Here is a 130,147-nt window from a genome sequence, read left to right on the forward strand (position 1 = left end):
TCACGTGACATAACACTGAACGGGCAGGGGCAGGGGCAGGGACCTCAGGGATGACTTGATCCAGGCACCAAGCATCTCTGAGCCTCTCTCTGTGTCTTTCTGATTTTCACAGTCTCTCCCCACATGGCTTGGGGCAGCCCCTCATAATCCTCACCACTTGAGAGCTACAAAGGGCCTTTTGCCTCCTTCTGAAGTTTTCAAACACCTGCAGGAAAGCTCAAGTGGATGTATTATGATTACCTTGGCTGGAGTTATCTGCCCACTCCTGTAGCCTGGGCAGTGGCCTTTTCTGCTACAGACAATGGGGGATGGACTGGGCAAACCAAACCCATTGCCAATACAACGCCTATAACTTTCTTTCTGTTTTTTTTTTTTTTTTTTTTTTTTTGAGACGGAGTCTTGCTCTCTCGCCCAGGCTAGAGTGCAGTGGCGCGATCTTGGCTCACTGTAAGCTCCGCCTCCTAGGTTCATGCCATTCTCCTGCCTCAGCCTCCCGAGTAGCTGGGACTACTGGCACCTGCCACCACATCCGGCTAATTTTTTTGTATTTTTAGTAGAGATGGGGTTTCACCATGTTAGCCAGGATGGTCTCGATCTCCTGACCTCGTGATCCACCTGCCTCAGCCTCCCAAAGTGCTCCTATAACTTTCCAAAACAATTCTCATCTGCCTCCTCTGAGTCCCAAGAAAAGTTTTTTGTCCCACTCTTCATTCAATGACATCTAATCAAAAGGATTCTTTGAAAACTGTATTCACCATGTGCCCAGAGGGACAAAGATGACTTAGAAACAGGCCCTGTCCTTGAGGAACAGGGGAACAAGGTGTGTAAAAGGATTGTTGCAATGCAATATGGGAAATGCAGTAATAGATATATGTTACCAGGTGTGTGGGAAAATAAGATGACTTGAAGAGGGGGCATTCAAATTAGATTATTTTCGTGGCTTTATCTAATCTTTTTTAAACAGTTTTATTGAGGTATAATTGATACGCAAGGAAGTGCACATATTTAATGTGTAAAACTTGATGACTGGGTCATACACAAATACCCATGATACCATCATCAAAATCAAGGTAATAGACACATCCACCACCTCCCAAAGTTTCCACGTGTCCTTTTGTTTTTGTTTTTGGTGTTTTGGTTTGGCTCAGTTTTGGTGGTTAAAAAAACACTTAATATGGTAATTTTAGTCAGGTGCGGTGGCTGGCTCATTCCTGTAATCCCAGGAATTCGGGAAGCCAAGGCGGGTGGATCACCTGAGGTCAGGAGTTAGAGACCAGCCTGGCCAACATGGTGAAACCCTGACTCTATTAAAAATACAAAAATTAGCCAGGTGTGGTGGTGCGTGCCTGTAATCCCAGCTACTTGGGAGGCTAAGGCAGGACACTCACTTGAACCCAGGAGGTGGAGGCTGCAGTAAGCCAAGATCGTGTCACTGCACTCCAGCCTAGGCGGCCGAGAGAGACTGTCTCAAAAACAAACAAACAAACAAAAAACACTAAACATGAGATCTGCCCTCTTATATTTTGAAGTTCACAATACTGTATTGCTAACTGTTGTATAGCCGGTCTCTAGAACGTATGCATCTTGCATAACCGAAACTTTATACCCACTGGACAACAACTTTCCATTTCCCCCATGCTCCAGGTCCTGGCAACTATTGAATTCTCTGTTTCTATGAGCTTGACTATTACAGAGACCTCACAGAAGCAGGATCATGCAATATTTGTCCCTCTGTGATGGGCTTGTTTCACTTCGAATAATGTCCTTCCATGTTGTCACAGATGGCAGGATTTCCCTCTTTTTAAGACTGAGTAATATCCCACTGTACGTATATGCCACGTTTATCTATTTATCTGTCAGTATCAAGTTAGACCTTGAAGAATAAATAGGAGCTTTCTAGCTGCATGTTGCAAGCTAGATGCATGAGCTGGCAAAAGTGGTGTAGTGTGGGGGACCCATTAGAGACAAGAAAATGTGGCCAGGCGTGGTGGCTCACACCTGTAATCCCAGCACTTTGGGAGGCCAAGGCGGGTGGATCATGAGGTCAAGAGTTCGAGACCAGCCTGACCAACATGGAGAAACCCCGTCTCTATTAAAAATACAGAAATTAGCTGGGCATGATGGCATGTGCCTGTAATCCCAGCTCGGGAGGCTGAGGCAGGCGGATCACCTGAGATCAGGAGTTCCAGACCAGCTGGCCAACATGTGAAACCCCATCTCTACTAAAAACACAAAAATTAGCTGGGTGTGGTGGCACATGCCTGTAATCCCAGCTACTCGGGAGGCTGAGGCAGGAGAATTGCTTGAATCCGGGAGGCGGAGGTTGCAGTGAGCCGAGGTCAGGCCACTGCACTCCAGCCTGGGCGACAAGAGCAAAACTCTGTCTCAAAAAAAAAAAAAAAAGAAAAAAGAAAAAAGTCATTAGCTGAAGTATAAGCTCATGTTAGCAGTGCTTTATCCTGACGGCAATGGCAGATGGACTTCGAAGTGGGGAAGGGGCCCTGAAGATAAAAATCAATTAGGAAGCTATTGTAATAGCCCAATGAGAGATGGCCCATCTATTGGGGCACATCTTTCTTTTACATTTGTACCATAGTAATTATGGACTTGGACTTGTTTTACATTGCCCACAAAACACACATACACACAGAAGATAAGTTGCTCAAAAGCAGGAAAACAAGTATCATTGCTTCACCATAGGGGACATTTATTATTTGTCTTCCCAGAATAGATCCCCTTTCTTTTGTAGAAGGACTAATGTCCTATTGCAACTTTGTGGTATCCCAGGAACTATCACAATACTGAATGATCACATGACCCCATCCCAGCCAATTGGAGTTCTTCTCTTGGATTTTGTGCGCACGTGTGTGTGTGTGTGTGTGTGTGTGTGTGTGTGTGTGTGTGTTGCTGATGTGGGAACATGCTCTTTCCTCTCTGGTCAGGAGACTATAAAGATGTAAGCCTGGGCTACCTGTGGCCATGATTCCAGGCCCCTAGGGACTGCCTGCCTGAGAGAACAGAGTTAAGAGGGAAGGATTTGAATCCCCGGACCCAGCTGTCCAGAGGGCCTGCTTCTCTCTGGCTCTGAGTAGTTTTTGTTTTGTTTTGCTTTTTACATGAGTTACATATTTTCTACTGGTCTCTTTATTTTTTTAATTTTGCAATTTAGGGCATACATACAGACTGAGAATCTGTGGTATGTCCCTCTGCCTGTCTCTTAAGGTAGTTTTAATTAGGTCCTGTCACTTCTAGCAAAAGGCCCTGGCCTAATGTATGTACCCAGGATGGCATCCTCCCAGACCGAAGACAAAGACACTGCTCAAAACATATCTGGAAAGAGAAGAGCACAGAAAAATGGCCTGAAGAAAGAGATGTCCAAACCAAGCACAATTTGACAGGCCCCACCTGTTGCTGCCAGGCAGTTTTCCTTAGATCAGGTAGACCAGAGAACTGCCCCACACTTAGGGAGTGCCCCCTCTTCACATATGCTAGATGCTATCCTCACTTGCCATGGGAAAAGGCATTCTTATTCACAAACCCCACCATGACTAGGCCTGCCCAGAGGGTCCTCCTTTCTGTCTTTCCAAGTTTCAAAAATGCAAGAGAACTGTGAAAGATAGTCAGCAAAGAATACTTTTCCAGCAAGGTACAGAGGAAGCACTTGAATCCATTCAAGGAACTATGATCTCCTGGCTCCCACCACCAACCCACTTCTGGCTGAGCTAGCTCTGGTGTGCACATCAACAGAGAAGCCTCCCTGATTACTGTTTTAAAGAACAAGCTGTTCCTACCCACATCCCCTGCTGGTACTCTCGTAGCCAACCTGGCATTATTTTCTCCACCTCTGATTATCACTGAATGTAGTATTCATATCTTAATTTTGTGTCCCCCAACCCAACCGGAATGTAAGCTCCTGGGGGCCAAGGACTCTCAATTCTGTTCACTGTCTTATTCCCAACACTTAAGACAGTGCCTGCCACATGCTGTGTTTTCAATAAATATCTGTTTAATAAATGGAAGTGCAATGATCCAAGACTGGGAGCAAGTTAATAGCATTTTGTGATTGAGAGAGTAGGCTGAGGAGAGATCTGACTTCAGGTCTCCAGGAGCTTAAAATGAGCAAGAACTTGATATGCTCCATCTTCAGGTGGACTAAAAGAAGAAATGGGACCAATAGGACTCATAAGGCTTTTAGGTCCAAGCTAGTGGTAGAGTGTGGGGACAGCTACTGTTTTTGCCTACCTAACATGCACTCACCCTTCTGACAGCAACCCTTGATTTTCTTTGTGTCTACCCCAACCTAATTTTGGAGGTAAGCAGATGACCTAATTTAACCAATCAGCAGCAGCAGCAGACTCCACACCTTTGCTCATAGTGATTGCTTTTTGTCTGGACACATGATCTAATTCAGGCAATAAGAATCAATCCCATGACTTTTGCCAAAGCAAAAGGGAAAAAGAAACTCCTTCCAGGGCCAGGCATGGTGGCTCACATCTGTAATCCCAGCACTCTGGGAGGCCAAGGCAGGTGGATTGCTTGAGTCCAGGAGCTTGAGACCAGCCTGGACAACATGGTAAAAAAAAAAAAAAAAAAAAAAAAAATCTCTACAAAAAATACAAAAAGTACCTGGGCATGGTGGCATGCACCTGTGGTCCCAGCTACTTGGGGGGCTGAGGTGGGAGGAATGCTTGAACCCAGGGGGTCGAAGCTGCAGTGAGCTGTGATCGTGCCACTGCACTCCAGCCTGGGTGACAGAGAAAGACCCTGTCTCAAAACAAACAAACAAACAAAACCTCCCTCCACAGGGACACTGCTAGCAGGAAAGATGATGAAGCTTGGAGCTGCTGGAGTCATCACCTGAATTTGAGAATAAAGCTAACAGAGGAGAGCACCACGGACACGTCAAGGGACCAGCTTGAGTTACCTCCCTGGAAGTGACCATGTCTGCAGGTACTGGACATTTCAATCATGTGAGCCAATAAATTCCCCTCTTCTGGGGAACCACATGGAAATGGGTTTCTGTCACAACTGAAATCATCCTGACCAATGGATTTAGGGCTCTGAAGAACAAAAAGGAAATACATCATTAGGGCTCTTAAATGCCTCAAAGGGAAGCCTAACGTCAGGCAGGGTGTCCCAGAAATGCAATCGAACACCTTTTGGTGAAACTCATTGCCTGTCTTTTTGGTGAGTAGGATGGGAGCTGCGGAGAAAAAGGCCATGCTACTTTTATTAAGTATTTGCAGTTACATTTTGCAAATGATTTCAGCAACTTTATCTCAGGTGTTTTAACATCTCAGCATCTCACAGTTGTAAGAAACAGAATCAATCTTCTACTCAGTGCAGAGGGGGAGAGAGCATGATATAGCAAAAAGAGCACTGAACCAGAGTCTAACAATCTGGCTTTTCATCTTTATCTGATCACTGATTAGCAGTGTGGTCTCAGACAAATCACCTTGCTTCTATTGGTCTCATGACTACCTCGTCTTCAAGCACTCACCCAACTCTGCAATGGAAAATCCACTAGGACAGAGGTTCTTATTTTTTTATGGGGCCTGGGCCCCAGGAAAACACACACTGCACACATGATTTTACGTTGCATGGCGTTCACAACTCCAGAAGCCAATCTACATCTCTAACCTCTCTGCTTTACAGTAACACCAGCTTCTGCTTGAGCGTTCCTCCAGTGGGAGGGAGCTCACTACTCACAAGGAAGCCCATTGTACTATTGAACTGTACTAGAAAAATAAGTTATTCTTCATATATATATATATTTTTTTGAGATGGAGTCTCACTCTGTCCCCCAGGCTGGAGTGCAGTGGCGCGATCTCGGCTCACTGCAACCTCCGCCTCACGGGTTCAAGTGATTCTCCTGCGTCAGCCTCCTAAGTAGCTGGGATTACAGGCGCGCGCCACCACGCCTGGCTAATTTTTTGTATTTTTAGTAGAGACTGGGTTTCACCATATTGGCCAGGCTGGTCTCGAACTCCTGACCTCAGGTGATCCGCCCACCTCAGACTCCCAAAGTGCTGGGATTACAGGCGTGAGCCACCGCCCCTGGCGTTCTTCTTCATATTAAACCAAGTTCTATACACTGTAATTTCTACTCATTGGTCGAAGTTCTCCATGGCAAATCAGAAAAATTGTGTTCTCGCCTGTATATGACATCTCTTCCTCTCTCTCTCTGAAGACTGTTTCTAACTAAAAAATGTAGATGATTCGCCATGCAAATTATTTTACTGTACATTTTTACAAAGATAAGTTCTTCACCTCACCCCTAATATGCCAAATGTTCAAATGTAGATGCTGAAGTCCAAATAAGCACACTGCTATTAATCTGCATAGATCTAGGTGTTTCAAAGAGGAGAATTGCTGTATAAAAATATCTTGAAAGAAACAGCATAGTATTTTGGGGAAAGCACTGCATTCAGAATCAGAAGACTTGGAGTAATACTCGGTCTCATATTCCAACTACCTGTGTATCCTTGGGCACGTCACTTAACTTCTCTCAGCCTGGTTCTCTTCTGCAAAATGCGACAGGAATACAGTGAGGATTAAGTGAAATAATGTTTGTAAGCTTCTAGGGCAAGGCTGGGACATAGCAAATTCTCAATAAATAAGTGCCAGCTCCCGCGCTCAGCAGGCTCCGAGTTTTATTCGATGCGCTCGGCGCTCTTGGTCGAGCGGGATTCCCCCTCCGGAGCCCGAGTCTGCGCTCTGGGCTCGACTGAGGCTCCCTGGCGGCTCGCGCTTTTCTCTCCTTCTCCAAGATGGCGGCGATCGGCGGCATTGAGGCGGGATCCGGGCGAGCCGAGTGAAGGTAGCGGCGAGCGGAGACCCCAGGAGACCGGGCTGGGCCCCCACCCTGAGGCGGCAGCAGCCCCGCCCCGCCGCCACCCGCCGCCCTGGGCCCGCGACATCACCTCTGGGGTGCCCCAGGCCCTTCGCGGCCTAGCCCAGGGGCCGAGCCGGGGACTGGAGTAGCGGCCGCAGCCGCCCCCAGGAAGGGGCTGGAGCGGGCAGAAGGAGGAGGGCGGGCGGGAGCTGTTCAAACGGGGAAGGCGGGAAAGCTGCGGGGCCGGGAGGGGGCGTGCGGCCGCCCCAGGGGCCTGCGGACCCGGGCCGCCCCTCCCCCTGCCCGGGCCGTCTCCGCCCTCGGGGGCGCCGTGAGGCCGCCGGAGACGCGGGAACCCGGGTTCAGGTCGAGCTGTGCGGCTCGGAACCCGCGATGCGGGGGTCCCTCGGGCTGTCAGGGGGAAAGGGCTCGTGGCCGCGGCCACGGGAGGGCTGGGGCTGCGGCTGGCAGGAGAAGGTACGAGGAGCTTTCTTCTTTTCCTCTTCACAGAGCTTTGTTGAGCTAGCTGTTGCCGCAAAACTGCCGGGAGAATCCCACTGGTTTGCCGTGGGGACCACAAAAATGGTGGTCCTGGGGGCTGTTTGTGTAAATCACCTGGTATTTTGTGTGTTTCTTGCTTGCAACCCGGCTTGGCCGTGCCTTCGTGGTGGGCGCCTTCTCCATGCAGGCCCATTTTCCCTCCACCAACTACTACTTGTAGATTCACTTTATAGCGTGCAAAAGCGGAGAAACATCTCTGTCCCCTCTTTCGGAGGGCTAAGCTGGTGGCTGATTATATTTCCTCCTAATAGAACAAAGTAAAAAAACTGAATCCCAAATAAAGCCTGTTGATTGGACAAGGCTTGTCAAAATTCCATTGCTGGTCTTATGGAATGTGTGTTGTCAGCCAATCTGTGCGGTGGTCGTGGTTCCGCTTGATTGCACTGCAATGAGAGGATTCAATCCCCATCCCAGACTGTCGGGATCTCTGCAGCTTCCAGAGCTGGCAGGGGCTGGGAGTGCTGCCTAGGTAGGTCCCTGGAGAAGGGAGTGGCAAGAGGATTCGGAGTCACCGTGTTCGGAGATTGGAAGAAACCTGGACGAAGTTGAGAAGCATCACTTGTCTGTATCGTAGAAGTAACAAGAAAATTTCAGAAATTGGCAACCGGCGGATGTGCATCTTCCTTTACCTGCACTGACTGGCATTTTGAGTTCTTGAAAGGAGTGGTTGGAAGAAGAGAATGCAGAATCTTGGACATGGCTCTCATCCTGGAACAGACCTGGAGTTCAGAATTTCTCTTACTGTCCGTGTGACGGGGCTTACTTTGTTTCCTTTTTTTCGATACTCATTTACATTATGGGGTGAAGAAGGTTGTTGATTGCAGGAGCTCAAGTTACCTCAAAAAAAGTCTGAAACCTTTTTTTTAACTGTAATTTGAAGTTTCAAAATGACAAAGTGCTATATCTGAGGATTTTTTTCCTCCTGATTACTTTGGTCATCCCAAAGGCCTATGCCTGAACATAACTTGTATACTTATCTACAAGGGAAAGAGCAACTCTGCCGCCTCCTTTTTCATATCCTGAAGAAAAGTCCCCGAAGAGCTATTTAACAATTTGTGCATTTCATAAGTATACATTTTTATGGTACCAGTTTTTTACTTGTATCAACAGTATGAAATAATGAACTTTTACTTATGTTGTCATATCTTAGCACACTGAGACAAACAAAATTATTCTTGCCTCTTGGAGTTGACAACATTGAATTTTATAAACTCCCAAATTATTGAATTGAGAATGGGTTTTAACACCTGTTTCACATTTGCCAACATTTAATGTAATTATGACCTCCCTTTTCTAATGTGAAAATCAAACCTAATATTCATTTTCATTAATCCTCACAATCTACTCTCTACCCCTGAACTCTGAATTTTCACAGATTGTATTCAAGACCTGGAAGGAATATCAGGGGTTCATCTGATCTTATATAAATGTTGCCTGAACTCTGCCTTTCTTTCACACTGTTGCTTGAGATTTATCTGGTATCTTTCCAAAACTAAACCCTGAGCTGCAATAATATCCTGATTTTAAAAAACGTAGAAATTCAGGGCCCATCGGTCTGCCCAAGCTGTGGCTGATACATTCCGTTGTGTTTAATTTTAGTTTTTCAAGCTCTTGGCTGCCCCAGTTCTTCAGTGAATTGGACGTGTCTTCAGGCCTCATTCCTTCTTTTTTCTTCAGGTTATTTAATCCAGTAATTTATAAAATGCTCTTCAGTGTTTTTAAGAAAATTTAAACAGTGGTAGACCTAATATATGTAATGCCAACACCACATTTTCTGTGTTGGCGTGTGCCTCTGAGAAGCAGTTCCTAATTTTCTATTCCTTCTCACAACTTTTTAATCCACTAGTTTTTTAAAGCAGCCAGTAACGAGACCACGATACAGTCATCTTTCTTTCTTTCTGTCTTCAGAGGTACTTATTTCTATTCTGTTAGGTTGCCCAACTCTGTTTTATGTTGATTTTGATGTTACCAAAGGGAAGGCCTGTTATAAGTCTCAGGACCAGCCTTTGCTTACATTTACAAGTGCATTTTGTTGTTGACAAAACACTGATGACTGTATTTATGACATTGAATATTTAAGTTTTTTGCCATTATTTCTGAAATATTCTTTGCCAAAATTCATGCACAGAAAGTGTTTGAGGTCTCCATTGGTTCTTGGCATTATCAGCCTATGAAAATCTATATAATCTATGTATTTTTCTTATAAACTCAGTATTTTAGTGCCATTGAGAGGATATGCTGTTTTCAAATAAATTGATATAATTCCCTGTATTTCCCTTCTCCTACCTGCACCCCTTTTGGAGTCAGCACCACTTGGGTGGAAAGGGGAGGACAGTAGTTTCCGCTGAGAAAGTGTCATCCTTAAATGCTGGAACATGAAAAACTGGCTACATTATGTATCTTGCCTCCTCACATTTTTATCTGAGGCCTGACCTTATGTCCCCTTCGTTTCCTATGAAAAGGCCCTTCGAACAGGCAGTTCTCCAATTGAACTTTAAAACAATCCAGTTAATATAGTTTCATTACTCTAGCTTCTCTTACTTTGACCAAATCCATTCTTTATTTCACTTCTCAGAGAAGTGAAGAAATGCTTTTTTATGTTTCTTTTCTTAATCTAATAAATCATTCTTGATAATGCTTCATTTTCCCATTTAGGCCTACCTGTATGTACATTGTATTTTATCTGATTGTGCAAATAAGTCTTTTTAATGTAACTCTTATGAAAGTCTCCCTTGTTAATCAAATTCATCTTTTCTTTCACAAAAGTTCCATGCTTCAGTATTGTCCACAGCTACCTGAAGGAATTAGTAATGTGTCATTTAAGTGTCCTTCAGTATTTCTAAATACCCTTATAATAATGAAGGTAAAATTAAATTTAAATAAATGATCAATTAGATTAACTTTGTAAGCATCTGACTTAATTGGATGAGAACATTTCCAAAATATTTAATATGTAATTTTAAAATTCCTGAAGGACTTGTGACATTGCTTGTTCTTAAAACATTTAAAGAACTTTACCTTGGCTGGGTGCGGTGGCTCACGCCTGTAATCCCAGCACTTTGGGAGGCCGAGGTGGGTGGATCACGAGGTCAAGAGTTCAAGACCACCTTGGCCAAGATAGTGAAAACCCATCTCTACTAAAAATACAAAAATTAGCCGGGCTCGGTGGCAGGCGCCTGTAATCTCAGCTACTCGGGAGGCTGAGGCAGGAGAATCGCTTGAACCCGGGAGGCGGAGGTTGCAGTGAACCAATATCGTGCCACTGCACTCCAGCCTGGGCAACAGAGCAAGACTCTATCTCAAAAAAAAAAAAAAAAAATCCTTTTACCTTACAGTGCATTTTATAGCATTGTCATCTTCAAAGTCAAAATGGACATATAAACTCAAATGCCAAAAAAGGTTGTAAAAATTCAATAAAAAATACAATATCTAGAACATTTAAATTATAGCAATTCTTATTAGTGAAGGTCTTAATAATCATAAAAGTTTTATGACCAGTGGACAAATGATAAATGTCTCCCTATTTTCACCTAGCCTTTAAGAAAGCCTTGGTGGTGGTGACAGCTGTCATATGGTCAACTGATGTAAGGAGTGTACCTGCTTTTACAGTTACATAAATTTGAACAAATTCATGTTGCCCCCCCCAAAAAATGCAAAAGACATTGTGCTCTAAAGATATTTAACATCCCTATACAGTTAATCATTTCTGTTTAAATTACAGTGCAATAGATTTTACCGCTTCACCAATCCAGTTGGTAGGATTTTGTGGTCTTCAAATGTTTGATGTGATCTGTCTTCTCTGCATCTTGCTTTACCTGTGTATGTTGTAACCATGATTGAACCTATCCCTCTAACTTAATGTTGGTTTCTACCCTGTCTCAGTGTTGTCAGTCCTGTTGGCATTTTAGAAATTCTCATTAATTTTGAAAATATTTTTTGTATTGGAGGTATTTTATATACTTCCCCAAATGACAACTTTAATTCATGACTGAAATCTAATTAAGCCTAGTGTACTCTCTGCAGTATCAACCCCACTGTATTTACAAAGAGAATGAGGAGGTGACAAGACACTTTTTATTTCTTGCTGCCCTTCCAGTCGGCCCTTGGATCACTACGCATTTCCATCTGGAAGGTTGCTTCTCCTCAGTGATTTCGCATTACAGGAGGGTTTTCCTTCTTTGTTTCTCAGACCTGGTCCTGTAGACGGGAAGGAGCCTGGACACAGTGACACATTCTCAAAGGCCCTGCAGGACCACCATGGCTTATGATGACTCCGTGAAGAAAGAAGGTATGACCCCATAATCTGAGAAGCATTCCAAAGGGGGTATCCTCTTCAATCCTTGCAGCCCATGGATATAGAGACCAGGACTGGGCACCACAGCCTGGACTCCCAAGTGATGGTCCAGAGCACTGTTATGACACTCAGCCTCCACGCCATCCCCAGACTGGGCCCATGGAAACGAAAACCAGGACAGGGGTTCCAACACGAGAGTCTGAAATATGAGTCTCTTAGTTTATTGGGGTGATCCCCTGCAGCACTCTTGGTCCTTGCCAGCTCCAGTGTGCAGGAGTCTGGGGATAGGAATCACATCCTGGACTCCCACAGAGAGCAGCACAGCACATGAATCCTTATTCTTTTCAGCCTTTCGTCTGCAAGTCTGTGTCCTCCTACCAAATCACAACTCAGAAACCATATCTGAGGTTGCACATGGGGCCTTTGCATAGCACGGAAACATTGTTTCTTCAGGTTTGATTCTTGTATTTGCAGCTAGGTCATCAAGAAATATTCTGTTCCCCTGGGTCTAGCCCTGTTTTTCAGTGGACTTGATTGAAACATTGTTTTAATTTGGAAATAGAGGAACTGTTGCATTACCTGCATGACGATTTGGTCACTACTTACTTGACTTTCTCATTTCCTTTCCCAAATAAACCTGTGCTTCTCAGATTGTTTTGATGGTGATCATACCTTTGAGGACATAGGACTTGCAGCTGGCCGAAGCCAACGAGAGAAAAAACGTTCTTACAAAGATTTTTTAAGGGAAGAGGAAGAAATTGCTGCTCAGGTCAGGAATTCTTCCAAGAAGAAGTTGAAGGTAAGTCCTGAAAATTTAGATTAGGAAAGTCTTAAACTACTCATTTTTTTTTGGTGATGCAGAGTTTTTTTTTGTTTGTTTGTTTGTTTTCTCTCATGGCCCAGGCTTGAATGCAATGGCACAATCTCTGCTCACTGCAACCTCCGACTCCCAGGTTCAAGCGATTCTCTTGCCTCAGCCTCCCGAGTAGCTGGAATTACAGGCGCAGGTCACCACGCCTGGCCAATTTTTGTATTTTATCAGAGACAGGGTTTCACCATGTTGGCCAGGCAGGTCTCAAACTCCTGACCTCAAATGATCCACCTGCCTCCGCCTCCCAAAGTGCTGGGATTACAGGCCTGGGCCACTGCGCCAGGAAAGTCTTAAACTACTTCTTACCATATTCCCTAATATTTGAAGAAGGAAGTATTTTTTAATAACTTGAGAAAAGAAAAATAAAACGTTATGCACATCTATTTTTATTATTTCTTGTGCTTTGTTTCCCAAAATCAAAAATCATCAAAGACAAGAGTGGTTACAAACTGCATTTGCCTCATCATCTTATTATTGGTCAATTCTTCTTCTTTAATTATAGGATAGTGAACTTTACTTCTTGGGGACGGACACACACAAGAAGAAGAGGAAGCACTCCTCTGATGATTACTACTATGGAGGTGAGGATGGGAATGGGCAACAGGTGGGATAAACACATCGCTGGTTCTTGGAGTCGGGGTAGGGGAAAGGGATCCAGATGTTGCTGACTCAGTGGCCTATTTAACAGGACAGTGGTTCTTGTTCTGAGTGCCGATAAACCAGTGTGAAGGAGGAGAGAGGTGGAGGGCTGGTATTTTGGAGGATTCAGCATAGAAGAACAGTCTGCATTTGTGATACACCAGGTACCAGGTTCCTTCTCCCCCCAATCATCCACTTATCTTGTGCCCATTGTTATCTAGCATCCCTTTTGCCATACGTAGTCCTCTGGCCTGCACCTGTGGGTCACTTCTCAACCAGTATATATCCACTCACAGAACCAGTTTTCTTAGCTATGTTATGCACATAGCTGATGAGACTCAACTTTCACCAGAATGGGTTTGTCCTGAACACAGAAACAAATGATACTCTGTCTGCAATCTGAATTGTTAACTTCCCATAATCCCACAGCTATAGTCAGTTCTTCTGGGTATGTGCTCTTTGGTTGCTTCTGAAGACTCAATGAAGAGAAACAACTTTAGTGGCAAGAACTGTGTCCAGGGTCAGAGGCAGACTCTACCAAGCCAAGAAGCACAAGGGCATCATTTCTCAATGTTAGGAATCAGTTAAAGGGTCTCCCTTCAAATCATTCCTGTTAGCCTCTTTCTCATGTTAGCTAGGTGCTTTTGATGAGAGAGGAAACTTGTTAGAAGTTGCTTCCCATCATATTGACAGTACTTCTCTTGATTATTTCTAGATATTTCGTCTTTGGAATCGTCACAGAAGAAAAAGAAAAAGTCCAGCCCACAGTCTACTGATACAGCTATGGACCTGTTGAAAGCTATCACTTCCCCACTGGCAGCAGGCTCCAAGCCCTCTAAAAAGACTGGGGAGAAATCCTCTGGCTCTTCAAGCCATTCGGAGAGTAAAAAGGAGCACCACAGGAAGAAAGTCAGTGGAAGCAGTGGGGAACTACCCCTGGAGGATGGTGGCTCCCACAAATCGAAAAAAATGAAACCTCTCTATGTGAACACAGAGACACTGACCCTTCGGGAGCCTGATGGTTTAAAAATGAAACTTATTCTGTCACCAAAGGAGAAGGGAAGCAGCTCTGTTGATGAGGAGTCTTTTCAATATCCCTCCCAACAAGCGACTGTGAAAAAATCCTCAAAGAAATCAGCTCGGGATGAGCAGGGTGCTTTACTCCTAGGACATGAGTTACAGAGCTTTCTGAAAACAGCCCGGAAAAAGCACAAGTCATCCTCAGACGCACATTCATCTCCTGGCCCTGAAGGCTGTGGGTCTGATGCCTCCCAGTTCGCAGAGTCCCACAGTGCTAACCTTGATCTTTCAGGGCTTGAACCTATTCTGGTAGAATCAGACTCGTCCTCTGGTGGGGAACTAGAGGCTGGGGAGTTAGTGATAGATGATTCTTACCGAGAAATCAAGAAGAAAAAGAAGTCAAAGAAGAGCAAAAAGAAGAAAGACAAGGAGAAGCATAAAGAGAAGCGACACTCCAAGTCCAAGAGAAGTTCAGGACTTTCTGCCGTGCCAGTGGGAGAGGTCACAGTGACATCTGGCCCTCCTCCCAGCATCCCATACGCTGGAGCAGCAGCACCTCCCCTGCCACTTCCTGGCCTCCACACAGATGGGCATAGTGAAAAAAAAAAGAAAAAAGAAGAGAAGGACAAAGAGAGAGAGAGAGGAGAAAAGGTAAAGCATCTTTTAAGTGTGGTGGGGGTAAGAGATTAAGCAGGTTCTTCCTGGATAGTCAGTGGACTTTTAAGTTAAGCAGTTGAGGTAAACCACTGGGAATTAAGCACGTTTGGGGGATATGTTGGAATGATATAAAGTATAAAATATTACCAGTAGCCCAGTCTGTCTGATATAGAAGCAATCTTTTTTTTTTTTTTTGAGATGGAGTCTTGCTCTGTCGCTCAGGCTGGAGTGCAGTGGTGCAGTCTGGGCTCACTGCAACCTCCTCCTCCCAGGTTCAAGCCTCACCCTCCCAAGTAGCTGAAATTACAGGCACCCGCCACCACACCCGACTAATTTTTTTTTTTTTTTGTATTTTTAGTAGAGACGAGGTTTCACCGTGTTGGCCAGACTGGTCTCAAACTCCTGACCTCAAGTGATCCACCCACCTCAGCCTCCCAAAGTGCTAGGATTACAGGCATGAGCCACCATGCCCGGCCTAGGGTTTCTTAATAGTTATTCTCCCATTGTGCCAGGAATAGGTTTAGTTACACTGTGGCTTATTCCAACTAGTTCTTAGAATTCACAGAAGGAGCTAAACCCAATTTCTTTCACTTAGCATCACTGTCTGCTTAGGGCAGTTGGGAGATGTCAAAAGGTGTTCTTTGAGTTCATTTTGAAAAATAGACTATCAAAATTGGTAGAACAGTGAGCAGTCAAGTTAACAGAATAGCTAGTGACTTTCCACCAGCTGGTGTTGGCTACTTTCTGGTATTCTTTTTAGTGTCAAATATATGTTCTTTTACTGTCTGAGTGCTTGCTGTATGCCAAGCTCAATGCTGTAGACAGTACCAGGAAGTAAAAACACAAGCAGGACATAGTTGTTGACTTTAGGGAGCTCACTGTTGACTAGGGAGATAGGAATGATAAATCAGTCACCTTGGTTTGATTTCTTTCCTCATAACTCAACAGTTTCTAGCAGTGAACTTTAGGGTCTCATAACTATGTCATTAAAAGTTTCTTTATTTATAGTTCTGCAAAATGCAATGTCAGATAAAATCTGGAAGAAAAGCGACTAAGAACGAGAAAATCAAATGTATTAAGAATCTGGGGCTGGGTGTGGTGGCTCACGCCTGTAATCCCAGCACTTTGGGAGGCTGAGGCAGGTGGATCCCTTGAGCCCAAGAGTTTGGGACCGGCCTGGGCAACATAGCGAAACCCAGTCTCTACAAAAAAATACAAAAATTTGCCTGGTGTGGGGGTGCACATCTATAGTCCCAGCTACTCAGGAGATTGAGGTGAGAGGATTGCTTAAGCCCAAGAGGTGGAGGCTACAGTGAGCTATAATCTTGCCACTGCAACTTCAGCCTGGACAGCAGAGTGAGACTCCCTGTCTCAAAAGAAAAAAGAAAAGAATCTAGGAATGGGAATTTAGTTTGATCTCTGAGGTGGAAGTTATTTCTCCACTATAAAGGGTGCCTTTTAAGAAAGTCTGCTTATATCTATCTGTTTATATCTATCTATAGATCTATATCTGTTTATCAGTATGTGTGTGTGTGTATATATATATATATATAAAATTATATATATATATATACACACACACACATCTGTTTATCTCAAAAAAACCACAAAGCTATACCTCTGAGCCAGGAATCAGTGTGAACATAAAGACCTGGATATTCCAATACTAAGTCAGGTTTTATTCAGTTGTTTATTTGGAAAATTGCTTTATGAAATAAACACTATGTGGTCTTTATAAGATTCTGTTTATCCTAAGAATTTCCAGTCTAGTGACGTGATAGTGCCATAAACTAATCATCCAGTGCTGAATGTCGGAGCACAGGGTCAGGGAAAGCTTGAAGAAGGAAAGGGTTTCAGTGGAAGTGGACACATGGAGGCAGAGAGATGTTCAGGAAGCAGCAGAGTAAAATAACTATAACTGAACTCTACTTGTGCAATTCCAGCTGCCTGCTAAATATTTCTACTTGAATGCCTTGGGTACCTCAAACCCTTATGTCACTAATTGACATGACCTAGCTACATCTTCTATATTCCCAGTATCCTGCCAGTCAACCCAAACTCAAAACTGAATGCGTATCGCTTTTCTCAACATTTTATTATGAAATTTTTCAGACAAAAAGGATTGAAAGAATTCTGTAATGAAAACTGTATCTCCTCCACCAGGAGTTTACAGTTAATATTTTCTTTTTGCTTCATCATATACCTGCCCATCCTTTCATCCACCAGTCCATGTTATCTTTCTTAATGTATCTCAAAGTAAATTGCAGGTATCATACATTTCACCCCTAAACACTTCAGTTTGCATATTATTAACCAGAGTTCAATATTTGTTTTCAGGAATTTGTAAATATGAAATTTACATATAGGGAGGCTGAGGCAGGAGAATCGCTTGAGCCCAGGAGGCAGGTGCTGCAGTGAGCCAAGATCACGGCACTGCAGTCCAGCCTGGGCGACAGCGTGAGACTCAGTCTCAAAACCATAAAGATAAAATTTACATAGGGTGAAATGCATAGATATTGAGTATGTGATGAGTTTTGATAGATGCACACACCTGTGTGATCAAACCTCTATCAAGATACAGACATTACCATCATCCCAGAGAGCTCTCTTGTACCCCTCTCCAATCCATCCCCAACCCCAGAGCCAACAACTGTTCTGATTTTTTCCAGTCTTATGGTTCACTTTTACATTTCCCCCTTCCCTACTCCCCTCCAACTATTTCCGCACAAATAATAAGCTTGATAGTCTTCCTCCTTAATATCTTTCAAGCCTTTAGCTCCTCCATTACCACTGCCACTGTCTTAGGCCTCATTCCCTTCTACACTTACTGTAATAAGTAGCTTTTTTTTTTTATTCTACCGTGCAGTTAATCTCACACATTGATGCTAGAGTAATCTTAATCTTAAGTAGCACCTTGATGATGGCAGTCCTGTGTTCTGCATCTTCAGTGGATTCTTACTGCTTTTTTGGTAGACTCTAAGCTCTAAGAGGACCAGGACCACGTCTGTCTTGCTATCCCTAGTGTATAACCTGCCATCTGGCCTATTGTAGACAGTCAGTAAATACTTGTCAAAGGAATAAATATCAGGTAAGTTGAAACCTTAGCCAAGCATTCATTAAGTGTCTGGATTTAGCCTAATCCTCCCTTTTCAGCTTTACCTCTTATTAGTCTATTAAACATACACTGTATGGAAATCAGACTTGTTTCCCATACATTCTTACCTCTATTCCTTTGCTCATTTTTTACAGTGACCTTCCTCTTCTTACATATTGAAGCTCTGCCCTCTTTGCAAGAACTAATCAAATGCCACCTCTTCTAAGACATACTGTACACTCCCCATTAGAATTAACGTCTAAACTCCCATATTACCTTGCTGTCTTACTGCACTTATTTTCTTCCTTATATTGGCATTATCTTTGTACATATTCTGTTTCCCTTATTAAAGACTATAAGGGAAGACTGATTCTTAGAATTCATAGAAGGAGCTGGGTGCAGTGGCTCACACCTGTAATCCCAGCAGTTTGGGAAGCAGAGGCAGGTAGATCACTTGAGGTCAGGAGTTCAAGACCAGCCTGGCCAACATGGTGAAACCCCCATTTCTACTAAAAATACAAAAATTATCTGGGTGTGGTGGCATGCGCCTGTAATCTCAGCTGCTCTGGAGGCAGAGGCAGGAGAATTGCTTGAACTTGGGAGGCAGAGGCTGCAGTGAGCCGAGATTGTGCCACTGTACTCCAGCCTGGGTGACAGTGTGAGACTGTCTCAAAACAAACAAACAAAATAGAATTCATAGAAGGGGCTACACCCAATTTCTTTAACTTAGCAGCACTGTCTGCTTGGGGCAGAATGTAAGCTCCTTTACCACCTTATAGTATCTTCAACTCTTCAATGTCCTTAATAAGCACTTTGTAAGTATATGTCGAATGAATATGTGGATGAAAACATAGTACTGAAAAGGTAGGTTGGGAGCAAATTGTAGAGAATCTTAAATGCCAAAGTAAAGGACTTGGCAGCAGGCAGTTTGGGGTTTATAAGCAAGGTTTAGTTATGATCTAAATGATAAGAATAAAATGATAGAGTTGTACAAGGTGGATTAGACTAGGGAGAGACGAATAACCAAGGGAGTTACTATAGTCCAGAAGGTTAGTAATGAAAACCTAAGAGACAGGAGGATCGCTTGAGTCCAAGAGTTCAAGGCTGGCCTGGGCAATCTAGCAAGATCCAGGTGTGGTGACGCATGACTGGAGTCCCAGCTACTCCTGAGGCTGAAGTGGGAGGATCAGCTGAACCCAGGATTTCAAAGCTTCTGTGAGTTGTGATTGTGCCACTGCACTCTAACCTGGTTGACAGAGCAAGACCCTGTCTCTTTTAAAGAGAAGAAGGAAAAAAAAAGGCTTGAGAGAAATAAAATTGAAGAGATTGATTCAAGAGGGGCTCTGAAGGAAAAATTGACAAGATCTACCTAGAGCAGGGGTCCCCAATCCCCAGACCACAGACCAGTAGCCGTCCGCGGCCTGTGGGGAACCGGCCACATAGCAGGAGTTGAGTGGCGGGCAAGCCATTGAAGCTTCATCTGTATTTACAGCCACTCCCTGTCGCTCACATTACTGCCTGAGCTCCACCTCCTGTCAGATTAGCAGCGGCATTAGATTCTCATAGGAGCCCAAACCCCAGCAGGTTCCTTATGAGAATCTAATGCCCGATGAGCTGTCACTGTCTCCCATCACCCCCAGATGGGACCATCTAGTTGGAAGAAAATAAGCTCAGGGCTCCCACTGATTCTACATGATGGTGAGTTGTATAATTATTTCATTATATGTTACAATGTAATACTAATAGAAATAAAAGGCATAATGTAATGAATGCACTTGAATTATCCTGAACTCTGCCCCTACCCCTGCCCCGGGTCCGTGGAAAAATTGTTTTCCACGAAACCGGTACCCGGTGCCAAAAAGGTTGGGGACCGCTGACCTAGTGGGCTTGTATCTGGGAAGCCAGAAACATAAATGAGTCTAAGAAATATCTCTTCAGCTTTGAACCTAGATAACGTTGGAAAAATAGTAAGCTCTTCAAAGTTAAGGACTTATCTATAATTTGCCCATGTGGCTAGCAGTTGCTAGTGAAAAATGAATTTTAATTTATAGCAAAAACCTTATTAAGAGTTAATATCTTTGATTGTGGCTGTCCAAAAAATCTGAAGTAGTCATAATCTGAATTTAATCATTTATTTCTCCAACAAATATTTATAGTGTATATACTGTGGTTTTTAAACCTGATTTGTGCATAAAAAATTCCTATAAAGCTTTTTAAAAATATATTTTCCTGGGTTTTGTTTCAGTGTAAAAAAGAACTGTATAAAAGTCAGGGACAGGCAGGCGCAATGGCATGCACCTGTAATCCCAGCTACTTGGGAGGCTGAGGTGGGATCACCCGAGCCCAAGAGTTTGAGACCAACCTAGGTGATACAGCAAGACTCTACCTCTTAATTTTTTTTTTTTTTTTAATTAGCCAGGCACGGTGGCAAGCACCTGAGTTTCAGCTACTTAGGAGGGTGAGGCAGGAGGATTGCTTGAACCCAGGAGTTCACAACCAGCTGGGCAATATGACAAGACCCTGTCTCAAAAAAAATAAATAAAAAGTCAGGGACAAAGTCCACCCAGAGCTAGAAAAGAATGATTTAGGAGTAGTGTTTCTTCAACCTACAGTGAGCAGAGACTGGAGAAACTACTGGTAGAAATGCCAAAGGCCTCTGTGCGCCCCTTCTACCTTAGATTCTAGGACCAGGACTCTAATAAAAATAGAGACGGTGAGAAGAATAGCTGGTTTGGGAGAAGAAGATAAGTTAGATTTAGATCAGGAGATTCAACATAGCTAAGTCGTGAGAGCATGGGCTGTGGAACCCACCTGAGTTCAATTCCTGGCTCTATTAACCCACTTACAAACAATGTGATGTTGGATAAGTTACAGAACAACTCCATCTCTAAGTTGAGGATAACAGACTTGCTTCCTAGGGTTGTGAGGATTAAATGAGGCAATACATGCGAAAGTGTTCAGGGCCTCGGTGTGCCAAGGTGCTCTGGGACGCCACATCAGACTCACCAGGACAACGCTTGATATTTTAAATACATTTTGAGACAAACAGCAATACTTGACATCTCTCAGATACCTTATGAACTACTAGTTCAAAGTAATTCCCAGTTTCAACAATGTATGTTACATTCTTTTCAGTAGTGCCATATCTTTTCAAAGCCAAGTGTGTGTGCTCTAGAGGTAAAAAGCAACTACCACTACCACACTGAAAACCCACATAAGCACTGTGAACCAAGAACATTGGAGAACTTTGTCTTTGCACAATGCTCAGCACATTAGTGAGCATTCAATAAATATTATAATCATCTCAGTGGCAATGGAAGTTCAAGACCCAGAATTTGGCTGGAGCTTGGGTGAGAAATTGGGCGTTCATGTGTGATAAATGAAATAGGTAAATGGATAAGAGGAAATTGAGCTCAGAGCAGAATTTTGTAGAACACTTATACAGGGGCGTTTATATAAGAGAAGGAAGAGGGGGTGGCTATGTTGGAGGAGAAACACAGAAGGGAGGAGAAAAACAGTTTCAAGAGTAGAACGATCTCATGCTAGAGAGGCCAAGGAGTTCAAGTGCAGTAGGTAGGAATGGAGTTGGATCAGGGGTTGAGGAAAGAGTGAGCGGTGTGGAAGTGAACGCAGCAGTGGTGGGCTCTTACTTGAGAATTTTGACTGACACAAAGAAGGGAAATTACACTATTTCCTGGGTGAAAAGTAGCCTTTCAGTTGTTTTGGAGGTGGTTTTTGGTTGGTTGGTTGGTTGGTTTTACTGGTTTTGAGTCCTGCATTCTAAGGAAGGGTAGAGAAATTATATGGTAATATCTTGATGATTTCCCACTAAAGATCATCTCATTGCAGTGGAAGCTTTTCATTTATATAGGAGGAGCAGGATACAGTTACATTTTAAATATACCTTACTTTTGGTTTTACCCCAAATAAAAGCCCATTTTTTGTCACTTAAAATAATAGCCAGGCGTGGTGGCTCACACCTGTAATCCAGCACTTTGGGAGGCCAAGGTGGGTGGATCATGAGGTCAGGAGTTCAAGACTAGCCTGACCAACTTGGTGAAACCCCGTCTCTACTAAAAGTACAAAAATTAGCCAGGCGTGGTGGCGCGTGCCTGTAATCCCAGCTACTCAGGAGGCTGAGGCAGGAGAATCGCTTGAACCCGGGAGGCGGAGGTTGCAGTGAGCCAAGATCATGCCACTGCCCTCCAGCCTGGGCAACAGAGCGAGACTGTGTCTCAAAAAAATAAATAAATAATATCCCGTAATGTTGCCATTTCAGACACACGCCTTTAGTTATCTGTGTGTTTCCAAAATATGCACATTTTCTCTAAACCTAAGGCAGGGCCAGGTAGCCTAATGCCTGGCACACCCAGACATTGTTGATCTAATAAACAAAAGTCTGAAACATAACTAGACTTGTGATGCTGTTACATTAGTTCTCTCTCTGGCAAACCTGAGGCTAAGTAACAGCAACAATAAATGGTAGAAATTAGTCACTACCATCTATCGAGTGCCAGGCTCTCCTAGGCATTTTCCGAATGTTACCACTCTTGATTAATAATTATCATTAGCCCCACTGACGGAGGAAGAAGCTATAATCTTTCCACTATGCCACATGCCTTTCCACAACTTTAAGACATGGTTACTCAGTGCCATGATAGATCTTTGACTCAAATTCAGCAGACTTGGATTCTTACTCTCGTCTGCCACTTACTAGGTCTGTTCTCCTGAGATTGCTTTCTCACTTCTGCTCGTTTGTAAATTGGGGTTAGATTAAATTAGGTGGTGCATGTAACATGCTTAGCACAGGGCATGGCTTAGTAAATGTCAGCTGTTACAGTTACTTTCGCTTACGTCTTAAGTTCTTCAAAAGCACAAAATATATTTGAAAACATCTTTTTAAAATTTTGTTTTCAGCCATTCATTTCACATATTAGACTAAGCAAGGAGACTATGTTTTATGCATATAATACCCTACCTTAATATAACCTCCCACCTTTAGGAACCAAATCTGTGGTTACGTCACATATTTGGAAAATAGTTAAGAACCAGAAAGAAAACAGGGCCTCTAAGGAGCAAAAGCACATGTTATAAAACCTACAGCTCATTGGAGAGCTTCATCGTCACTAAAAGAAGGACCAGTGAGATGAGTCCTGTGACTTCTCTGCCTCTGTTCCTTTATGCTTAAAATGGGGAATTAGCACCCAGCCTACTTCACTTACAAGGATGTTGTGGAAATCAGATGAGGTGCCACACATGAATACACACTTGGCCTCTTCATGCGCAGTTCTGAGACTTTGCTATTCAATAGTACATATTTACTCTGCTCTTAAATCCTCCCAGGCAGTAAGGACACAAAGATGAAGATACAGTGTCTGCTCTCAAAGAGCTTTCAGTCTAGTAAAAGGTTGGAAAGGACTTGGTGTGTTGAACTTCAGCAGAGGCATGGGCGTGGAGTACTGAGAGAGTGCAAGGAAAGCCCGGAATGGCTGGCTTCCTGTGAGAGCTGTCATATGAACCAAATCTTAAGGCCAAGTAGGAATTATCGGTGGAAAATAGGAGTAGGCACCTCAGTCACGGAATGGAAAATATTTGTGAAGGCCCTGAGACACGCCAGAGGGCACAGGATGTTCAGAGAAACCCAGGAAGTTGATATGACTGAAGCAAAGCCAGTGAAAGGTATGTAGAAGGCAGGAAGAATTGCTGCCAGGCTGGCCTTCTAGGAGGGGGCAGGAGAACTGAGTAGCAATTGGCAAAGCACAATCCTAACAGCTGTACATGTAGAGTTCCTCGTATGTTCTAGGCACTACACTAGTTTTTTATCTACTATGTATCACTGAATTTTCACAAGAACCCAGTGAGGTGTAGGTGTTGTCATCTCAGTTTCACAGAAATAAGCTTAAATAAATGAAATAGTATGCCCCGGGACATACCTATTCATGGCGGAACAGGAATTAGAACCCAGGTTTTTCTGACTACAAGAGCCACGCTCATTTCAATATACAGAAAGTGGTTAAATTATATTCATTGATGTGGTATGACAGATAGCAGAAGTATAGAGTACATGTAGAAAGATTTTCATTCAAGGTAGTTAAAATAAAAACTTTGGTGTAGAAACCTTGCTTATCTGCTGGTTTTCCTTTTAGCCAGATCAGATTTGGGGATCTCAATCAAGTTAGTTCAGAAGAGCATCAGGTGGTAAAATGGTTACAAGTCCAGGCTCCAAAGCCAGGCTGCCTGTGTTTAGTGGCCCTGCCACTCCGTGGAGCTGTGAGTCTGGATGTCAGTTTCTTCATTTTTACACTGGCAGGAATGATGGAACTTACTTCATAGGGTTGTTATGAGGTTTAAGGGAATTTCTATGGGTAAAGGTCTTACAACAGTGGCTCCTACGTAGTATTAACATCACCAAATTTCTTTTTTTTTTTTTTTTTCTTTTTTTGAGACGGATTTTCGCTCTTGTCGCCCAGGCTGTAGTGCAATGGTGCGATCTCAGCTCACTACAACCTCTGCCTCCCGGGTTTAAGTGATTCTCCTGCCTCACCCTCCCAGGTAGCTGGAATTACAGGTGCCCGCCACCACACCCAGCTAATTTTTGTCTTTTTAGTGCAAACAGGGTTTCACCACCTTGGCCAGGCTGGTGAACCCCTAACCTCAGGTGATCCACCTGCCTCGGCCTCCCAAAGTGCTGGGATTACAGGCATGAGCTACCGTGCCCAGCCACCAAATTTCATTTTTTAGAATCATAAGCAGTATTGTGCTTTAACTCCCAAATATTGTATTCTTTAAAACAGGGTCTTAAACTAGAGTTATGAGATTTTCATCAGGTTCTTAGAGTTCTATGACCCAAAAAAGTTAAGCAGGACACTTTATAAAGAGCATTAATTAACAAGTTGCATTTTAGGCCAGGAGCAGTGGCACACAACCTGTAATTGCAGAGTTTTGGGAGGCCAAGGCAGGTGGATCACTTAAACCTGTTCAAGGCTGCAGTGAGTCATAATGAGCCACTGCACTCCATCCTGGGTGACACAGCGAGACCCTGTTGCTTAAAAAGAAGTTACTTTTTGAATATTCTTGATACTGTGATATACCTCATCAAATATTTAAAAGGAGATCCTGGCAGTAAAATGGTAACATCATGAGTCATATGTAGTTAAGTGGACTTGTTGCAAGTGATTTGCTACTAATAATAAAGTATCCAAGTTTTAAAAATATTAACATTTTATTAATTAAAGAAGGGTCTGTGTATCCCAGCTGTAATCTTGCCATCCTGTATGTTTTCTTTCATGAGAAAATTTAGAGTGGAATTACTGGCCTTGCATTTGGAATCTCATGGAAATGTTTTGTATTTATAGAGATCATCCTCTATTTGTATATTTTTAATTTAGAAAAATGTGCCATGGAAAATTTTTAACCCTTAAGTTTGAAATCTGAACTTTAGGTCCACAGACTAGAGTTGCATCTTACACAGTGGTTAGGTTTTAAGTCAGCACGTAAGGCGAACAGTGTAAGTAGTCAGTTTCCCTTGAAAATCCTTTAGAAAGGCTCTACATTGAAGGCTGACAGAGTCTCAGTCCAGCAGAATGTCATTCTAGTGCAGCTAGATTTTTCTCTCCACCACCAGATGAAGTCATTGGCCTTGTTCAGGAACCATGATTTTATTTCATTTTTTAAATTACCTTAGCTACAAACATCAGAATCACACTTGTGTAACGAGTTGCCCACACTGAGAGAGACACAGAAACTATCTGGGGAGAACAGATTTATATCTCCTGTCCCACTCACTCCAAGGTATAGGTTCTTAGAGTGGAATGAGTGGCAGGTGGAACACCCAGAATAATTAACCGACACCCCGCCAAATGGCCACAAGTACCCTCTACATGAACTCATGGGCGAGGGTGTGTATGTGTTTGGGTGTGCGTGTGGTGCCTCTCCATTGTATCTTAGGCCCAATAAAGGAGGATTTGAAAGAGAGGATCCTTAGAACACTTAAGACATTAGGAGATAAAAAGCTGATACTAAATTAGTAAAGGAGATCCAGCACCCACAACATAACTTCTTTACCATCTCTAAACAGGACTGGCTTCACCAGAAGAATACTAAAATAGTGTTTTTAGTTTGGTTTGCTATTTCAATGAAAAACTTTAAAATAAAGGGCTTGCTGCTATTTGTCTGATAAAGGTCAAATGATTTCACCCTATCCTCCTTCACCACAATTTTTATTTTTTAAAAAGCTTGTATTGGCTTTTTGGGTGCCACAACTTCTATTTTGGAAAATGCATAAGGAATAGAAAATAATTCATATTAGTTTTCTCTTGTGGCATAACAAATTATCACAAGCTTAGCAGTTTAAAACAACATCCATTTACTGTCTCACAGTTGTGTAGATCAAAGTCCTTCTGGAGGACTCAATTCGGTTCTCTGCTCAGGGTCTCGCAAGACTGAAATCAAGGCGTCCAGTAGAGCCAGGTTATCATCCGAGGCTCAAGCTCATTCAAGTTGTTGGCAGCTTTCAGTCCCTTATAGTTGTAGAACTCATAGCAATTTGTTTTCTTCAAATTCGAGACCAGCCAGAGGCTGTCATGCCTTCTTGTCTCATTTTATTTGTGTGTTTCTTAATGTTGGTTCGATGCGAGGGTTTTCTTTGTTTTGTTTTTGTTTTTGTTTTGAGACACTTTTACTCATGTTGCCCAGGCTGGAGGGCAATGGCACCATCTTAGCTCACTGCAACCTCCGCCTTCCAGGTTCAAGTGATTCTCATGCCTCAGCCTCCCCAGTAGCTGGGACTACAGGCACATGCCACCATGCCTGGTTAATTTTTCTGTTTTTAGAAGAGATGGGGTTTCACCATATTGGCCAGGCTGTCTTGAACTGCTGACCTCAGGTGATCTGCCCGCCTTGGCCTCCCAAAGTGCTGGGATTACAGGTGTGAGCCACTGCGCCCAGCCAATGTGGTTTCTATTCATGTGAAATTTGTTCAGGAAACTCTTTTAAGATTTTATTTTTTTGCAGCAGCAGCTTTAGGTTAGCAAAATTGAGAGGAAAGTACAGAGGTAACCCATATATCCCCCGTCCCACACATGCACAGCCTTCCACACTGTCACCATCCCCCACCAGACTAGTACATTTGTTACAACTGATGAACCTACACTGACACATCGTTATCACCCAGAGTCCATAGTTTACATTGGGGCTCCCTCTTACATTGGTGTTGTCCATTCTGTGGGTTTGGACAAATGTATCATGACACGTATCCGCCATTACAGTCTCAGGCAGAGTATTTTCACTGCCCTAAAAATCCTGTGGTCCACCTATTCATTACCTCCCTGGCAGCCACTGACCTTTTTATTGTCTCCATAGTTTTGCCTTTTCCAGAATGCCACATAGTTGGAATCATACAGTATCTGGCCTTTTCAGATTGGTTTCTTGCACTTAGTAATATGTCCTTAAATTTCCTCCATGTCTTTCCATGGCTCGACCCTTTCTTTTTTTCCTGTTAGCACTGAATAATATTCCATTGTCTAGATATATACTACTACAATTTATTCATTCACTGATTGTAAGACGTCTTGGTTGCTGTCAAGTTTTGGCAATTAATGAATGAAGCTGCTATAAACTTCCAAGTGCAGGTTTTTGTGTGGATATCAGTTTTCAACTCCTTTGGGTAAATACCAAGGAGCACAGCTGATGGATTATATGTTAAGAATGTTTAGTTTTGTAAGAACCACCAAACTGTTTTCCAAAGTGGCTGTACCATGGGATCTCAGCCCCATTCGTACAAGGATCTTGGCCTGTCTCATTTGCCATTGAGTTCCCAATACCTTCAATATTTCTTGCCTGAAAGAATGAGTGACTGAATATTCTTAGGAATGAGTCTACCCAAGAAATGTCATTAAACCCCTTCCAAACCACCACCTGGGGTCTGGGGCTTTTAAATTTTATGTATTTTTTTTAATATTATTATTTTTTTAAGATGGGGTCTCACGGTGTCACCCAGGCTGGAGTGCAGAGGTGCAATCCTAGCTCACTACAGCGTCGAACTCCTGGGCTCAATTGATTATCCCACCTCGGCCTCCTGAGGAGCTGGGGCTACAAGCATGCACCACCACACCCAGCTAATTTTTTAATTTTTTATAGAGTTGGAGTCTCACTGTGGCAGCATAGCAAGACTGCATCTCTACAAAAAAAAAAAAAAAAAAAATTAGCCAGGCATGGTGGCACGCACTTGTAGTCTTAACTACTCAGGAGGCTGAAGCCGGGGAAACAGTTGAATCCAGGAATTCAAGACTGTAGTGAGCTATGATCGCACCACTGCACTCCAGCCTGCATGACAGAGTGAGATCTTGTCTTAAAAGAAAAGAGAGAGAGATTTTTGGATAATAGTTCTTTATCAGCTATGCCCCTTGTAAATATTTTCTCACAGTCTATGGATTGTCTTTTTTTTTTTTTTTTTTTTTGAGACGGAGTTTCACTCTTGTTGTCTAGGCTGGAGTGCAATGGTGCAATCTCGGCTCACCGCAACCTCTGTCTCCTGGGTTTTCAAGCAATTCTCCTGCCTCAGCCTCCCGAGTAGCTGCAATTACAGGCATGTGCCACCACACCCGGCTAATTTTGTATTTTTAGTAGAGACGGGGTTTCTCCATGTTGGTCTCGAACTCCCGACCTCAGATGATCCGCCCACCTCGGCCTCCCAAAGTGCTGGGATTACAGGCGTGAGCCACTGCGCCAGGCGTCTTTTTATTTTTTTAAGTGTCTTTTGCAGAGCAGTTTTTAATTTTAATGAACCCCAGTTTATCAGTTCCTTCTTCCATGGATTATGTCTTTGGTTTCTGTTTCTAAAAAGTAATTGCCAAGCTCAAGATCATCTCCTGTGTTACTGTCCGGGAGTTTTATAGTTTTGTACTTTACATTTAGGTCTGAGACTTATTTTGAGTTAATTTGTGAAGGGGGTAAGGTCTGTGTCTAGATTCCTTTTTTTTTTTTTTTTTTTTTTTAGGCATGTGGATATCCAATTGTCCCAGCATCATTTGTTGAAAATACTATCTTTTCTTCATTGTATTGTCCTTGCTCCTTTGTCAAAGATTCGTTGACTTTATTTAGGTAGATTTGTTTCTGGGCCCTCTGTTCTGTTCCATTGATGTATTTGTGTATTCTTTCGCTAATGCCACACTGTCTTGGTTATTGTAGCTTAATAGTAATGTTGAAGTAGGGTAGTGTCAGTCCTTCAACTTTGTTCTTCATCAATACTGCCTTGTGCATTCTGGGTCTGTGGCCTCTTCATAAAAACTTTAGAATCAGTTGATGTCTTCAAAATAGCTTGCTAGGCTTCTTGTCTCTTTTTTGTGCTCACCTGCTATGGTCAGGCCCAGTCAGGATAATCTCCCTTTGACTAACTCAGAGTCAACTCACTAGAGACCTTAAGTGCATCTGCAAAATCCCCTTGCCATATGACATAACATGACCATGTCTTGCCCACCCTTACGGGAATGCAAACCCAGGAGCAGGGGTCTTGGGGGCCATCTTATAATTTTGCTTACCACAAAAATAACATTGAGTACCTACTGAAGTGCCACACACCAATGGAGTAATTCCCACCTTTGAGTTAAATGGTGTTATCCAAGTTTTGTAGGGAAACGAAATGTCAGGAAAATGAAGCAATTCACATAACTAGTAAATAGCATGGTCAGGATTCTAACGCAGATTCGCTGGTCTTCAAAGCCATTTTGCCACACTATCTCTAATAAATCCTGTCACATCTTCCTCCTTCTCATTTATTTGCTTTTCTCCCAACCCACCGTCTTGATTGTGGGCCATCATCATTCATCCCTTCCCCGCACTCCTGCACCAGCCTCCTGATTGGTCTTCCTGCCTTTGCTCTTGTTCTTCTCCAGTTTGTTCTCCATAGTCCTTAAGTGTAACCCTGACTATATAACTTCCTGCTTAAAATACTTGAATGGCATCTTCCGGACAGAATCCATGCACTTTAATATGGGTTACATGGCCTCAGTTGATAGGCTCTGCCTGCCTTTCTAACATCATCTCTTACCTCTCTCTTCTTTGATGAATGTGCCCCCATGTTGTTTCCTCTGCCTAGAACACTCTTAACCACCCTTCATCTGCCTACTTCTACCCAACTCTCTGGTTTAGATTAAATGTCACTTCCTCCAGAAGGCTTTCTTTGACTTCCTAACTTGGGAAGGCACTCCTACTACATGTTCCCATAGCACCCAATGCTTTCCCTATAATAGCACTGTGTTTTATTAGAATGACATATTTAACTGCCTCATTTGTTAGATTCTGCATCTGATCCTTATCTGTATTCCCAGTGTCTGGCACATATGAATACTCAGTAAATATTATTAATAAATGAATAGTAGAATACTTTAATGGGTTACTTTTTTTCTACTACCTTTGAAATCTTAGTCTCTGCTTTTCCTTCGTTGCCATTGAAATACTTTTACTATCACATATTAGAAAAGCTGTCCATTTCCCATGTATTTTATTCAGGATCCAATAATTAGTATATGGTGAAGCTGAGACAAGATTGTGGGTCTTTAAACTGTAAATTTCATGTGTTTTCCACTATTTTATGCAGCTTAACTTCCTTAGAATTAGATCTGGGCTTCAAAAGCTTATCCTCCTAACTACTTGCTATACCACCACCCAGCACAGGTACTCAATAAACGCTAATCTAGTTTCTACATAATCGAATAAAGTCCTTTATAAGAGTTATGAAGGAAACCCTTTTCTTCAGTATGTGAATTTGGATCTATAGTATATTGGCCAAGAATTGTGATTAGTGTGACAGCTATAGTTAGCCTTATAGAATAGGAACATTAACCTTTTACAGTATTGTGTTTGAGAAAACGTTGTTAAATGCCTTCCTTGTAAGTTTTATAATATGGCCAAACAAGCTATGAAATCTCTCAAGCATATATACTTTCTAATGTTCTCAGTATTTAGTAGTGAGATTGATTGTACAGTTGGGAAAGATTTGGCAGCATGTAGACTTCCACAAATTATTCTTTCATCTGGTATTCTAGCAGATGTCAGGCATATAGATAAGCCATTATTAAAAGATTAGTATGAAATTTAACAAACATACCACAAATTTTATCTCCAAATAAGTGCAATCTCATTCAAAGCAGTTACCTTGGAAGGTGTTCTAGGAATGTTTCTATTCATCAAATGATTTCAGAATCGCTTTTGGAATTAAAGTCGGAGTCATCACATAAGCTTTTTATTGCCATCAGCCTCAGTCTTTGTCCTTTGAGGGTCGTTATTTTATGGGAACAACATGAAGAACTAAGGCAGCTAGGCAGAGTGCACGATCGAGCTTTGTTTAAAGCAAGATACAACTCTGAAGTTACGAGACAGGACTGTGTGGCTGGTTTGGTTTTCATCACAAAACCTGACTCTTAAGGCAAACAAAAGCCCCCAAGGGCTTTTAAAGCACCATATATTCATGTCATATTTTTTTGTTGTTGTTGAGACGGAGTCTCGCTCTGTCGCCCAGGCTGGAGTGCAGTGGTGCAATCTCGGCTCACTGCAAGCTCCGCCTCCCGGGTTCACACCATTCTCCTGCCTCAGCCTCCTGAGTAGCTGGGACTACAGGCGCCCACCACCATGCCCGGCTAATTTTTTATATTTTTAGTAGAGACGGGGTTTCACCGTGTTAGCCAGGATGACCTCGTGATCCGCCCGCCTCGGCCTCCCAAAGTGCTGGATTACAGGTGTGAGCTACCCCACCCGGCCACATTCATGTCATTTTAATAACTGTAGGGCCAAAAAGACTAGGATTAGATGAAAGACGGAGAATCATATTTTGATGCTTCCAGATGAGTTTTTGAGGAAAGCCATACTGAAAATATTTGTTTGTTAGATTAAGATTATTAAGTGATAACTGTTTCTTTATTTTAAATAGTTAACTTTTTCTGTAAGAGAGCAACATACGTTCTTTCTTGGGACCATAATGCATGGCCCTGAAAGTCAGGGCTACGTGGGTTGTGGTTATAACTGCCAGGGTCTGGTATTATTACTAGCTTAGTGGTGGTACCCTCAGCAAGTTACAGTTTCTCTGACTTTATTTTTTCCCATGCTCACAATGAGAAATTTGGATAGATGAATCTAATTGCATGTCTCTTTCTAGATAGGAAAAACTTAACTTTTTCCCCTTAGACCATGTATAATTGTGAAATGGAATGCATAGAAATATAATCTTCTGTTTTATAGATCTCTTGTTGAACTGACTTTAAAAATAATTTGATTTTGTTTCTCAAAAATCATATATTCCTTTTGGCGTTGTCAGAATATAGTGAAGAACAAACATGCCTCAGGTAGTACAGAGCTGTTTGTTGAAGTGAAGGCGTTGCATCTGACAGTGACTACCAAAGAATTGTCTTCAGTTATTTATTCACTTCTCACCTTGAACCCAAAGAATGTGAACAATCAAATAATGAGAAGCTACAAATGACAATAAAAGCAGGATGAGGGAAATTACAAGATTAGAAATCAAAACCAGAGAAGCAAAAAGAACATAGATTTGGCTTTTGGGTTTCTGGCTCCAAAGTTTAAGAGGAAATTATGTGGTTCAGATTTTCAAAGATGAGAAAAATAGACACCCCAGGAGTGGTAAAGATTCTCTTAGCACTTAATTCTGAAAGAAATGTGTAACATGGGATTGTATATAGGGAGAAGGAAGGTCTTTACAAATAATTTAGCATGTGGTTTTTACCTACTAAAATTAAAACTGATGTTCATCTCTGAGTGGTAAGTAACATGGATTAAAAATGTATTTTCCTGGCCAGGCATGGTGGCTCAAGCCTATAATCCCAGCACTTTGGGAGGCTGAGGTGGGCAGATCGCCTGAGGTCAGGAGTTCGAGACCAGCCTGGCCAACATGGTGAAACCCCATCTCTACTAAAAATACAAAAATTACCTGGGTGTGGTGGCAGGCACCTGTAATCTCAGCTACTCAGAAGGCTGAGGCAGGAGAATCGCTTGAACCCAGGAGGTGGAGGTTATAGTGAGCCAAGATTGCGCCACTGCACTCCAGCCTGGGCGACAGAGACTGTATCTCAAAAAAATATATATATATATATTATCCTGTTGAGGAAAGCTGGTTAGTAGTTTGGAACTCTTCCCTTGATGAAAAAGTTTAGGTATCCTTCTATTTTATTACTATGGATTCAGGGTTACTAAACCTGGGTTCTAATCAAGTCTTACCCTGTTGTATCTTCTATGTGGCACTAGCCAAAAAAGAAGAACATGTCGGCCTACCAGGTGTTCTGTAAAGAGTATCGCGTGACCATTGTGGCTGACCATCCAGGTATAGGTAAGAACATTACTGATCTGTAGCGCTTTTGCTTTCCATTTATATCTTGAAGCAGTGCAATTAATTTCTTCTTCCTGTAGCATTAGAGCATAAATCTTGTTTCTTTCCTCAGTTCTGCAAATCACTTTAGATTTTGCCTTAGTTTACCTCATCTGTAAAAGAGATGAACTTTCTATATATATCTCTTAAACGGATAAGGTGGGAAACTATGTAAAAATAAATGTTGTAAAGCACATACATAAATGCACAAAAATATACAATTGTTTATTTCCAAGATTCTACAATTGGCCTTTTCCTTAAACTGCCCTTGGATGTAAAGTTATAATGAGATATCTTGTATTATATTGTTGTAAAGATGCTCTTCAACTTATGATAGTGTTACATCCTGATAAACCCATTGAAAATTGAAAATACTGTAAGTCAAAAATGCATTTAATACACCTAGCCTACAGAACAACATAGCTTAGCTGAGCCCACCTTAAATGTGCTCAAGACACTTACATTTGCATACGCTTGGGCAAAGTCATTTAACACAAAGCCTGTTTTATAATAAAGTGTTGAATATCTTATGTAATGTATTGAATACTGTACTGAAAGTGAAAAACAGAATGGCTGTATGGGTACTAGAAGTACAGTTTTTACTGAGTGCATATTGCTTTTGCATCCTTATAAAGTTGAAAAATCAAAAGTCAAACCATCGTAAGTCAGGGACTGTCTGTATTTGTCTCTGTATTAGAAGTTAATGAGGTAAGAAAAACACCATACCAGAGATCCTGGACACATGTCACTTAACCGCTACAAATTTCATTTGCCTAATGTGTAAAATCGCTGCCCTACCAACTCCAAAAGGCTGCAGTGTTAGGCACACATGAATATGCTTTATAAAGCATAAAACTCTTATACAATGGAAGGGTAAGATTACACATCTAGAGGATTGCTTCTGAGCTGCTCTAGGGAAATCCTTCTTTGGTTCTAATCATTCAGAAATTTGGTAAAAACCTAACATCTTTTTTCAAATTCTACACATATTTTTTAACCTAAGTTGATAGGCCTTGTATTGTGGGATCAAATTAAAGACACCAGAGGCAGGATGCAGTGGCTCATGCCTATAATCTCAGCACTTTGGGAGGCTGAAGCAGGAGAATTGCTGGAGCCCAGGAGTTTGAGAGCAGCTTGGGCAACATAATGAGACCTCATCTCTACAAATAATAATTTTAAAAAATAGCTGGGCGTGGTGGCTCACGCCTGTAATCCCAACACTTTGGGAGGCCGAGGTGGGTGGATCACCTGAGGTCAGGAGTTCGAGACCAGCCTGGCCAACATGGTGAAACCCCGTCTCTACTAAAAATACAAAAATTAGCCAAGCATTGTGGTGCACGCCTGTGATCCCAGCTACTCCGGAGGCTGAGGCAGGAGAATCACTTGAACCTAGGAGGCAGAGGTTGCAGTGAGTTGAGATCACGTCACTTCACTCCAGCCTGGGCGACAGAGCGAGACTCCGTCTCAAAAAAAAGAAAAAAGAAAAAAATTTTAAAAAATTAGTTAGGCATGGTAGCCCACGCCTGTGGTCCCACTACTTGGGAGGCAGAGGTGAGAGGGTGGTTTGAGCCCAGGTGTTTGAGGCTGCTGTGAGCCATGATCACACCACTGCAATCCAGCCTGAGCAACAGAGCCAGACTCAGTCTCAAAAAAAGACACCAGAAAGATGCTTAAGGAATAAATCCCTAGGGAGTAGATGGGTTACGAGTTGAGACTGTCTCGTGACCATCAAAACATCCCCTTCCCTATAGAAAAAAATCAAAGAAGAGTGATGGGATTGGTGTTGGTTTTCTGAAAGCATCTTGCAACATTTAAATCTGACCTTCAAAACCCTTTTCCAGTTTTTGCTTTCACCAATCTTCTATTTTGTTAATAGCTAACCCTTTACTGTATTGAGTGTTTTACTCTTTTATGCCAGATTTTGGGGAACTTAGTAAAAAACTGGCTGAGGTGTGGAAGCAATTACCAGAAAAAGACAAACTGGTAAGTAAATTTTCTTACAAACATATTTTTCAGTGCTTCTTGCCTTCCAAAATATGTAATTCTTCCATAGACTAGCCAGCTAGACAGCACTGAAAATAGTGAAGAAAATTACAAATCAATAGAAAATGGTTTAGCAGAGGACATTAACACTGTTAGTGCCAGTTCACTGTACATGAGGATTTAGCTATAGCAAGGCTGTCTTTTCTAACCTGGTCTAGTTTTTTCCAGCAGTGTTACATTTGAGCCAAAAGATGACCTAAGTTGAGGAGTAAAGTGTTAAAAGAAAGTCTAAAATCAGAGCCCTTTACTGCAAACACCTAGTAATCAGTCATGGTCTGAGAACTGAGGAAAGTTATCCACTTAGCAGTCACTGCAAACAATAAAAACATGAGAATGTGATTACTAGGTAACCAGGTTCAAGGTCATCATCCTCATCAACCATTACCAAATAATGTACTCTACTATCAAGAAGCTAGTAAGACACTGATAAACAGTCATATCTGGGCTGGGTACGGTGGCTCATGCCTGTAGTTCCAGCACTTTGGGAAGCTGAGGCGGTGGATCACCTGAGGTCAGGAGTTCGAGACCAGCCTGGCTAACATGCTGAAACCCCATTTCTACTAAAAATACAAAAAATTAGCCAGGCATGGTGGCACATGCCCGTAATCCCAGCTACTCGCGAGGCTGAGGCAGGAGAATCACTTGAACCCCGGAGGCGGAGGTTGCAGTGAGCCAAGATCACACCATTGCACTCCAGCTTGGGCAACAAGAACAAAACTCCATCTCAAAAAAAAAAAAAAAAAAAGTCATATCTGAATCATTGAGACTTATGATATGAAGGTCATATAGGAGCAAGATGTCATCTAGATGAACAGCCATTCTTCACCCAGACAGATTATCCTTAGTTTTTGTTTTCCTTGTTATTGTTATCCTGCTATTGTGTTGGTATTGCCAACTAGCAGGTTAGTAGAACCACATAGACATTATATTGAGCCAGATGTTTAATCTGTGATTTTACATTTCAACTTAGAGTCATCTAAAAATCAGTGCCGAGATTTGACCATTAGCATTGAGGAATGTTTATAGTCCTTTACTAAGATATTAATGTAGTCAGCTGTCTGAAGTCAGTTCAGTGACCCCCAGCTTAAAAGTTAGCATTAACCCTCTGTCTGCCCGCCTCTTACTATTGCCTTTCTTTTCTCCATTTTGTTCTTTCATGACTGCTTTTCCTTTTACATTTTGTCCTTCTTAATTTAATTTAATGTTCACTGATGTGATTGCAGATTTGGAAGCAAAAAGCTCAGTATCTGCAGCACAAACAGAACAAAGCAGAAGCCACAACTGTGAAAAGGAAAGCATCCAGCTCAGAAGGTTCCATGAAAGTCAAAGGTAGTGACCACATCCCGCCCCTGCTTTTCTCTAAAGCATGTGAATTTTGCTTCCTTGCTAAGAAACTGGGAAAAAAGCTTGCAGTATTAGAAGTGGAGCTTGATTCCCAGGTATTATTACCTGGGAATGTTACAAGCTACCAAAAAGAGATGTTCAAATTTAGAAAATGCAAATCAGAAGTCAGCAAACTTTTTCTTTAAAGGTCCAGAGAGTAGACCAGGCGCAGTGGCTCATGCCTGTAATCCTAGCACTTTGGGAGGCCAAGGCGGGCGGATCACCTGAGGTCAGGAGTTCGACACCAGCCTAACCAACATGGAGAAACCCCGTCTCTACTGAAAATACAAAATTAGCCGGGCGTGGTGGCGCATACCTGTAATCCCTGCTACCAGAGAAGCTGAGGCAGGAGAATTGCTTGAACCCGGGAGGTGGAGGTTGCGGTGAGCCGAGATCGTGCCATGGCACTCCAGCCTGGGCAACAAGAGCAAAACTCCATCTCAAAAAAAAAAGGTCCAGAGAGTAAATATTATAGGCCTTGTGTGCCGTATGCATTCTCGCATTCTCTGTCACATATTCTTTGTTTTTCTATAACCCTTTAAGAATGTAAAACTATTCTTAACTCACAGGCCATAAAAAACAAGAGACCATAGACTGAATTTAGCCCACAGGCCACAGTTTTGCTAATGCCTGGTATAATTCATAAAAAGGGAAAATCAGGAAGAACAACTTTGTGTTGTTCAAGGCTGTAGGCAAGTTTTACCTGTCTGCCTCATTGCTCTGTTCTCAGCCTCTTCTGTAGGAGTACTGTCACCCCAGAAGAAGTCCCCACCCACCACCATGCTGTTACCAGCCTCACCAGCCAAAGCCCCTGAGACAGAGCCCATTGATGTTGCTGCTCATCTTCAGCTGTTGGGAGAGTCCCTAAGCCTCATTGGACACCGTCTGCAGGAAACTGAGGTGAATACAACTATCAGCAGCATGACTACAGTTTCCCATATAGTTTCCCATATAATTTTGATTCATTCACTCATTTTACATACATGTATTAAGCATCTACTTTATGCTAAATTATGCCAGGTACTCAGGATGCAGTGACATAGAAGATATAATGATAATAACAGAAATATCTATAGAGATATTCAGTCTACCTGTTAGCTCTCAAAATTTCACTAATGATATCCTATTGAAACAACGGCACAAAAAGAAATTGGAATACCCTGTAACTTATTTTTATTTTTTTAAAATGCAGTGGAGGCTGGGCGCAGTGTCTCACGCCTGTAATGCTAATTTGGGAGGCCCAGCTGGGAGAATCGCTTAAGGCCAAGAGTTCGAGATTAGCCTGGTCAACACAGTGAGACTCCATCTCAAAAAATACATATATTCAAAAAATTTAAAAGAAATAAAAATGGGGCCGGGCGTGGTGGCTTATGCCTGTAATCCCAGCACTTTGGGAGGCTGAGGCAGGCGGATCACGAGGTCAGGAGTTCAAGACCAGCCTGGCCAATATGGTGGAACCCTGTCTCTACTAAAAATACAAAAATTAGCCAGGTGTGGTGGCATGCACCTGTGGTCCCAGCTACTCGGGAGGCTGAGGCAAGAGAATCGCTTGAACCTGGGAGGCAGAGGTTGCGGTGAGTCAAGATTGCGCTACTGTACTCCAGCCTGGGCGATAGAGCAAGACTCCATCACAAAAAAGAAAGAAAGAAAGAAAGAAAAACGCAGTGGTGGCTGGGCACGGTGGCCCATGTCTGTAATCCCAGCAATTTGGGAGACCGAGGCAGGAGGATCGCTTGAGGCCAGGAGTTGGAGAGCAGCCTGGGCAACATAGTGAGACCCCATTTCTACAAAAAATTAAAAAATTAGCCAGGCATGGTGGTGCACACCTGTAGTCCCAGCTACTCGGAAGGCTGAGGCAGATGGATTGCTTGAGCCCAGGAGCTCAAAGGCTGCAGTAAGCTATGATTGCTGCACTGCCCTCCAGCCTGGGTGACAGAGCAAGACCCTATCTTTTTTAAAAAAAACAAAAACAAAAAGGCAAGAAAAAGGATGAGTACAAATTCCATAGCAGTTTTGATTACTTCTGTCTCCTTCTAAGAGACTTTGAATTTTTCTCTGCATTTCCAGCAAAGTCTTGAATATTCAATTGTATAGGAGATTAAGAGTTCCTCTGTTTTGAAAATAGGTAACAAATGGAGAAGTTAAGGTTCCCAGCTCTCCATTACTCTGCACTTAAATTATACAGTGCTATATGCCCTAGGGAGATTTTTGTCCTTTTAAGCTTCAATTTCAAAAATCACTTAACCTGCACAGCTGTCGTGTTTCATTTCTATTACCATATTCAATTTCTAACAATATTGTCCCCTTAGCTAACTCATTAGTATAGTAGTTCCGCTTTCCACCAAGTTCTAGTAAGACATTTCAGCAAAGAAGTCAGTCTAAGCTACTAAAGCCATTTTTAAGCTAAGAAATTAGTGTAGGAATGTAAAACTAATCACTTGCTTCAATGTGGAAATTGAATTATTCAACAAATAAAATGCCAGAGGCCACAAGAGCTGAAGCTATATCTAAATTCTTTGGCTAGTTTCTAAAAATTTAGCAGTAGTCAAAAGAACTTTAGCACCTTCATATAGGCTCGATATCTGAATGGATATAGATATTTCCAGAAGAAATATTCTATGACCTTACTTATTTTTCAGATTTAATCATTCTTACATTTCGTAAGAAGTTAGAAGTAAAAACGGTTTGTTTTAAGCATATTCTGAATTTTCCCAGATATTTCCATTTAGTTTAGTAAGTACAAAGTTCACCCTTTTAAAGTGCAGAATTTAGTGATTTTTAATATATTCACAGAATTGTGAATCACTACTATTTCATTCCAAAACATATTGTTACCCTTAAAAGAAACCCTGTACCAGCCAGGCGCGGTGGCTCACGCCTGTAATCCCAGCACTTTGGGAGGCCGAGGCAGGAAGATCATGAGGTCAGGAGATCGAGACCATCCTGGCAAACGTGGTGAAACCCCATCTCTACTAAAAATACAAAAAATTACCTGGGCGTGGTGGCGGGCGCCTGTGAGAGGCTGCGGCAGGAGAATGGCATGAACCCAGGAGGTGGAGCTTGCAGTGAGCCGAGATTGCGCCACTGCACTCCAGCCTGGGCGACGGAGCGAGACTCCGCCTCAAAAAAAAAAAAAAGAAAAAAAAAAGAAACCCTGTACCCATTAGCAATTATTCCCCATTCTCCCTCTAATCCACTTTTGGCCCGAATTTAATCATTTGCATAGATCTCTGCAATTTTATAATTTCCACATACCACTTAATACTATTACTTACTTTATAATTTTATTTAAATAAACTTGTCTTTGCTTTTACAGTGACATTCATGACATCTCAAGGGTTATATTCTATTTTTTTAATGTACATCATAATGGACATATAATTATCAAAATAATATGTTCAGTAGTAAATTAATGTTCATCATTTTAGCAGTAAAACTGGAACATACAATGCATAAGTTAGAAAATTAAGGCTAGAGGCCGAGCACTGTTGCTTGTTCCTGTAATCCCAGCACTCTGGGAGCCAAAGTGGGAGGATCACCTGAGGCTAGCAGTTTGAGACCAGCCTGGCCAACATGGCAAAACCCCGTCTCTACTAAAAATAAAAAAATTAGCCAGTTGTGGTGGTGCACACCTGTAATCCTAGCTACTTGTGGGGCTAAGGCAGGAGAATCGCTTGAACCAGGAGGTGGAGGTTGCAGTGAGCCGAGATCACACCACTGCACTCCATCCAGCCTGGGCAACAGAGTGAGACCCTGTCTCAAAAAAAATAAAAATAAAAATTGTGTGTGTGTGTGGCGTGTGGTGTGTGTATATCTTAAGAAAGTTAAAGCTAGAACCCAAATTGCAGAGGGACTTCATAGACATTCTGAAGTGTGTATACTTTACTGTTGGGGAACTACAGGGGTTTTTACAGTGGAAAGGGATGAGATCAGAGCTCTCATTTACTTTTCTCTGAGAATATCTTTTATTTTAGATTGGAAGTGAAAAGAGACCAGAATTGGGGAGAAGTTAAAACAATAATCCTAGTCTAGATGTGACAAAGATAAATTAGCTATAAATAAATATAGGGCAAAGGTAATGGAACAATATTACTAATTACTGACATTTTTGGGGTTTTAGCTATTATCTTCCCTGTATACTAACATTTTATTGAAGGCTCACTCACCCAGCTTTGGTTCAGAGTGCTTAATATGAATTATATCATTTAATTCACACTGCAGCTTTGTGAGGCAGAATTTGTTCCCCCCATTTTACAGAAGAATAAACAGACTTAAAGAGGTGAAGTCACTTTCTCTAGAGTTTAGCCCCTAAGTGGTAAAGCAGAGACTTGAATTTGGAATGTGACCTCAAGGTCCGGGTTCTTAACCTCTTACTGTACTGCTGCCCTCAGAAAGTATGGGGGGGGATGTTGACAAGGAGGATGAGGGAAAGGAAGAGTCAGTGATGGCTAGGCCTTGAGACTGGGCAGTTATGTGAATGGTGGTGACTTTGGCAGAGAAATGGATGCTCAAAGGAGGGCTAGATTTGGATGGGAAGGTTATTCTTCCTTACAGGAAGTTGAGATGGAGAAATATCCAAAAGGAGAGACCCAAAAGACAGCCAGAAATGCAATTTTGAAGATCAAGATGTTGGTAGTAATATTCATAATTACTGATATTTTTTGAGTACTTAACCATGTATTAAGCACCATCCCAAGTATATTATATCTATTATCTCAATCCCATCTGCTGCAGATGCTGTTAGTATCTTACAGGCACAGCATAGTAAGCAACCTGCCTAGGTACAAAACAGTGAGGAGTGGAGCCAGGATCTGGACCCGGGCAGTCTTGAATCCAGAGCTCATTTTCTTAAGGACTGTGCTGTGTTGCTTCCCAATATGACATATTCTCACACTGCTTCTAGTTAAAGCAGATTATACAAGAACTCAGCAGCAGCAACAGTCTTTCTTATCTCTTTGAATCACAAATAGACAATATGAATTACATAAAATGTTAAAATTTGAACCAAATTCACTTTGAGAGTGAACAACTCAACCTAGAAAAATTGTATAATCAGCTATCAAAAGCTACATACATGCAGGGTTGTAGGATTCTCATAGTAATCACATCTGAGCTATATTTGTCAAGTTTATAACAGATATACTTTGCATATATAGTCACAAATCTTACCAACAGCTCTCCAGAGTAGGTAAAGCATTTTTTACTATTCCTGTTAAGGAGACAGAAGTTAAGGATGTGAACTCCCCAAGGTCACACAGAAGGTAAGAAGATGGGCTAGGATTACGGAAAGGGAACATGGGAATGTGTTGTAAAAGTTTTCTTTCTAAACAACTTACAGAGTTATCAAAGTAAACTTTCCATTTCTGCTGTAAAGTTTCAAATTATAAGATTAGAACTGCCTAGGATTTAAAGTACTGTGTGAGGAAGTCAGCCCGAACACAGAGAGAGCATCAGGAGTGTGACTCAAGCAACAACCTCCTCTCCTTTTCAGGGTATGGTGGCTGTGTCTGGCAGTTTGTCAGTGCTTCTGGATTCCATTATCTGTGCCCTTGGCCCCTTGGCATGTCTCACCACACAACTACCTGAATTGAATGGCTGTCCCAAACAGGTCTTGGTGAGTTTTCCCTGGATTTTTAGAGTCAGATCCATTGGGCATCAGAGATGCCCTGCCTTAATGAGCACTGTCAGACACACATAAGGCTTTGTGACACACAGTGCTTCCTTCATCTGTTGGCCCATGGAACATGATGCTATATTATCAAATGCATGCTGTGCTTTCACTGAAACTAGAAAACAAGCCATTTACCAAAACAGTACTTAAGAAAGCAGCATTCTAGCCCTTGAGGTACTACAATTCCTGTGTTTTCTGTTTGCTATTCTGCACCCAAAGACAGTACAGGAATTGTTTCCCTCTTTTTTACTAGGATTAATGGGAGAAGTCAGCAGAAAAGTTCCTAGCATAACAAACAGCAGGATGCCGTCTTCATTCTCACCTGTTTTTCTAACTCCATTTGATTTTTCTTATCTCTCTCCTTGAACAAAGAAACATCTCTCAGGAAACCAAGGTACAGTACTCTTCAGTTGAACATTTTTCTTTGTTTTGCAGTCAAACACATTAGACAACATTGCTTACATCATGCCGGGACTGTGACAGCAAAGAATCCTGGGACAGAAACCTTATCCTACACCATTGCTGGTTTGTGTATATATGACTGTTCCAGATTCCTTCACTGGCCTCTGGGTGTAGGTTTTAAATTTTTATATCTATACATACATATATACATATATATATAATGTACAATATATACATACGACTGTAACTACTTTGCTTTTAATAATTTTATGAAATGGCAAAGGTTTAGCCAAGAGGAAATTTTGGCATGAATACAGGCTTGGGATTCTTTTTTCTCCTGTGGTGGATAAATCTGCCTTAAAAATCAATGTAACTTGGGGGCTGGGGGCTTGTTCTGGGTGCCAAGCGCATCTCTTTATGGACAGCTAAAATGTGATTATTTTCCAAGCTCAGTTGGACCTCCAGACCCATCACTGACCATTTGCCTTACCTGTCTTAGTCTGAAATGTAATAGGAAAGATAACGGGAAGATGCCAGTTGACTGAAAATTCAAAGCCTTTCAATTTGAAGTGACCTAGGTGGGAGGTGATAAAATTTGTTCCCTTTATAGTTATGGAGGTGGCTTAGGTGAATTGAGTAGAGGGTTCATTCCAATTCCTACTGTATAAGTGTCTGTGTCTCAAAATTTATTGTAATCATTGGTACCATTGGTGGCCTCAACAGAGGCCAAGGAGTTCTGTGAGCCCTGGCAGCAAAAAACACCTTGGGGGGTGAAGCTGTCAATGCCACCAGTTGGACCTCCATACATTCTGAGCTAACCCAGAATCTTTAGTCGGCAAAATTAAGTGCTGGTGTCCTTCACTGGCAGCATGAAGTTAGCCACCAAGTCCTCACAAGCCGTGCTGCTTAGTTGCTCGGTGGTTATGGATAAACTTTGCCCAGCATGATTTTTGGGTTCATCTTATCGGTTCCCCTGGTGGGCAGATACACAGTGTTCTGCATTCCACATGTAAGTGAATTGCAAAAACAAAACAAAACTCACTCTCTTGTAGGTTTATTTATGTGTGTGTGAATGTGTATTTTAATTATGTGTATTTAACTCTTTAAAATCTCTTAGATTTTAATTTATCCTGTAAATTTCTGTATATATAATTTAATAACAGAAGCCTCCACCAGCAACAGCATGTGGAAGATACAGATTTGTCATTTCTCCCTTCCGCCCTCCCTTCTTTCCTTCCTTCCTTCCCCGTTTCCTTCCCTCTTTCCTTCCTTCCTCCTGGTCTGTTCCAAAAACTCTGAATCATCTACATTTTAAGGTATTTTACCTCAAAAATGAATCATTGTGTTAGGATTCTAATTCTTTATAAAGAACTTCATGGGCTTCAATAATGTCTAGAAAGTAAAATAAAGAGGAATGTTACCATCCCCAGCTGCCCTTATTTCCAGAGAACCAGACGTTTCCCAGTTGGAAAGAAGACAGTTGAGCACTTCAGGATGGTTTTTAAATTTGGTGTGAGATTCTCTGCCAACACCAAGCTCTGAGTTAACTGTGCTTTCTTCTCCTGGCCCTGACAGAGCACTACAGCATCAAAGTAAATCTTTGGGGACAGTGTAGCCCATCTGCATCCTATTTAATTTCTTCCCTTCTCTCCACCAGTGTTGTCACAGGGCTATGTTGCTTAAAGGTAGTCTGGCTGCTGAATCCCTGCTCAGAGCAGTTTTAAGATTTAATTGGGAATACAGAGAAAGAAACAGGATTGTTTGAGAACCAAAATCAAGAGGAACAGAAATCTTAACTTGATTTCATGTGTTAGAACATTGTACCATGCCTCTTCTGTATCTGTGGAAGTTTCCTGTTTGACACAGGGTATCTAGGAGGGGCGGGGAAGACATGGATAGTGTAGGAAGACATTAATCCTAGCATTGTCATTTATATACATTAATGAAATCCTGATGAGGACCTGCTTTTTGTTTGTTTTCCTTTGAAACCCAGCCCTATTGTATTTGTATTTAAAATTTGTACACATTTGTATAATAATCTGTACCTTGTGGTATTTGGTACTATTAGAGGAAAAACTTTGGATTCAGACCTTCTTGGAGTTTTTATATCATTGTTTTATTTTGTTTTTTAAATAAATTCTAGTGGTTTGATCCAAATCCCATTACAGTTGTATAAAGAAATAAAATTTTGTACTTATATTATTAAAAATCACATTTTTAATATTTGTAGTCCAGTCTCAGCTGTCTTTTCCCTACTCACGATAATCATAGTTGCTATGAAATTATAAAACCTGTTTTTCACTCTATTCTACCATAATTTTCTTAAGAAAAAAATCAACCCACAATGGAGATTAAATTTCTTATCTTAGCCATTTTCTTAATATACTCCTTACTCTGCTTCTATTAACTTTTACATTGTAGAGGTTCTCATTTTCTCTTTTGCAAATTGCAAATTTAGTGAATCTGATAATTCCACCTCCATTTATTGGCAAATGAAACTATGTGCATTATGGTGTTGGCCTAAATCAAGAAAATGTTCATTAATCTTATATAAGGGTTGCATCTGAATCATGTGCTAAATGATACGTTTCAGTACTGTCCTGTTAGCATTACAGTAATGCTGTTGATAAGTTACTTAATCTTTATAGGCTTTCAAAGTCCCATCTATAGAATAGTGTTAAAGTCACTTCCCTGTCTGTAGACCTGCAGCCAGCCAGCCTGACATGAATGTTTAATAACATTATGAACATTGAATATATGGAGATATGACCTTTCAAGGTAAAAACTTCAGTGCAAACACAAGGTGTTAAAAGTCATAAATAGTGAAATAATATGATTAATTAAAAGGCTAATGTCTTACGGAAAGGCAGCAAGGAAGAGACTGCCATATCACTGAGTGACTATTAGAGTGATTTGCATACTTTGTCTCACTCATCCTCCGCCCAAAGCCTTAAGAATATTATCTCCCTTTATAGATGCGAAAAAGTACTTTTCCTAAGTTTATACTGCTAGTAAATGGCAAAGGCAGATTAAGAACAGTGAAACAGCTGACCCCTAACCCTAGGCTCTTTTCTACCCCAAGCTACTTTCAGATTTAAATCATGTCTATAATTCATCAGAATGCTTTCCATTATCTCAAGTCCTGAGCGAATGTGATTGTAGGAATGCTGTCTGAGATCTTTGCATTGTTCAGAATATCTAGCTGGCTTTCACTCTTGTCGTACTATTGTCTTTAAATTTTGAAGGCAAGGTATCTTGATTTTTGTCTGTAAGCACTTAAAGGATTTAATAGATTACATTTATGCAGACTGTCAATCTTAAGAAATTTGAACATTTTAACCCTCAGTAAGGCATGATATTAATTTTACTAAAACACTTAAAAAGTAAATTGAAACACTTTTTACTAAATCAGTTTGCTCCTTAGTAGCACACTTTTTAAAGACAGTTTTAATCAGTTTTATACTAACTTTAATGTTTGCCATTTACATCCCTATCTACTATGTTGATAAAATCCATATACTGGCCAGGTGCAGTGGCTCGTGTCTGTAATCCCAGCACTTTGGGAGACTAAGTCAGGAGGATCATTTGTGGCCAGGTGTTTGAGACCAGCCTGGAGAATATAGCAAAACCCCATCTCTACAAAAACTAAAAGATATTAGCCAGGTATGGTGGCATGCATCTGTAGTCCCACCTACTCAAGAGGCTGAAGTGGGAAGACACTTGAGCCTAGGAGATCGGGGCTACAGTGAGCTACAGTTGTACCACTGTACGCCAGCCTGGGTGACAGAGACTCTGTCTTTAAAAATAAATAAATAAATCCGTATACTTCCATTTCTGTTTCAGTAGCTATATAGTAATCAGTTTGCATGGAGGTTTTTTTTTTTTTTTTGAGACAGAGTCTCACTCTGTCTCCCAGGCTGCAGTGCAGTGGTGCAATCTCTGCTCACTGCAAGCTCCACCTACCAGGTTCACGCCATTCTCCTGCCTCAGCCTCCCTAGTAGCTGGGACTACAGGCGCCCACCACCACGCCCAGCTAATTTTTTCTATTTTTTTAGTAGAGATGGGGTTTCACCGTGTTAGCCAGGATGTTCTTGATCTCCTGACCTCGTGATCCGCCTGCCTGGGTCTCCCAAAGTGCTGTGATTACAGGTGTGAGCCACCGTGCCCAGCCTGCATGGAGTTTATGATTCCACTTCCTGTTTGGGGGCATGAGTTGTCTCTGTTTTTTTTTTTTTTTTTTTTTTTTTTTACCATGAATAAAGTTTACAAGAACTTGTTAAAAGCTTAAAGGAAGGGCCAGACATGGTGGCTCATGCCTGTAACCCAGGGCTTTGGGAGGCTGAGGTGGGAGGATCACTTGAGCTCAGAAGTTCAAGGACCAGCCTGGGCAACATAGTGAGACTTTGCCTCTAAAAATAAATAAATAAAGGTTAATGGAAGAATCCAAAAGAAGTTCATGCTAAACATAACTCCATATGACCAAGCAATAAGGTTAAGTGAAGAAAGACATGGAAAGTGCCTTGACCTGAAGGTCATCTTAAATGGCCTTCTCCCCGCTTATACTCCAAATACCATTACTGAAACATAGATCTATTTAAGCTTTCATATGCTAGTTACTGGGTTAGACAATAGTGGGGAGCAAAACAGAAATAGTAGCCCAGCCCCCAGGGACATCCAGACTCGTGGGGGCAAAGGCATTTGTGAACAGGTCTCATGAGTGTTGTGGAAACACTTCAAAGCAGTTTTTATATTGTACAGTAAAGACATCGGACCCCATGGCTGCTCAAACAAGTGAATCTACAGAGGTGATTAAGTTCTAATTTAGGTTTGTTTTTTTTTTTTTAAGACACAGCCTTACTCTGTCACCCAGGCTGGAGTGCAGTGGCACGATCTCAGGTCACTGCAACCTCTGCCCCGCTGGGTCCAAGCAATTCTCATGCCTCAGCCTCCCAAGCAGCTGGGACTACAGGCGTGTACCACCACACCTGGCTAATTTTTGTATTTTTAGTAGAGACGGCATTTTACCACGTTGGCTAGGCTTGTTTTGAACGCCTGACCTCAGGTGATCCACCTGCCTCAGCCTCCCAAAATGTTGGGATTACAGGCGTGAGCCACCACGCCTTGCTTAATTTAGGTTTTCTGTCATCCAAAATTTGTGCAGTCAATTTACTAGCCTTTCAGATTTAAAAACCACAAACATCACAATAAATACTTAAGCACCCACAGTAGCCAGACTACTAAGGCCATGGTTATTGTATTTTTGGAGTACATGCCAGAAGAAAAGGTCATAACCCATAGATAGGTATCTAGTGTGTAGGTGTCAGCAGACACACCACACACAGCCAGGAAGGCTGAAGAGATTAGAATCTCAACGCTGGGAAAGGCCTTTGAGATTCTTAGCTTGGGGTCCACGGTTGTACTTCAGGGACCCCAGAAACTCCCAGAGGTTATAAGCAAAATTGTATCGCTGCCTTTTTTCTTCAGAAAGGCTCATGGCTTTTGTCAAATTCTCAAAGGAGACTGTGACCTAAATAAAATATTTTTTAAAAACGGTTACGAGACCTTGATCTAATTCCAGTATCTAGAGAAAATGGGAGCTATGTTTGGCTCACACAGTAAATTTGTGGCAGAGACGGGTATTAAAGCCCCACTCGTGACTACATCTGTGCTTTCTGCCATCCTGGGCGCTAGAGGGAATTGCGCTGCAATTCATTAAATTGCCTCTCAGTCTCAACAGATGACAAACCCCTTGCCCTTGCCTCTGATTTAAGGTAAGATGATTTGGGCTGCGAGCAGGGTGCATCTTGGAGCGGGGAGACCTTGACATCAAACAGGAAGAGTCTTACCGGGACAAGGAGACAACAGCCCAGAGAGGCTGTCACCCAGTGTAGGTGTGCAGTCACAGTGAGGTCCCAAGGACTAAGGGCTATGACCCTAAGAGTCTCGGCTTCTGTGTAACTCACCCAAGTCACTTCCCTGGTCTACGACCCAGTTTCCCAAATGTGTAAAGGGTCCTTCAGACCTCGCCCTAAAAGGTCAGGGGCGTGGCTTAAAGAGGACCGCGCTTCCCCGGCCCCGACCCCAGACCCTACGTCGTGTGTGACGCCCGCCGCCGCCAAGGAAGCCGCAGTGAGGTCATCGCCCTCCGCCTCGGGGGCGGGACCCTGGCGTCTCAGGGCGGGGCTTGTGGTCGAGCTTCGCGGTGCCACCGCCCCGCCCACGCCTCCTCGCCGGCCTCCGAGTGCGTCACGTGACGGGTCGGTGGCGCTGGCGGTTGCTGTCAGCTGATTCCCGGGGTTGGTGGCAGCGGCGGTAGCAGCAATGGACTTTCTCCTGGGGAACCCGTTCAGCTCTCCAGTGGGACAGCGCATCGGTGAGTCCCTGGAGCCCCCCACAGTTCCGCCCCGGTGCTCCGCACCCAGCTTCGGTCCCCTGGGAAGCCTCCGGGTGCCTAGTCACGGAGGCAGGGAGGGCAACGAGGCTGGCGTGTAGCTCTCCGACCTGGCCCCGCCCAGCTTTCCTCCCACTCTTGATTGACAAGAACTTGGGCCATTAGGAAGCCTTGGCTTGTGATAGATGTATATGACAGCCAGTAGGTAAGGAGAGAGGGTGGGTCCGGATGCCCACGGCGCAGCCAATGTGCGTCTGCTGGGGTCCCCAATCGAGGGAGAAAGTTTTCGTGGTTAAAGGGACTGCGTGGTTGGCAGTGGCTGGGCCACTCTGCTGGGTCCCGCCGCCTGGGCTCTGGCCAGCTCCTTCCTGGCTCGTCGGGCCCTCCGGACACAGACACCTGAGAAGGGCTAGAAGTCCCTTCTCCCAGGACCGCGAAGCCCCGGGCTTGGCGTCTTGGGGCCGACTGGCCAGAGGGGCCCAGCGCCGGACAGCCCGCGGCCAGGCCTCACAGACCCGGGTCTCAGGACGTGTCCGCCTGGGCTCTTTTCTCGACCCAACCTCAAATGGACCCGCACAGACTCTCAGAACCTGAGCAGACAGTGGTCGGAGAAACCCTCCTGGTCAGCCCATCTCGGTGCTCCGTAGGTGGGGCAGCCGGGAACTCGGGCCAAGCCAAGCCCAGGGCACCTGGCGCCTGTCTGCTGGTCCGTGGTTCTCTGCACCCTGGTGACAGGATACTCACAGTTCTGTGACGCAGCCTCCCTGGGCCGAGGTTTCCTCACCTGTAATTGGCGGGCAATAATGGTCCCCACCTCCGTGGGCTTGTTGTGAAGATTAAATTCCTTAATAAATGTGAAATACTTAGAACAATGCCTGGTACATGGCCAGTGCCATATAAAAAAAACAGTTGTAATATTTATTATCACTGGGCTGGGCGCGGTGGCTCCCGCCTGTAATCCCAGCACTTTGGGAGGCCAAGGCGGGCAGATCGCTTGAGCCCAGGAGTTCGAGACCAGCCTGGGCAACATGGCGAGACCCCGTCTCTACAAAAAAAAAAAAAAAAATACAGAAATTAGCCGGGCGTGGTGGTGCGTGCCTGTGCACCCAGCCACTCGGTAGGCAGAGCTGGGAGGATTTATTGCATCTGGGAGGTCAGGGCTGCAGTGAGCCCTGATGGCGCCACTGTACTCCAGCCTGGACGACGCAGGGAGAGTCCATCTCTTGAAACACATACACATACACACACACACACGCACACATATATATAAAAATATACACATACAAACATACATATACATACACATACATATATATTATATGTATTTACACACACACGTTGTTCCTGAGATCACCAAGTGAAGGTTAGGAATCCCTGGAAATCGCTTGGCAGTAGGTCTCATAGGTGCTCATTCTTGGGCACCAACACCATGAGAACCGCCATGCCTTCACCCAAACAGCCACACTTCTCCGGAGGATGGTTTGGGTGTTCCGCATTCTTGCATGAAGAAACCATCGCATTACCGTGAAATTACTCTTCATCTTTTTTGATGACGACTTTTCGTCCTAAGTCCAGACTGGGAAAACTTTAAGATGAGACATATTTTCCATTCTTACTGTCTTGCCAAACCTCACGAAAGCTTGTCGACCCGGCTCTGTGTTGTAATCGCCACCGTGGCTGTTGGTGGCTCTTCCGAGGTTTTGTAATCAATGCTCTCCAAGGGGGAGGTGGCAGTCCGGGATTTACACACCAGGAAGCTCCTGAACCAGGGAGAGGAACTGCCCTCTCAAAGGACCCCTGCCCTCCCCTGGACACACACCCACCCCACAGTGAGTCATGGTTTTTTGGAGCTGAAAAGAGAAGGCAGCTCTCCTCTCATCTTTATTTCTCTGACTACAGAAACCACTGCTTTTATCACATGCCAAGTTTAAGACTTACTACTTAAAAATAAACAAGTAAATAAAAGACCTGGCTTCAAAGTCAGCCACATACTCTTAAGGCTTTCTGGAAAAGCTCACCTGGGTTCTGGATTTCAGCTAATCAAAGCAAACTTCTCTTCTTACCTTGAAGGGTTGCCTTTCTTGGGCAAGAAATACTTCTGTGCAAAGAGAATGCTACTAAATCATAATACCTTAAAGCACAAATGGAATTTTACAGGTAAAAGAGCCTTACCTTGGGGATCTTCTAACCCAGTGGTTCTCATCAGAATTCCTAGGAGGGCTCGTTAAATAATGTCTGGGCCCCAACCCCAGAGTTGCTGACTCTCTAGTTCTGCGGTGGGACTCTAGAATGTGAATTTCTTTTTTTTTCTTTTTCTTTTTCTTTTTTTTTTTTTTTTTTTTTTTGAGACGGCGTTTCGCTCTTGTTGCCCAGGCTGGGGTGCAATGGCATGATCTTGGCTCACTGCAACTTCCGCCTCCCGGGTTCAAGCGATTCTCCTGCCTCAGCCTCCCAAGTAGCCGGGATTACAGGCACGCTCTGCCACACCCGACTAATTTTGTATTTTTAATAGAGATGGGGTTTCTCCATGTTGGCCAGGCTGGTCTCAAACTCCTGACCTCAGGTGATCCACCCACCTCGGCCTCCCAAAGTACTGGGATTACAGGCATGACCACCGTGTCCGGCCTAGAATGTGAATTTCTGATGAGTTCCCAGGTAATGCTAATGCTGTTCCAGGCCATCCCCTTCATTTTACACTGGCGGAGACTAAGGTCCAGAGAGGGGAAAGTGGAGGCTGTGACTCATCCAAGACCCCAGTAAATTGACAGCAAAACTGAGCCATTGAAGTTTAAACCAAAGCTGAAGAGGCTCCAAAAGTAGAATTAAGAGTTTGAGTTAATCCCCTCAGTATTCCATATTCTTTTAGATAAAGAGGCGGAGGAAGTACTGCTCACTGGCTGTGATTACTGATGACATAGTATAGCTGCTTATAATTCTGTAAACCAGGCCCTTCCTTGCTGCAGGAGTACCATCTCTTCTCAAGCCTGCCGACTCCCATGCCCTTGTTGATGGTAGAGCTGTAGAGCCATATGGAATTGACATCCCTCAGATGGTGATTCTAATGATGCTAATCAGGAATGAGTGTCAGTCACTGGAATCACAAAGTTCTCATCCACCTCCCCTCCCAACACACACACACACACACACACACACACACACACACCCCTTTGTGCTTGCCGGTCCCTCTGCCTGGGTTGCTTGCTCCTGTGCCCCCACTGAGGAGCTCCAGATCACCCTTCAAAGTACAGGGCATCATCACCTCCTCCCTAAGGCCTGCCCCAAGCCCGACGTTGCTCTTTTACTCTCCCTTTATCCTAGATCCTCAGGCCCCCTTGCCCTATCACTTTGGGCTCTGAATCTCCACTTCCTCCTTGGTAGAATGTTATTAACAGCATCTGCCTCACAGGGTGGTTGCTGGAATGAAACAAGATAGTCCTCTGAGAGTGTCTGGCACAGTGTGAGTGTATGGAAACGTTAGCCCTTCCCATCATCATCACCATCATCATTTTTATTATTTCTTTTTTTTTTTTTTTTTTTTGAGACAGAGTCTCAAAAAAGGCTGGAATGCAGTGGCACAGCCTCAGCTCACTGCAACCTCTGCCCCCCAGGTTCAAGCGATTCTCCTGCGTCAGCCTCCCGAGTAGCTGGGATTAGAGGTGCACACCACCATGCCCGGCTAATTTTTTGTATTTTTAGTAGAGATGGGGTTTCACCATGTTAGCCAAGCTGGTCTTGAACTCCTGACCTCAAGTGATCTAGCCACCTCAGCCTCCCAAAGTGCTGGGATTACAGGTGTGAGCCACCACGCTTGGCTTACTTTTATTATTTCTACCCTCATTATACTAATATGCCACCGTCCCGCTCTGTTAGTGGTTGTGCATGTCTGTCTCCACAGCTAGGCTGAACTTCTTGAGAGCAGGAACTGTGCCTTATTTCTCCAGACCCTCAGCACCTAGCACGGTGCCTGGCACATAGCAGGAAGGAGGAAGGGAGAAAAGGAAAGTAACATTTTGTGAGCAAATACCATAATAACTCTGCCAGGTATTCTGCTAGCGTCCTGGGTATTAATCTCATGGTGACCCTGTGCGGTTTTGCTATTTTTTTCCCATTTCGCCAAAAGTCAAAGAGAAAGCATCGCTTTCCAGGGTTCCACAGCCACTCAAGGTCAGAATCCAAACCCAGATCTTCTTTTGTACCCTCACCACACTGCCTCGAGCTGCCCAGTGCTTCTTTTGAATTGATGTCTGTCCCACCCTCCAAGAGCCACAACTCTTGTTCTACCCTCAGATAAGGACATGTACATGGGTCTCACACTTGCAGGCCCCTCTCCCTCATCGATGAGTAGGGGAGCTTCCCAAGGGCAGCACCTGTAGCTGAGAGGATTCCAGATCCTTTGTACCAGCTGGTGTTGTCACAGCCCTCTTCTTTCAAGGATTTCAAACCCTTTCCAGATATTCTCTGCAGACAAATCTTACTGGCTCTGTTTTGTTTTTTGTTTTGTTTTGTTTTGTTTTGAGACAGAGTCTCACTCTGTCGCCCAGGCGGGAGTGCAGTGGTGCGATCTCGATTTTGGCTCACTGCAAGCTCCGCCTCCCGGGTTCACGCCATTCTCCTGCCTCAGCCTCCCGAGTAGCTGGGACTACAGGCGCCCGCCACCACACCTGGCTAATTTTTTGTATTTTTAGTAGAGACGGGGTTTCACCGTGTTAGCCAGGATGGTCTCGATCTCCTGACCTCATGAACTACCCACCTCGGCCTCCCAAAGTGCTGGGATTACAGGCGTAAGCCACTGCGCCCGGCGTACTGGTTCTGTTTTATAGACAGATATCAAGAATCCCATTTTCCATTTCTGGCTGTCAGCTTACCCCTAAGCACTTGGAGTCCAAATCCTAGCTGACTGCCGACAGTAACAGTAAGTTGCAAACAACAGAGATGGTAAATATGGGCAGTCCCTGGGGATGAGCCTCAGTGGTTGGGGTGGTGGGAGCTGGGTGTGAGGGGAGAAGAGCCCAGAGCCTGAAGACTGAGCCCTGGAGGGGAAAAGTGAAAAAGTCTGAGAGAGCTGTCTTTGAATCCACAAAAGCCAAGCCAGAGGAGCCACAGGAAGGAATCACAGAAGTGAGAGACCACTTCAGGCCCTTGGGGGCCAGCTGGGGAATGATGGGCTGGAAAGTGGACACTTAAGCGATGTTGAGGAGACACCAGGCTGGGAGGCAGGACACCTGGTTCCAGCTCTGGTTCTGCTCCTAACTATGTCACGGTCCCTCTCCATTGCCCATCTCCCCTATTGGCAACACAGAGGTGCTGTCATTCTCCCCCTGCTTCCCAGAGGATTGGTAAGGAACGACAGAGGTCATATATAGGGACAGAGAAGGGTTGATGCCAGAGGGAAGAAAGAAACTGATGGCGGGCCAGGCACAGTGGCTCACGCCTGTAATCCCAGCACGTTGGGAGGCCGAGGCGGGTGGATGACGAGGTCAAGAAATCGAGACCATCCTGGCCAACGTGGTGAAACCCTGTCTCTACTAAAAATACAAAACTTAGCTGGACGTGGTGGCACACGCCTGTAGTCCCAGCAACTTGGGAGGCTGAGGCAGGAAAATTACTTGAACCCGGGAGGCGAAGGTTGCAGTGAGCCAAGATCACGCCGCTGCACTCTAGCCTGGTGACAGAGCGAGACTCAATCTCAAAAAAAAAAAAAACTGATGGCTGCTGGGGAGGACTGATAGAACTGAATGTGCAGGGCTCCAAGGGCAGAGTGTGTGGTTACAGGAATAAGCAGTTCGGTTTCAGTATAAATAGCTATCCCCAGAGCCTTGCAAAGATGGAACTGGCTGCCTTGTTCAGTAGTGAGCTCCCCACCACTGGAGCTGTGAAGACAGAAGCCGGGGTGGGCAGGGCGACTATAAAGAGGATTCCTGTGTTGGTTAGCAGAGTGGACTAGACCAGGGTCAGTGAGCTTTTTCTATAAAGGGCCAGATAGTAAATACTTGTGGCTTCGTGAACCAGATGGTCTCTGCTGCAACTACCCAGTTCTGCCATTATAGCACAAAAGCAGCTACATAGGCCATAGGTAAATGAATGAGAATGACTGTGCTCCAATAAAACTATTTATGGGCAATGAAATTTGAATTTCACATAATTTTCACATATCATGAAATATTATTATTCTTCAGCTTTTTTTTTCCCAACTATTTAAAAATATAAAGACCATCTGTAGCTCGAGGACCATACAAAACAGACTGAGTTTGGCATATGGGTTCGTAGTTTGCTGACTTCTGAATCGGAGCAGCTGGCCAGAGGCAGAATGATGGAGCACACTGTTCCTCAAAGTGGGGCACCAGAGCACCCACACTGGGGATGCTTGAGGGTGCTTATCCCCACAGTGTGCCCGTGTGAGCCCTAATATCTTGAAGCTTCTGTTTCCTGATCCGTAAGTACAGGACCCACATTAGAGCCCCAAGTTTCTGTCTTGAGGATGACAGAGCTTTGTCTAGAAAGGGCTTTGTATCAGCTGTACACATATTAGTAGAGCCCAGGGTGAGCTTGAGTCAGACTGAATGGTCTGAGTCCTGGTTCAGTCCTCACCAGCTTTGTTACCAGGAGCAAGTTACTTAACCTCTCTGTTCTTCAATGTCCTCGTCTGTACAATGAGGATAATAATAGCGCCTATCAGATAGGGCTGTCGTGTTGTTGTGCTATAAAGCACTTCCTGCCAGACAGGAAGTCTCTGTAATTATTAGCTGTTGTGATTTTTCACAGGTGTTATCATTCCTGGGACCCAGTCTAAGTTAGTAGCCAAGCTAAGTGCCAGCCCAAGATTCTGACTCCAGTGCAGCCTTTGTGATGGTCTTTGTGTCCCTGGCAAATGAGCAGTCACTGGCTGGGTGGCCACCACATTCACAGACAGGTCAGGTTTCAGGCTGTGGGGAGGAGCAGATTCTTACTTGGAAATTAAGGCCTTTGCCTGCCCCTATGGATAGAACTGGTGAATAGGTTTTATTCCCTTAGTGAGCTCAAAGAAATAAGAGTATAGTCCCAGACTTCCACTCTTCTGGTTTTAGAAAAAAAAAAAACCCAAACCCTCAGTGTCTCCTAATTAGCTTGAGGCCATCACCCCATGAGAAGCAGGGGGATTCAGGACGGTTTAACTCTTTACTGCCTTACTAAGGAGATCTTGATCTAGGCCAGTGCCCTCCAAACTTCTGTCTTTCATGTAGCTCCTTTGTGATTTGTGTCTGCCCCCATGCCACCTTCATTATTTTCGTAGGGTTTTCTTTTCATTAGCTTATCTGTTAAAATTTGACCTCATCCTATGTAATTATATCCATGAAATCATGGCTTTGATGTTCGTGTTTTTTTTCCTATCCTGCATTAAAGTAAATAATGCAGGAGAGGAAAAATTTAATGTCCCTCTAAAAATGTCTTTAAGTTTGCCCATGAGCCCACCTGGCGTGATCCCAGGTAGCTCATTTTGATCACTGGGACGTAAGCAGCCTGAAATGGGGTCACAGCTTAGTCTCCGCATCAGAAGAGCTGGGTTCAGGTGCCAGCTCCGCCCCTTCCCGGCTGTGTCCCCCAGGTCTCCACCTCAAGGGACACGGGAAACTTAGAAGTTGATAGAGCACTGCAAAGTGCGGTGGAGAACCACTGTGCAAGCCCTGAGGAGGGGAACTGGGCCTCGCTCCTGCTGGGGAAGGTAGAGAAGGGAAGGATGGAGCCTGGAGTCTTCCCAGAAGGGAAGGACGGAGCCAGGGGAGAAGGGAGGGGGAGAGAAGAACTAGCCAGACCACAGGGGCTGAGACAGACAGAGAATTTAGGGACAGACAGAGGGGTCTACTGTTTGAACTTGTTTGTGTTGGTGCAGTATAAACCCTGTAGTGGTTAACTTTATGTGTCAACTTGGCTAGGCCAGGGGAGAAAGATATTTGGTCAAACATTATTTTAGATGTTTCTGTGAACGTATGTCTTAGATGAGATTAACATTTAAATCACCAGACCCGCGTAAAGCGTATTGCCCTCAATAATGTGGGTGGGCCTCGTCCAATCAGTTGAAGGCCTGAATAGAAAAAGACTGACCTCCCTAGAACAAAAGGGAACTTGGCCAGCAGGCTCCCCTTGTCCTTGCACTTGGACAGCATCTGTTCCCTGGATCTCCAGCCTGCCAGCTCACCCTACAGATTTTCAACTTGCTAAGCCTTCACACCTGCATAAGCCAATTCCTTAAGCGCTCGCTCTTTCTCCTGTGTGTCTGTCTGTCTCTCTCTCTCTCTCTTTCTGCTAGTTCCTTTTCTCTCTTTTTTTTTTTTTTTTTTTTTTTTTTTGAGACGGAGTCTCACTCTGTTTCCCAGGCTGGAGTGCAGTGGGGCAGTCTTGGCTCACTGTAACCTCCACCTCCCAGGTTCAAGCAATTCTCCTGCCTCAGCCTCCTGAGTAGCTGGGACTACAGGCACGTGCCACCACACCTGGCTAATTTTTATATTTTTTGTAGAGGCAGAGTTTCACCATGTTGGCCAGGCTGGTCTTGAACTCCTGACCTCGTGATCCGCCTGCCTTGGCCTCTCAAAGTGCTAGGATTACGGGCATGAGCCACCACACCCAGCCTAGTTCCTTTTCTCTAGAGATCCCTGACTAATACAAACCCCACTCCACCCCTGACCATCCAGATTGTCAGCAACACCTTTTACACTCCCAAGTGGGGAGTGAAAACAAATGCCATCTGTACCTCAGCCAGCCACTTCAAGCCTCTGCCTTCACACACAGCCTCACTTCTTCTTACCTGGGGAGTTTTAGAAAACCTTTCTTTATCTCACTGACATTTCCTTTTGTTAGGTACTATAGTTAGTTACATCGACTTTAACATTGTGGGTTGCGGAAGCAATACCCTCTGTAAGGTATTTTAGGGTTTCTCTTGTGGTTTATGGTTAAAAAAAATACAGGGGAGAGGCAGCCAGGGTTTTGAGGAAGGGTGGCTCAGCAAATTAGCAGATGGATGGAACTTTCCACGCTGGGTCTGGAAAGAGTTATTCCTTTGGAAAATAGTTTTCAAGACAAGTTTCTGGCTGTAAAAAAAATGGCTTCTGCATATTTGTGATTTAAAAATCTCTTATGGGGTGCTTGAAATTCTCAATCATGTTGTGGTTGATATGTTTGTAGAGGATAGCATTTATTTTGGTGCTTGAAATGTATACTCTCCTCCTCACACATCCCTGGAAGGTGAGTGCTTTGGTCATCTTTATTCTGTAGAGGAGGAACTGAGGCACAGAGAGGCCGAGGAGTTACCCAGGCTCACACAGCTGGTAGGTGCTGGAGTCTGGGCAGGATTTGTCTGTGTCTGCATCCCATCCTCCCAGCTTTTCCATCTCATCGATTCCCCCTTAGAACTGAAAGAGGCCGGGCGCAGTGGCTCACACCTGTAATCCCAGCACTTTGGGAGGCCAAGACAGGCAGATCGCCTGAGGTCAGGAGTTCAAGACCAGCCTAGCCAACATGGTGAAACCCCATCTTTACTAAAAATACAAACATTAGCTGGATGTGGTGGTGGGCGCCTGTAATCCCAGCTACCCTGGAGGCTGAGACAGGAGAATTGCTTGAACCCGTGAGGCGGAAGTTGCAGTGAGCCAAGATCGTGCCACAGCACTCCAGCCTGGGCAACAGAGTGAGACTCCATCTCAAAAAAAAAAAAAAAAAAAAGAGAACTGAGAGACCTGCTGGGTTTCCCTTTGAGTGACAACATCTGTGTCCATCTAGAATGAATTCGTTCAGTAGTGGCTCCTTCTGTATTTCTGCCTAACCTTCTTGACCACATTGGTTTCATCCTCGTGCTTGCATTCTCACGGTAGGAAGCACAGGTGAAAGTACCAACTGTCTGTGTCTCTGTTACCAAGAAAGCAAAACCTTCCCCAGGAGCCGCCCAAGAGACACCCACTTCCATCTCTGTGGCCAGAAGTCCCAGGACTACTTCTGGCTGCAAGGGGGTCTAGAAAAGCTAAATGCTGTGAGCCCAGGGGGAGCATCTTCCACAACTATTGGAGTCAGCTCCACATGGTAGGGTTAATAAAAATTTCACATAGTCACTGAGTACAGTAATAGAAATACAGTATCTAGCAAGGACAGGTAAGTGTGGCGTGTGGGTTCCCACACTGCATTTCCAGATGGACAGCATGGCTGGCCTATATCCAGAGGGGTTGGTCAGAATAGTGAAGGCTCTGGAGATCATTATCAGAGTGGAGTGGTCACAGGTCCTGAGGATGTTGGAGGACAGATTAAGGAGGGACGTGGTACTTTTTAAAAGTATTCAAAGGGTCACGGTGGCTCACACCTGTAATCCCAGCACTTTGGGAGGCCAAGACGGGTGGATCACGAGGTCAAGAGATCGAGACCATCCTGGCCAATGTGGTGAAACCCTGTCTCTACTAAAAATACAAAAATTAGCTGGGCATGGTGGCACACGCCTGTAGTCCCAGCTACTCGGGAGGCTGAGCGAGGCAGGTGAACTTCAACCCAGTAGTTGGAGGTTGCAGTGAGCCGAGATCGTGCCACTGCACTCCAGCCTGGGCAACAGTGAGACTCTGTCTCAAAAAAAAAATGTATTCAGAGGATTGCAAGTTGGAAGAAAGATTAGGATTTCCACACAATAGCTAGTAAGGGATCAATGAGTGCCCAAGTGTGGAGGTGTTTCATTTACACTGTTATAAAGGTTTATTGTGCTGGTGAATACAGCCTCATCTTTCATTCAGTCATTCAGCAAACAGGTACTGCAGGTTTATCATGGCCCAGGTCCCATCTGGGGTAGACAGTTAGACCATTCGTGAGCTATAACCGCCACCCTTAAAGAGCTCACAGACTCCTGGGAGAGAGAGATGTAGAAACAAAGAGATCGCCCAACAGAGTTATTTTAATCACTCCACTAAGCAGTGCTTAGAGTTGTGGTCTGTGGAAAATGCTACTGGCTGCTAGCTGGAAGGAATAGGCCCTGGCGGGGTGGGGGGTGTCAGGGCGGACTCCACCAGGAGATCTGACCTTTGATCTGGGCTTAGGAGCACGAGTTGAGATGGGGAGGAGCACATTTCTTCCTGGAAGAAGGGCAGCATGTTCAGAAGCGCAGAAGCCTGAGGAGGGTGATGGGGTGGCTGCGGGCAGTCAGCTGAGCTGGTGAGTGGGAGTGGGAGGAAGGACTGGGCCAGGTCTCAGTGCCGGCTCCCAAGGGCTTCATTGGAGCCCGGTGCCTTCAGGTCCATGCCGTAGTTGTCCACCGCGGAGCAGTCCCGTGGGAAGGCCAGGGCAGCTGGACCTCACTCCTTAAAGAGGAATATTAATCACGAATACTTTGAGCTGCAGGTAACAGGATACCCAACCAGCAGAGTCTGAAACCACCACAACAACGCACTTTGTTTACCTAGCAAGAAGCCTGAAGGTTGGCAGTTTCAGGGTGGGTTTGACAGCTCCACGATGTCTCAAAACAGCCAGACTCTTTCTTGTTCTGTCCTTAGCCTGGTGGCTAATCAGTGAAATACAGTGATTCTTGTTCTGGGAAGGCAAGGTAGGCAGGGGCAGTCAGCATCGAACTGAGCACCTAGGCAGTGTGGAGCCTCAGTTGGTCATTCCAAAAGTATGTAATGCCCCCCTCTGCTCTGTTGCACCAGAAGGTGGGTCCCAGAAGGGTCTGCCCCAGGCAGGCAGAGGCAGTCTTCACGGGGACAGAGCAGAGTGGAGAGCACACGAGTTTGGAGCACGCAGGCCTGGCTTTGCATCTAGCAAGTCACAAACCTCTGCACATTGGCTGCCCCCATGACAGTCGGGGATGTGGGGAGGTGACACAAATGGAGGTCCTCCAAGCATCCTGCACAGGCTGACACTTCTTCACTGAATGATGGCTGTCATTGTTCTCCATGATGTTGTTGTTGTCATGGTGCAGGATGAGGAGTGACACGGTCTACCCAGAAGGAGGCACCACTGAGGAGCCAACCCTGGGTGGGGCTTAGAAGATGAGGGGAGTTCGGCTGGGCACGGTGGCTCATGCCTGTAATCCCAGCACTTTAGGAGGCCGAGGCAGGTAGATCACGAGGTCAGGAGTTCAAGACCAGCCTGGTCAATATGGTGACACCCCATCTCTACTAAAAATACAAAATTAGTCGGGCATGGTGGCACACACCTGTAATCCCAGCTACTCGGGAGGCCGAGGCAGGAGAATCGCTTGAACCTGGGAGGTGGAGGTTGCAGTGAGCAGAGATTGCGCCACTGCACTCCAGCCTGGGCAATAGAGTGAGACTGAGTCTCAAAAAAAAAAAGAGAGAAGATGAGGAGAGTTCGGCTGAGCACGGTGGCTGACGCCTGTAATCCCAGCACTTTGGGAGGCCAAGGCAGGTGGATCACAAGGTCAGGAGTTCAAGACCAGCCTGGCCAAGGTGGTGAAACCTCATCTCTACTAAAAATACAAAAAAAAAAAAATTAGGCGGGCGCCTGTAATCCCAGCTACTCTAGGGGCTGAGGCAGAGAATTGCTTAAACCCAGGAGACGGAAGTTGCAGTGAGCCGAGATCGCACCACTGTACTCCAGCCTGGGCGACAGAACAAGACTCCGTCTCAAAAAAAAAAGACAAGGGGAGTTCAGGAGTTCAGCTGACTCATTCCTCCTCTTCATCAGCACACCTGGCACTGTCTCAGCACCTGGTCTTTCCTGCCATGGAAACGACCTTTTGGAATTGTCAGCTGTGGCCTCCCACTGGACTGTAAACCACCACTGGGGCAGGACCTTGCTGGATTTGCTCACTGACGTCTCCCTGTAGCCTGGACAAGTGTTGAGAATGTTTGAGAAGCACATAGCGTAGTGGTTATGAATATGGACTTGAGAACCAGACTTCTCTGGCTTTGAATCTGCTCTGCATCTCACAAACTGTGTGACTGCAGGCAAATTGCTGCCTTCTCCATGCCCCTGAGTTTATTCATCCTCTGTCTTAAAGGTTGTAGTGACTGAGGGTGTGATGTGCTTATTAGTCCCATGCCTGGTGCATGCTGAGTGCCAGATGAGCATGTGAACTGGATGAGCCTGACTGAATGAGGAATGGCATTGCAGACAGGAGCTCAGAGGCATGAGAGGACAAGCCACATAGAGGAAGGGGGTACAGCTGACTGTGGCTGACGCCAGCCCCTGGAGAGTTCAGGCTTTTGATCCTCAGGCAGTGAGGGTGATGGACAATGTTTAAACAGAGGAAGTTGTGCTTGGAGTTATGTTTGAGTAGAGCGTGGAGGTGACAGTGCAGGCCTGGGGAGGTGGCAGCTTGAGCCAGAGCTGTCTCAGTGATCATGAGACTGTTGGAATGTGCAAGGTGGGAGCAAGCGGGCTCCAGGCTGCTTCCCAGAAGGCTGGTGTGGAAAGGGGTGATACTGGCCGGACACAGTGGGCAGTGGCTCACACCTGTAATCCCAGCACTTTGGGAGGCCAAGGCGGGTGGATCACTTGAGGTCAGGAGTTCGAGACCAGCCTGACCAACATGGTGAAGCCCCATCTCTACTAAAAATACAAAACTTAGCCAGGTGTGTTGGCAGGTACCTGTAATCCCAGCTACTCGGGAGGCTGAGGCAGGAGAATTGCTTAAACCCGGGAGGCAGAGGTTGCAGTGAGCCAAGATCGTGCCACTGTACTCCAACCTGGGTGACAGAACGAGACTGTCTCAAAAAAAAAAGAAAGAAAGAAAGGGGTGATACCATACCATGGCCCCCATCTCTGATCGTGCCCGTGGTGTGGCGTGTCTTTGGTGACTACTCATTCTTTCTCTTGGCCCAAGTCATAGTCATTGTAGCTCGGTTACTCATTGCTAGCCTTTCCTGATGTCATACTGACATTGTCTGGCTGCAAGGTCACAACATCCTGTGAGGCAGGCAGTCTTATCCTGATTTTGCGGGTGCAAAAACAGAGACTCAGGGGCTGGATCTTTGCCCACGGTCTATGAGTTAGATCAGGCCAGACTCGTTCCACTCCATCCTATCTCCATGAAGGGCAGGTGGGTCTTGCCATCGTGCCAGGCAGATTATCTGGAGCCCTCCAGGGAGGTGGTATCTGCACCAGGCCCAACAGGGAGAGGACAGACTGCTGTAAGGACGCACAGGTGCCCAGTGATCCGAAGCCACAGGCTTGCCAGCCATAAACAACTGCAAAGCCGCCTGATGACAGGTGGAGGATTGCAGGGCCCGGCTCTGTCAGGAGCTGGAAGACAAGAGCACAGCTGCTACCCGGAGGCCCTTGAAGGTTACAGCTCCGAGGTCGGGGAATCAGTTGTCATTCTCTTGGTAACTGGCAACCACTGTCCGTGTTTTTATTCCCCCTTCTTAAAATAGCAAGCTGAATTACTTCTGTGGTGAAGAACAAAAACAAAGCAAATATTGCCAGGTTCCTGTGGGTTTAAAATTCTGCCCTGATGGAATATGCCTACCCTGTGGGCATCTGAAGGAAATCCACATGATTCTCTGCAATCCTGTTGTCCACACCTGGACCTGGAGGAACCTGGAGGAACCTAGAAGGGGTTGGCAAGTGATGGTCTGGGCAGATGTGTCCCACAGCCTCCCAACAGCTGTCTTGTACTGGAATTGCTCAGATCGGCCTTGTCCCAATTTTGTCTCCTCCTCCTCTTCCTCTCCCCTTTCTCCTTTAGGCCACATGTCCCCTCCCACCCCGCAGAAAACCTCCGTCTTCTGACTGGTTCTGCCCACTGCTGCCTGCTGCCACTCAGGGCTCAGGAGCTTGCCTGCACTGCTTGGGTCACATCAGACTCATGCACGGGGTGGGGGCGGGGGGGTCCTTCTGCACCCACCTGATTCCCGGGTATGGGATTTCTCTTATTTATCAATGTCCTCGCTTCCCTTTAAAAGCCACTTACTTGCCTTTCCAAAACAACCACAGCCTCTCCTGAAACACTGATGTTCCCTCCTCCAGGAGATGAGAGGTGCCCATCGTTTTCAGGGGGTACTGGGGACAGAAGAGGATCTGATGGTGGGGACCACTGAGAGGCCTGCCGGTGGAGCTCAGGGAGGAGAGGGCCGACTCCCGGTGTGGTCAGGAAGGGCACTTCTGGGAAAACAGAGTTCCCTGCCCCTGCTGAGAGATGCGGATGGCACAGAAGCCTCAGGCACCTGCGCCACAGCATCAGCGGCTGCCCCGCCCTTACGTCTGTGTGCCCTTTGCAAGATGGTGATCTCTCTGTGCTTCAGTTTCCTCATGAGATGAGGGCAATAATGCACACCTTACAGTGTGTTAAAATTAAATCTCATTCTTCATGTGAACAGCTAATGCTGCTTGATATTCTATGGCATATAACTTGGGAAGTTAAAATATTATTATTGTGGAAGGGCATGCAGGCCAGGTCGAAGACTAGGGAGACACGGAAGGATTTGGGCAGGAAGGACACTGTCATTTTCAGGTTTCAGAAAGTTCCTTCTGGGCAGTGTAGAGAATGGGTGGGAGGAGGGAGGCAGGAGGAGGGAAGAAGCTGAGGCGGTAGTCTAGCGGGAGGATGGTGGCCGGGCTGGGGCAGGGGCAGTGGCAGAGGGGATGGTGTGATGGACAGAGATTTGGGAGCTGACTTGGCAGGACTTCGTGGCCTTTAGGTCTGGGTAGGGAGGGAGATGACACTAATCCTCTGGCCTGTGTGACTGGGGCTTGCTGAGATGTGGCCTGTGGCAGAGGAGCAGGTTCTGTAGGTTAACACTGACTGACATGACTAACCCCCGCCCCAAAACCCTCCAAAGCAGGGCATGGCCCTCTGCTCAGAGGGACACTTGTTCAGCCCACTCTGTTCTTCCCAGGTGGCTCTGTAAGTGTGGAACCCCCAAGGGCAGGGGTGTGGTACAAAGAAGCCACACTCAGTAACCCTTCACAGGATGGACGACTCTGTCTTTCAGCCCTGTCAGAGGAGCTTTCCTCATCCCCTCCTCCAGGCCTGATCTAGGGGTAAAGCAACCGCCCTCTGCCTCAGCCGCCTGGCATGTGTCCTGGGCCACCCTGGCATCCGTCTGGCTCAGGACCTGAGGGTAGAACTGAAGTTGGGCCAATTGCAAAACCAAGGTCTCAGAGCCACAGTTTTAGTGTTGATTGAGCCAGCCTGGCTAGAAGAGGGCCCTGTCCAGTCCCACAGAAACTGCCCTCCTCTGTCCTCCAGCAGACTGGGTTTAGCATGCACTGTGGCTTCTTTTGGGCACCTTAAGGCGGGGACCATGCCCACCGAGTCCACCATGGTATCCCAGTGCCTGGAACCGGCCTGGCTTACAAATAGCTGTGTAGCAAGCGAGGAGTCACCCACCCTCCCCGAGCCGGGGCACAGCCGTGAGGAGAGAGCCTCCCTTGCAGGACAGTGTGACATCACGTGGAATAACAAGTTCTACATGCCTACTCTGGCACACACTCCTGACAGATAATAGACAGCCGGCAGCACTGTGCTCAAGTGCCCGGCCTGTCAGCCAGCAGGTGTGCCAAGGCCGGCAGGATGGCTGCAGCAGGCGGATGAGTGCTTTGCATGTGACACTTGCAGGGGAGGGAGCCTTGGGTAGTACCCTGTGTCAGAACAGGGTCTCACCCTTAAAAGGCTGAGCAAAGCCTGTCTTATCACACAGTCCTCCATGTAGTCACAATACATACCAGCCAGAGTGATGTGCATAATAGAACGTTACCTGCAAGAAACAGGGCACAACATTTCCTGTGTGCACGTGGTTGACGCGTGAAGATAGCATCTAGGAAGGCGCAGAGAACAAAAAACAGGCCATGCGGCACCTCTCTTTCCTAAAGACCGTTTACAAAGGTGCTGGCATTGCGAGTTCCTGCGTTCATCATTCATGTAATACCAATTAGTGCCTCCCACACTACAGTTCACAAAAGACTGCCAAGCCCGGTGCTTGCTACCGTGCAGACCTGCAGCCAGTGGTCCCGGCCATGGCCCTGACAGGCTTCCAGAACTCTGCAGCCGACTCCCGGCCTGGAAATCTTACCCTAGGAACTGCCACAAAGTGAAAATTTCGTGGAACTGAATAGAGGTGGTGGTGGTTGTATTTAGCATTACAAGTGTACCAAATGCCACTGAATTATACATGGTAAAATGGTTAGTTTTATTTTATGTGACTTTCGCCTCAACTTTTTTTAAAAAGAACCACCACCACTTGCTGAGTGTTTATTTTGGGCCCGTACCGTGCTGATACCTTGCCGTGCTGATACCTTACTGTGCTGATACCTTGCATGAATCATCACCTCTCTTTGGGGTAGTTCTGCCAGGTGGCTCGGCATCGGTCCCTTCTGTGGGTGCCTCAGAAGGGTACAGGAGGGCCAGGTGACCTGTAAGTAATGGAGCATTTGCTTCCTAGGTAAAGACGGTCTCTGTAAGATTCTAGAGGAACCTGGTTACAGGAGATGCCTCTAGGAAGAGGGGGCTGGGGCAGGGGACAGAGATAGATTTACCTAGCTCCATTGTATACCACTTGAGAACTTTTAGATTTTGTATCCTGTGAATGGTTACCAACTCAAAAGATAATTCTTTTTTGCTTGTTTGTTTGTTTGTTTTGGAGATGGAGTTTCACTCTCGTTGTCCAGGCTGGAGTGTGATGGCTCAATCTCATTGCAACCTCCGCCTCCTGGGTTCAAACGATTCTCCTGCCTCAGCCTCCCAAGCAGCCAGGATTACAGGCATGTGCCACCATGCCCAGCTACTTTTTTGTAGTTAGTAAAGACGGGGCTTCACCATGTTGGTCAGGCTGGTCTCAACTCCTGACCTCAGGTGATCCACCCACCTCAGCCTCCCAAAGTGCTGGGATTACAGGCGTGAGCCACCGCGCCCCGCTCAAAAGATAATTCTAAAGTCAAGGGAGAACATCTTATCTACAGAAATGAAGCAAAGCACTGTCTCCATATTGTCATGTTAGGAATAAGCACACGGAGGCCCACCTAGAGTCCCCTCTGGCGCATTCCTTTGGTGCACTCAGAGTCATGGTTTCCTCATCCATTGAAGGGCAGAGGTACTCCCGGCCTCAGTGGCTACAAGAATCTAGTGACGATGGGACAATGTGTATAGAGCAGTCTCACACAGGGCCAGGCCCTGTGCCCAGGAAGCGTCTGTCATCTTCCTCCTCCCCATCTCATCCGGCCATGCGCCCCCCTCCCCTCCCACCCACGGTTTGAGTTTACCCATTCAGGACCCCCTCATGACTTTATGACTCATGGTTTCTTCTCAGAGAAAGCCACAGATGGCTCCCTGCAGAGCGAGGACTGGGCCCTCAACATGGAGATCTGCGACATCATCAACGAGACGGAGGAAGGGTAAGGGCCCCCCAAGGAGAGGTTGTGGGGCACAGGCAGAGACGGCCATCCCACCACGCAGCACACTCCTGCACCCTTCCAGGGAGCCCCTGCCCCAGCCCCATTTCTGCCATAGCCACCAAGTCTGACCCAACCCGCTTGGCTGCAGAGGCCATCTGAGCCCCTAGTACCTGAGCCCCATCCAAGGTAGGAATTCACAGCTGGCCCCTGGGGGCTGCCACCCCACCCCGCCTCTCTTAGTGGCAGCCCAGATTCCACACAGATCTGGAAGCCCAGCCTTGTGTGCAGCGTCTCCCTAGGATGAGGCAAGCTGGAGACTCTTAATCAGAAGTTGACCCCAAGTGCCATCTGCATTCTGCAGGCGGGAGTGTGTACTAGAGAGACTCCGGCTTTTCTGTGAGCAAAAACAGACTTCCATTTCCTTAAGATTTGAAACCAGCCTGGAGGGTAAGGGAGATCACAAGGATGGCAGGCAAAGTGAAGCTGAACCATGATCCCGAACAGCACTGGCGTTTGCCGGGCGTTTCTGGTGTTGGGGTCACGGTATCGTCTTGCTCAGTGCCAAGGAGCTCTGCCAAGGCACGTGGTGTGGGGGAGGGATTGGGGTCTTGGCCTCCAATGTCTGACTCGTTGTCACTGACCAGCCGTGTGACCTTCAGAAGTCACTTTACCTCTCTAGGTCTTTGTCCTCGAAGGTGCTCTGTTAGATCCTTCCAGCAATAAGCCCGAGTCCCTGGAGGGAGCAGAAAGGGGATGCGAGGGTCCCTGTCCTCTCAGGAAAACCCAGCGAAGGCTGGGGAGAGGTTTGGGAGCCGTGGGCAGCAGGAAGTGCTGCCAGATGAGGCCTCCATCCTGAGAAATCAGTGTGGACCCTCCTTTCCCTCTCCAGTTCTCACTGGGATCATCCAGCTCTCCCGCAGCCAGTGCAGGGTTCCTCTCAGCCCGGGAGGGCTTTGCGTGGAGAGGCGCAGGCTGGATGCAGGTGGAGGGCAGGGAGTGCCCAGCTCAGCTGGAGGGAGGCTGTGGGCATCTGAGTCACACAGTCAAGGCTCAGTCAGGAGAGGGCAGTGGCTGCCAGGAACCTGCCGGTGTCTTCCTCAGCCCTGCTCCCTGATCTTGCCAAGGACTCATGAGAGTGAGGGTGAGGGAAGGAGTGGTGGGCAGAGGTCAGAAGAAAGAAAGCAGGAGGCAGAAAACCTCACCAAGCCTCTAGATAGGCCTGGGAGCTTCATGGATGTCACAGCTGCAAGTCACTGCAGTATCCTTGGGGACAGCAAGCCCCCATGTCCCTTATAAACATGGGAGGAACAGGCTCAGCATCGGTCAGGTGCATTGCTATTTATTTGAGCACTTTGTGTGTTCCAGGCAACGCAGGAGGCACTAGGGACCCAGCAGTGATCAAAGGCAGGCGTGACCCTTGACCTCACCAAGCATGGCACCTAAACTTAGCCTCATTGCTAAAGTGTCTCCCCCACTGGGTTGTGGCCTCCTTGTCATACACTTTGTGCTCCCAGCAGAGTACTGGACATTATGGGCCCACAGCAGTGGCAAGGCCAGAACTTCCGATTCCCAGTGCTTCCCTCTAGGGAGGGAAGGCGTCCAACAAGGACGCTGTCCCTGCACTCTAGGAGGCTTCTTCTCTCCCAGGGTGGGCCCCCAGGTCAGTGGCGCATGGCGGAACATGCCAGGGAATGATTCTGATTCCCTTGTCTCTAGGCCACCCTAGAAGAGGTGGAAAGAAGTTGCTATAAAGCGCTGAAGTAGCCCGTGGGTCAGTGGCCAGGCCAAGACCAGGAGCCAGGGACGGGCGAGGGGCTGCCCAGGGAGGCAAGGGTTGGAAACTGCTCTCAGGCTTCTGGGCCAGGACCCCCCTTGGTGGGCCACCATCCCTTTCCCCACCGTGTCCCTTCCAGCGCAGGCCTGACCACCTCCATAGCTCTAGCCCCCAGGCAGGCTCCGTCCCTAGGAAGCCTTGCCTCTGCCTTCACTCCTGCTGAGAACCAGTGCCAGGGTTCCAGGCTCTCCTGCCTTAGTCCTGGATGGGGCCAGCACTGACAGCCAGGCAGACAGCCGGATGGGCCCCAGTGGCCACTGGCCAGGCTGAGAAATGTTACTTGTGCTTCAGTAGTGTGATGGGCTCTAGGAAGGGAAGCTGTCCAAAGAGAACACCATCCCTGCCCTCTAGCAGGCTTCTTCTCTACCCAGGGTGGGCCCCCAGTTCAGTGTGGCATGACAGAACAGGCCAGGGAGACTGGAGGACCTGGGAAAGTGTCGTGGAAGGGGTGGATTTTAGCTGAGGCTTCACCTCATGGATGTGGAGGTCAGGAGCCTTCAGGGTGCAAGTGGGGGCCCTGCACAAAGGCTTTTAGACAAGAGCAGTCAGGGCAGCACTGAGTATACCTGTATAGGGCCGAGGGTGGAGGGTGGTGGGAATCACAGAGGGCACAGGGAGAGCAGGCTGGCACCCCAGCTTCCAGGGGCCTCCCAACACCGTGACCCCTAGGCTTCTTCAGCCCTCCCCGACCTCCCCCACACTCAGTGTGGCCTCCTCTTAGTTCCTCCAAGGCATCAAGCTCCTCTGCACCCAAGACCTTGGTCCAGGCTCTGACCTTGACCCAAACTGCTCTGCCCCCACTGCCCCCGGCTGGTCCTTCCCATCTTTCAAGGCCCAACTACAAGACCACCCCCTTGGAGGTCTTTTCTGACCACCCCCATCCTCACTTCTGCTCTTTTTCCAGGACCTGCTTATTCCTTGCTCTTCTTTGGATCTCCCCACAAGGTGGGGAGGAGGCAGGGCCATATGGTCTTGTTTGCCACTGTATCCCCAGCACCTAGCATGGTGCCACGCACATACTGGGGGCTTAATAAGAGTTGAATGGGCCAGACATGGTGGCTCACACTGGTAGTCTCAGCGTTTTGGGAGGCTGAGGCAGGAGGATCACTTGAGCCCAGGAGTTCTGGGCTGCAGTGAGCTGTGATTGCACCACTGCACTCCAGCCTGGGCGACAGAGTGAGACTCTGTCTCAGAAGGAAAAAAAAAAAAAGACTTGAATGGAAGGGTAAATGGACAGATAGAGCAGCTGGCCAGGACGGGGCATCAGAACACTATGCTAGCTGGGCTCAGGGACTCATGCCTGTAATCACAACATATTGGGAGGCCAAGGTGGGAGAATCATTTGAGCCCAGGAGTTTGAGACCAGCCTGGGCAACATAGCAAGACCCCATCTCTATTTTTGTAATGAAAAGACTATGCCTCCAGGTTATTTGTTCTTAAACTTGAGCATGCATAAGAAACCCCTGGGGAGCATGAGAAGCATTCAGATTCAGGGGCCCCACTCCCTGAGAATTTGGTTCAGGTGGTCCAGGGTGGGGACCTAGGGTTCTGCTTTTTTTTTTTTTGAATGTCCTTTGTGTTTTTGAGACAGGGTCTCACTCTGTCGCCCAGGCTGGAGTACAGTGGCGCAATCTCGGCTCTCACTCTGTTGCCCGGGCTGGAGTACAGTGGCGTAATCTCAGCTCACTGCAACCTCTGCCTCCTGGGTTCAAGCGATTCTCCCGCCTCAGCCTCCCAAGTAGCTGGGATTACAGGGTCATACCACCACGCCCGGCAAATTTTTGTATTTTTAGTAGAGACAGGGTTTCACCATGTTGGCCAGGCTGATCTTGAACTCCTGGCCTCAAGTGATCCACCTGCCTCAGCCTCCCAAAGTCCTGGGATTACAGGCATGAGCCACCGCGCCCGGCCAGGTTCTGCACTTTTAACAAAACACTCTCACCTTTTCTCAAAGTGACTCTGCTGCTGGAGGTCCAGGGGCCACAGGTTGTGAGTCCCTGCTAAGCAATGGGCTAGGAAGATTCTGATGTGATCAGAACCTGGCTGGATACACAAAACAGGTGGGGCACAGGGAGGATGGGCCAATAAGAACTGTTCCAACTCTCCAGGGCCTCTGGTGTTGGGTAAGGGGGCTCTATTCCTAAGCCCACCCTTTTTCTTGTCCTCCTTCTTAGTCCCAAAGATGCCCTCCGAGCAGTAAAGAAGAGAATCGTGGGGAATAAGAACTTCCACGAGGTGATGCTGGCTCTCACAGTGAGTGCCCCATCTGTCTGTCCTGTGGCAGGACTACGGTCCACTGAAAGTCACCTCCCTTCAGACCCAGCAGGACTCCCAGCCTCCTCTGAGCTCCTCATTTGAGAGCTGGAAAGGTCTGTAGGCAACGCACTGTCCTGTCTACACTGCAGGCGGATGCAGAATGGCAAGAGGCCATTTGGAAAGGTTCTCCCCAATCCCCCAGCATGGGAACAGACGCTTACATCACTCCAGAACCACTGGCAGGGAGAGCCTGGGCCAAAGGACCTGCGAGTGACATTGAAGCTCAGTAAACCCAGGCCTCCATGGGGGCAGGGAGGCTGGCTGACTGAGTTGGGTGCTGCCGGGCACTTTGGTGCTCTAGCAGATGAATGTAAAATAAATACCAGTGGCTAAGAACAGTCTTGCCCACACCACTGAACCAGCCCAGATCTCAGGGCGGCCAGACACGCGTGGGCCTCCTAGCCGTCAGCATGGGTTTGGCTGGGGAAGATATAAATGCTGTCCCACCCTCCTCCACAAGCAGCATTTATATCCAGGTGAATTGGCTTAAGCAAAAAGCAAAGGCAATTCCTGCAGTGGGAAGTGGAGAGTGGGGAGGGAAGTTCAGTGCCTTTTCCTTGGGCCACAGGCTCACCAGTCGATTGACATCTCAGATGCTCCTTGATTTCCTCTTGGAGAGCCCCTTCTCTCTAGACCATGTTTGGCTCAGAGAGAGCATTGGGATTCTGCGTGCACTGACGCCAGTCAGGGAAGGAAGTCCAGCCCACACACCACACCTCTGCCCACCCTAGGCCATGCCCCCCAGTAAACAAGTCCCCCAGTCCTGGCATTGTCCCAGTCCTCCACATTCAAGGGTCTCACTCCAGGAAGTCCCATCTCCTCTCCCGGGCCTCCTCTCTGGGACACAGGAGGAGCCACGAGGGTGGGGGTTCTGAGCACCGCCTCTCTGACCAAGGTGCTCGACGGCACCTCTCGGCCCTCCAGGTCTTAGAAACCTGTGTCAAGAACTGCGGGCACCGCTTCCACGTGCTGGTGGCCAGCCAGGACTTCGTGGAGAGTGTGCTGGTGAGGACCATCCTGCCCAAGAACAACCCACCCACCATCGTGCATGACAAAGTGCTCAACCTCATCCAGGTGAGTGCCAGGACAGGGCAGGGCAGGGCCAGGAAGAGCTGTCAGTGCAGGAGCTTCCTGCCCAGTGGAGAGTCGAGGCCATCGTGTTTGTCCCAGGCTCCACTTCTCATTTCGGGGCGTCTCGGTTGTCTGCTGGTGGGATGTTCTGTGGGGAGGGAGGCTTGCCAACTGCGTGCTTTGCTGTGGAGTGGGCAGGGCAGATGTAGTTAAAAAAAAAAAAAGCAGGGAAAGAATGTCTGTTCTCTGTCTGAGTGCCAGGTGGGCAGGCTCACAGGTGAGCTGTGGTTACCGGCTGTGTCCCCTTGTCCCCTCTCAGTCCTGGGCTGACGCGTTCCGCAGCTCGCCCGATCTGACAGGTGTGGTCACCATCTATGAGGACCTGCGGAGGAAAGGCCTGGAGTTCCCCATGACTGACCTGGACATGCTGTCACCCATCCACACACCCCAGAGGGTGAGAGAATTGCCGTACCGGGAACCAAGGGAAGGGAGGCAGGACTCATCCCCAGAGACATCACCAGGCTGGCCCCTGACTTCCTGGGCTCTTGACGTTCCCAGGAGCCCTCACTGATCCTGTTTTCCTCCCACTAGACCGTGTTCAACTCAGAGACACAATCAGGACAGGATTCTGTGGGCACTGACTCCAGCCAGCAAGAGGACTCTGGCCAGCACGCTGCCCCTCTGCCCGCCCCGCCCATACTCTCTGGTGACACGCCCATAGCGCCAACCCCGGAGCAGGTAAACGAGCCTGGGGTCAGAACCGTCAGGTCCAGGCAGGTGGGCCACACACGTCAGGGAGGGCCGCCTGTCAGAATTTACCATCCACGGAGCCTCCACTTCTTCCTCACAGCAGCCCACAGGGTATGTGTGATTCTTCCTGTTTGAGCGATGAGGCTCAGAGAGGTCCATTCACTTGCCCAGAGCACACAGTCATCAGAGACAGTTGGGATCCAAGCTCACGTCTGTCTGACTCCTGGCAGGCACTGCCCTGTACCTTGGCCATTTTCCAACCTGTGTTTTCTGCGGGGCCCTCCAACAGCACTATGGAGAGGTGTCCTGTAGGCGGCCCCTTCAGGCCAGCTCCACCTGTGTGGTTTCTTACACACTCACAGCTTTCATTTGAGCTGGGCATGGTCACGTGCGTCTGTGATCTCAGCTTCTCAAAGGTTCAGGCAGGAGGATGGCTTGAGCCCAGGAGTTTGAGACCAGGCTGGGCAACATAGAGAGACCTGTTTCAAAAAAAAAGGCTTCATTTGAAGAGAGGTTCTGCCTGAAAAGTTTTCAAACATCTGTGCAAAAAATAAAAAACATATGTACATTGTACCATGCTGCTTCCCATGAAGTCTCAAGAAGGTCTGAAGCTTTTTTGTTTGTTTTGAAACAGTCTTGCTCTGTCACCCAGGCTGGAGTGCAGTGGCACCATCTGGGCTCACTGCAACCTCTGCCTCCCAGGTTCAAGCAATTCTCCTGCCTCAGCCTCCTGAGTAGCTGGGACTACAGGCATGAGCCACCATGCCCAGCTAATTTTTTGTATTTTTAGTAGAGATGGAGTTTCATCATGTTGGCCAGGCTAGTCTCGAACTCCTGAGCTCAAGTGATCTACTCGTCTTGGCCTCCTAAAGTGCTGGGATTACAGGCATGAACCACCGCACCCAGCCAAGAAGGTTTGAGGCTTAGTATGAGATTCTAGGGGACAGGTTTTCCCAGCCCTCTGACTAGCTTTGAAGGATTACCCACCTCAGAGCAGGTGGCACCCTGGGCATGTCACTTCCTTCCTCCTCATGGCCCACTGGGCCATGAGCTGTTTGTGGAGTGCCACGGCTGCTGTATCTGCTGAGTGACTTCTACAGCCATGACCAGCTCGTAGAGCTGGGGGCTTGTCATTCTAGACTTTTGGCTGCTGGGGTGGGGGCAGAGGCCTGCACACTGTGGAGACACCCACGTTAGAGGTGTTGTACACACATCAGGCCCATCACATCCGCGGAGCGTAAAGGTGGAGCTGCTGAGTGTGCTGGTGAGTTAGACACGGATGTGTGATGGAAAGAAAAGTGAAGCTTAACTTTCCCAATAAGCGTCCCCACTGCCCACTTTTTGTATCACTTGAACTCATTCTCACCCTAACCTATTTGAAGAGAAACTTCCATGTTTTGTTTTCTCATAGCAAGTTATGAAATCACCCCCCAGAGTTACAGATATTACTAGAAAATTTTGCCAACTGGACAAAATTATTAACACACTGCCCGTTTGCCCCAAGAATGCTCTTGTCTCTAATCCTGATGTAACATCATATACATTTCTGTTACGTTAGGATTGGAGACAAGTTCTGTTTAGAAATAACTCCAAGAACAGTTTTTATGTTTTGTTTTCATGTTGAAAATCAGTCAGGTTTACTTCAGCCTCAAAGAGCATATTTATGTAAAATTAAATGAGTGCTGACAGTGAGCTGCACTTTTTTTTTCTGAATGGGTTAAAGGTGTGTAAAAAATTGTAAAACCACCTTGTGATTGTCTAACTCAGTTACGATTTTAACCAATTGCCTGAAGTCTAGCATCTGTGTGGATTAAGACGCTAATTACTTCCAATGCAAGAAGGTGCTTGCTAAACAAAACTAATCTTTGTTTAATTCAAGAGTCCCCTTTTGTCTCTTGGGACATGTTAAGACATCAGGTGTGCAGTGATGTTACTCCCAGACTCCTTTGTAATTAAGTCCCATCTGATTTGGATACATGGGGTTTGTGATCAGTAGTTTTTCCACTCACTCATACCAAGACTGTTCATTAAGTAAGCCAAATAGATCAAACATTTTGCAGGTTTTGGAAGGTGTCAGTGAACCATAGTGGATATACTACTAGTCTCTACACTCCATTTCTTCATCTATAAAAGCAGGGATATTGATGTCTACCTATGGTAAAAAATTAAGTTAGCAATATATGTTCAATGCTTGGCACTTATTAGGTAGTCTATAAATGGTAGCTGCTGTCACAATCATGAATGTATATAGTGACACTCTGAAATCAACTATAACTCAGCCACATGATTTAGAATGTACCAGCATTTCTCAAAACATAAAAAGGTTCTTCAGTCAAATAAATCTTAGAAGCTTTCAGACTGATCTTTTCCCAGGCATTCCCAGTGTGCATGAGGGCACTAAACACCCTACAAGGTCTCACAGCATAAGATCCTTATACCAATGGCCTTTCACAAGCTAACCTCTTTGAGGAGACTGCAGCTTTATTGAAAATGTTTCCCCAAGCCCAACTCCTTGGAACCCTTTGACCATTGAAAACCTGCCCACATCCCTTGGAACAAGTGCTAAATCTGAGTTTCATATTCAAGGTGGGGTACAGGGCAAGGACTATCCTTAGATGAGCCTGGGACACCAAAATAGACCAGAAACAAGATAAAATCCCAGTCCACTAGGAGGAGAAAGAGGGCGGAATCCCAGTCCTCTAGGAGAGAGAGGGCGGGATCTCAGTCCTCTAGGAGGAGAGAGAGAGGGCCTGCAGCCTCCCTCCTCCCCTTGTGGGGAGCCACCCTCCAGGGCCTCGTTAGCTGCTGTGTTAGACCCAGGAGATGCTGGAGTCTTCTAGCCACACGTGGTGGCTCATTCCGGTGTGGAGATGGTAACGGTTGGTAGCGCCTCTGTGAGGGGTCTGTAGAAGGGGTGGGGCAGGCCTCTAGTGCAGAGCTGTCACTTTGGGAGCCAGGAGGGAGGCTGCCTAGAGAGGCTGCTGGGAGGTCGGCTCTCTGGTGCTACACCTAGGGTTGGTGGTACTGTGTTCTGTTCCTGTGAGTGACATGGGCCTGTCCCTGTGAGTGACATGGGCCCCAGACCCCTGGCTTCTCTCACCACCATCAACCGTGTGTTTCAGATTGGGAAGCTGCGCAGTGAGCTGGAGATGGTGAGTGGGAACGTGAGGGTGATGTCGGAGATGCTGACGGAGCTGGTGCCCACCCAGGCCGAGCCCGCAGACCTGGAGCTGCTGCAGGTGAGCAGGTGGCACCACCCCCTGGGGCTCAGATGACTCCTGCCCAGCTGCCCACATGCATTCTTTCCCAATCCTCATGACAGTCTTCATGGCTTACTCCATACTCCTTGGTCACAGTTGGGGACATGTTACCACCAGGGACTTTGGACACCATCAGATTGGAATCAGATCGCAGCTCTACCACTTTCTGGTTTGAACAAAGTAGCCCCCCGGCCTCAGTTTCCTCATCTGTAAGATTGCTCTAACAATAGCCTTCATGGCACAAGTTTGATGTGAGTTAAATAAGGTATTGCATGAAAAACACGCAGGCTTGTGCCTGGTACAGAGTAAAGCACCCAGTAAGGGGTCCTGAGAAAAAGCTGGAAGGTGAGATTTACGCCATTCAGAATCCGAGACTCAGCAGGCAGGTGTGAGAGGGTGGTGCCAGCCTTGAGATGCGCCAGCCACTGCTCTTGGGGAGCCAAGGCAGGTGGAGCTAGTGGTTCCTGCTCCCGGGTGTCACATGGTATTCCCACGGCCCCAGCCCAGATTGGGGGTCACTGGAACAGAAGGGACACTGAATTTGGCGAAAAGCACCCTCCCCATGGAGGCCGGTCATAGAGGCACCAAGAGAGCTAGGAATCCCCAAGGCCCAGGAGTCACCAGAATCCATGAGGGGACAGAGCGCCTCGTGTAACTGTTCGAGTTCCTACTGCTCGTCCACCAGGCCTCAGGCTCCTTGAGGGCAGCGCTGTGTCTTCCTCGCCACCGTGTCTGTGTGCCTGACCGAGCTGACTCTGCAGGGGTCCTCACTTGGTGGTGCAGGGTGGGGAGAAAAGGAGTAGCCTCAGAGTCCAGTGAATACACAAACTTGAAACCCAGTAAGGGCTCCAGAAGAGAGAAGACTGCGCAGGCAGCCTCGCACGCCCCAAGCCAAGGCCGTGAGATGTGAGCAGTTTGGGGACTCAGAAGGCTGAGCAAGGTGGACGCAGGGATGGCTCCCATGCATTGGGCACTTCCTGTGCCCCGGGCTATATGTGGACACTTGGTTCACATCGCTCACGTAATCCTCACCACCCCCATTTTCCTGGTCAGGAAACAGGCATAGGGAGATCAGATAACACGTCCAGGGTTATATGGCTGGTAAGTAGCAGAGCTGCGATTTGAACCCGGGGGCCTGGCTCCAAGTGCTGCTCTTCTGCTCTTGAGAGGGGCCAGCAGGGAAGCAGAAGCAAAGCCACCGTGTGCTTGGTCATAAGAGCAGGAGGGGAGCCCACAGGATGTTGAAAGGCACCCGCCCTGTCTCTGTGCTAAGGGCGATGAGGAAATCCCGGAGGCCTGACCTTGGAGGGGGCAGGGGACAGGGTCCACATGACAGCCAAAATAAACACTGGGCAGTGCCAAGCCTCAGCATTGCCTCCAGGAGAAAGGCATGCTGGCGTGAGGCCACAGTCGGCAATGCCAGGCAGCTCCCTGGACCTCAGGACCCAGGCACCTGCCGTGACCCAGGCACCTTCACCTGGTGGCAGGTACCTGAAGAAATAATTGACCAATCTTAAAAATGAAAACCCATATGGCTATGGTTTTTGATTTTTTTTTTTTTTTTTTTTGAGATGGAGTCTTGCTCTGTCACCCAGGCTGGAGTGCAGTGGCGCGATCTCGGCTCACCGCAGCCTCTGCCTCTTGGGTTCAAGCTATTCTCCTGCCTCAGCCTTCCAAGCAGCTGGGATTACAGGCATATACCACCATGCCCGGCTAATTTTTGTATTATTAGTAGACACAGGGTTTCACCTTGTTGGCCAGGCTGGTCTTGAACGCCTCACCTCAGGTGATCAATCCGCCTCGGCCTCCCCAAGAGCTGGGATTATAGGCATGAGCCACTGGGTGTAGCCAATTTTTTTATTTTTCATAAGTTTAAATATGACACCTGGTGGTTAAAAGTCAGTGACGTGATAACTAAATGCAGTGTAGAATCCTAGAACAAACAAAGGACATTAGAGGAAAAACTAATGAAACCTGAATAAAGTCCGCAGTTTAGTTAATAGTATTTTACCAGTTTTAATGTTTAATAGTAGTTTACCAGTTTTGACAAATGCCAGACTAAGGGGAAGCCAGGGTCAAGGGTATATGGGAACTCGTGGTACTATCTTTGCATCTCTTCTGTAAATCTAAAATTATTCCGAAGCTAAAAGTTTGTTTAAAAAGACAAAAAATCAGCCAGTGAGAAAAGTGAGGCAAAAACTCGAAATTGACGTTTGCGGCTAATGGTTGCAGTCATCTAGTTCATTCTGTATGCTTTGGTTGCAAAAATCACAGCATACCCCCAGAAGTTGCGGTTTGTTCAGCCAGCCCCCTTTGCAGACTCAGTTTTTTTTTTGACTAAGCAAAGATGGTGGCACAACCTTTATTCTGGAATCTGCACGAAGCCAAGTTAAACCAGCAGCACAGTTGGACATGTTGACGGTTTCCTGTGGATTAAATTTTAGCATCTAACACTTGGAAGTGAAGTTCAAGTTCATGTTTGTAGAACCCAAAAAGCTGTTCCGTGGAACCTTGAAGTCCAGTTTGGGCACCTCACCCTCCTCCAAGGCTTGTGCAGGGGCTGGAGGCCCGTGCATTAGAGATGGCCTCACTTGGCCAGGCGCGGTGGCTCACGCCTGTAATCCCAGCACTTTGGGAGGCCGAGGCAGGCAGATCGTGAGGTCAGGAGATCGAGACCACCCTGGCTAATACGGCGAAACCCCGTCTCTACTAAAACTACAAAAAAAAAAATTAGCCGGGCGTGGTGGCAGACGCCTGTAGTCCCAGCTACTTGGGAGGCTGAGGCAGGAGAATGGCGTGAACCCAGGATGCAGCTTGCAGTGAGCCAAGATCACACCACTGCACTCCAGCCTGGGCGACAGAGCTCCGTCTCAAAAAAAAAAAGAGATGGCCTCACTCTGAGTCATGTGACTGTGGTTGCCTCACTTCCTTTCCTGGCAGGAGCTCAACCGCACGTGCCGAGCCATGCAGCAGAGGGTCCTGGAGCTCATCCCTCAGATCGCCAATGAGCAGCTGACAGAGGAGCTGCTCATCGTCAATGACAATCTCAACAACGTGTTCCTGCGCCATGAACGGTAGCCCCAGCACCTCCCCTGGCCTCTGGCCTACTGCCCCAACCCTCTCCCATCCCTTCCTCCCTGTACTCCTGGTCTCATGCCATCTGAGCCTTCTCTCGTCCTCCTCTCAAACACAAGGCAGGCTCCTAAGGGCCTGTGCCCTCAGCTGTCTTCTTCCAGGACGTTTATGAGGGCCCCTCCTTCCAGCCGCCCTGCATCTCCTTTCCAGGGTTAGCGCTGCTGCCTGTGCCCAAGTCCAGCCCTGGGAGATGGTCACAGGTCACAGCTGAGAGCATGGCCCTGCAACCAGACTGGCCTGGTGTGTCCTCGCTCACTCCACCACTTCCTGGTTCTGGGGCCTTAGACAAGTGACTTCACTGCTGCAAGCTACACAAAACATTTCTGGCTAACTTAGGCAGAAAAAGAATTTGTTAGGATAATAATCTTTATTAAATGGGTAGCTTTCAGAATCCAGAGAAAAGTGAAACTGATATCTCCCAACAGAACAAAAAAGATGGATCCCAGGGCAGCTCAGATGTCTCAGGAGCAGAAATTCCTGGACCATCTCCCCAGGGTGCTGCCATCAATAAATGCATCAGCTCAAACACTTGTCCACAAACACCTGTCCACCTTTTTTTTTTTTTTTTTTTTTTTTGAGGCACGATCTTGCTCTGTCACCCAGGCTGGAGTATAGTGGCATGATCACAGCTCACTGCAGCCTCAACCTCCTGGGCTCAAGCAGTCCTCCCACCTCAGCCTCCCAGGTAGCCAGGACTACAGGCATGCACCACCACATCCAGCTAATTTTCTTTTCTTTTTTTTTTTTTTTTTTGCAGAGACAGGGGTCTCACTGTGTTGCCCAGGCTAGTCTCAAACTCTTGGCCTCAAGCAGTCTTCCCTCCTTGGCCTCCGAAAGCATTGGTATTACAGGCATGAGCCACCACACCCACCTGCCCACCTTGTATCATTCTGTTCAAGAGTCACATCCCCAAGAGAGACTTGGATTGGCTTAGCTTCATTGTGCCTACCAGCTGGGGTATGGGAGAGGGCCCTTTGATGGCAGCCCCACCGGGATGATGTGAAATGGGGGAGGAGCAGTTCCTCTAAAGAGTACTTAGGTGCTATTACAAAAGAAGGAGAAGGGCTGGGCACAGTGGCTCACACCTGTAATCCTAGCACTTTGGGAGGCTGAGGCAGGAGGATCACTTGAGGCCAGGAGTTTGCAACCAGCCAGGCCAACATGGTGAAACCCCGTCTCTACTAAAAAATACAAAAAAATTAGCCAGAGGTGGTGGTGGGTGCCTGTAATCCCAGCTACTTGGGAGGCTGAGGCAGGAGAATTGCTTGAACCCAGGAGGCAGAGGTTGCAATGAGCCAAGATCGCACCACTGCACTCCAGCCTAGGCGACAGAGCAAGACTCCATCTCAAAAAAAAAAAAGGAAAGAGAAGGAGAAGGATTGCTGGGTCTGCAGAAATTGTGTGCCCATCACCCCTCCTCTGTATCTGTAAAATGAGGCTTGTGGCATAACTGAGAGTCCATGAAACAGTGTCTATAAAGTGCTTAGCAGTCCAGGGTGTCTGATAACTGACATGAGTTATTCCAGCCTCCTCCAGCCCCTTGTTCATTTTTTGTGTCTTTCTCCATCAAAAGACGCTCACTGATTGATTCTAAATCAGTGGAAAGTTGGGGGTACCCTGCAGGTCACATCTGCCTAGCTTCTCCTGCTCGTTGGCCCAGTGGAATGAAAGGCCTCTTCCCTGCCATTTTGGGGTATGGGCTGTGAGGTGACTGAGGGGCCCCATCTGGTAGCAGCTGGTACCCTAGGATACCCACAGTCATTAGGCTTAATATCTGACTGTGCTTTCAAGTTCGCAGTCACTTATACCCATGTCCTAATTTGGGCTTCACCACTTCAGGAAGGCAGGTGCCTACAGATACTAGACAAGCAGACTAAAGTTCAGAAGGAACATAATTTACCCGAGGTCATGTGATAAGTGACAAGGCCACAACTCGAACAGACCCCAGACTAAAGTCTTCTCGATCTATCACACCGGCCCCTAAGTAGCTCCATAAAACAAGATTAGAGATACGTGTATCTTTCTTACAGCACTGAAGAGAGCCACTAACACACACACACACACAAATATGTAATTGAAACAAGTTTCATAAGACAGTCCTTACCTTTACTGCGTGCCATGCATTCCTATTTTCTTTGCTGTTCTAACCTATTCCTGTTTATTTGTTTCATGCTACTCATGACTAAGGTTGCCTTATAATTGATCATCCAAATTGGGATACTTTTGCAAGGGAAAGAGGAGCACTGCTAATTATCCAGGGACAGCAGGCATGAACTGGATCTGTCCAGGGCACACCAGACGTGTCATCACCCTGATCATAACCCACTGTGTTGATGTTGAGACCCACAGTTTGAAAAGCTCTGCCTGGCCGTGTGTGGGGGCCTGTCTCAGTCTGTCTCCATAACTCGTGTCTTTTCTGTCTTGCAGGTTTGAACGGTTCCGAACAGGCCAGACCACCAAGGTAAAAGTCTTCTTTTCTGTGACTAGATCAGGCCCTGTTCATGGGAAGAAGGAGTGCCATTCTCACCTCCCTCCCCCAGTAAACTGGACAGGGTGGTGCTGTCTTATCCAGGCCCATAGAGAAATCCCCTTCTAACTTTTTATGTCCCTGTCCCTTTAAGGTAAATAAGGCTGTGCCACCACCTGATGCCCCAGGGTCTCCCCAACCTCCCAGGGAGTCCAGTTGAGCTGGAGCCAGAGGGGAGGAAGGAAATTCCCGGATGCCCAGTCCTAGCTCCTGGGGCCCTGGTGACAGATCCTTGGGCAAAGCCTGCAAGCCCCAGTGCTTGGGGCAGAAAGGAACGAAGCTGCAGACAGCGGGGATGATCAGGGCATCTCCCTTCCCACCAGGCCCCAAGTGAGGCCGAGCTGGCAGCCGACCTGATCGACATGGGCCCTGACCCAGCAGCCACCGGCAACCTCTCATCCCAGCTGGCAGGAATGAGTAAGTGTGGTTTGGAGGGCTCCAGCTGAGGGTACATTATGGTACTGTGGGCACCCCTGCAGTTTTTGGGGGTGCCCTTGTTATATACCTACAGCAGAATGTCAGTCTGGACCCCACCTTGCTGGGGTCCCAGGCTGAATCTTGCTGCAAGGTGGGGCACTCGGGGTCACTGCCCCTGGCAGCCCCACAAGTCCTGAGCCGCCTTGGATCTCAGAAATCCCACCATCCTAGGATTGGCCCTCTACACTGAATTCTCCATGGCTTCAATCATCTGCGTGAGCTTGGGCAAGTTCCTTAAACCTCCTGAGCCTCTCTTTCCTCCTCTGTAACAGGAGTAGGGAGCTCATGTATGAGAAGCGCTTAGACCATGCCAGGCCCAGGTTGCACTCTGGCTGAGTAGTTGGCCATTGTCACTGTTATCACTGTGATAGGTTTTAATATAATTTACTGTCTGCTTCATGTCAAGCCCTAGGAAATCATTAGCACCCCATTTTGCATCACTAATGCTATACTTTTTGAAAAAATCGACTACCCATCTGATTACTGTCCTCCTGCCCAGCCACTTCCCCTAGCAGAATCAATGGATAGCTTTTTGCCTGTTCTCTAACGCGCACAGCAGCCCCAGGAGGGGTGAGTAAACTAAAGCTGGAAAGAGGAAGCTGCTTGCCCAAGGCCCCACAGCCAGCAGCAGGTGGCCTGCCTCACGCATTCCCCCACCCACACGTGCCACTTCCCCAGCACCAAGCCCTGGGCCTGGCAGCAGGTGGCTCAGCAGCAGCTCACACACAAGCTTGTGGATGGGTCCTTCACGTGGCCTTTCTGTCCCTGCAGACCTGGGCTCCAGCAGTGTGAGAGCTGGCCTGCAGTCTCTGGAGGCCTCTGGTCGACTGGAAGATGAGTTTGACATGTTTGCGCTGACACGGGGCAGCTCACTGGCTGACCAACGGAAAGAGTGAGTGGCCTGGCCCTGCCCTGGTCCCCTGCAGTTCGGGTGGCTCTCAGGGTTCTGGAACCCGGTTTTATGGTGGCACACCATGAGGAAGGGCACACAGACCCTGCTTAGTAAGCACCCCCTTAGTATCCCCTAAGTCAGTCCAGCATGGCCTGGGAGCCCTGTGGTCAGTTGACAGACTGCATTCCCCACAGGCCATGCTGGGTGGGGGAGGGGGAGCCTAATGACCCACTGTATGCCAGAATCTTACATAGTCTGATCAGAGGGGGAAACTGAGGCACAGAGAGGGGCAGGCTCATTTGCCCCAGGTCAAGGAGCTAATATTTGGCAGCACTAGGTTAGGAGCCTAGGGCTGTCTGGTTCCAAAACACAGTGTCTCCACCCCCCGCCCCCCTCCCTGCACTGTGTACCACATAGTAAGCCCTCCAGGAGCAGGGAAGTTTCCTGATAAATCCTCAGGGACTTTCAAGTCAAGTCTTTTTCTGTTGTTCCATAGCCACCGTTAATTTCCAGAGAAGATTAAGCAGGTTCTGTCAGCCTTGCCCCAGAGCTGGGGCTCTGCCCTTCCCTGTGCACCGTGCATTTTCAGGGGGTGCTTTCAGCAGCATAGGCACGTGGCCTGAGTGTGTCCACCAGGGTCCGACCCCTTGCCAGGACCTGCGGGAGAACTGGCCCCATACAGGCTTGTAAGAGGAACAGTTGGCTTGATGTTTTCTTCAGCCTTTTGCCCACTATGACCCCCAGGGCTGAGCTGTGGGCAGCCAGGATTCTTATAGCTAAGGAAAGTTCTAGATGGTGGGATCCTCCCACTGACCCCACTCAGCTCCTTAGAGGTCATTCTGGTGTCTTTTGGAACTTTGTCAATGGGCCTCCAGAGAGCCCAGGGATAACCTCTCCACACCCACAAATCCAGGTCCAGGCTGTAGCCTGCTAGGTCCTTAGGGCTGCCCTGGCTGTTAGCTGTATCTTTCTTTAGTCTGGGCAGAGTCTGTACTTTTAATCCCAGGTACCCTGGGACCAGCAGCTGTTGCCATGGAGTTAGGGGTGCTGCCAAGGCTACCCTGCAAAGGCAAGCTAATGAGTGTGATGGGACTTGCAGCCAGACAGGCCCGTCCACAGAGGCCCCAGCAGGCAACACTGCTGGCCATACTGGAGAACCCTGGTGCCTGCCCTGGTCACCAGCCTGGCTGAGGTTTGCTGTTGCGGTGTCCTTCCTCTGGGGAGCAGGCCCCGGGGGACAGGGAAAAGCACACAAGGAACTTGTCCTCTAGGGCCTGCAGTCTCACGGGAGAGTGACATGCACCAGGACCACCGCTGTGAAGGGCTAAGTGCTGTCCTGGAGGGGGCACCAGGCTCTGTGGACACAGAGGAGGGAGCATGCAACTCTGCGGAGGGTACTCAGAGCTGGACCAGGTGCTGGGTGATAGGAAGGCCATTTTAGGCACCAGGAACAGCATGTAGCATGTGCAAAGGCTCAGAGGCAGGGTGGGAGAGAGGTGCCCTGGCTCCCGCACAGCAGCTGGGAAAGATGCTCTTCACACAGGGAAGGGGGCAGGATGCTGAGAGGGTGGTGGGGCCCACTGGGCTGCACAGAGGCAGTTGATTTTATTCTAACACGAGCAGGAGGGAGCACAGGAAGGATTTTTTTTCTTATCAGATTTTCATCTTTGAAACTGCCTTCAGCTGGGCACAGCTGAAATGACATCATGCACCTTCTCAGGCCATTGGTTCTCCTGCAGGCCCTCCCCAGGGCTTGGTTTCCACCCTGGCAGAAAACATCCAGCAGGGTCGGGCGTGGACCTGAGCATCCATTTCGTCTTCCCTTTGTTCTCCTGCCTGGCTGGCCCCCTTAAATGCTTCTGGTGGATCTTCCAGCTCTGGCCACCTGACCGGCCTTTTCTGCCTGCTTGGTGTCCAGCCCGCTCCTCCCTGTACCTGCCTGGCTCCCCACTTCACACCAGCCTGCAACCAGCTCTGCCCTGGCTCACAGGGAAACCAGCTCCTTATCAGCCGCTGTTTCTGCTCCAGCCTTGACCATAGCTGGCACCGTCACAGCCTTCCTGCAGCCAGTCCCATCCACTCAGTGCCAAGGAGCAGCAGGGCTTCTGGGCGAGCCACAGCAGAGACGCCTTGGCCAGGCCTTCACAAAGGCAGGGGTGTCCTTCCCCTGCTTTCTCCTCATCTTCGTCAGTGCTGCTGTACACAGAGGCCTTCTCTTCAAGGAGCACTTAGACAAGTGTCACCCCAGTGGCCCAGGTCCAGCCCCTGCCCACCAGCCCCACTGGGACCACCTAAGGAGTGACCCTCCACCCTCCTGCACTGGGCAGGGGGCAGCAGGCCCTGGCCCAGGGGTCACCACCCAGTGCAGGAGGTGCGGGCTTCCTCCAGGGAAGTGCTTGGCCCTCCACCACCACAGGCATGGCCTTCAGGGACAGCTGGGCTTCAGGGCCATGTGTGGGCAGGGGTGGCGAGGAGCTAAGCTTAGGAAGGGCAGATAGTTCTTTTTTTTTTTTTTTTTGAGCCGGAGTCTCGCTCTGTCTCTCAGGCTGGAGTGCAGTGGCGCTTGCAGAGTGCAAGCTCCACCTCCTGGGTTCACGCCATTCTCCTGCCTCAGCCTCCCGAGTAGCTGGGGACTACAGGCGCCCGCCACCACACCTGGCTAATTTTTTGTATTTTTAGTAGATACGGGGTTTCACCATGTTAGCCAGCATGGTCTCGATCTGCTGACCTCGTGATCCGCACTCCTTGGCCTCCCAAAGTGCTGGGATTTCAGCCACTGCACCCGGCCCAGATAGTTGTTTTGAGTGAAGGGAAAGCATGGGTTTCTGCGTGTTCTGGGGCTGGGCATGGCTTCTTCAGCCTTGCCCACAATGCACCAAGCATGTCTTAGAGACAGCAACAAGCACCTCCAGACCCTCAATTACCAGGCCTTCTCTGGGTCAGAAGTCAGCAACCTGACGCCCCACCTCCCCCGCCACTGGCTTTAGGGTTGGCTCCAGCAGGGCCCTGCCGTAGTCACTGGCCCACTTGCCATGGATGGGAGCCGTGTAACCAGGGAATGCCCCAGCTAGTGGTCACACTCCACCAGCAAACTCTGCCCCTGGTGGGAAGGAACAGACAGCAGCACTCTTCAAAATGACTGCGTGGGAACTGGGGGTCGTATTCAAGAAGCCCCTTTCAGTGCCAGCCTACTCCATTCCTCAGAAAGCAAGTTGGTATTGCAAGAGTTAAATGTGATGCAGTCCCAGTTCCTGAAGCCTACAGTTAGACCAGCCCTGCTTCACTAGCATGTCAGGTGGCCTTGTTCCTAACAGGAATCGCAGGCCTTTCCCTTTGTGACCAGAATTCTGTGGCTTACTTCTTTGTCTCAAAGCTGCACTGAGCCAGTGCTAAAGTCCTGTCTGCCGGCAGTTCAGGGCCAGAATAACAGGGCTCTTTCCCTGCAACAGGGCTGGGTCCCCAACACCTGCCCTGGGCACCCCCACCGCAGCAGCTGGGAAAGACACCATAGCCGCCTCTCCTCCTTAGCCAGCTTCTCCTCTCACTCAGGCTATTCTCTTGCTCCCCAGGAGACTTAACCTCACGCACAACATACCCCTCCTTGCCTCTCCTCATCTGCCCAGCAACTGCAGGGTCAGCCTCTGCCGCTCCCAGCCCATCAGCCTTGCGTGCCCTCCCAGTTCCTGCCTCCCCACCCTGCCTAGCTGGCTGGCACCCCCCAGAGGACATTTAGAAGAGTTGTAACCAAGCCACCTCCCATGCTGCTGAGACAAGGTCGGGGCAGAGTCATCTTTGTGCTGGTGAGCCAGTGCAAGACAAGATGGCACCTCACCCAGCAGTTTATAGATGTGTTTTCAGCAGCAGAATGGAATCCCCCATTCAAATACGACCTCATACACAACCACAGTCTATAAAATAGGAAACAAGACCTGCTCAAGAAAGGGTCTGCTGGGAATTCTCCATGAGCCTACGGGCACTGGAGCTATTTCTCAGTCTCCTGAGTTTGGCCAATCCTGTTCATAGCCATTGGTAGTCTTGGTCTCAGTCTTTGGCCAGCAACACCCTCCCTAACCTCTCCAGCCTTTGCTGCTATCTGTCATGTAGGTCACTTGCCAGATCCTAATTTCCAGAGGCAGGAAATGAGACCCTTTTTACCATTTCCAGGCAGGCTTGGAGGATGGGAGCCGTCAATCTGTGCTCCCCAGCCCACTCCGTTCTTGCATCAGCCATCGGTAAGGGCAGCATCCAATGGCTTGGTGGTCTCTCTTTCAGGGTAAAATACGAAGCCCCCCAAGCAACAGACGGCCTGGCTGGAGCCCTGGACGCCCGGCAGCAGAGCACTGGCGCGGTAAGCAGAGGGGCCATCCTGCCACCCTGGGGCCCTCCTGAAGGAGGTGAGGGAATGCTCACCCACTGGGTGCCGTCGTGGGCCAAGCACTGGCCCAGCACGTCCACAGGCCCTTCCTCGTTTGGCCGTCAGGTCGGTTCTTTTTGGCTATTGTGGTTATTCCCAGTTTATAGCTATGGAAACTGCTAGAGAGGCCAGGCCATTTGCCCAAGCCCACAAGCAAGGATTCAGACCTGAGCCTGACTTGAAACTGGAGACCAGGCCGGGTGTGGTGGCTGACACCTGTAATCCCAGCACGTTGGGAGGCTGAGGCGGGTGGATCACCTGAGGTCAGGAGTTCAAGACCAGCCTGGCCAACATGGTAAAACCCCGTCTCTACTAAAAATACAAAAATTAGCTGGGAGTGGGAGTGGAGTAATCCCACAAAAATTAGTGGGATTTTTGTGGGAGTAATCCCACAAAAATTAGTGGGATTACATGCCTGTAATCCCAGCTACTCGGGAGGCTAAGGCAGGAGAATCGCTTGAACCCAGATGGTGGAAGTTGCAGGGAGCAGGGATTGTGCTACTGCACTCCAGCCTAGGTGACAAAGCAAGACTCCGTCTCAAAAAAAAAGAAAGAAACTGGAGACCAGTGGCCCGGGCTTCACATTCCAGCTCTACCAGTTACCAGCTATGTGTCCTTAAGCAAATGACTGGCCTTTCTGACCCTCAGTCTCTTTATCTGTACATTGGGGCTTATCCTAGCACCTATACTTGTTTATAATAGAAGTGTGAGAGGATATATTTAGGGAGCTTTACATGGAGTTAGAGCCCGTTCAATAATATTCCTCTCTGCCTCTCTAGAGACTTTTAATCTGCAGGAGTGTGGGCAGAGAGGAATAAAAGAGCGGACCCTAAAGCGGCAGGGAGAAATGCAAGGGTGCTCTTTGAATTCCGTTTAGTTCCTTGACTGTGTGTTGAGTGACAGCCACTTGTCCAGCACCGAGCACACTTTGTGGGTGACCCCCACACGCTTTGGCAAGACCTCCAAGCACCATTCTCTCATGCATGTCAACGTGTATCTGGATGCTTTTCAGGCAGTGTGAGAATTTCTGCTCCAGCAAGTGAGCAGACAGAGCAGGTCCCATGGGAGACAGTTAGAAACAGCCGGACCTGGGAGTCCAGGGAGTCCGGGGGAGTGAGGGTGGTGGACCCGGGGCCGAGGAGGCTAGAGGAGGCTCAAGGCAGCATGGGGACTTCTGAGGCCAGCATGGGGTTGGGGGTAGGAAATGAAGCTCTATGGGTATATAGCAGGGACCAGAGGACCTCAGCGCGGGTAGGAGCGCTGCAGATTGCATCCTAAGTGAGGTGGAGGCCGCGGGGAAGTCTTGAGCACAGGAGGGACTTGACTTCCAATCTGAAAGATCAGGATGGAAGCTAGGAAAGCAGGGAGGGCCGGGCACAGTGGCTCACACCTGGAATCCCAGCACTTTAGGAGGCCGAGGTGGGCAGATCACTTGAGGTCAGGGGTTCAAGACCAACCTGGGCAACGTGGGGAAACCCCATCTCTACAAAATATTTAAAAATTAGCCAGGCATGGTGGCGCACACCTTTAGTCCCAGCTACTCAGGAAGCTGAGGTGGGAGGATCGCTTGAGCCCAGGAGGTGGAGGTTGCGGTGAGCTGAGATTGCACTACGACACTCCAGCCTGGGCAATGGAGTAAGACCATGTCTCAAGAAAAGAAGGAAAGCAGGGAGGGAGGAGTTGCGGAAACCATCCAGGCCAGTCCACTGTGGGCAAAGTCTTCGTGACTCCCAAGGGCACTCTCTCCGCTCCTGGGTCTCCCAGCATCTCAGGAGCCATTCCCAAGTCAGAACAGGGCAAGGTAGAGGACGCTGGGGTGGGCCACCTAGGCCTCTCGTGGACAGAGGTTGACTCTACCACCCAGTGGGCAACAAGAGAATCCAGTACCTCCCATGTGTGGTGTGTGACCTGCCACCAAGCACAGCACATTGCACACCCGTGTCACATCCACCGCACACACCAGTCAGAGCCTCCAGTCCTTTTTCGGGTGTAAGCCATCATTTGCTGAGCCTGTGCTCCGGGCCAGGCCTGCACTAAGCACTTTGCATCCCCTCTCTTAGTGAGTCATCACAGAAACCCTTAGGGTATGTTATTATCCCGTTTTACAGATGAGAAAACTGAGTTCCAGGGAGAGGTTAAGTGAAACCACAGGTGTAATGTCCTCAGTATGGTGCCTGGCACACACTACAGTATTACGGCACTTACGCTTTACAGTACCGCCATGTCCTGATCCCATTTGCAGATGAGAAAACTGAGGCTGAGGACAGGGAGATACCCTGCCCAGGGTCTCGTAGGTATTGTTCTGCCTGGCTTCTAAGCCACGCTGGTAACCTTAGAGCTGTGAAAAGCCCTAAGGTGCAAAGGAGAGTGAGTGGAGGTGTGTTTCTCCCTCCTCAGCCTCAGGCTTCCAGTGTGTCGGGATTCATCGGAACCGACACACTGCGAGCCAGCTGTAGGAGCTCCCCTCTCAGGCCACCTGGCCTCTCGTGGTCAGAGGTTGACTCCACCACCCAGTGGGCAGCAATCCCAGCCAATCTGCTCCTGCTGCAGCCCAGAGACAGGGTTCACTTCCCTAGGGGCACACAGCAATTCAGGCGTGACTAAAACTAGAGCCCAGGTGTCCTGGCTCCCACACCACCTTGCAGCCCGCCCACAGGGAGGAAACGCACCACACAACTCCACTGGCAGCAAAGAGAAGCTGATAAACCGGTTATCACTGATTTATCTCCGATAACCTGGGAGATTTAAGCCATTTCTGCCAAATCAGGGTATGATTTCTTAAAACTCTGTGAGCAAATGCCTGCTCCTGGGGTGCTGGAGTCTGGCTGGTGGTAAGGCCTTCACCCACTAAACCGTGAGAACATGATTCCCAAGAGCAAAGTACAAAACAGCATCAAAACCAGGCGCGGTGGCAGGTACCTGTAGTACCAGCTACTTGGGAGGCTGAAGCGGGAGGATCACTTAAACCCAGGAGTTTGAGGTTATCGTGAGTTATGACTGTACCACTGCACTCCAGCCTGGGCAACATAGTGAGACTGTATCTCAAAAAAAAAGAAACAGAATCAAGTGCCAATTGTGCGCAGCCCAGGTTTGCGCCCTGGGATTCAGAGCAGGACTCACAAGTCGTGTGACGAGGTGGTGTTGCATGCTGTGTGCCAGGTTTTAGTTCCTTCACTCCCTGACATGCCTGCTGTGTGCCGTGTGCCATGTGCCAGGCCCCATGCTGGTCTGAGTAGGGTGAACCAGCCAGGCACAGGGCGACGGGCTGGGAGCAGGACTCTCGTCTCCCTCCACTCTGGGGCCCTAGGAAACTGCGTGTGTGCCATGGATGAATGTGAGAAGGTTGGATAAACTGATGTTTCTAAAACCTGGGTGCCTGTCAGACCCTACCGGGAGCCTCCAGACCATCTGACAGCCGCCTGCCCTGCTGTCCTGGGGTTGCTGAGGCCCAGCCTCTGGGATCCTTGTGGAGAGAGTTGAGAAGCTTTGTTTAGTTTGCTGTCAGCTCTGCCTCAGCCTACCCAGGGCGCTGGCATCCCAGAGCTGTTGTGGCTCACCCGCCGGTGGGTACCACAATACCTGCCTCATCCCTCTACACCAGCCGCCACATCCACCACACACACCTCCACACACCACACCTCCACCCATAGACCTACACACACACCACACCTACACACACCACACACACGTCTACACCCACCACAAACACCTCCACACACCACACCTACACTCATACACCTACACACACACCACACACACCTATCTACACCCACCACACATACCTCCACACACACCTCCACCCATAGACCTAGACACACACCACACCTACACACACCACACACACGTCTACACCCACCACACACACCTCCACACACCACACCTACACTCATACACTTACACACACACCACACACACCTATCTACACCCACCACACATACCTCCACACACACCTCCACCCATAGACCTAGACACACACCACACCTACACACACCACACACACGTCTACACCCACCACACACACCTCCACACCACACCTACACTCATACACTTACACACACACCACACACACCTATCTACACCCACCACACATACCTCCACACACACCTCCACCCATAGACCTAGACACACACCACACCTACACACACCACACACACGTCTACACCCACCACACACACCTCCACACCACACCTACACTCATACACTTACACACCACACACACATATCTACACCCACCACACACACCTCCACACACACCTACACTCATACACTTACACACCACACACACACATCTACACCCACCACACACACCTCCACACACACCTCCACTCATACACCCACACACCCCTACACACCTACACACCCCTACACCACACCCACACACACCTATCTACACCCACCACACACACCTCCACACACCACACCTACACTCATACACCTACACAGACACCCCTACACACACCACACACACATCTACACCCACCACACACACCTCCACTCATACACCTACACACCCCTACACACACACCTACACACCCCTACACCACACACACCCACACACACCTATCTACACCCACCACACACACCTCCACACACCACACCTACACTCTTACACCTACACAGACACCCCTACACACACCACACACACATCTACACCCACCACACACACCTCCACTCATACACCTACACACGCCTACACACACACCTACACACCCCTACACCACACACACCCACACACACCTATCTACACCCACCACACACACCTCCACACACCACACCTACACTCATACACCTACACAGACACCCCTACACACACCACACACACATCTACACCCACCACACACCTACACACACCACACCTACACTCATACACTTACACACACACCACACACACATGTCTACACCCACCACACACACCTCCACACACCACACCTACACTCATACACTTACACACACACCACACACACATATCTACACCCACCACACACACCTCCACACACCACACCTACACTCATACACTTACACACCACACACACATCTACACCCACCTACACACACCACACCTACACTCACACCTACACACACCCATACACCACACACACCCACACACACCACACACATCTACACCCACCACACACACCTCCACACACACCTCCACTCATACACCTACACACCCCTACACACACACCTACACACCCCTACACCACACACACCCACACACACCTATCTACACCCACCACACACCTCCACACACCACACCTACACTCATACACCTACACAGACACCCCTACACACACCACACACATCTACACCCACCACACACACCTACACACACCACACCTACACATACACCTACACACACACCCCTACACACACCCATACACCACACACACCCACACACACCACACACACATCTACACCCTCCACACACACCTCCACTCTTACACCTACACACCCCTACACACACACCTACACACCCATACACCACACACACCACACACACATCTACACCCACCACACACACCTCCACTCATACACCTACACACCCCTACACACACCTACACACTCATACACCTACACACACCCACACACCACAACACACCTACATCCACCACACACCTGCACACACACACCTCCACTCATACACCTACACACACAGCCCTGCACACACACCTACACACCCATACACCTACACACACCCCCCCACACACACATCTACACCCACCACACACCTACACACACCACACACACCTCCACTCATACACCTACACACCCCTACACACACACCACACCTACACACTCATACACCTACACACCCCTACACACACACCACACCTACACACTCATACACCTACACACACCCCTACACACACCACACACACATCTATACCCACCACACACACCTCCACACCACACACACACATCTACACCCACCACACACACCTCCACTCATACACCTACACACACCCCTACACACACCACACCTACACACTCATACACCTACACACCCCCACACCACACACACATCACCCACCACACACACCTCCACACACCACACCTCCACTCATACACCTAGACACAGCCCTACACACACACCTACACAACCATACACCACACACACCCACACACACACCACACACACCTACACACACCACACCTCCACTCATACGCCTACACACACACACCCCTACACACACCACACACAATCTGTACCCACCACACACACCTCCACACACCACACCTCCACTCATACACCTACATACACAGCCCTACACACACCACACCTACACACCCATACACCTACACACCCCCACACACACCACACACATCTACACCTACCACACACCTCTCCACACACCACACCTCCATACACCTACACACACAGCCCTACACACACACACTCATACACCTACACACCCCTACAAACACTGCACACACACATCTACACCCACCACACACACCTACACACACACCTCCACTCATACACCTACACAGCCCTACACACACCACACACATCTACACCCACCACACCTACACACACACCTACATTCATACACCTACACACACCCCTACACACATCACACCTACACACTCATACACCTACACACACCCCTACACACACCACACACAATCTACACCCACCACACACACCTCCACACACCACACCTACACTCATACACCTACACACACACCTACACACATACACCTACACACACCCCTACACACACCACACACATCTACACCCACCACACACACCTCCACACACCACACCTACACTCATACACCTACACACACACCTACACACACCACACACACATCTACACCCACCACACACACCTTCACACACCACACCTATACTCATACACCTACACACACCCCTACACACACCACACCTACACACTCATACACCTACACACACGCCACACACATCTACACCCACACCTACACACACACCACATGCATCTACACCTACACACACACCCCTACACCTACACATACATACACACCTACACACACCACACATGTACACCTACAGACACACCTACACCTACACATACACACCTACATTCATACACCTACATACACACCCCTGCATATACCACACCTACACACTCATACACCTACACACCTGCACACACACCCCCTACACACACCACATACACCTACACACACCACATATATCTATGCCTACACAACCTACACCTACACCTACAAACCTACACTCATACACCTACACACACCACACCTACACTCATACACCTGCACATACCACACCTACACTTATACACCTACATACACACCCTTACACACACACCTACACATACACCGACACACCTACACACACCCCTACACACACACGCCTCCCAAAGTGGCAGCAGGCCTCCTGACCCGAAAGGCGCACCCCCGTTAGAAGCTGCGCCCTCCAGTGGCCCTGGCGCTGCCGTCCCTCCGCCATCAGCGTGACTCTCTCTCATCCAGATGGGAGGCGGCTGCGGGAAGAGCCTCAGTGACTGGATGGTGAGACAAGGCATGGTGAGCAGGGGCCAGGCCCGGCCACCCGGAAAGCTGGGGGTGCTCGCAGGGCTCCTGCCAGGCATGGGCGTGGGGCACTATGCTGCTGTCCAAGGGAGTAGGACCCAGGAGAAGGCCCAGAGGAGCAAGGAGGGGCAGCTGAGGGTCTTGCGGGACCCCAGGGCTCGGGCTGTTTCCAGGTTGGCCCGGCCAGCCCAGCTTCCGCAGCTCCTCTGTGCCCGGTTCCTGCTCTTGAGTCTCGGGCAAGGACAAGGTAGCCCGTCTGGCGGCTAAGAGACGATGGGGATAGCGGAGCGGGAGACGGAGCCAGTGTGCGCAGCTGGGCACTTGCTGCTGCCACTGCTGCTGGGAAGTCGGCTCCTGCCTTCTCTCTGGGCTCTGCTCCTGCCTGGGGGGTCCTCAGGTGCTGGGTGACAGAGCTTGGAAACCAAACTGGCCTGGTTGGGGAAAGACTTTGTCTTTTCCAAAGTAGCTCACTAGTAACTAGTGCTATTAGTGCCATTACTGATTAATAGTAAATAGGAACTGGCCTATTGGTTTCTTGAGCATCTCCTCCATGCCAGGCCCTGTGCTAAGCTTTTGACATCCCATTTCATCCTCACAGCCACCTGGACGGTAAGTACTGCTGCTAGCCTCACCCTAAGGACGAGGGAAATCAGGCGCAGAGAAGTTAAGTAACCCACCCAGAGTCACACTGTGTTAAGGGGTGAGCTAGGTCCAGCTCTTTCTCACTCTGAAGTCTGTGCCCATGACCTCCAACTGGAGTCTGCCCCTGCAGAAGCCGTTAGAGAGGAAAGCCTCCAACTCCTGCCCCTGTGTGGGAGCCATCGTGGCACAGCCCATGTCTTTGTGGCCGAAAGTGAAATGTCCCCATCTGTAGCGCCACCCCTCTGGGTCTACCCACCTGGCCTTGTCTGGTCAACTTGGCGCCTCTGCTCTCAGGCCCTGCTATGCCCCCTTCTATCATGAAATCTGCGTCTGCAGAGACACCAGGGGATGGAACCTGGGGACCCCTGGCCCACTAACCACGTCCCCATCCCAGCCTTCACAGCTGGAGAAAATGCCTGGGGTCTGACCTTGGGCTTGGCGTGTCTTTTGTCAGATGCTCCTGAGCACCTGCAGCATAGCCCGTGCCCCAGGCCATTGCCCAAAGCCCCTCCTCCAGCCTAGAATCCTGCCTGAAGGGTGTGTCGGAACTGGGGTTCTTCTCTTCAAGGGGAAGGAGCTCCCTCTGACCCCTGGCCCTGCTCCAGCTGCTGGGAGCCCGGTCCCCTGCTTAGTCTCCTGGCTCTGCACCTCCATCGCCCACAGCCTGGCACAGCGGGCCCAGTGGTGGGTCCGGGCAGCTAGGCAGCTGAGGCTGGGGTGGGAGGCTGCCCAGGGCCACCCAGCTGCAGGGCACTGAGCTGGCACGTCTTCCACCTTGTCACCTAGGGCACTGCCTTACCCTCTGCCCTTCCTTCCAGATCCCAGTCACCCAGGCCTGCCTCATGGAGGACATCGAGCAGTGGCTGTCCACTGACGTGGTATGTTGGGGCCCACTCCTCACCCACACAGCAGGAGGACCCGTTGTTCTCACCAAGAAATGACCCATGGGGCCAGGGTAGACTTGTATAGCATATAGCACCCTGAGAGCAGAGGGGCGCACTTAAAGTCCCCATCTCCTGCCACCTGCCCACCTTGTGTTTGGCACACCCCCCAGAGAAGTCCTGGGCACAGTAGCCTCTCGGCTGCTTCCCAGAGCCTGCTCCCAAGGTGAGGTCCCAGTGGGTGTCAGCCCACCTTAGGGACATCAGGCCAGGCTAGAGAGGCTAACCGAGGAAGCATAACAGCGCCAGGCTCTTACCTGCAGTAGCTCAGAAGACTCCAGCCACTTGCAGAGGGAACCCATCACCACCCTGTTTACAGATCAGAAGACCGATAAGTAGCTGTCCTCTAAGGGGAAGCACCCAGGAGGAGGAGGGCGGGTGCCAGTCATGGGGACCCCAAGCCCTGCCACCCTCCCAGGGAGCAGAAGGGGCAGGGCCAGACTCAGCTTCTCCATCCAGGGCTCCTACCGCAGCATCTGCCACCCCGTCTCTGGGCACCAAGGCCCACATGGGCACTTCAGGCCCAGAAGCCGCCTTCTGCAGGTGAAGAGACGGTTTCTGCCCAGGACTAAGCCACAGACCAAGGACTCAGGCTTTCTGTCTGGTGGCAGAAGCCTCACCCCCTCCCTAGTTTGCAGTGTTAGCATGAATGGCCCTCAGCCTCTGGATGTCAGCCTTTCCCCCCAGGGGTGAGGACCACCCACCCCTTGTGACCCTCCAAGGAAAGGAACCAGCACTCATCAAGGTCCCACTGGGCACCAGGTGCTAGGCTTGGCGTGCTGTGTGTTATCCCATTTCAGCTTCCCAGCAACCCTCCAAGTTAGCTTCAGCCCCCACCCCGCCCCCATTCCCCACCCCCATTTTACAGAAGGAAAACACAAGGCTCAGGAAGTCAGGTGCCACCCAAGGAAGGTCCTACGGCTCAGGGAGGAGCCCAGGTCCAGGTCCTGGGACCTGAGTGGCGGGGGCGTGCAGAGCCTGAGCTGGGACCCAGTGCTGAGGTTCAGCAGGGCCCGAGCTGCAGCCCCACTGCCCCGGGCTGACTGTACTGGGGGCCCGGCTAACCTCTGCCTCCTTTCCTTCTACCCTCCCAGGGCAATGATGTGGAAGAGCCTAAGGGGGTCACCAGCGAAGGTAGTAGTCCCCGCCCCTGCCCGCCCTCTCCTTTCCCCAGGGCTCTGGCCTCAGGGCCTACCCTCACCCTCTCCCTTTCCTCTAGAATTTGACAAATTCCTGGAAGAACGGGCCAAAGCCGCGGATCGATTGCCCAACCTCTCCAGCCCCTCAGCTGAGGGGCCCCCGGGTCCCCCACCTGGCCCAGCGCCCCGGAAGAAGACCCAGGAGAAAGATGATGACATGCTGTTTGCCTTATGAGTGTGGGGTCTGGCACCCTGCAGCCCAGGTCCCCACTGCTCTCACACCCTTAGGCTGGGACCTCCCCTCCCTCCTCTGGTGTTAAGGCTGCTTTGGGGGTGGCTTGTTACCCCCTTTTTTTCCTCTTTGAAGACAGAGCTGCCCCAGCTGTGGCTGGGGGTGTGGAAGCAGTGGGATGAACTGGGGGACAGGTCTGCGCTGCAGTGGGATCTGGCTGCTCTGCCTCCTTTCCCACCCCAGCTGACCATGAGACTTTGCTGAGAAGTGGAGGCCCCAGGACAGGCTGGCTGGCTGGCTGGCTGCTTGACCCAGTGTGACTCTCCTTCACTGAGTGATACCCTGCTCCGGGCCCATGCCCCAAGGAGCCCTTCAGAGCCTACACTGCCAGTCGAGGCCTGGCTGGAGGCTGGCCACAGTGGAAATTCTGCCGAGCCTCTTGTCCCTTCCCTGCTCTGCTGCATGGGGCCCCATGGCTTTGGCTGGCCACTGAGGGTAGGGTGTGGAGGTGCGGAGGCCCTCTGAGGAGCTGCGGCGGCCCAGGTACGAAGCTGCAACTCTGCGCGCAGTGGGCGAGATCTCATCAGCCCCAGGCTGCAGGTGAGGCTTCAGGGGATGCTGGGGCCCCACCGCCCCTCCGCTGCCTTGCCCTCCATCCTTCCTCTGTTCCTTCTGGCCGGGCACCACAGCACTGGGGCTCACCTCTTGGTTGATCCTCTTGTACTGGGAGAGGTGCCTTTTGTATCCCCAATTAAAGGTAGAAAACCACCCTGCTAGCAGCATTGTCAAGTCTCCTGGTGAGAAATGACTTCTTGGCCTCACAGAGGCAGCGACTACTTTGGGCAGGGCTGGGGGCCACCCAAGAGGTGAGCATCTGTAGATGGTGCAGGCGGAAGGACAGGAGCAAGCACCCAGCTGCACTACCCAGGTGCCGCCTCCTCCCACCTCACATGGCAGGCTCCAGCCACCGCCCCTGCCCGGAGGATGCATGCCCTCCCCAGCTGACTTCCCTCCCTCCTCAAGGCACCTTCGTGCTGCTGTTCCATGAGGCCAGCTCCTGCCCTGCACAGAGCACACTAATCACAAGGGCGGGGACCCGTGTGGACTGTGTGCGCATGTGGGGTGCACAGGCCACAGGAGGATGCTGGCCTTCCGAGGCTGGGTGCCAGGCACAGCCTGGGGCTACACACTGGCTCGTAGCATCACAACAGCCTGGGAGAAGCAAAGTGAGCGTCCTCGATGTACAGATGCGGAGACTAGGACTCCATGAGCCGCCCAGCTCAGAGGAGGAAGCTCATGCAGTTGTCATGTGCCAGCATTTCCTCATGCAGAAGCACATCCTCCCCAATTTCCAGGCACCAAAGCTAAGTTGGGAAGACATGGCACACAGTTCCAGACGCTGGACCCCAGGTCAGGTGCAGGGGGTCAGCTCTTCCCTCCATGGCAGCTCAAGAGCCGCAGGTCTTGGGGTGCCGCCTTTTCAGGTGTGGGATCTCTAGGCCAGACTCCCTGGGAGTCACTGCTGAGGCATGTTGGAGCCTCCTGGCCCAAGACACGGTCGGGGAACGGTGTGAGGCCAAAGGAATTGGGTCCACAGGGTCCTGGGCTCCTGGGAGAGGGCCGAGGTCTGTGTGAGCAGCCACTGGTTCCCATGGGCAGTGGGCAGGCAGCACCTGCCATCTGAGGTATGGTCTGGAGCTGGGCATACAGGAGACCAGGCCCAGCCCAGCCCTCAAGATGGAATTGGGGCAAGGAAAGCAGCTGGGGGCAGGCACACTGGTGCCAGGCAGGGGAGGGGGAGGCCCTGCCACCATCAGGATGCTCATGGTCCAGGCCAGGCTCCCTCTGCCACATCCAGGGCATCTGTGAGCTCCTGCCAGGTGCCCTACCCTGGCCCGGCCCTTTCCGTACCTCACAACAGCCCCAGGGGGTCAATGGTGTTGGCCACCAGTTACAAGTGGAGAAACTGAGGCTGAGGGAGGAAGGGACTTGCCTGGTCATACACTAAGTAATGGAAGACTGGGACCCCCAACCTTCCTCACTGCTGCCTCACCTGCCTGCCCCACCCACACCCCACTGCCTGCTTCCCTCATTCTCTCCCTACTTAACTGGGGACCTCTTAGAGGGGAGTTGTGATTTTACAAGGATCAAAGCCAAGGCCTCCTCTCCCCTGTGTTAGCTGGGAAACCCAAGGAAACTTCCACAGATGGCCCCCAGGGCTGGGAGGGTCTCAGGTCCCTGCTAAGGGTGAAAACTGCCAGGTTGTTCATTCCTCCCTGTGGGTGCATCCCCTGGGAGCCAGCTGCACACAGCATAGCGCTAGGTGCCCGCCAGACAGAAGTGAAGCGGCCAGGTGCCAGCCCTGTGGGGTCACGTGGGAGGGAAAGGGACGAGACAGACAGACATAAACTCAATCATTGTTTCGCGCTGTGAAATGAAGAAGATGGGACGGGACGCCCAGGGCCAGGAGGCTCTCTGTGAGGACGGCCTAAGGCTGCCGAGGTAAGATGGGGCGGGCTGGGCCATGGAGGGCCTTGAATGCCAGGCAGGAGGTGGCCCCTGCAGAGGTCTCGGCTTGGCTGGCTGGAACAGTTCCGGGCTGCCTGAAGGCCTCCTTCAGAGAAAGGCTGCTGGGGCTACATGGGGGCTTGGGGGCGGCGCTGGCGGGAATTCATCAGCGCAGTCAGGCTGGGTTCCCTGGCAGCAGGCTCTGTCTGAGGCCGCAGGCCTGGGCGGGATCATTTTACAGCTGCAGGAAGTCTTGGCCCCAAGAAAATGAGGGCCAGCTGTCTGATGGGAGCAGCAGGGCCTCCACCTGGCACCACAGGGCAGGATTAACGAGGTGCCACAGCTCCTGCTGGGCCCAGCTACATCGGAAGGCACTGGGCCGGGGGCATGGGGGGGAGGGGTTGAGTGGAGCTGGGAGGGGCTGGTGGGCAGGGGAAAGGGTGCCTGGGGGGCAGCCCGAGCCCTATCTTTGAGGAAGCCTTTTGCAGAGCCTCCACCAAGCCCTCTCCCTCCTGGCTCCCCTGGGCCACCACGATCCCACCCTGGGCCTGGACACCGACCCCTCCACTTCCTGCCCTAGTGTCAGTACCCACCTCCCAGACCGGCCACTTCTGGGCTGTGTGACCTTAGGCAAATTACTTAACCTTTCTGTGCCTCTGTTTTCTCACTGGTAAAATGGGCAAATAACACTCGCTGCCTCATAGGGTTGTTAGGGTTGACTGAGCCGACAAGTAACTCAGCACCTGCCATGTAGACAATGCTCTGTACATGTTGTTATTGTCACGGATGGTTCCCCGCTCCCTTCCAGAATGGCCTCTGCTCCAGACACCTGGCTCAGAGCCCTGCCCCTCAGACTCCTCAGTAATTCTAGGGACCTCTGCTCTGCCGCTGGTATTGCCTTCCCAGCTCCAGAATGACGTCTGTCCCTACTCCGCACTGGGGGAGAACCAAAGGACTGTGTCTGTCTTTCCTCCTGGTCTGGGCTGCTAACCCTAAGAGGGTCAGGGCTGTCTTGATCCCGGCAACGCGGCAGGGTCCCCCTGGCTTTCCTGGATTGGGCTCTGCGGGCTCTCGATAGGCGCTTTAGGAAGCCTTTGCCCGCTCCAAGGTGGCTGGAGGTAGGCCCAGTTCTGAGTCCTGAGCACGGTCTATGGCCCCTGCTCAGGGTCAGTGTTTCAAGGCGACCACGAGATGGCAGCAGCGCTGCATGTACAGGGCTTGCCGGGGCACTAGGGTGGAGTCCACCGCGGCCAAATCAGCCCCTCCCGGGTACGGACACCGGGAGAAAGGGGCGGGTGCTGCCGGCTCCTGCCCGCTCCTGCCCCGCGCGAGCTCACAGGCGCGCGCGCGCACACACACACGCACACACGCCCTCTGACTGGTGGGGCTGAGTAACAATGGTGATGGGGCTGGGAGCTGGAGTCCGAGGGTCTGGGTTCACCGCCGGGCTCTGCTGTGGGACTGCACAAGGGATTTCATCTCTGGAAGCCTCAGATCTTCTTACACGTCCCGATTCACAGGGTTGTGGGGAGGATTCGGTGAGACAAGCTGGGAGCTCAGCCACGGGAGCTTTGGGTGGGCAAAAGCGAGCTCGGTCCCCTCCCTCTCTTTACAGAGCCCCGGTGTGCCGTTGCTGGGGCCCCTGCTCCCGCGCCTTCTCAGCCGACACGCTGAGATCCGTGTGCATTGCCGTTTCTGTCTGCACGTGTAGACAAATCATGAGCTCGCCCAGTAACTCCAGCTCTACCACAGATTCCTTCTCTTTTCCGCCCTTCCCCTGTGTGTAACTCCCTTCTCCAGCAGTGAGAAACCTGCTTCCCGCCGTCCTTCATTCCTTCTCTCCCTCCATCCCCGCAGAAACCAATCTCTGTTGCCACCACTGTCCCGTCCTGCCCAGTGCCTCCCACCCTCTCCGCGTGGACCGCCACCACCCTGCCCCACAGATAGGCCCCTAGACACAGAAATCTTCTTTCTCACAGTTCTAGAGGCTGAAGTTCAACATCAAGGACGTGGACTCCATCTGTTCAGTTGGTTCCTTCCGGCCCCTCCTTGGCTGTATATGGTCGTCTTCTCCCTGGGATCTCACATCATATCCCCTCTGCATCTCTCTATGTTCAAAAGTCCCATTTTTATAAGGACACCATTCATCAAGGATTAGAGTCCACCTAATGACCTATTGTACCTTAATCACTTTTTTTTTTTTTTTTTTTTTTTTTTTTTGAGACAGTTTCACTCTTGTTGCCCAGGCTGGAGTGCAATGGCGCGATCTCGGCTTACTGCAACCTCCGCCTCCCAGTTCAAGCCATTATCCTGCCTCAGCCTCCTGAGTAGCTGAGATTACAGGCATGTGCCATCACACCTGGCTAATTTTGTATTTTTAGTAGAGACGGGTTTTCTCCATGTTGGCCAGGCTGGTCTCAAACTCCCAGCCTCAGGTGATTCACCTGTCTCGGCCTCCCAAAGTGCTGGGATTACAGGTGGGAGCCACAGTGCCTGGCACTTCTTTAAAGGTCCTACCTCCAAATACAATCGCATTCTGATATACTAGGGTTTAGCGATTCAACATATGAATTCAAAGGGACGAAGCAGCCCTGTATTGCCCTCTGCTGCCCTCTAGGCCCTGGGTCCATTCTCCCAGACACACTGCTCTTTTGCAGGTGGCCACAGTGTCTTCAGAGGGGCTGCCACATGAAACACCCGCCTCCACTCCCTGCCCCCTGCCCCCTGCCCTAGTGGGAGTTTGAGGGTGGCTAGATTCATCCTAGGGCAGCCTAGCCTTAGATCCAAGGATTAGCCATGGGACCAGGAGTGAGCAGGGGTGCCGGCAGAGTGGAGGGAGATACAGGTGCTGGGAGCTGGGCTGGGGCTGCTCTCCTGGTCCCCATGTCCGCTTGTTTTTTCAGAGCAGACCCAAGCGGGTAAGCTGGCAGGTTTCACTTCCACCCACCCTGGTACAGGGCGAGACTGGAGGAAGCAGCTTCGCCGGGCCGAATCCTCACCCCTTGCCTCTGACTCAGGACTCCTGTGACGTCTTCCTGCCCCTGCTGCAGGCTGGCCCTGCACCCTGTGTGCACCGTGGACCAGGCTGGCCAGCAGAGGGAAGGAACCCAAGCTGACAAGGGCCCCAAATCCCCAGTGGGTCAGAGTCAGGTTGGCAGGGCACTTGGACCTCTTGAGGCGGGTGAGAAATGTACAGACAGGGAAATGGAGGCCCAGGGAGGGGAGGGGCCTGCCCTGACGAGTGTACTGCCTCCCTACCTGGTGCAGGGGCCCAGGAGGCTCTGTGTGCCAGCCCAGCCTGCCCGGGGAGGAAGCAGCCCCCACCCACGCACGAGCACAGGGAAGTCAGTGCAGGGTGGAGGGTGGGGACTCCTGGGGCCCCCTGTGTCAGGCCCAAGCACAGCCCAGGAGTCAGCCAACCGAGCTTCCAGTGGTGCACAGACACTGACTTCCTGTTTGATTTGGAGCAAGCCTTTTCCTCTCTCTGGGCCTCAGTTTCCCCATCTGTTAATTGGCTTGATTTAAGAGAGCGTAAGTCCTCTTTGCACTCTGCTTTTCTGCCCTATCAACGCCCAAATTCCATAATCCTCCTTCCAAAAAGGAAAGAAATACGAGGAAAGAAACTCAAATATCTACAAGAGAAGGAAGCAGGACCCCGGGTTTATCTCCCCCTCCAGGACCAGCAGGGATAGGGAAACACCTGCCCAAGCTTCAGTGGGACCAATGGGTGGAGGCGGCTGCCCACACACCCTGCTGAATGCCCGCACAGGAAGCTGACCGCCTAGGGGCAGGAGGGAAGCGAAACCCAAGCCGGGGACATCCTTGCACCTGCCCTGGGGTACCCCTAGGAAAGGGGAAAGCAAGTGGGTGAACTGAGGAATGCGGGTGCTGCCCATGCTCCCCACAGGACCCTGCCCTCACTGGAGCCCTTGGAAGCTCTGTTAAAAATGAATCTTCAGCCAGGCGCGGTGGCTCACGCCTGTAATCCCAGCACTTTGGGAGGCCGAGGTGGGTGGATCACCCAAGGTCAGGAGTTCAAGACCAGCCTGGCTAACATGGTGAAACCCTGTCTCTACTAAAAATGCAAAAATTAGCCAGGCATGCTTGTGGGTGCCTGTAATCCCAGCCACCAGGGAGGCTGAGGCAGAAGAATCGCTTGAACTCGGGAGGCGGAGACTGCAGTGAGCCGAAATTGTGCCACTGTACTCCAGCCTGGGCAACAAGAGTGAGACTCCATCTCAAAAAATATATAAATTAAAAAAAAAAAAAAGAATCTTCATTTTACAAAGGAGGGGGTGAGGTCAGAAAAGTCAACTAGCTAATCCAAAGCCACACAGCCGGCAAGTGGAAACATTGAGTCCTCTTTTCTGGGGAGAAAAGGTCCCTGGGGGATCAGGATGAAGTGCACTCTATTCTGGGCCTGGGGCTGTGCCTAGGGCTGCCTTGGGGCTAGAAAAGTCACTGTGTACATTATCTGTATGAGTGGCCCTGAGCCCTGCAAGCCACTTAGGCTGCAGAGGCCAGTGGACCCCTGCAGGGAGAAGGCTGGCTGCTGAGGTGGGGCCCTCCCTCAGGATCCCTTCTCAGGCCCAGACCAGTGCAGAGACTTGCCCAAGGCCACACAGCAAATTTGTAAAAGAACTGAAACTAGAATCCCGGTCCTCCACAGCACCTGCCCCGCAGGAGGTGGGCGAATGGAGGACAGCTGGGAAATCTGTCTTCAGAAGGCCCTCCCCAGCACCCTGCACCGTGCTCTGGGCTCCCACAGAACTTTCAGCCTCAGAGACCAACTAGGCCAGTGGGTTCTAAAACCTTCTCTCCTCAAGGAAATCTTCTATCACGGTCTCTCCCCAAGACTATGGATTTAGAAGAGTTTTGTTTGTTTTGGTTTTTGGCCAGAAAACATTCCACAATGCATTGAGTTGTTAATATTTTTCCCTTTTGGGCATCAGTAATCAAGACTTTTTTTTTTTTTTTTTTTTTTTGAGACAGAGTCCCGCTGTGTCCCCCAGGCTGGAGTGCAGTGGCGCAATATCGGCTTACTGCAACCTCTGCCTCCCGGGTTCAAGTGATTCTCCTGCCTCAGCCTCCCGAGTAGCTGGGATTACAGACACATGCCACCACACCTGGCTAATTTTTGTATTTTTAGTAGAGATGGGGTCTCACCATGTTGGCTAGGCTGGTCTCGAGCTCCTGACCTCAAGTGATCCACCCACCTCGACCTCCCAAAGTGCTGGGATTACAGGTGTGAGGCACTGCGCCCGGCGGTAATCAGACTTTTAATACACCAATGCAGTATCTCGTTCCATCCAAAAGTGCTCCAGTTGCCTGGGCAGCCTCATCTGAGGGAACTAACAGCACAGCCTCTGTTTGCCCAGCCCCTCTGGGCCCACCCACTGTTTGGAGCAGAACCCCAACCCGAAAGGGCAGGAGCTGAAGATAGCCATGCTCACTGCTGGCCAGGGGCTCCACCACGGCTCCTGCCAGCCTTGGCCTTCACACGCATTGGGCACCTCCATCGACGGCCACCCTGGCTTCTGCGCCGTCCCCACGTAAACATGGCTTTGCCCTCCCATCCCCTCACCTCAACTCTGCAACACAGGGACCCAGGAGACAGAGGCAAGGAAGGGAGAGCGAAGGAGCTGGCCATAGCCTCCTGAAGTGCTAAGGGGAGGGAGGAGGGGATATCAAATTCGATGTGAGATTAAACTTCAAGACTGGACTTTTTTTTTTTTTTGAGACGGGATCTCATTCTGTCACCCACGCTGGAGTGTAGTGGCACTATCTCGGCTCACTGCAGCCTCTGCCTCCTGGGTTCAAGTGATTCTCCTGCCTCGGCCACCCAAGTAGCTGGGATTACAGGCGTGTGCCACTATGTCTGGCTAATTTTTGTGTTTGTAGCAGAGATAGGGTTTCATCATGTTGGCCAGGCTCGTCTGAAACTCCTGAGCTCAAGCAATCCACCCACCTCGGCCTCCCAAAGTGCTGGGATTACATGTGTGATCCACTGCGCCAAGATTGGACTTTTTTGTACTTGAAAATGACAAGAAAGTTAGCAAAACCACCCAAGATGTCACAGAGGACTCTGGTGGAGGCTGGGCATGGTTGAAGACAATGGTTGGAGAAAAGGAAGCTCTCTCATGTCCATGTTTGTGCACAGTGACTTTGGATCTGCAAGCTTGGGGAGGGAGCTGGAGACAGCTGGACTGCTCTGCTCTTAAGAGGGAGGTGAATCCTACCGGGCCATCTGGAAGAGGGCCTGAGAGCACAGAGACAAGAACGGGGAAAGGGAAGAGAGAGAAGGCAGGAGAGGGTGAGCTACTGGGCCCCAGGCAAAGAGTTGGGGTAGGATCAGAGGTGAACTACTGGGGTGGAGGGAGGGAAGGGAGAGGAGTAGCCAAAAAAGATTCGGAAGAACAGATGCTGTATTAGATTGTTCTCTAGGTTCTGTCTAATGTCACCCCTCTCTGTGGCCCTGAGATCTTTAGTAAATGCTCTGCTCATAAGTATTTGTCAAGAGTAGGGTTTTGGGCCAGGCACGGTGACTCACCCCTGTAATCCTAGCACTTTGGGCGGAAGAGACGGATGGATCACCTGAGGTCAGGAGTTCGAGACTAGCCTGGCCAACATGGTGAAACCTCATCTCTACTAAAAATACAAAAAATTAGCCAGACGTGGAGGCGGGCGCATGTAATCCCAGCTACTTGGGAGGCTGAGGCAAGAGAATTGCCCAAACCCGGGAGGTGGAGTTGCAGTGAGCAGAGATGGCGCCATTGCACCCCAGCCTGGGCGACAGAGCGAGACTCCATCTCAAAAAAAAAAAAAAAGAGTAGGGTTTTGGGGAACTGGGGAAGGGGCAAGTTTCATGTCTGAGTCAGCACAGTTCAGAGCAGAAATAGGAAGAAGCTGGGACAGCAGGGTGGGGGAAGTGGTGAAAACACAAGTACCAGGGATCGCCAGAACCTTCAGGAGGACTTTGGGCTTTTACTGGACATGAAGTTAGGGGAGGACTCTGCCCTTCCCTCATTGACTTCTTCACATGCTGCCAAATACATTTCATTTTTTTTTAAAGAAATGGGGTCGTGCTGTGTTGCCCAGATTGGAATGCCGTGGCATGATTGCAGCTCACTGCAACCTCGACTTCCCCCGTCCCCTCTCCCCCACCCCCTGCTCAAGCAGTCCTCCCACCCAGCCTCCTGAGTAGCTAGGACTACAGGCGCATACCACCATGCCCAGCTAATTTTTATTTTTATTTATTTATTTTATTTATTTATTTTTTTTTTAGAGGGAGTCTTGCTCTGTCACCCAGGCTGGAGTGCAGTGGTGTGATCTCGGCTCACTGCAACCTCCACTTCCCGGGTTCAAGCAGTTCTCCTGTCTCAGCCTCCCGAGTAGCTGGGACTATAGGCGCGTGCCACCACACCCAGCTAATTTCTGTATTTTTAGTAGAGACAGGGTTTCACCATATTGGGGTCAGGATGGTCTCGAAGTCCTGACCTCAGGTGATCCACCTGCCTCGGCCTCCCAAAGTGTTGGGATTACAGGCGTGACCCACCACGCCCAGCTGTCATTTTTTTAAAAAATATTTTTGCAGAGATGGGGTCTCACTATGTTGCCCAGACTGGTCTCCAACTCCTGGGTTCAAGTGGTCCTCCCACCTCAGCCTCCCGAAGTGCTGGAATTACAGGCATGAGCCACTGCACCCAGCCGAAAATATATTTCAAAGGGCAAATCCGACCATGTTTTACAATACCCACACCCCCAAAACCCAACACACACACCTAAAACCTTTCACTTGCTCTCAGGCTAAAGACCCACCTCCTGGCCTGGCCTCCAGGGCCCCTGGAGTCTGTCCCCTGCCACATTCTTCAGGTTCTCTGCACTCCAGACAGGCTGTCTTTCCCACCTCAAAAGTTTCATGCTGGGCTGGGCACGGTGGCTCACGCCTGTAATTCCAGCATTTTGGGAGCCCAAGGCATGTAGATCACGAGGTCAGGAGATCGAGACCAGCCTGGCCAACATGGTAAAATCCTATCTCTACTAAAAATACAAAAATTAGTAGGGCGTGGTAGTGCATGCCTGTAATCCCAGCTACTCGGGAGGATGAGGCAGGAGAATCACTTGAACCTGGGAGGTGGATGTTGCACTGAGCTGAGATCGCACCACTGTACTCCAGCCTGGGCGACAGAGTGAGACTCCATCTCAAAAAAAAAAAAAAAAAGTTTCATGCCCTGACCACAGGGCCTTTGTATGTGCTATTTCCTCTAAAACAGGCCACCTGACTTAACTCATTCATCCTTCAGGGCTCAGCTACTGTGTCACCTCCTCAGACAAGCTACTCTAACTTCCTGACTGGTCATTCATCCGGCACAATGGAATCCACCTGCACAATTACGCTGGCAAAGAGGAATGGGATGACCACAGGATGGTTTAGAATCTCTGCCTCAGAGTAACCATGACTCACCTCTGGCACTGGGCACACCCTCCCTAAATCTATGATTCCATCTGGATCCCAAACAAATTGGGGTTCTCTTACCTAGGGGAAGAGGAGATGGCTGTTGAGTAGACAATCAACAGTGTCCACCACATTGCCATACACTGCACTCCCCAACCCAACCTCACTTGCAGAGGAGGAAGGGGGCTAGCAGACGTTTCTGGAAGGTGATGGCAGGAGCACGAGTGAGAAGGAAGTTGCCATGCTTGGGCACTGGTCTCAGACGGGCCTGACAAGATGGGAGGTTGTGTGATGTATGATGAAGCCTCACTACTGGACAGTTTGTTTTTAATACAGGTAACTGCCAGTCATATCATGACCTCTGGGACACACACATACTAAAAAAAAAAAATACACAGGAAAACCTCCCAGCTTAGTTAGCAATATGTAAGGCTTTTTGTCTCCCCCTCCAACAAAAACCTCATAAAGACTCACGTAGAGTCAAACTGATGGTGCTGTTTCAGCCAACCCGTATCCCATGCTTGCATACCTCCAGAGACAGGGCACTCACCACCTTCAATAGGAGCCATCTCACCTGGCCAGCCCCCCCACACTGCTCCATAAATTAAGCTATAAAATCTAGTTGGCATATTGTTTAATGGGTACAGAGGTTTAGTCTGGGATGATGGAAAAGTTCTGGAGATGGATGGTGGTGATGGTTGTACAATGGGAATGTACTTAATGCCACTGAACTTTACACTTAGAAGTGGTCAAAATGGGCCAGGCGTGATAGCTTACTCCTGTAATCCCAGCACTTTGGGAGGCTGAGGCAGGTGGGTCACCTGAGGTCAGGAGTTTGAGACCAGCCTGGCCAACATGGCGAAACACTGTCTCTACTAAAAATACAAAAAATTAGCTGGTCATGGTGGTGCGTGCCTGTAGTCCCAGCTACTCAGGAGGCTGAGGCAGGAGAATCACTTGAACCCGGGAGGTGGAGGTTGCAGTGAGCTGAGATCATGCCATTGCACTCCAGCCTGGGTGACAAGAGCAAAACTCTGTCTCAAAAAAAAAAAAAAGTGGTCAAAATGGTAAATGTTATGTATATTTTACTACAATTAATTAAAACACACACAGACACACAAGCACCATCTCTCAGGCTTCACAACTTACCAGCTGTGTGGTTTTGAGCAGGTTACTTTTTTAAAAATCTGATTGGCAGTTAAGGCAAACACTTAGGCCCACTCTCTCCTTTGATCCCGATTTGCTTTGGTTCAGCCTCATCTCCCAAGCTCAGAAATTTGGGCTCCATTTTTAGAGCTTCAAATCCTGCCTCTTTTCTCTATAGAGGCTGTAGCCGTGGTCATCCTCGCTTGCTAGGGGCCTACTGTGTGCTAGGCTCTGAGGATGTACGTAGCGAGAAATGAGTCATAGCCCTTGTTCTCCCAGCCACAGGGAATAGTCAGGGGAAAAGGGGTTAGTTAGTTGGATAGATAGGTAAGTAGGTAGGTAGGTAGGGAGGTAGTGGAAACCTGCCAGACTCTAGTCTCCATGAATCCCAGCCCAGCTGTGAAACTCCTGAGGACGGGTCCCTGATGTCCTGTGTCCCCAGATGCCCTCATTTAGGTGGAATGACCACAGCACAGGATGACACTGGTCCCTGAGCTCTTGGCATGAACAGAATGTGTGTGGGGAGCCTGTGACCTGGGAATGTCCACAGCACAGGATGACACTGGTCCCTGAGCTCTTGGCATGAACAGAATGTGTGTGGGGAGCCTGTGACCTGGGAATGTCCACTGACACCGGTGATCATGTGTCCAGGAAGAGGAGGCAGGAATTCTCATCTCTGAGGCTCACTCTGCCCCGGGAATTGCAGAGGAACCAAGCAATCTGGGATCGGAGAACCCAGCCAACCCAGAGCAGTCAAAGTGGTGGCCCCAGGGCCATGTCAGGTCTTGTGGAGGGTGGTTGTTGTTTTTTGTTTTTTTTGTTTTGTTTTGTTTTGAGACAGAGTCTCGCTCTGTCACCCAGGCTGGAGTGCAGTGGCGTGATCTCCGCTCACTGCAAGCTCCGCCTCCCGCGTTCACGCCATTCTCCTGCCTCAGCTGAGACTGTAGCTGAGACTACAGGCGCCCGCCACCACGCCTGGCTAGTTTTTTGTATTTTTAGTAGAGACGGGGTTTCACCGTGTTAGCCAGGCTGATCTCGATCATCTGACCTCGTGATCTGACCCCCTCAGCCTCCCAAAGTGCTGGGATTACAGCCGTGAGCCACCGTGCCCAGCTCTTTTTTTCTTTTTTTAACTGAGACTATTGTCAATGTTTAAAAAACTGAACATTTCTTTTTTTTTTTTTTTTTCCTTGAGACAGAGTCTCACGCTGTCACCCAGGCTGGAGTGCAGTGGCACAATCTCGCCTCACTGCAGCCTCCGCCTCCCAGGTTCAAGCAATTCTCCTGCCTCAGCCTCCTGAGTAGCTGGGACGACAGACACCTGCCATCACGCCCTGCTAATTTTTGTATTTTTAGTAGAGATGGGGTTTTGCCATGTTGGTCAGGCTAGTCTTGCACTCCTGACTTCAGGTGATCCGCCTGCCTCGACCTCCCAAAGCGCTGGGATTACAGGCATGAGCCACCGCGCCAGGCCACAAGTGCATTTTTGTTACATGGATATATTGCCTGGGCTTTTAGTTTAACCTTCACCCAAATAACATACATTGTACCCTGTAGGTAATTCCTCATCCCTCAATCCCCTCCCACCCAATTATTATTAATTTTTCGAGACAGGGGTCTTGCTTTGTTGTCCAGGCTGGTCTCCAACTCCTGACCTCAAACAATCCTCCTGCCTCAGCCTCCCAAGAAATAGCTGGGATTTCAGGCATGAGCCACCATGCCCAGCTGTGGTTACTGATTTTTCAGCAAGAGTCAGCCCTCCCCTTGAAAAGAGAAGAGTCTCCAGCTGAACACCTATTGTGTACCACACACTGGGTACACGAAGCTCCTACACCCCTGATCTCAGCTGGCCCTGGTAAGCCGGGATTATTAGTCCCATTTTCCTGATAAAGAAATGGAGATTCTGCAGGGTGAAGAGGTCACAATATGGGTTAAGTACAGAGTCCAGCACCCAGCTCTGTCTGATGCCAAAGGCCAGGGGCTTTCCACCACACCCCCACGCCACCTTCCCAGGGGATGCCACCTCGCCAGAAGTCCAGGGCACATTCTGGAATTTCTTCAGAGAGGACCTTGGACCCTCATAGAGATCCTTTCTCACAGCTGCCTGCTGGGGAGCCCTTGAGAACCAAACACTTCCCAGCATTGGACCGGTGACACAGTGGGTCCACAGACACTGTCACAGGTGGCCCTCATGATGGTCAAGAGCCAATTTTTTGTTTTTGGGGTTTTTTGGGTTTTTTTTTTTTTTGAGACGGAGTCTCACTCTGTCACCCAGGCTGGAGTGTAATAGCATAATCTTGGCTCTCTGCAACCTCTGCCTCCCAGGTTCAAGCGATTCTCCTGCCTCAGCCTCCCAAGTAGTTGGGACTACAGGTGCATGCCACCACACTTGGCTAATTTTTGTATTTTTAGATCCCGGCACTTTGGGAGGCTGAGGTGGGCAGATCCTCTGAGTGCAGGAGTTGGAGATCACCCTGGCCAACATGGTGAAACTCTGTCTCTACTAAAAATACAAAAATTAGCCGGGCGTGATGGCAGGCACCTGTAATCCCAGCTACTCAGGAGGCTGAGGTAGGAGAATCACATGAACCCCCAAGGCAGAGGCTACAGTGAACCGAAATTGCGCCACTGCACTCCAACCTGGGTGACAGAGCAAGACTCCATTTCAAAAAAAAAAAAAAAAAAAAGTTATACTTACAATTATTGACAAATAAAAGTGCCCTGGCTCTGCTACCTGCCTCCTTCCCTGTTCCCCAAAGTGAATGGGCAGGGTGAGGTGGTGGAGGTGGGGAAGAGAGGGACAGGCCCAGAGCTTGAACTTGAGCCAAGCCCCACAAAGGAGGAAAGACATGGATATCCCAGGCCTCTCTGAGGAGCATAGGACTCAGGACACTGGGTTATATAACTGCAGGGGCGCCGTCCACACTCGGACCGTGTGAATGGGCCCTGGCTGGGCAGTGCAGAGCCTGCATGGTGCTCCAGGTGACAGGTGGCCCAGCAGGGGGGGATGGATCTATCCTAAGGGTACCGTAGCACCCCCTTCCTTGTTATGCAGGTGTGGAAACTGAAGTCAGAGAGAAAGGGGACTTGCCAATGGTGTGAGAGTGAGTGGCAGAGGTGGGACCACGACCCACGTCTCCTGCCCTGCCAATTTCCACTGTGGGGAACAGAAGGGGCTCTGTCCCAGATGGAGTACTCGGCTGAGCCTCTGTTTCCTCCTCTAAATTGGAGCTAATTAAAATTGGCTCTTAGGCTGGGTGCAGGGTGAAGTCATCATGAGACAGGGAGATGAAGAAGCAGTATTCTCATGCTGACACGGTTTCTCTGTGAAGATCTTCTAACTTGGCATAAGCTATTTTGCTGGAATTTGGGATCTGAAAAACATCTTAATTCTTTTTTATTTTATTTTTTATTTTTTGAGATACTCACTGTCTCACACTGTATCTCTGGCTGGAGTGCAGTGGTGCAATCTTGGCTCACTGCAGCCTTGACCTTCCTGAGCCGAGGTGATCCTCCTGCATCAGCCTCCCTAGTAGCTGAGACTACAGGCAGGCACCACCATACCCAGCTAATTTTTGTACTTTTTGTAGAGTCAGGGTTTCACCACATAGCCCAGGCTGATCTCAAACTCCTGGGATCAAGTGATCTGCCTGCCTTGGCCTTCCAAAGTACTGGGATTACAGGCGTGAGCCACTGCATTGAGCCATCTTAAGCAATTTGTTTTTGTTTGTTTAAGACAGAGTCTCGCTCTGTTGCCCAGGCTGGAGTGCAGTGATGTGATCTCGGCTCACTGCAGCCTGAATTTCCCGGGCTCAAGTGATCCTCCCACCACAGTCTCCTGAGTAGCTGCCACCACAGGTGTGCCACAGTGCCTGGCTAAGTTTTTAATTGTTTTGTAGAGACCAGGTTTTGCCATCTTACCCAGGCTGGTCTCCAACTCCTGGGCTCGAGCAATCTGCCCGCCTCGGGCTCTCAAAGTGCTGGGATTACAAGCATGAGCTTCTGCATCTGGCCTTAAGCAATTCTTTTTTTTTTCCTTTTTGAGACGGAGTTTCGCTCTTGTTGCCCAGGCTGGAGTGCAATGGTGCGATCTCAGCTCACCGCAACCTCTGCCTCCCGGGTTCAAGTGATTCTCCTGCCTCAGCCTCCCGAGTAGTGGGATTACAGGCATGCGCCGCCAGGCCCAGCTAATTTTGTATTTTTAGTAGAGACGGATTTCTCCATGTTGGCCAGACTGGTCTGGAACTCCCCACCTCAGGTGATCCGCCCGCCTTGGCCTCCCAAAATGCTAGGATTACAGGCCTGAGCCACTGCGCCTGGCCATTATGCAATTCTTAATCAAAAAGCCTTATGATTCCAATGTCAGCGATCCTATCTATAGGAACAGTGGAGATGCAAACAGCCAGTATCCAGTGCTACGTGACTTTCGGTTACGAGGAAGTGGGTCAAAGAGCAGCCTGATTAATTATAATGATATTTCTGTCCAGAATCTTTGTTAACACTATGAGGACAGCTTCAGTTCTTCTTAACCCTGTGAAGACAGCTTCACTGTTATTATTCCTATTTTACAGATAAGAAAACTGAGGCCCAGAGACATTGAAAGACTTGCTCAGGTCACACAGCCCATTATTAATGAGATTCAAAACCAGGTCTAGGGATGTTTTTAGCCACCAGGCCTTATAAGAAAGGAACTGTATCATTTCTATTAATAGATCCCAGCCAGGTGTGGTGGCTCATGCCTGTCATCCCAGCACTTTGGGAGGCCGAGGCGTGTGGATCACCTGAGGTCAGGAGTTTGAGACCAGCCTGGCCAACATGATGAAACCTCTTCTCTACTAAAAATACAAAAATTAGCTGGGTGTGGTGGCAGGAGCCTGTAATCACAGCCACTTGGGAGGCTGAGGCAGGAGAATCTATTGAACCTGGGAGGTGGAGGTTGCAGTGAGCAGAGATCGTGCCACTGCACTCCAGCCTGGGTGACAAGAGCGAAACTCTGTCTCAAAAAAAAAAAAAAAAGATCCCATTTCCCTTTGTTTAGCAAGGGTCTCCCGCTGTATACAAAGGCACTTATCCTTTACTACATAAACAGTGAGTCATGAGTCCAAGCAAATAATCTACTGTCTGGGAACGTTATGTCATGCCTGTAATCCTAGCACTTTGTGAGGCCAAGGCAGGCAGATCACTTGAGCCCAGGAGTTCAAGATGAGCCATGGCAATACAGTGAGACACCATCTGTACAAAAATTACAAAAATTAGCCAGGCATGGTGGTGCGTGCCTGTAGTCCTAGCTACTCAGGAGGCTGAGGTGGGAGGATCACCTGAGCCTGGGAAGTGGAGGTTGCAGTGAGCCAAGATCGCACCACTGCACTCCAGCCTGGGTGACAAGAGTGACAGACAGCCTGGCTGACCCTGTATCAAATAATAATAATTTTATATATATATATATATATATATTTTTTTTTTTTTTTTTTTTTTGAAACAGGGTCTCCCTGTCTCCCAGGCTGCAGTACAGTGCTCCAAGCTCTGCTAACTGCTACCTCTGCCTCCCGGCTTCGAGCAATCCTCATGCCTCAGCCTCCTGAATAGTTGGGATTATAGTTGTGCACCACCATGCCCCCGTACCCGGCTAATTTTTGTATTTTTAGTAGAGACGAGTGTTCACCATGTTGGCCAGGCTGATCTCGAACTCATGGCCTAAAGCGATCTGCTCCCCCTCCCCCAGCCTCCCAAAGTGCTGGGATTACAGACATAAGCCACCAAGCCCAGCCCAATAATAATAAATAATAATCTGGTATCAAAATGCATCAAAACTCTGCCACCAACTTGCTGGACCTTGGTTTCATCACCTCTGTTATGAGAGGTTTTGTTTTTCCTGAGATAGAGTCTTGCTCTGCTACCCAGATTGGAGTGCAGTGGCTCAATCTCGGCTCACTGCAACCTCTGCCTCCTGGGTTCAAGCGATTCTCCTACCTCAGCCTCCTGAGTAGCTGGGATTATAGGCACATGCCACCACATCCAGTTAACTTTTTGTATTTTTAGTAGAGACAGGGTTTCACCATGTTGGCCAGGCTGGTCTCGAACTCCTGACCTCATGATCTGCCCGCCTCAGCCTCCCAAAATGCTGGGATTACAGGCGTGAGCTGCCATGCCCGGACTGAGGGGCTTTAATATCACCATAGAGCATTCTTGCCAAAAATGGTTAACTAGAATCTAATTTGAGGAAAAAGACAAATTTAGAATATGGGACATTTTTAAGACAGCTGATCTGTCTCTGTAAAACAATCTTCAAGCCAAAGTCATGAAACACCCCCAAAAGACATGACTGGATGGTGGGTGAAGGGAGAGCAGACCTCTAAAGAACAGTTTTGGAGATAAATGAGGAATTGTGACTGGACTGAGAGTAACGAATATTGTGTGATCTTCTTAATGTGCAAATAATAAGATAGATTGATGTCCTTGCTCTTAGGAGTGAAGTGTCATGATGTCCACAACCTACTCTCAAATGGCTCTGAAAAAATTAATACATAAACGTGAAAGTGAGAGGCTGGGCGCGGTGGCTCATGCCTGTCATCCCAGGACTCTGGGAGGCTAAGGTGGGTGGATCACTTGAGGCCAGGGGTTCGAGACCAGCCTGGCCAACATGGTGAAACCCTGTCTCTACTAAAAATTCCAAAATTAGCTGGGTGTGATGGCGGGCACCTGTAATCTCAGCTATGTGGTAGGTTGAGGAGGGAGAATCACTTGAACCCAGGAGGCGGAGGTTGCAGTGAGCCGAGATCGTGCCACTGCACTCCAGCCTGGGTGACAGAGTGAGACCCTGTCTCAAAAAAAAAAAAAAAAAAAAAGCAATTTCACTTCTGGATATACATCCAAAAGAACTGAAAACAGGAACATGAACAGATATTTGTGAACCCATATGCATAGCAACGTTATTTACAATGACCAAAAGGTAAAAGCAACCCGTGTCCATTGATGGATGAAAGGATAAACAAAATGTGGTGTGTGTATACAAATGAATACACACACACATACACACATGGAAACATTATTCAGCCTTACAAACTAAGGAAATTCTAACACATGCTACAAAAAAGAAAAAAAAAGAGAGAAAGAGAAAAACCAAATAGCAAACTGCTGACCATGGGCGATGTGGGTGGAGGGTGTACTGGTGTGTTCATGGTTCTATTCTTTTTTTTTTTTTTTTGAGACAGTCTTGCTCTGCCGTCCAGGCTGGAGTGCAGTGGCGTGATCTCTGCTCACTGCAAGCTCCGCCTCCTGGGCTCATGCCATTCTCCTGCCTCAGCCTCCTGAGTAGCTGGGACTACAGGTGCCCACCACCATGCCTGGCTAATTTTTTGTATTTTTAGTAGAGACGGGGTTTCACCGTGTTAGCCAGGATGGGATGGTCTCAATCTCCTGAGCTCGTGATCCACCCTCCTCAACCTCCCAAAGTGCTGGGATTACAGGCGTGAGCCACCGCGCCCGGCCTCATGGTGCTGTTCTTTTCAGTTCATTGGTATGTCTGAAATTTTTTCAAAATAAAAAGGGAGAAAGAGAGAAGAGAGGAAAGAAGAGTTGGAATGAGCCCCTCTATTCAAAGCCACTCCCACTCTTAGAGTCTGGGACCCTGTGCTAGTTGGCTTGGGCCGCCGTAACACAGTACCACAGACTGGGGGCTTGGATAATGGAAATTTATTTCTCACACTTTTGAAGACTGGAAGTCCGAGATCACGGTGTTAGCAGGGTTGGTGATGAGAGCAAAGATCACCTGGTGGCCATCAAACAAACCATCCAGAGGCAGCACTCCTTATCTGAGGAATGGAGAAGTAATTAGACTTTCCTGTTATCTGAAGCCAGCCATCTGGTGCCAGGCTTCTTTCTTAAAAATTTATAAGTAATTAGAATTTCTCTACATCTCTGGAATGCATGCATATAGAAACTCATCATGCAACCCTTGCTGACGTCAAGGCACTGAAATGTTTACAAATGTAATCATGTACCGTGACCTACGCGGCTAACATGGTCCAAATTACCCTTAAGTTCCCGCTTTAAGGTCCATAAATGGCTCTAAGGAAAATCTACCCTGGCACGCCCAGTCCTCTCGCTGAAGCGCCCCGCTGAACTCTGCTGCAGCGTTCTTTCTGTCTAATACAACTTCCCTTTTCAAACCTATACTGTTGTTGGTAAATTCCCTTTACTACCCATGAGCCAACCATTCTCTGCTGCCAGCACTCTAACACCTTGCCAAGCAGTTGGTTTCTTTAGAAGCCTCCCTCCCCAGCCTGCAGATGGCCACCTTCTCCCTGTGACCTCACAAGGCCTCCCTTCTGTACCTGTCTGTGTCCTAATCTTTTCTTAAAGGAACACCAGTCATATTGGATTAGGGTTCACCCTAACAGCCCCATTTTAATTTAATTATCTCTTTAAAGGCCCTAATACGGGCGGGGTGTGGTGGTTCATGCCTGTAATCCCAACACTTTGGGAGGTCGAGGTGGGTAGATCACCTGAGGTCAGGAGTTTGAGACCAGCCTGGCCAACATGGTGAAACCCGGTCTTTCCTAAAAATACAAAAATCAGCGAGGCATGGTGGCAGGCGCCCGTAATCCCAGCTACTCAGGAGGTTGAGGCAGGAGAATCACTTGATACTCGGTGGCGGTTGCAGTGAGCCGAGATCACGCCACTGCACTCCAGCCTGGGTGACAGAGCGAGACTCCATCTCAAAAAAGAATAAAATAAATAAATAAATAAATAAATGCCCTAATACGATCTCCAAATAGTCTGAGTTACTCCAGGTTAGGGTTTCAACATATGAATTTGAGGGGATTCAGTTATTCCCATAACAGCCTCTAAAGGCACCTTGAGCTTCATCCCTCCCCCATATTCCACAGGGGCACAGAGAGGGCTTTCCCAGCCAATTCCATTTCTCTTTCCTGCACAGGTCTGAGGCTGAGCTCTGGGCAGAAGGACCCTGCTGCAGGCATCGGCTGGGAGGGAGAGAAAGGGAAAACCTGCCCTCAACCTTCTCCTCATCCATTCCTAGCCAACTCCCCCGACCACGCCCAGCTGCCCAGGGGCCCCGTCCTGCCAGCTCTCCTGCAAGGTGGCTTCTCCCTGCCCTGGTCTCCAAGGAACAGGCTTCTTCCTGGAGCCCAGGGTCCTTCCCGCCTTCCTTGGCAGGTGGGTCCCTGACCTCCTGCATTGTGGTCACTCCCAGCCAAACACCTCCCGGGAGGCGGAAGTTGCAATGAGCCAAGATCGGGCCATTGCACTCCAGTGTGGGCAACAAAAGCAAAGCTCCGTCTCAAAAAAAAAAAAAAAAAAAAAAAAAAAAAAAAAAAAAGTTGCCCTTTCGAATCCAAGGGCTGCTGTTTTTGCAAGTGGATGAAGGCTTTCCGTGAGTATTCCTCTTGCTTCCTCCCACCTCCTCCTGTAACTGAAGGATTGCCCTGTCCTCCTTAAGCACTTGTTCTGCATGTTACCCCAGCAGGACCAGGAACCCCAAATACAAATTTTCCTCTATTCCTCCAATCACTTCCATGCCCTTCTCAAGATGCATCAAGACCCTCAAGGTCAGGCCGGGCGCAGTGGCTCAAGCCTGGAATCCCAGCACTTTGGGAGGCTGAGGCGGGCGGATCACGAGGTCAGGAGATCAAGGCCATTCTGGCTAACACAGTGAAACCCGGTCTCTACTAAAAACACAAAAAATTAGCTGGGCGTGGTCGCAGGTGCCTGTAGTCCCAGCTACTCGGGAGGCTGAGGCAGGAGAATGGTGTGAACCCGGGAGGCGGAGCTTGCAGTGACCCAAGATCGCGCCACCGCACTCCAGCCTGCGCAACAGAGCGAAACCCCGTCACAAAAAAAAAAAAAGAAAAGAAAAAAGAAAAAAAGAAAAAGAAAAAAAGAAAAAAAAGACCCTCAAGGTCATATTCAAAGGGAAGGAAGTCCAGCCCCCTTGAGGCAGCTGGCTGAAAAACAGATTTCTCATATACTAAAAGAACGTGGGAAATGGGAATCAGAAGTGGATAACCATTTTGTTGCTAGAATGCTCCAAGCGAGGGTCATTATAAGGTGATGGAGACAAGGACATAGGCTGGCCCAAGGCCACAGGCACAGGAGACAAAAATACCCACAGGACAGAGACGAAGGCTGATCCCAGGCTAACAGATGACCATTAGAACAGAGATGAAGGCCAGGTTAAACTGGTTTATTCTGGAACCTCAAGGATGAAGAGGGAGCCCCCGGTTCACTTCAGTATCTCCTCTGTTCTCAGTGGGTAATTATGATGAGATGGGGCCAAGGTTAAGGGTACACAGTAAGACTGGTTCATTCCGAAACCCTAAGGATGAATGAGGAACGCCCTGTTCAGGAAAGGATAACAGGAAAATAAGAGGATGCCTTCTTTTCTGTTTTTTTTTTTTCCTGCTTTGTTCTCTCTTTGCAGGTGGGTAATCACGTCACCGTATGTCAGGACATGCCCCTGCATTCTCAAAAACTGGGAAGTTTGATCACCCAAATCTTGGAACAAAAAGCCACTTTTCCTTTTGAATACTGTTTGGCCTAAAAATGAACAGGGAGAAAATTACAAAAGTCAGCCTTTCTTTCTCCAAAAGAATCCAGTGCCTCTATGCAGGAAATCCTCAAATTAGCCTTCTCAGGTTGTTTATAATCAACAGCAGAATAAGAAGGACAGGGATAAAGAGACGGAGAAATGCAGGGAACAGAGAGAGGCTCAACTATTGGCTGTTTTATAAGCCATCCAGCCCCACCCAGGTTGCCCTCAGAATCCCCTCCTAGGTAACTGCCATCAGCGCCAGAAGCCAGGCCACTGGCAGATAAACTGCCCCCATGGGATAAATGGGGAAAAGCCCCACATGGCTTGTTCCCTTTGCCACAAGCTCAGCCACTGGAAACGGGACTGCCCTGAGGGTCATAGGACCCCCCCAGGACAGAATCCCAACCCCTGATGGCCATGAGCTGAAGGGGTTCTCTGCCCTGGCTGGCTTCCAAATCAGACATTGTCATTAACAGGACAAAGCCAAGGGTAACTTTGGAGGCGGCAAGTAAAATTATAAATTTCCCTCTTGAGTTCAAGAGCTGCCTACTCTGTGCTAATCTCCTTATCTGAGCAACTCTCCTCCAAATCCTGTTGGGTAATGGGGGAAAATGGCACCTTCTTTCTCCAAAAGAAAAAAATCTTTATATTACTTAAGGGACCAAGGAGTTTGAGACCAGCCTGGGCAACATAGTGAGACCCTGTCTCCATCAGAAACACAAAAAAATTAGCCAGGTGGATGTGGTGGCACAGGCCTGTGGTCCTAGCTACTTGGGAGGCTAGGGTGGGAGGATCGCTTGAGCCTGGGTGATGGAGGCTGCAGTGAGCCAAGATCGTGCCACTGCACTCCAGTCTGAGTGACAGAGTGAGACCCCATCGCAAAAAAAAAAAAAAAAAAAGTCAAGGATGATGATGATATAGACTCAGGGAATATCATTAAGTGAATGAGAAATTATCTTTATTCCCCACTTTTAACATGGGGAAACTGAGGCCCCAGGAAGACAACCAAGTGTTGGCTGAATTGAGCTGAGGGAGATCTCAAATCACTGAATAGCGACCACCACCTTCCCAGGCAGCTATCGAAGTTCCCATAATGGGCAGATGGATCACCTGGGGTCAGGAGTTCAAGACCAGCCTGGCCAACATGATGAAACCCCATCTCTACTAAAAAAATACAAAAATTAGCCGGATATGGTGTAATCACAGCTGTAATCCCAGCTACTAGGGAGGATGAGGCAGGAAAATTGCTTGAACCTGGGAGACAGAGGTTGCAGTGAGCCGAAATCACGCCACTGCACTCCAGCCTGGGCGACAGAGCAAGACTCGTCAAAAAAAAAAAAAAAAAAAAAAAAAAAGGGCCGGGTGCGGTGGCTCACACCTGTAATCATAGCACTTTGGGAGGCTGAGGCAGGTGGATCACGAGGTCAGGAGTTCAAGACCTGCCTGGCCAAAATGGTGAAACCCCATCTGTACTAAAAATACAAAAATTAGCTGGGCATGGTGATGGGTGCCTGTAATCCCAGCTACTCGGGAGGCTGAGGCAGAGAATTGCTTGAACCCAGGAGGCAGAGGTTGCAGTGAGCCAAGATCGTGCCACTGCACTCCAGCCTGGGTGACAGAGCAAGACTCCATCTCAAAAAAAAAAAAAAAAAAAAAAAGTTCCCACGGTGCTGCCGAGCCTGTGATTGGCAGAGGCATTGTTTATTCGTTCAAGGTTTTTTGTTAAGGGACCCGGTAAGTATCAACTACTAGGCAGTTCTCACTTCTGCTCTCTTCTGGGCTCACTTAAGCCTACCAGCAGCCCTGCAGGCTGTTAACCACCCTTTAGAGCTTAGAGAGTCGAAGAGGCAGGGGCCAGGTCCTAAAGAAAGGCACACTGTCCCCAGAGCCTGGGGCGCGATGCCACCCCCCTCCCCGCCCAGGCGTACCCCCCCTTCCCCCGCTCCCCCCCGCCCCCCCGCTCGCCGCGCCCAGCCCATCTGGCGCCGCTCTGCCCCTGCTGAGTAATCCTTTCCCGAGCCACGTGGCCGTGTTTTTCCTGCTGAGTCACGGTCCCGAGGTCTATTTTCGCTAAGTCACCGCCCCGAGATCTGTTTTCGCTGAGTCACGGTCCCGGTGTCTGTTTTCGCTGAGTCACGGTCTAGAGATTTGTTTTCCTCAGAGTTCCAGCTGCTCCAGGTTTAATCCCCTGGGGCAAAGTCCGGACTGTCCGGCTGGAGTCTGGAGTCGGGACATGCCTCAGCCAGCACGTCCTCGGCCTCGTCTGGGGCCTGAATCCTAGGGAAGCCATAGCAGCTCCTCCACCCTTCCTCTCACTCCTCCTCTAGCCTCTTGCTACTCCCCGCACCACTGTTTTAGGGAACTTCTATCTCCCGACGGCCTGCCACGGGCCAGGCGCTGTGCTGGGGGCTTCACACTTTAAATCGCTGTTGAGCGGGGCGCGGGGGCGCTACAACCTAAAGGTGGGAGCTACTCAAATGGAGGGGCATCTGTTAAAATGGCCGGCCTGTCATTTTCAAAAACTTCAAGGCCGGGCGCGGTGGCTCACGCCTGTAATCTCAGCACTTTGGGGGGCCGAGGCGGGCGGATCACGAAGTCAGGAGATCGAGACCATCTTGGCTAACACGGTGAAACCTCGTCTCTACTAAAAATACAAAAAATTAGCCAGGCGCGGTGGCGGGCGCCTGTAATCCCAGCTACTCAGGAGGCTGAGGCAGGAGAATGGCATGAACCCGGGAGGCGGAGCTTGCAGTGAGCCGAAATCACGCCACTGCAGTCCGGCCTGGGCGAAAGAGCAAGACTCCGCCTCAAAAAAAAAACAAAAAAAACAAAAAAAACAAAAACTTCAAAGGCTGAGGAACCCAAAGAGGCAGGACAAGTGAATGCAATGCATCCTCTTGGGCTGGAACCTGGACTGGTAAAACGGCTAAACAGGAGGTTATTGGGGGCAATAGGGGACATTTGAATATAGGCTTTATATTGAAGGAGTTCAGGATATGCCACCCAAAATGTGCCACTTTGGATTAAGGATCATTATTATTATTATTATTATTATTATTATTATTTTGAGACAGGGTCTCTGTCACCCAAGCTGCAGTGCAGTGGCACAATCTCGGCTCACTGCAACCTCTGCCTCCTAGGTTCAAGCGATTCTCGTGCCTCAGCCTCCCAAGTAGCTGGGATTACAGGTGTGTGCCACCACTTCCCATTCATTGATTAAGGATTATTTTGAGCTGGCCAGGCGTGGTGGCACATGCCTGTAATCCCAGCACTTGGCCACTGTGGGGGGATTGCTTGAGCTCAGGAGTTCCAGACCAGCTTGGGCAACGTGGTGAAACCTTGTCTCTACAAAAAATACAAAATATAAAAAATTTGCCAGGCATGGTGGTGCATGTCTATAATCCCAGCTACTTGGGAGGCTGAGGCAGGAGGATTGCTTGAGCCCAGGAGATTGAGGTTGCAGACCACTACACTCCAGCCTGGGAAATAGAGTGAGACTCTGTCTCAAAAAAAAAGGATTATTTTGAGATAAAGGCACTTTAAAAACAAACAAACAAAATCAGGTGCAAGAAGGTTGCTGTGGGTTGGGCATGGTCACTCACGCCTGTCATCCCAGCACTTTGGGAGGCAAAGGCAGGCAGACCACCTGAGGTCAGGAGTTCGAGACCAGCCTGACCAACTTGGAGAAACCTCATCTCTACTAAAAATACAAAATTATCCGGGCGTGGTGGCGCATGCCTGTAATCCCAGCTACTAGTGAGGCTGAGGTAGGAGAATTGCGTGAACCTCGGAGGCAGAGGTTGCAGTGAGCCTCTGACCTTTTTTTCTTCCTGAAAGCAAGAGATGAAATTCCATATGGAAGACTTTTCTCTATACGAGGAGAAAATTAGCATTTCTTTCATCCATGGCAGGAAGTTGAAGCCAAAATAAATCTGTACAAACAAAGCTTGTTAAAGCCAGCTCTTCCTAGTCTCTTCTCTACCCAGTTAACCACCCTAACCCACACCCACGCCACTTTGCCTTGTCACGTTTTCACAGTTTACTACTCTGTGTCCAAATCAGCATATAAGTGTTTGGCTCTGTTTCCTTGAGTCTTCTTTTCCTTAGGACGGCTCATGTGTTATGTAAATGCACGTTAAATAAATGTGTATGCTTTTCTCCTGCTAATCTGTCTCATGTCAGTTTAATTCTCAGGCCCAGCAGAAAACTCTAAAAGGGTATAGGTAAAATTTTGCCTCCTCTGCAATATAATGTATTTATATCGAAGCCAGATTTCCTGATTTTTATAACCATATGTCAGGGACTGCACTCCAGATATAATACATGCTAAATAATTTGGGGGTAGATAGGCATGGTGGCTCACACCTGTAATCCCAGCACTCTGAGAGACCAAGGCAGGAGGACCGCCCCTGACGTCAGAAGTTGGAGTCCAGCCTGGGCAAAATAGCAAGACCCCATCTCTACTAAAAATGAAAAAAATTATCCAGGTGTGGCGGCATGAGCCTATAGTCCCCGATACTTGGGAGATGGAGGCAGGAGGAGATATATATATCTGTATATATTCAAAAATATATATGCATAGTATATCAAGAGAGAATATGATAAAGCAAATGTGACAAAATGCTAACAACTGGTGAATCTGGATGAAGGTGTATAGAAATTCTCTGTACTATGCTTGCGACTTTTCTGGACATTTGAAATTATTTTGGAGAAGTTTACTTTTTGAGGAAAAGGTAAATACAGGCCGAGCACAGTGGCTCACGCCTGTAATCTCAGCACTTTGGGAGGCCAAGGCAGGTGGATCACCTAAGGTCAGGAGTTCGAGACCAGCCTGGCCAACATGGTGAAACCCTGTCTCTACTAAAAATATACAAATTAGCTGGGCATGGTGGTGCACGCCTGTAATCCCAACTACTCAGAGGCTGAGGGAGGAGAATCGCTTGAACCCAGGAGGCAGAGGTTGCAATGAGCCGAGATAGTGCCATTGCACTCCAGCCTGGGCAACAAGAGCGAAATTCCGTCTAAAAAAAAAAAAAGGTAAATATGAAGAGCCTGAGATTCAAAACTCCTGACTGAAATCAAGGTTTGTTGGATGTTAGTGACCCCCGCCCTACTGCAGAATCATCCAGAAATTTCTAGATAGGAAAAAGGCTCTGGCTGAATCATGAAAGGGGAGCTGGATGCCTCTCTGACCAACATAACGGTTAACATTTACCGTGCGCCTCCTCTGCCAAGCCTCACTTTAAGCTTCTCACATGCATCAAACTGATTTAGTGCTCACCACATCCCCTTGAGTCAATGCTGTTATTATTCCTCATTTTGTCAGATGAGGAAATAAAAGCTTAGGGGGTTCCAGTGTACACAGATGGGAAGTCATGGATCCTGGATTTGACTGCAGTCCTTTTGCCTAGAGTTTATTGCTTTAGCTAGTCTATACTATCCTAACGGTACCTTGATCAGGTTGAACCAGGGCATACCAGATCTGGGAGGTATAGTCAGGCTCCATTTTGGCAAGACTGGCCTGGTAGTCTGCACCCTTCAAAGGCTAGAATGCCTTCTTGTCTGGCTGTGGGTCTTCGGTCACTGGGTACGTGCTAATAGAGGCTGCACGATGTTTGGAAAAGATGTTGCCATTCTATGCCCTTTGCTGCCTCGGGCCCAGGGGCTCCTAGGGCAGCGATGTTGTGGAATCTGAGTGAGCCAGACACACCTGGCCTCAAATCCCGGGTGAGCTGTGTGATATTAGGCAGGGAATTTCACCCTGCTTGCTAAGCCTCGTTGATTAAATATGTAGTGAAAGCCTGGCTTGTGCTAAGGGCATAGGAACGTGAATCTGACATGGCCCTTGCTGACTTCAAGGAGCTCACAGTCAGGATGGAGGTGGGGGCAACTGGGGCCCCTGGGGGGGTCCATAAGGTGAGGAGAAGAGCTTCAGGAAAGCCTGCGTAGAATCTGTCTTACAGCTTCATGAAGATATAATTGGCATACAATAAACTGCACATATTTAAAGTATACAGTTTGATGAATTTTGACACAACTCATAACCTGTGAAAGCATCTCCACAATCAAGATAAAGGGTGTATTCATCACTCTCAAAAGTTTCCCAGTACTCCTTGGTAATCCCCTCACTTCAACTAGGTAACCAGTGATCCAATTAGACTAGCTTGCATAATTTTCTAGAATTTTATATAATTCTATATACATTATGCATATGTGTGTGTGTATGTGTATTGCTTTGGCGAGCTCTTTTATTAGGAATGTTCATCTTTTGTCTGTTATATGTGTGGCAAACACTTCCTTCCAGTCTGTTGGTAGGGTTTCAACCTTATTTATGGGGTGTTTTGCCATCAGAAGGGTTCGGTGTTTTGCACTTCAGCCTATGGATTTTTTTCTTTTTCTTTTTTTTTTTTTGAGACGGAGTCTTGCTCTTTCACCCAGGGTGGAATGCAGTGGTGCAATCTCAGCTCACTGCAACCTCCACCTCCCGGGTTCAAGCGATTCTCCTGCCTCAGCTCCCCCGAGTAGCTGGGATTATGGGCACCTGCCACTACGCCCGGCTAATTTTTGTATTTTTAGTAGAGATGGGGTTTCACCATGTTGGCCAGGCTGGTCTTGAACTCCTGACCTCAGGTGATCCACCCACCTCAGCTCCCAAAGTGCTAGGATTACAGGCGTGAGCCACCACAATTGGCCCAGTCTATGGATTTTTAAAAAATAACTTGGGCTTGTCTTCCTTGCTGAAGAAGGCTGTTTTCCAGCCTGTCACACAGCAATTAGGCTGTAGACCCGCACTGGAGCCCCTGCCCTGCAGAATCGAGCACATGTTCTTTCTGGGTCTGTGTGGGGTGTGGGTGTGGTCAGGACACCGTCTGTGACCTTATTTACTGGGGATGTCCCCTGCTTGAGGAGAATATCCAGGCAAGGTCTCCTCATTCTCCTTAGCCACCATCCAGCTTGGCCAAGAGGCCTCCCCATGATTCCTCCCACGCCAGGGCCTCGCCTTTGTTTTTCACTGTTAGGGGCTGGCGAGTCACTGACCCGCCCCCCTCCCTGCTGCCCAAACCACTTCTGTTTCCTGAGGGCGCCTTGGGAATGCTGAGTCGCGATTTCCTCATCCCCTTGTGCAGCTACATTTCTGCTGCGTCATGTTTGGGAGGGGGGACTCGTGGAAACAAAGGGAAGGCGGATTTTACTAGATTTTGCTGAGTCACCAGTGCCTCCTCAGCTTCTCTTTAGGTGGGAGGTGAAAGGGCAGCTTTAATGGTAGGCAGGAGGAAGTGAAACTTCTAGAAAACGGCAGAAGCCTCTTGTTTGTCTTTTCTAAGTCTGTGCCTTTCCCCTGCTGGGTCCCCCAGCTCCCACCCTGTGAAGTCCACCTCAATCTGCCCCGATTTAATGTTGCAATCCACCGAGGCCTTGTTATGCTTCACATCTCTCTGACTTCTGCATCTGCCTCATCTCTTCTGCCTCCAGCAGGAGAAAGTTCTTTACTTTTTTTGCCTGGATAATTATTGTATTTTTAGTAGAGACGGGGGGTTTCACCATGTTGGTCAGGCTGGTCTTGAACTCCTGACCTCAGGTGATCAGCCCACCTCAGCCTCCCAAAGTGCTGGGATTATAGGTGTGAGCCACCGTGCCCGGCCTCATTCTCCATCTTCAAAGCTAGCAGCATGGCATCTCCCAGTCTCTCTCTCTATCCTCTGCTTTCTTTGTCACCTTCTGTATGTGCAACCATCCAGCCTCCCTCTTAAAAGGCCCAAGAGGATAATCCAAGATAATTCCCCATCTCAACATCCTTGACTTAATCACTTCTGCAAGATCCTTTTGCTATGTAAGGTAGCAAAAAGGTAACCTATTCACAGGTTCTGGTGATTAGAATGTGGACACCTTTAAGGGGCTTTTATTTGGCCCAGCAGGAGGAGAGAGAATAGCATTTGGATCATCCTGTTGCTTGACTAAAAAGAAGGGGAAGTCAGGAGGCTGAATCAGCATGCGAAAGGGCCACAAATTCAGCCCTGGGACAGCCTAGAGGACCAGAACAACTCCGGCCTGGCCTCTTACACCCCAGCAACCTCTGTGTGGGGGGCTGTTCTAACCAAGTCTGGGGCTCCCAGAGAACAGTTAGAAAAGAAAGCAAGCCCGGACCGGGAGCCAGGAACCCTGAGTCACTGGAGGTTCTCTTTCCAATGGGGGGCATAGCCTGGCCAAGTCCCTCCTGCTCTTGGGGTCCCTGCTTCCCTGTGTTAAATAAAAAGGGTTCAGATCTCATGAGTTTTACCCTCTAGGGTCGCTGAATGGACAGACTCTGGATCTATCCACGCAAACTCATCTCCCCTAAACTCCTGGACCCTCTGTGAGAAGGGTTGGAGTATGGAGGTCAGGACTGTGGGGACTGGCTTCAAAGTGCCGTAGTTTGAATCCTGGCTCTTCCATCATTAACTGTATGACTTGGGAAAATGACTTATCCTCTTTGTCCCTCAGTGCTTATGTGGGCAAAATAGAGATGAAAATAGCTTGCAAGGCTGTTGTCAGGATGGGCTGCAATCACGCGAATGAAGTCTCTGTACATAGTAAATTCTCAATAAAGGCTGGTTAGAATGACAGTTTGGAATTGTGGCTTGGTTCCAGCCCATTCTATCAGCCCGGCAATATTACAGCCTAACAATATTATTATTTTTTCCCAGAAAGAGACCTTGAAGCATCTATTCATTCAGGCATGCATTCAGTATTAACTGTGACCTACCAGGCACTATTCCAGGAACTGGGAATTTACAAAGCAAAGTAGTAGGCA

The 130,147-nt window shown here is 48.6% G+C and overlaps 2 protein-coding genes across 6 annotated transcripts; both read left to right on the forward strand.

The window, feature by feature from the left end:
• The first annotated feature begins 6,722 nt into the window (after positions 1-6,722).
• On the forward strand, positions 6,723-45,072 carry HMGXB4 (HMG-box containing 4). 3 transcript variants are annotated; one of them, XM_004063373.5, is made up of 11 exons: positions 6,723-6,820; positions 11,586-11,684; positions 12,341-12,489; positions 13,064-13,142; positions 13,916-14,871; positions 33,224-33,305; positions 35,263-35,327; positions 36,611-36,716; positions 37,501-37,670; positions 42,262-42,384; positions 42,877-45,072. In XM_004063373.5, exons 2-11 carry the CDS (start codon positions 11,654-11,656, stop codon positions 42,919-42,921), a joined length of 1,806 nt encoding a protein of 601 aa, XP_004063421.1. In that variant the 5' UTR covers positions 6,723-6,820; positions 11,586-11,653; the 3' UTR covers positions 42,922-45,072. The 3 variants fall into 3 exon arrangements, with proteins under 3 accessions (XP_004063421.1, XP_018874071.1, XP_055230487.1); XM_055374512.2 differs by lacking the exon at positions 6,723-6,820 and adding an exon at positions 7,781-8,479; XM_019018526.4 differs by lacking the exon at positions 11,586-11,684 and having other exon boundaries at positions 6,744-6,820.
• Positions 45,073-48,940: 3,868 nt separating this feature from the next.
• On the forward strand, positions 48,941-99,471 carry TOM1 (target of myb1 membrane trafficking protein). Of its 3 annotated transcripts, none has more exons than XM_004063375.5 (15): positions 48,941-49,217; positions 67,445-67,529; positions 71,538-71,616; positions 72,604-72,753; positions 73,070-73,204; positions 73,342-73,488; positions 76,623-76,739; positions 79,701-79,834; positions 82,323-82,356; positions 82,746-82,839; positions 83,671-83,791; positions 88,064-88,139; positions 97,202-97,261; positions 98,419-98,458; positions 98,544-99,471. In XM_004063375.5, exons 1-15 carry the CDS (start codon positions 49,166-49,168, stop codon positions 98,696-98,698), a joined length of 1,479 nt encoding a protein of 492 aa, XP_004063423.2. In that variant the 5' UTR covers positions 48,941-49,165; the 3' UTR covers positions 98,699-99,471. The 3 variants fall into 3 exon arrangements, with proteins under 3 accessions (XP_004063423.2, XP_018874072.2, XP_055230490.1); XM_019018527.3 differs by having other exon boundaries at positions 49,003-49,217; positions 98,419-98,461; XM_055374515.1 differs by lacking the exon at positions 98,419-98,458 and having other exon boundaries at positions 49,028-49,217.
• The last annotated feature ends 30,676 nt before the right edge of the window (positions 99,472-130,147 follow it).

The sequence above is a fragment of the Gorilla gorilla genome, chromosome 23, assembly GCF_029281585.2.
Source record: "Gorilla gorilla gorilla isolate KB3781 chromosome 23, NHGRI_mGorGor1-v2.1_pri, whole genome shotgun sequence".
Taxonomy (NCBI): Eukaryota; Metazoa; Chordata; class Mammalia; order Primates; family Hominidae; genus Gorilla; species Gorilla gorilla.

Excerpts from the sequence above, each read along its gene's own strand:
- HMGXB4 (XM_004063373.5), top strand. The coding sequence starts at position 11,654 with ATGGCTTATGATGACTCCGTGAAGAAAGAAG. Across the intron at positions 11,685-12,340 it reads TGACTCCGTGAAGAAAGAAG|ATTGTTTTGATGGTGATCAT; the intron begins GTATGACCCCAT and ends TGTGCTTCTCAG. Across the intron at positions 36,717-37,500 it reads AGGTTCCATGAAAGTCAAAG|CCTCTTCTGTAGGAGTACTG; the intron begins GTAGTGACCACA and ends CTCTGTTCTCAG.
- TOM1 (XM_055374515.1), top strand. The coding sequence starts at position 49,166 with ATGGACTTTCTCCTGGGGAACCCGTTCAGCTCTCCAGTGGGACAGCGC. Across the intron at positions 76,740-79,700 it reads CAGACCTGGAGCTGCTGCAG|GAGCTCAACCGCACGTGCCG; the intron begins GTGAGCAGGTGG and ends CTTTCCTGGCAG. Across the intron at positions 79,835-82,322 it reads GTGTTCCTGCGCCATGAACG|GTTTGAACGGTTCCGAACAG; the intron begins GTAGCCCCAGCA and ends TCTGTCTTGCAG.